The sequence below is a fragment of the Rosa rugosa genome, chromosome 7, assembly GCF_958449725.1.
Source record: "Rosa rugosa chromosome 7, drRosRugo1.1, whole genome shotgun sequence".
NCBI lineage: Eukaryota > Viridiplantae > Streptophyta > Magnoliopsida > Rosales > Rosaceae > Rosa > Rosa rugosa.
The window spans coordinates 14,995,188-15,139,366 of NC_084826.1; the positions used below are offsets into that span (position 1 = coordinate 14,995,188).

General features: G+C 41.9%; 7 protein-coding genes, 1 long non-coding RNA gene and 1 pseudogene across 8 annotated transcripts; 6 read left to right on the forward strand and 3 right to left on the reverse strand.

Annotated features, from left to right (window-relative positions):
- Positions 1-11,193: 11,193 nt before the first annotated feature.
- LOC133723687 (probable 3-deoxy-D-manno-octulosonic acid transferase, mitochondrial) lies at positions 11,194-16,812 on the reverse strand. The gene is made up of 12 exons (XM_062150564.1): positions 16,012-16,812; positions 15,836-15,929; positions 15,689-15,731; positions 15,453-15,575; positions 15,074-15,193; positions 14,914-14,992; positions 14,564-14,680; positions 13,933-14,030; positions 13,704-13,794; positions 13,445-13,564; positions 13,294-13,364; positions 11,194-11,793 (listed from the first exon to the last, which is right to left on the reverse strand). Exons 1-12 carry the CDS (start codon positions 16,208-16,210, stop codon positions 11,581-11,583), a joined length of 1,368 nt encoding a protein of 455 aa, XP_062006548.1. The 5' UTR covers positions 16,211-16,812; the 3' UTR covers positions 11,194-11,580.
- A 41,400-nt stretch (positions 16,813-58,212) lies between these two features.
- On the forward strand, positions 58,213-60,336 carry LOC133720026 (uncharacterized). Its single transcript, XR_009851636.1, has 2 exons — positions 58,213-58,746; positions 59,714-60,336. It is a non-coding gene; the product is annotated as an uncharacterized LOC133720026 (long non-coding RNA).
- Positions 60,337-65,305: 4,969 nt separating this feature from the next.
- On the forward strand, positions 65,306-67,607 carry LOC133722329 (cytochrome P450 76A1). The gene is made up of 3 exons (XM_062149213.1): positions 65,306-65,643; positions 65,752-66,377; positions 66,670-67,607. Exons 1-3 carry the CDS (start codon positions 65,307-65,309, stop codon positions 67,291-67,293), a joined length of 1,587 nt encoding a protein of 528 aa, XP_062005197.1. The 5' UTR covers position 65,306; the 3' UTR covers positions 67,294-67,607.
- A 19,294-nt stretch (positions 67,608-86,901) lies between these two features.
- LOC133722899 (probable RNA-dependent RNA polymerase 3) lies at positions 86,902-88,351 on the forward strand. The gene is made up of 4 exons (XM_062149755.1): positions 86,902-87,057; positions 87,422-87,578; positions 87,696-87,816; positions 87,921-88,351. Exons 1-4 carry the CDS (start codon positions 86,902-86,904, stop codon positions 88,045-88,047), a joined length of 561 nt encoding a protein of 186 aa, XP_062005739.1. The 3' UTR covers positions 88,048-88,351.
- Positions 88,352-94,255: 5,904 nt separating this feature from the next.
- LOC133722006 (cytochrome P450 76A2-like) lies at positions 94,256-96,768 on the forward strand. Its single transcript, XM_062148791.1, has 2 exons — positions 94,256-95,253; positions 95,914-96,768. Exons 1-2 carry the CDS (start codon positions 94,345-94,347, stop codon positions 96,526-96,528), a joined length of 1,524 nt encoding a protein of 507 aa, XP_062004775.1. The 5' UTR covers positions 94,256-94,344; the 3' UTR covers positions 96,529-96,768.
- Positions 96,769-113,720: 16,952 nt separating this feature from the next.
- LOC133722258 (cytochrome P450 76A2-like) lies at positions 113,721-115,820 on the reverse strand (annotated as a pseudogene).
- Positions 115,821-116,892: 1,072 nt separating this feature from the next.
- LOC133719682 (cytochrome P450 76A2-like) lies at positions 116,893-119,010 on the forward strand. The gene is made up of 2 exons (XM_062145851.1): positions 116,893-117,843; positions 118,331-119,010. Exons 1-2 carry the CDS (start codon positions 116,908-116,910, stop codon positions 118,934-118,936), a joined length of 1,542 nt encoding a protein of 513 aa, XP_062001835.1. The 5' UTR covers positions 116,893-116,907; the 3' UTR covers positions 118,937-119,010.
- A 528-nt stretch (positions 119,011-119,538) lies between these two features.
- LOC133722900 (protein BOBBER 1-like) lies at positions 119,539-120,195 on the reverse strand. The gene has a single exon (XM_062149756.1). The coding sequence runs from the start codon at positions 120,193-120,195 to the stop codon at positions 119,539-119,541; it is 657 nt and encodes a 218-aa protein (XP_062005740.1).
- Positions 120,196-142,514: 22,319 nt separating this feature from the next.
- LOC133720176 (uncharacterized) lies at positions 142,515-143,312 on the forward strand. Its single transcript, XM_062146367.1, has 2 exons — positions 142,515-142,607; positions 142,809-143,312. The coding sequence occupies exons 1-2, from the start codon at positions 142,527-142,529 to the stop codon at positions 143,130-143,132; spliced, it is 405 nt and encodes a 134-aa protein (XP_062002351.1). The 5' UTR covers positions 142,515-142,526; the 3' UTR covers positions 143,133-143,312.
- Positions 143,313-144,179: the final 867 nt, after the last annotated feature.

A 144,179-nucleotide genomic window follows, 5' to 3' on the forward strand; every position in this document is an offset into this window, starting at 1 on the left:
AAATTAGAAGATTTAATTGACCTGCACTGTTTTCTTGGTTTTTTTCTTTCCATATGAAAGACAGTTTTTTTTTTTTATGGAAAAAAATTACTCAATTAAAGAAGGAAGCCTCTAGGGCAACCAATGTTTACAACATCAAAAATTAAGGCTCTAGAAGCTTCACTTGGGACCCTATCACTCCAATACATAGGAGAAGTAGCGGCATGTCCTAAATTTGCAATGGCGTCAGCTACAAAGTTTGCTTCCCTATACATATGCTTAAAGGAAATTTGAGAAAAGGAAGTTGCAATAGTTCTAATGTCTTCAATCAATTTGAGTAACCTCCAGGGTGGGATCACTGCTCCATTAACTGCATCAATAACCAGCTTTGAGTCTCCTTCAACTTCAACTCTTGTAAAACCTTTGTCTTTGGCCGCAATCAGGCTATCCCTGAGCGCAGTAGCTTTTGCAACTAGTGTGGTAGAGTTGCCAACATACTTGGTGGCTGTAATAACTGGTCTTCCATTATGGTCTCTAATAACGAAACCACTAGCAGCTGAATCTCTACTAACTGAACCATCAAAATTGATTTTAACACAAGAACTAGGAGGAGCAGACCGCTTAATTGTGGTTGAAAGGTTTGAAGTATTTACTCCACTAGTACTAGTGTTAAAATCATTAAAGCTTTTCATTATTGTTTCAACTGACATAACAATTGACATAGGATTAGCAGAAGCGTTTATGAAAATAACATCATTTCTAATCTTCCAAACCTGCCAACACAGAGTAAGAATCTTTGCAAACAGGTCAGCATTGTAAGGTTGGTGTAAGAAGAGTTCCTCAAAGACTTTGAGATACCCTTCCTCCCAGTCCACTGAGGTGTCAATGTTTGCCAACCTCCAAACTTCCTTAGTGAAATCGCAATAACCAAACAAATGGTCAGCAGTCTCATTATCTTTATTACAGAGAAGGCAAGGGTTATCATTAATAATCCCAAACCTGGAAAGTCTATCCCTAGTTTTGAGCCTTCCTCTAAGCAACAGCCAGCCAAAGATTTTAATTTTTGGCTGAACATTAAGCTTCCAGAGCTTATTTATAAACTTGGATTGGTTATGCTTATGAAGATGATCATAGTGCAACCACGTAGCAGATTTAATAGAGAATCTACCATTCGAGGCGGGACCCCAAATATATTCATCTTCCTGTTCACAAACAGGTAAAGGAATGCCAAGAATTTGCTTCACAATATTAGGATCTAAAACAGAAGCTAGCTTTGCCCTGTCCCATTTACCATTAATAATATACTCGGCCACTGACTCCTCTAGATTAATCATATTCCTTCTATCATCAGGAATGAAATCAAGTAAACAACAATCAAAAGCCCAATTAAAAGTCCAGAACTTTATATTCTTACCATTACCTACAATCCACCTCATTCCTTTCATGATCAGGTCTCTTGCATCCAAGACACCATTCCAAGCAATAGAGTTCTTCTGTTTCTTCTTCGCCTGAAAAAAAGAAACCTTTCTTAGATACTTTCTTCTCATAATTTGTGACCACCAGTTATCCTTGTCATTAATTATTTTCCAAGCTAACTTAGCAATAGCTGCATTATTGAAAAAAGCTGAAGGTCTAATGCCTAAGCCACCTGTTGACTTGGGTTGGCATACCTGCTCCCAAGCAACAGGGGCACATTTCATGTCTGAGCCCCAGAAAAAGCAGGATCTGGCTTGTTTATCAATATTGTTAGTCAACTTCTTTGGACATTTGAAGCAAGACATAATATGATTAGGCATACCAGCAATATTAGAATTAATAAAGGTTAACCTTCCTGCCCTTGAGAGGGTTCCTTTCTTCCAGCCAGAGAGCTTATTAGACAATTTGAGTAAGAGTTCTTTTGCATTTATAGGATCCTTCCAAAAAATAACATTATGGATACCCAAATACTTACCTATTGTAGCCTTATGCTGGATGTTCAAAATGTTTACAATATCATTTTTGAGACTAGAATTGACATTTGGAGAGAAATAGAGAGAAGATTTATGATAATTGATTTTTTGTCCTGAAACAGCAACAAAGAGGTCAAGGATTTTAGAAATGTTCCTTGCACCTTTCTTAGTAGCCTTAGCAAAAATTAAACAGTCATCAGCAAACATGAGGTTAGAAATTCTAAAACCACATGGTGAAGATAGAAGGCCAACTTGTGACTTATGGTTGATAGCTAGAGCATTTAGGTGCCTTATTAGAGGCTCCATAACTAAAATAAAAATATAGGGGGAGAGAGGGTCACCTTGTCTGATACCTCTAGCTGGTTTGAACCAACCAGAAGGACTTCCATTAACTATAATCGAGAAAGAAGCAGAAGAAATACAGTTTAAAACAAGCTTAATCCAATTATCATGAAAACCAAACCTCTTGAGGCATTGGGAGATATAATCCCAGTTTAGGAAATCATAAGCTTTTTCGAGGTCCAACTTGAGTGCTAAAGCACCAGCTCTTCCTTTCTTTTTCTGGAAATCCGAGAAGATTTCATGTGCAATCAGGATATTATCCTTCCGGGAGCAAAAGCTCCTTGATTTTTGGAGATACATTTTTCTATCAAAGGCCTTAACCTTTTAACAAGAATTTTGGTGATAATTTTATAAGAGACATTGCAGAGGCTTATAGGCCTAAAATCATTTACCTTAGTAGGATTATCAACTTTGGGGATCAGAGCAATATTAGTATGGTTAATTAGATGTAGAGAACTACTATCAGTAAAAATACCTTTGATCATGGGAATAATTGTATCCTTAACTTCACTCCAGCAATTTTGATAGAAGGCGGCATGCAGCCCATCTGGACCTGGTGCTTTAAGTGGTCCAATAACTTTAACAGTTTCTAGAATTTCCTCATCTGTGACCTGTTTGTTTAAAAGCTCATTATCAGAATGATTAATACATGGCTGTATAATGGCTATAAAATCATTTAAGGAATCCCTATTAGGGGCATTATGAAGATGAAATCTCTTTTTAAAATCATGGATTAGAATATCAACAATGTCATGGTCTGTAGTTGCCCAATTTCCAGAACCATCTTGAATTCTTGTTATCAGGTTAGATTTCTTCCTGATATTGGCCTGAGCTTGGAAGAATCTAGTATTCATGTCTCCTAATTTGAGCCAGTTAGCTTTAGCTTTATGGGCCCAAAACATTTCCTCATCTTTATAAAGTTTCAGAAGTTCCTTTCTGACTTGAAGATCCTGCTCCTGCAAGTAGTTAGACATAGGTGAAATCATTAACTGCTGTTGAATAAGCTTACTTCTTTCATTTAGCTCATCTAGCTTCCTGAAGAGGTTTCCGTAGACATTTTTGTTCCAGCTTTGTGCATGGCTGGAGAATTGACCTGCAATGGTGACAAAATTCAATAAAGGATTAGTATTGTGGTTCTGGTTCCAAATATTTTCAACCAAAGGTCTAAACTCCTTATGTGAGAGCCAAATTGCTTCAAATTTAAAAGATCTATTTTTCTTTTTCTTCATGTTATTGAGTGTTAGACAAATAGGTCCATGATCAGAGCCAATAATTGGAAGATTTTCAGTGCTCAGTTATTCCAAATCCAAGAGATCAATCTCATCCTTTTTATACATGCATGAATAAAAATAAGAGCCTCTAGAACCTTTTTTTTTTCTTTTTCCTTCTTTCTTGGGTGGTTCTAGTTAGACCTCCCAATTTGCTATTTAGACCTCTTATAATTTTTGTCAAATTTTATTTCCTATTTTACCCACTAAAAAAATAAGAAGAAGAGAAAGAATTTCCTATTCATCACAAACCCAGCTATTTGATCTTCCTCGCAATGAGACCTTAAAAAACAACAAGAATTGGTCTTTGGGCATGGATCCGGGAAGCCAAACCTCCCTTTTGAGCAACAAAATGAGCAAAGAATTCATCAAATCATGCTTTCATATTCCATATTTTCTTCTTGCGCGTAACAAATTCTCTATTTAATTCCAATTTAGAAAAGATCATCACATCATCATCAAAATTGCACCTCCCTCCAAAAGGTTCAATCTTTGCCTCATTAAACATTATTGATGCATCAAAAAACCAAAATAAAGACCAATTCTTTGTGCGAAGCAATCCAATTTTGGTACCTCTCGCTTTCTCAGACCCAGGAAGTACTGAGCTCACTAAACCCAATTCAATATCATGTTTTTCTCCGATTATCGTTTCAACTTATATAAAGTTATAAATATGGATTTGGCAAGCCTTCAATTTGAACCCCAACCCGACCACATACTTAGCTAATAAGTCCCGATTCAATCTCAAAATCAAGAACAAGTAGTCAATGATTATGGAAGCCATTATTGTTTATCCAGAGCTTGGGTGGAAAAAGAATGAAAAATAAAACTTGTTGATCAATCTCCATGACCTTATATTAAAAGAATAGAGAACCATAGGTGGGTTGAACAAATGAAAGAAAGAGGATTTGACTATGTTGAGGAGAACACATGATTAAAAGAGGCAGTTTTTGTTAATTTTTTTTTAAATTTATAGAAGGGGTAAAATAGGAAAAAAGAATTTACAAAAATTAGAAGAGGTCTAAATAGCAAATTGAGAGGTCTGAATAGAACCTCTCTTCTTTCTTTTCATTGGTTATCGGTTCCATTCATAAGTTCATTGAATAGGCTCTCTGTTTGAATTGTTTAAGAAAATTTTGGTTGGAAGCTAAAAGAAAAACTCTCCTACCACATTCTTTGCTAAGTTGTTAAACAAGGAAATCATTAGGATTTAGGAGCTCCTAAATCTTAGGAGAGAGAAGGTGACTTATAAGGGTTCATGATGCATTATATGATTTTTTCTTGATAAATATTGTTTTCAGACGAAAATAATAATTATGGTTACCAAGAGTGCTGAGGATGGTTAGAGCAACATTTGTAAGACTCCCTAAAACAAACTCTTAATTTAACTTTTAGCTATTTTTTGAACAAATTTTAATTTGTTCAAAAAATAGAGGGTAGCATTGCGGTCGTTCTAAACAATACATGATGCGCTCAACTTTTAAACCGTGAAATAAATCCAATGACATATGATGAAACATTTGTTCAAGCTAGCCTTTCAAGAGTAGTGGAGATGAGGCTTAATATATTTGAATAAAAATATATATATATATATATATATATATATATATATATATATATATATATATATATATATATATGATGACACACATCTCGCCCGTTTAGTTTTTTACTAATGTATAGATCATCTCTGCAAATTTTCAGCCAAATTGATGATCGTTAAGACATTGATAACTACCTTAAAGCTAGTCCGGTTCAGGTTGGACAGATTCAGTTCGTTCATTGGTTTAAGCGAGTTAGATACCTTAATGATCATCAATTTGGCTGAAAATTTGCAGAGATGATCTATATATTAGTACCTAAAAATTGAACGGTCGAGATGTGGATATGCGACCGAAAAGCGACCCTAAACTCTAAATGCGCACTTTAATTTCAAAGTGAAGCTTCGCTCTGGATAATATATATATATATAGGCGGACGTCCGCACTACCCCAAAAGTGCGGACGTCGATGCTTCTGCTCTGTTCAGGCGGCGACGGCGCGGAGGGACTTGCCGGACGGAGGCTAGGGGTCGATATTGACCTTCTTCTTACTGGTAGACTCGCCGGCTACCAGTTTGCAGTCGCTGCCCAGAACCTTCGACCTCGATTCGCTGCCCAGAACCGGTCTGGGATGCCTCTGGCCTCCGTTCGGCAAGATTCGTGCCGCCGTCGGCGCCTGATTGCTGCAGAAGCATCGACGTCCGCACTAGAATGGGCCTGTATATATATGTGTGTGTGTGTATTTTCTTTTGATGGAAGGACCGTAATTTTTTTTGAATAAAGGGCTGGTGCGGCTGCCCTCAAGCCTTGATTAATGAAACTGTCCAATACAAGGGGGGGACATGGAGCCTAAACCCCTGATTACAATAAACATCTAGAGAATGTCCCGAAATAATAGCAGGAGTCTCTACAAAATCCATGTATTCTAACAAACACCAATTAGCAAAGAGTGCACTACTGACTACTTCATTTGCTTTGACATAGCGGTGATATAACGGAAAGATAACTTGAGTACAACGAAGCATAATTACTGAAATTACTGCTTTCCCACTATGTTGCCGCTGAAAAATAATTTCGACGACACTTAGTTTCATTTTGTCACTAGGAGGTTGAGCCCATTTAACAATTGATCATCGCCTCACTAGGCTAGACAAGGCACTTAGAGTGCACACACAGGCATTTAGCCCGACTAACCCTACAAAATATATGTAGGGACTTATTACACGCCAAAGGCGAGATAATACTAACCAACTAAAATAAATAAAACTAATAAAATAAATAAAACAACCAACCCAAGCCGGACCTAAAAGGAGGGCCCAAGCCCAAGCCCAAGCCTCTACCAAGGAAAACAGGGAGATCCATGCTGCCAGCCTAGCCTAGCCGACCACCACGACGGCCTCCACCGACATACCACCAACTGCATCGCGCCGTCAGAGTCGCTGGACTGCAGCCATCATCATTCCACCCTCCCTACCGTGCGATGGAACCACGCCGGCCTTGTCAAACCAGACCATATTGATCTGATCAGACCCGATCTGCGACGCCATGATCAACGTCCAGCCTCTGCCAAATAAATCCTATCCCCAGATCAGATCGAAAAAAACTAATCTAGATCAGATCGGACTGATCTGATCAGATCTGAGCCACACCATCACGACCACAGCGCCACCCAGCAAGCGCCGGCCTCACTCCACCAAGCCATTCCGCCGACCAGACCATCGAGGGACACACCAAAGCTTAAAAGCCGCCATGATCTCCCCCTTCCTCACCACAAGAACCGTCACCGCAATCTCCTCGATCCGATCTAGACGTCTATCGAGGACTCCAGCTTACTGCAGACCCACACAGGGCCGACAAAGGCCTGTTCGATGATGGCTGAAGGGCTCGCCGCCAGACAGGAAGAAAGAAACCAGTTTTTCTCTCAGGCGTGTGCTCCGGCTTACTGCAGACCCACACAGGGCCGACAAAGGCTTGTCCGACGATGGCTGAAGGGCTCGCCGCCAGACAGGAAGAAAGAAACCAGTGTTTCTCTCAGGCATGTGAACTAGCGCGTACTATACTTCTACTGTGAGTATCTTTTTTTAGAAAGAACGTAATTTTATTAGTCAGAAAAAGTTACAACTTAAAAATTTTATCTACTCTTTAATTGAGGCAGGTAGTTTATGACGTACTTCAAAAATTGGGTCGTGCTTTCCTTTCCAAGCAGCTGAAAGATGGGACAATAACCCCCGGCCAGTTAGCTTCAAGTTTAAGGAATTTGGAATTTGGGCCCTAAACATCAAGGAACTTAGATTCAAGCCCAGACTATCCACAATCTAGACTCCATCATCAGCCCATTCCAACTGGAAAGAGGCTCTCTTGTTTTTCGAAAAAATCGATGGAGAAGGGGTCGAAACCCTAGCCACCGTCACCACTAAAGAGGCTAGATGTGAACCGTATCTAGGTTGCACCATATGTACCACTTGTGGAGTTTGTTCTTACTTGTTTGTGATCTACATGCCTTGCGCAAATCTCATATGATTATTCAACTTGCAATCAGGAGTAAAATACTCTAACTAGTTTTCATAACAGAAAAAAAAAAAAAAATCTCCACCTCCATTGAATTTCTCAATTGGATCTTGCACACCCTCCAGATCCTGCTAGTAAGTAGTAACCACCATCTAGCACATATCTGATCGAACATTGATGAGAGAGGCATCATGTTGCACCTATTCACCACTAGAACCGTCTCAAGTATAGCACCAATGCTCTAGCAATCTTTTATGATTTCAAAGTCAATGGGAGGTTTTGAAATTGGACCCAAACCTTATTTACTTAACATTGACACAAGAAGGGTCTGAAACACCATCATACTTCGCCGCCACCACCACTTAGGCATTGTCCAAACGCCATAGTCTACCACGCAACACGTTACTGTGTACCATCGTCAATGCAAAACATGTTATGAAACAATCAAGAAAAAGTGAAAGACCTTCATGATTTAAATGTCACCGCGAGCACATTAAACTCTTCTCATTGAACTCTAAAAACTCTTAACCTTTAATGAACAACGAGAGAGAGAAAAACATGAGAGATATGTGCCATTATCGTAATTAAACAACTCCCTACAGTCGTGAGATAGACCACCGTAGAATCGTTCAACGCAACTTGAAAGCCAAAGTTGCAGCTATCACTTCAATTTGAGACACTGAAGAATGTGCTTCACCAAAATCCTAATAGAGTTTTTTAGACTAATAATAGTTTATAATTAAATTTCCCAGAACAGTGAAATTGTCAAATTCGATCTCCTTTCTTTTATTTTATCTAATTCGTGCCTTTGATTTTCAAAAATAGGGTTTGGGCAAAACCCATAAGAGAAAGACTCCTTTCAATAAAGTTGAGATTATAGTGGAGAGAGGGCTCATATGGCATTAGGGTAAAACACTTATCTCATATCCGTAATGAGGGTTGAGCCATTTTCTGTCTTATCAAACCTTATTTTACTGTATTTTATAGAGGGAAAAACTCACAAACAGTACCTGAACTTCAAGCCACTAATAACTTTCGTACCTCAAGTTCAAAAAATATCAGATTGGTACCTGAACTTCTGACCCCGACCCAATATCAGTATCTGGGAACAGTAAAATCGTTAACGGAGTTAATTTTTGAAGGGTAAATCTGTCATTTCACTGTTCATCATCTCCAAAACTCTCCCCTCTCTCTCTCTGCAAACCCAGATTTTTCATTATCTTCTTCATACCTCACACACACAAACCCAAATCGACCAAAGGAGAGGTGAGAGGTGAGAGGTGAGAGGAGTTGGTGGTGGATGGGACAGTGGCTATTGAAGAAGTGAAAGGTTGGTTGATAGTGGTGATGAGGTATGAAGAAGAAGAAGAAGAAGAAGAAGAAGAAGAAATCTGGTATTGCATAGAGAGGGGAGAGTTTTGGAGATGATGAATAGTGAAATGACAGATTTACCCTTCAAAAATTAACTCCGTTAACGATTTTACTGTTCCCAGATACTGATATTGGGTCGGGGTCAGAAGTTCAGGTACCAATCTGATATTTTTTGAACTTGAGGTACGAAAGTTATTAGTGGCTTGAAGTTCAGGTACAGTTTGTGAGTTTTTCCCTTTTATAGAAGAAAACATAGCCAGCACCATTTGGTCCAGTTATATTAATGTTTATTTTGTAAATGGAAGGTCCTGAGTTCGACTTACGGATTATTTGTTATACATCCTTATATTATCAGTTATTTATTAACATTTCTACTTAAAAGGGAGAGGTTCTAGTGAAGACTTTAAAATGAGGACTCAATTTGAGGACTTTCAAATCAACGGTTTGACGAGTGGTCCCAATTTTAGTTAAAATATTAATTTTACAACACATATTATCTAACCGTTGATTTAAAAGTCATCACAAAGTCTTCATGTGTTAAAATATTCTTTAAATCATAGATGTAAAATATATCAAATACTATAATTCCAAATGAAAACAAAAAGACTATTTTACCCTTGATATTTTTTTTTATGAGTGCCACATAGCCGCCACGTAGACATTTTTAACGGAATAATAAACTGAAGTACTAAATCTAAATGAGCTAACAGATATCAGTACAGATACCACTACGTTCTCTAAACATTTTTAAGTACCCAAACATGCATTTGATGATAATTCAGGTGCAACATGTCAATTTCCCCCAAACATAGATATACATGGAAGCCAACCTTCTTATCCCCATCACCAAGTAACGTGAATCGGCAAAGAAACTACTCTACAGTTCCATGTTCCAATAAATAGAAAACTAGAGAGGACAAAGCAAAACAATGAACTCTTGTAGAATGCCCATGTTCATTTCTACTTTCATTTAGTCTTTCTGGTACAGACAAGGACGATGAGAGTGATTAATCAGGACAATGCCCAAAATACAGACTCCATTCTCTATTCTGTCACACATTTCAGCTTTGTTGGCCATTTATAGCCCTGGATTTTGAGGCATTGGAGTTTAGACCAACCAAACATTCGGTACCTGTAAAAACTTTGGACTAGGACAACAAAAGCTCATCCTAGGACTAGGACTCGGTGATTCTTTCTGGTTTTGTTGATGAAAAGCTACCTAAAGCTAACGCCTAGCCTGTTAATTTCTCCAGGAGCTGCTATATTTGCTGGAAATCTGGAACCACCAACAATGGTCAATTTTCGGTAACTAATTGTGAGAGAACGAAACACAAGCCAACAAACCCTCCGGATTAGCAAGAGTTTTGGATCGGGTTCCTCTTAAACCCAACAAATTATTTTTGTTACACAACCTCCACTATAGATGTTGGGAAAATTTCTAAACTGGCATGTTACAAAAGAATATGTATTAGGCATGCACTTGCCTCGCTTGAACTTGGACTGGTCACTTTCATTCCAGAGAACCAAGAAGAGCAAGTGATGTAAAGAACCTAACGAAATAATACCCAGATCAGTCAAAAAATCTCATCCACATAATGCAAGTAGTAGTTAGTTAATAGTTATAAGATACCTGCATTTTGGTGTTGCCCCTCTACTATAAATACCTGCCTCCGCTCTGAACTGCTTACAACAAAAATGTCTGAAACCTTACTTCATAAGGATGAGGCTCCTCTCAGAGAGCAATATTCTAGAGGTGATGTCTGCAGCATTGTGAAGCTGAACAGGTTGCAGGTGAGGCGGAAGCTTTCCCGAGGTGGTGAAAATAAACCACCCCAGGATGTCCCCCGTGGTCACTTGGCCATGGTAGTAGGGAAAGCGAGGAGACGGTTTGTTGTGAGAACGGATTTACTGAACCACCCAGTTTTACGGCAGCTGCTAGACCAAGCATATGAAGAGTATGGTCATGCTAACCCTGGTCCTTTAACTTTACCTTGTGATGAGTTTCTCTTTGAAGATATAGTTCACTCTCTTAGAGGTGGTACAAGAACCAACCAATTCTCTTGCCCCTCATGGCTTTCTGAGAAATGATCATCATGCTTGATTTGATTATTGCAGCCGTCCTAGAAGAAGAAGCAGCAACAGTAGCTATTTGTATTACATTTACTTGTCACAATCCCAACCATGATATTAGTAAATCCAAATAGCATTGTTCTTACTCAAAAGAGTAATTGTCAAGTAGCAATAGAACTAGGATGCATGAAATGTGTTCCAGACTTGTATCAATAAGTTGAATCATTCCATGGATTCTAGAAATCAAAGTGGGTAACCAACACATGGGAAATAACAGTATATTGTTTTACATTTATCCTTCCATTGTTTTATGTTTTACAAAAGTTGACATACAGGCCACATACCTGTTTACAAAACCACTCTTTTCATTGTCAACGTTCTTTTTGCCTTGTAAGGAAAAAAAAATAAAAAAAATTCTATACCTAATGAGAGGGGACACAAATACAAAATAACGCCCACAACCAGAAATCCCCTAGAAAAAACAAAATTTGATAGCAATACCCAGGCTAACTAAATTTAAGGCATACAAATGAGTAGTAAAATGAACTTTACCCTAATTTACTATTATTGCATGCTGATCTTTATTTCCTTTTAAATTCAAATCGCGTTGGAGAATATGAAAATCTAGTAGTTTCCAGACATTCCCAACAATTCCACTTGACAGAGCATGATACACTTGTTTTGCAGCTAATCGATGTTCTTCTAGAATTTTAACATCACTCAATAACTTTCTGAGAGCTTCTTCAAGTTCCAATCCACCAGAAACCTGCACGACCATTGACATAGAATGCCACAGATATCAAAGACATGTGTTTTCTATTCTTCCCAAGTAGCTGACATTTGACAAGTCCTTTAAATGAGCAAAGATCGAGCTATGGTCGATCATGTCCCCGGTTTAGATGATGATATACACATGTAGAAACTTTAAACAATCCATGACAGCGAGTACAAACACCACTACAAAAAGGGAAAAACTCACAAACAGTACCTGAACTTCAAGCCACTAATAACTTTCGTACCTCAAGTTCAAAAAATATCAGATTGGTACCTGAACTTCTGACCCCGACCCAATATCAGTATCTGGGAACAGTAAAATCGTTAACGGAGTTAATTTTTTAAGAGTAAATGTGTCATTTCACTGTTTATCATCTCCAAAACTCTCCCCTCTCTCTCTGCAAACCCAGATTTTTCATTATCTTCTTCATACTTCACACACACAAACCCAAATCGACCAAATGAGAGGTGAGAGGTGAGAGGAGTTGGTGGTGGATGGGACGGTGGCTATTGAAGAAGTGAAAGGTTGGTTGATAGTAGTGATGAGGTATGAAGAAGAAGAAGAAGAAATCTGGTATTGCAAAGAGAGGGGAGAGTTTTGGAGATGATGAACAGTGAAATGACAGATTTACCCTTCAAAAATTAACCCCGTTAACGATTTTACTGTTCCCAGGTACTGATATTGGGTCGGGGTCAGAAGTTCAGGTACCAATCTGATATTTTTTGAACTTGAGGTACGAAAGTTATTAGTGGCCGATAGGTCAGGTACTGTTTGTGAGATTTTCCCCTACAAAAATTATATTCCCCCAAAAAGAAGAGGCAATACAGGTGTAACAGTGTACTTATTAAGACTTAAAAAACAGCAAATGGAGCTAACACACCAGAAATATGCTTCAAGAAATCAACTCTAAATGAACCCGAATAATGCCCATTCTACCCAGTAGTAAATGACTTCTTTGACACGTCTGCCTTATAGCTTCAAGCCTTCAACCAACCAGATTAACAGAGTACAGAGTACATGACATTTTATCAACCTCTGATCTAGAGCCTACACAAATGATCATATACGTAACAGTTTTCAGGTAGAACTGACCACTTCCAAATTCCAGGGTCAGGATCTCTACATTTGGCAAGACAAAAAAAAAAAAAAAAAAAATCTGAATTCAAGTCAACTGTATAAAAAAGTAGATTCTGCATGTAGAGTTTTCTTTGTTATGAACTTATGACTAGCAAATCAAAGAATAATCTTTAATGCGGTCCGCCAATTACATATGAGAAAATTGGCTGAGAATTCAAAAGAATTAAGTTCAAACTACTAGACAATGATAAATTTTAAAACTTGTTATACTAGATTGCGCAAATGTTTTCGATGAGACTTGCTAAGTGATTACACTACATGTAAATTTATGAAGCATTTGTAAGTTTTGGAGCTAAATCTTGAACAGTCTCAACAAATGATATTTGAAGGATAGAGGATAGAGGTCATTCACACCTGTACGACTGACAGAGGATTTAGTTGTTGCATTTCCAGTACCATGGATGAAAAATGCCCAACATGTGGACCTGAAAAGGCAGAATAAAAAAGCATCTATCAGCGTGTTTTATGTTCAGAATCAACATCTGATTTAGTAGTAAATATTCACCAGTCAAAATGGCACAGCCAGCTGCAGCAGCTTCTGATATGTTGTGACCAGAAAGACTAGGAAAGAAGGAACCTCCAATTACAGCTACTGGAGTTAACCTATACAAGTGTCTCAGTTCACCTATAAATCAAGGGAAAATATATAATTAGAAGCATAATTTTCCTAAAGCAATTGTAGGAGAATTTAACTATGAAAGATCTATGTTTTCATAGGATTTATCTGAGACTAAAGTGGGTAGAAGATTTCAAAATATGCTGACCTAATGTGTCCACCACCAATATATTAGTTCCTCTGACAAGTTTATCATGCTGAGACCTCAAAGCTACACCATGCCCTTCTCTCCACAATTTCTGCACCACTTAAGAAAATAGTACAAAATACGATTAATAAATGTAACATTAAATAATTAATTTCAGGTAGTAAATCTCAACGAAGACAAAAGTAGATCATTAAGAATTAAATGCCAATAAAATTGCATGTGGTCGTACATCAGCAATCTCTTTTCCATGCTGTGGATGTCGAGGCACAATAATTGTGAACAGATCGGGATATTCTTGCATGAGCACTTTGTGAATGCCTAGTATTACTGCAGAAAGTATTCGTGAGTTTTTCAACCAACATGAATCAACTCGCGGTAGATTACTGTTAAATGATTGTAAAGAAAATTAAACCAGAAAGAAGTAAATAACGATCCATAAGAAGAACCCAACCCACTGGAAGTTTATTTTTATCAAAATCGCAAACTATGTATGAATTTCCAACGGTATCACCAATATATCTGCTCAAATGGCCATGTCACAAACACATTCCTTCACTCTCATACTCAGGGAAGACATAAAGGAAGTGACAATTACTTTAGCTGAATTTCACTACAAGAAAGCTAATACATAGACAAATGGATCATAACATGAACTAACAAGATGAAAAAAGCACTGACCTAGGATTATGTGCCATTGCATTGCAAAATACAATCAGGAAGAGTGTATGAAAAAGAAACCAACTTCTGATAATGAGGATGACATGATACAAGTGAGGTCCCTAATGAAACTCTAGCATGCATATAAGTGTATGACACCATATATACAGTACAGAAATTAAGGCTAGGTAGCAGGAAGTCACCTTCTTCTTCCCCCTTATGTATGGAAGAAGCCATCCAAACCTGCCTGTGGGCAAGGTGTACCGTCAAATCTTCTATACTTCTGATCTCTCCCTCACACATGTCAAATTCTTCAACGACTGAACGAAAAAAAAAAGAAAGAAAGAAAAAAAAAGAAAAGAAACATCTGGATCAGGATTTAAGATAGATGATCACCTTCTTCAAGAATTGCTAATATATAATCATGACAAGAATCAAGACCTAAAACATATTATTTAAACTCTCAAAAAGGTAGTAGAATTAATCATAAGCTTCATTTGCATTCCACATGTTAAGCCAAGCAAACATTATAAGTTCTCATTCTGAAGCATACCATATTTCAGGTCACCAGAAAAGTTGATGACAAAAGGTGGGGCATGCAGTAGCTGAAAGTGGATTGCTTGCATAGTGCTCTGTATCGTGCAATGAAATCAATTAGAGCAATAACAACAGAAGACACAGATTACTGCAACATAATGTATACCAGCACATACCAATGGAGCAATCAATGAAAACTTTGAGAGCATCAACGAAATAAGTGGAAGAAGCACTGGTCCCGACCAACGTTTAAAAGATTTAGTAGATACCCGTGCATTTAACAACGCCAGCATGATCTGAAAAGAAAGTGGATCATATAAGGGTCATCTGAAATCAGAAACATGACATAAGTACACCAAAATTATAGTTATACCACAATATATACACATAACATCAAAACAGGCTGATCAGCATTGAAAGGTGCAACCTTTGGAGGGAATCAAACAGCCCTTTGGAGTAAACTTGAATAGCCATACTGGAGCTATACTAAGTTTCACTTACTGCTGTATGTTAGACATAAATCAGGAAAGCACATTTTTTAGATATAATACTTACACCCTTTTCTGAAGCACCGATGATCAAATTCGGCCACAGTTCACTCTCCATTAACACAATTGCATTTGGCTTCCAGTGACCAATGAATGTGTCCATAGCAGAAGGGGTATCAATCGGCGCAAACTAGTTCAATCACAGAGTTTTGAGTACATCACAACCAGAAATATTCTATCTTTACATTCGGTCATGCCACAGAGACCAAGACTAATACATTTGTAACATCAGAGTAAAAGTACCTGATGAATCACACTAGCTGGAAGACGTTTCCTTATTACTTCACTGCACATAATTAAGAGAACAAATTAAAAAAAAAGAAAAAAAAATGCAAACTTGACATAATGTTGAGTTGGGAGTGAAAGAGGAAATGCAGACATGGGTCTTACAATGCAGACGATGTGGTAGTGGTCATCAGAATGGTTAAATCAGGCCTCCGCTGAATGCATTCTTTGATGACAGGAATCGCCGACATTCCTTCACCTGCTCACAATTTTCATCAGAAAAGCAATTGGGTTTTTTTCCTCAAATGAAATGAAATTAAAGGAATGGGATTTGTTGATACCTAATGAGACGGCGTGGAACCAGAGGAGTGGGCCCGGCGGGCGAGGGAGGGAGGGGCGGCCGAGGCGTTCCGGCCAGCGGAGAGGGTGCTCGAGGCCTCGGAGTTTACGCCAGTGAAGGTGGAGGCAGAGAAATGGAGACAGGCCATGGCTCAAAGCTCTGTAAATGTTGTAAACCACCTTGCCCTTCGTTGCCGCCATTTCTCTCTTTCTGTGTTTTAAGGTTTCACCGGAGTAGCAGGAAGTGACTCACTTCAAGTAATCAAGTCTTCAAGAGAGCACAAGGAATAACCCAGACTTTTGGCAACAGACTTTTTTTTGTTAAATTGGAATACTTCGACAATGTACTAAACTACCAAGCTTTCAAGAGAAAAAAAACGACCAAGGAACAAAGACCCAAAACAAAAATGGGAGTGAATTGAAGCCTCTAATTAGCACCGCTACAATACCCGAAGCCAAACCATACTAGCCCCCCAAAAAAAAAAAAAAAAAAAAATCTGAGCCCAGCAAAACACAACCTTGGAGCCCCAGCACCACCACATGCACTGTCAAATATTTCAACTAGTCTCAAGTCCAACATGTTCATAGAGAAAGAAATATGGCAGTTGATATTCTTGCCAAGGCCAGTGTCTCTAATTCTCCTAGAATTTGTCTCCTCCGAAGACCTCATGCTATGGTTACAGGTACTTTACTTGATGACATTGCTGTTGTAGCTCCCCCTAGAATGTTTTCTAGCAGTCTGAGCTAGGTTCCTTTTTGCTTTTCTTTCTGGGCCTTTGGCCCCTAATGTACCAAAAAAATATAAGTATATAACCCACTCGAACAAAACCAATCGAAAGAAGGATTCATCCAAATCCCATACCCAACGCTGCCCGCACCGCCCTTATTTTACAAACCAAACTCCCCACACCCACCACACACCCGCCATTTCTGGTGATGCCAAACAATTTCAGTGATAGCTAATGTTATATATTTTTACCTTACTAAATTTTGATTTTGAAAATGAAAACACAAAGTCAGTAACATATTCATTGACTTTGAGTTGGGATTAGGGTCACGGTTGGATTTAGAACTTCAGATATTAGGAGTTTTACGTTCCTCTTCCAAAAGCAGATATATGGACTTTGAGTTCTTAAGTTTTACTAGCAAATCAGGCTGCACGATGCTGCATGTTTAATTTTTTCTTGAATTTTAAACGTAATTCCTCATTTGTATTTGAACATATTCATAAGGGAGAATTTCACAAATAGTCACTCAACTATGACTCATTCGACACTTTGGTCACTCAATTTTCAAATATATCACTTTGGTCACTCAACTATTACTCTGTCAATCACTTTAGTCACCCAAGGAGCATTTTATCTCACTTTAATCACTTCTCTCAATCATTCTAATACATATTTCTCAATATTTCACAATTGGTTGAACGGAAATATCATTAATATTGTGGCAAATAATTTTTTTTTAATGAAAAAAATTAACAAAGTGACTAAAGTGAATAACAGAGTTAAAGTTGAGTGACCAAAGTGATATATTTAAAAGGTGAGTGACCAAAGTGTCGAATAGGTAAAAGTTGAGTGACCATTTGTGTTATTCTCTCTATTCATAAATGATAACTATATGCATAGAGTCAAACAGACCATTGAACACATAGTTGCTGGGGTAACTATTATACATCAACAGTTTCTCTTAACAAAAAAGAAAAAGAAAAAACTACATATTAAGCAAAAGTTCATTGGCCATCCCAACTTCAATTCTAACAAATCCGACATCACATTTCATAAATATCATAGGTCAAAATTAGGACATAACAAAATAGAGGGCAGTGCTATATACAATGTTCTAAAAAACGCTAGGCGCTAGTCGGGGGGTAGTCCGGGGCCTAGCGCCCAGAGGCCTAGGCGGGGACTAGGCGGTTTTCTTTTTTTATTAATTTTATTTTTACAAACATATAATTATATAAATAAATAAGTGTTAATTAATGTGTGTGTGTTTTTTTTCCTTTAAAAACTTTCCTTTTTTCTTTTGGTCTTAATCGTCTCCACTATCTCTCCCCACCAAATCAATATTTCTTTTTTTTTGAATGAATGGTAATTCCATTGATAATAGCGCATGCCAAGAAGGCCATTACATACTCACCCGTTGACACATAACAATGGCCAGATCAAGGTTTCGTGGAGGAGCCACAGTAGTACATAGGATAGACCAACTATATTCGAACTAATCGCTCACTTTAAAAGTGAGCCTAAAAGCTATGGAAACATAGCGAATAGACAAGCCAAACTACACTCGTTAGGTTTCTAATACAAGAAACTTATTGTAATTAGACAAAAGCTAAAAACATAGGTTTGGGCCAAGAGCCTGAACCCCAGCCCAAAATAGCAAAGGACTAGGGCAAAACCCCAGCCCAACAGTTAGCGGCCCAATAGGAAGTCCACCAAGGGAGAAGTTCCGCTGGCGGGGCTTCGCCTAGCGGAGACTTCGTCACTTGTAATGTGACAAGGGAGAAGTTCCACTAGCGGAGTTTCGCTTAGCGGAGACTTCGTCACTTGGAAGGTGACAAGGGAGAAGATCCGCTAGCGGAGGTTCGCTTGGTGGAGACTTCATCACTTGGAATGTGACAAGGGAGAAGTTTCGCTAGCGGAGTTTCGCTTAGCGGAGACTTCGTCACTTGTAATGTGACAAGGGAGAAGTTCCGCTAGCGGAGGTTCGCTTGGCGGAGACTTCGTCACTTGGAAGGTGACAAGGGAGAAGTTCCGCTAGCAGAGTTTCGCTTAGCGGAAACTTCGTCACTTGGAAGGTGACAAGGGAGAAGTTCCGCTAGCGGAGGTTCGCTTAGCGGAGACTTCCGACGATTGGTGGTCTCTTCCTAAGTGGTTACTTCCATTAGACGTTTCGTCTGATGGTGGTCGACACGTGGCCGACTTCTAAAGGGCTAGCGTCTGGAGGCGTGACTCCTCAGCCTGCCCATCTTCTCTCCATTAATGCGAGTAATTATAGATTTTGTAACCGAGGCGACGCCTCGGTTAATCCGGAGAGTAAGTGCAGACGTGGGACACGTGTACGGCTGGTGTGTGATGTCGTTTTTCAGCGGACGGCCTAGAATTCTTTGACGTTGACATAAAAAAGGGGGGGGGGGGAACCTAGCGAGATTTGACACTTCTGCGAAAACTTCAAACCTGAGTCGTCGTCTTCAAGCTCTGTTCGCCTGTGATTTGTGAAGAAGATTACTACGATTCTGTGGAGTTATCGAACCTGGGGGGACGAAATCTTCAGCAGTGAAGACAAGTGATCCCGATCACACCAGAGTTTGCTTTGAGGTTGGTATCTCGAATCCCATTCCTGTTTCATTGGATTTGTGTTGTCTATTGCCAGTTTCTTGGTTTTGTCACACCAGAGTTTGCTTTGAGGTTGGTATCTCGAATCCGATTCCTATTTCATTGGATTTGTGTTGTCTATTACCAGTTTCTTGGTTTTGGGGTATGATCTGTTCTCCCCCGGTGTGTTCTGAGGGTGTAAAGTGAACTTTGAGGGTGGGTTATAGTGTTTGGCAGAGAGTTGGTGTTTAGGGATTTGCTAGATGGTCGAATCTGGGTTGAGTGTGCGTTTTGTTCTTGTTTTGGCATTTTCTGGGTAACTGTTCTTGATGTTCTTTGATGTAACTGATATAGGGATAGGTTAGATCTTGTGTGAACTGACTGATTTGGGTTTTAGGGTTTCGGATGGCTAACGTCGTAGAAATTTCGAGCAGTGAGGACTCTGGGTCTGACATGTCGTTCAGCGTGGCGGATAGAATTTTTATTGACTCGTGGCGTCCGTCTGCCCGTGCAGGAACCTCACTGCCAGAACCGCTAGAGATCGAGCAGCTACAAACCATACCCTGGGAAGTAGCTATGGGTTGTGCTCCGCGTCCAGAGAGTTCTAGGGCGGGGGAGGCTGCCGCTGCCCGAAATAGGCGTGAGGAGCGGTTGGCAAGTAATAGTCCTGTTAGCGGCTCCGTTAATGGGGGAGAGGGAGGATACCGAGTCAACGTGGGTCCTCCATGACGGCACCCCTGTTGACGAGGCGGGAGGGCCAATGACCGTTGCTGCCGTCAATCGGTTGAAGCGGATGTTTAAGTTGCCAGGCATAGTGAAGTTGCGGCCGCCGACGACGGACTAGAAGGCCTCGATCCTGCCAGCGGGGTATGCCGTCGTGCACGAGGCGATCTTCCACCAAGGAGTGACGTTCACGCTACTGCCAAATCTCCAAATCCTTGTGTGTGAGTTTGGCCTCGCCTTTGGGCAGATTTGCCCCAACATGTGGCCGTTGATGATGGCATTGAACTCGTTATGGCGCTTGTCCGGTTGTGAGGGACCAACCGTGGCGTAGGTGCTACACTTCTAAAGCTGGTGTACGTGAAGCGCCAAGGTTGTCGAGGGCAGGTGGACGTGAGTCGCCGCCAGGGGGCGCCCAAGCTGATTGAGAACCTGAAGGATTCCATGTCCTACTGGCGGGGTACCTTCTGTATTGCCACGGCGGGGTGGGAATACCAAGATGGGTCCAATGAGGGGGAGCCGACGTTTAGGATTAAGTCGGAGTTTCAGCCTATCCGAGGTTGTGTCGGTCTCCGCTGACCAAAGTTGGCGATTTTTCTTGTGATAGTCCTTGTAGTTTGTACTAACGGTTACTTCTTTTTTGTAGCGGGCCTGCGCTATAACCTGACTCGTGAAGAAGAGTGTCGTGTGGCACGTATCAGAGGCTGCTGGCGGAATCGCAACCTGCTGGACCTTCGTCTCCTTACTGGTTGGGAGTTGTTGGTTGATCAACAATTGACTCGTGCCGTTGGTAAGCAATCTCCGCTATCTTGTGCCTTTGTTCAATTTGTCTCAGGCTAAGTCGTTTTTTTTTTAGAATCTCCGTTGGGTAACAAAGCGAGCCGAGACGCTTTTGCTAAGGCCATGGATTGTGCTGAGATCGACAATTTTTTGGAGAGCATGTACGCCTCCGGGCTGGTGGCTCAGAAAAAGGTCTTTAATCCCTAAACTCTGGCGCTAAGCCAGTCTGAGATTCCCGTGGTGATACCTATGCCGCACCACTCTCATCTTGGTGGCGACGGTTCGCCCGTCGTTCAGGCGGGGACTGGCGTGGGTAGTGGGGCTGTCGGCGGGAGTAAGGGCCCTTCTGCAGCCGTGCCACAGAAAGAGAGAGTGCCTGCCACTCGGCGTGGGGCACATAAGGAGAAGGTGGTGCCGTCGACGGAGACCGTCACCATTGAGGGGTTGGAGCCGCCGCCGAAGGGATCGAGGCCTGCCCCAGCTGGAAGCACACGGGTGCTTCAGCGAAGGCGCCGCCAAAATGACTCCGGCGGGGAAGAGGAAGGGGATGATGTGGAGACCATTGGGGCCCGCCAGCAGAAGAAGGAAAGACAGGCTCCGCCCAAGGTGGCTGTGGTCGCTGAGAGAGAGGTGCCCGCGAGCGACCTGGACTCGTTCGCGGCGTACGCAGAGTTCCTGAATGACAATGAGCGGGAATTTCTTTACCACCTCTGCGAGCGGCTCGGGTTTGGCGGCCTAGAGGGGATTATGCGCTCAACCGCCGTTGACCAATCACCCTACAGCACGGCCTTTGGACATCTCTCGGTTGGACTGCACGAGCTGTTCTTGGCGAACCCGCCCTAAACTCGCATTAATGGCGAGAAGACGGGCAGGCTGAGGAGGCACGCCTCCAGACGCTAACCCTTTAGAAGTCGGCCACGTGTCGACCACTATCAGACGAAGCGTCTAATGGAAGTAACCACTTAGGAAGAGACCACCAATCGTCAGAAGTCTCCGCTAAGCGAACCTCCGCTAGCGGAACTTCTCCCTTGTCACCTTCCAAGTGACGAAGTTTCCGCTAAGCGAAACTCCACTAGCGGAACTTCTCCCTTGTCACCTTCCAAGTGACGAAGTCTCCGCCAAGCGAACCTCCGCTAGCGTAACTTCTCCCTTGTCACATTACAAGTGACGAAGTCTCCGCCAAGCGAACCTCCGCTAGTGGAACTTCTCCCTTGTCACCTTCCAAGTGACAAAGTCTCCGCTAAGCGAAACTCCGCTAATGGAACTTCTCCCTTGTCACATTACAAGTGATGAAGTCTCCACCAAGCGAACCTCCGCTAGCGGATCTTCTCCCTGGTCACCTTCCAAGTGACGAAGTCTCCGCTAAGCGAAACTCCGCTAGTGGAACTTCTCCCTTGTCACATTACAAGTGACGAAGTCTCCGCTAGGCGAAGCCCCGCCAGCGGAACTTCTCCTTTATCACCCTATAAGGCAGCTTCCGCTACACGACACACCGCTAGTAGAACTCCCTTTCCATCTTGCAAACTGCTTACTTTGCTGAGCACAACACCGCTCACTAAGATACCGCCAAGCACGTCCCCGCGACGCTGCTTCCTGCTTACTACCAGCGGCGGCTCCCGAGGCAACGCCTCATTCTGACGAAGACCGCCACGCGGCGTTGCGGTCAGATTACGTCCCTCCGGGACACGGGGACTAGTCAACAGTCTACGAAGGCCCTGATTAGGCACGTTGACCCCCGTCACTTGGGTACCAAAGATTGGGCTCGCTACCCAACACCCTCTGCTCCGCGCAGCTCCCCTCAACAAACAATATACCGACCATCCGGAGGTCTATCTTAGCCGGGGAGTGGGGGACTCCCTGGGGGCCCAAGCAAGGGCCCACCCGAAAGGGTACAAAGCGTTCGCTCAGTAAATCCATGGTTGACAACGCACTGACGCTAATTATGCTGTTGCAAGTCTAGCGGAGGCAACGCTTCAAACCGCTGAGCAACTCCCCAACCAAGATTGCCCTCCTTGACTGGGGACTTGGGGGACTTGTACCTACATGTGCATTTGCAAGCATAATTAGCTATAGTGAGCCACACTCATGGTACCGCCAGCGGTACCGACTCCCTCCAAAGGAGTGACCTACGGAAACACAGCCAGGCGGGCTACCGCCTGAGCCCCAGATTGGCCCCAGATCACCGCTGACGCGCCTCTACACGCCGCTCCAAGATAGCATCAGAAGCTCCAGACGCTGGGAATTGAAGCACATCAATCCCACATCGAAAACAAGGAGAAGATCAGCTCTTTCCTCACCTATAAAAGGTTCTATCACCTCTCCTCATTAATTACGCATTTACTACTCATTTATTGTTATGCTGTCTATATGCATTGACTGACTTAGGCATCGGAGAAGAGAAGACCGCCCAACGCGGTCTCCCTCTGACGCCCTGTCTTTCGTTTGACAGCTAGCGAAGATTACCAAGTCCTCAGAGTAGCGGTCCGCCCACCGGACCCGCGTTAAACGAAGGTTCGACTACCGCCGAACTTTGAGCATTAACATTGGCGCCGTCTGTGGGAATCCTTGAACAAAAGGTCATCCTACCACAATTACCATGACTAACAGGGTAGCGGGGGAAACACTGAAGAGCAGGTGGACCAATCTGCCATTCCCCAACCCACCAACCCGGCGGTAGGCATTAACCGCGCACTATTCAACACCCCAGCCAACCCCGGCGGTGAGGTAAATCCAAGTAGCAGCCGCCCACCGGCCCAGGATCTCACCACTCTGTATGAGCTGGCACTGGCGGACCTTCACAAGGCAAATAGAGAGCGCGAACAAGAGCACAAAGAAAAGGCCGAGGCCCAAAAGCAAGTGGCCACATTGATGTCGCGGTTCGATGAAATAAAAAGGACGGTTGAGGCAAACGCCAACCCAACACGAAGCGAACAATCACGGAGCACCAGGCACAGCTGGCCTAATACCGGCATATTAGTACCGGCACCAATCGTGCAGATGCAGGTCCCACTGAACCCACCAGAACTATTGGGTATGGGGCCTCCCCCGGTGCCCCAGCTAATGATGGAGCAGGAGGCAGAATCATTGCCGAGCACCTACCGCTCGGGGACTAGGGCTAGGACTGAGGGAAACCCACCTGCCCCCAGGCGAGGACCAGTCCAGCGGAATATCCGGTCAAACCCCGCTGGCGACGCAATCGCCCAAATAGTGGAAAGGATGCAACAATTGGAGCAAAGGTTAATCCTGGCGGAGTTGGGCGCCCCAACGCCAATTTCAAATCCGCTTTTCGCGTCCAGGCCAGGACCATTCACCGCTACGATCTTGCAGGCTGTCAGGCCGGCACATGCAAAGACTCCAAAAATGTCACATTACAGCGGTAGGTCCGATCCCTTCGTCCATATGGACACCTTCAAGAAGGTCACCAACAACAAGGGATTTGATGACGCCACCCTATGCCACTTATTCAGCGAAACGCTGGACAGTGAGGCAATGAGTTGGTTCTTTGAATGTCCGCCGGGATCCATCGACTCATTCCACGCATTATCGCACGCCTTCCTTTCTCGGTTCATCCTACTGTCCGCTGGACAGCACAACACAAGTCAGTTGTTCAACGTCAAGCAGGGTACGGAGGAGACACTGAAGGCGATTGTCACAAGGTGGCGGGCGGGAACATCTTAATGCCGCGATCTTGATAAAACAATGGCTTCGGCGGCCTTCAAGTAGGGACTTCTCAAAGGGCCATTCCTCTATCACCTCAATTACAACCATCCAAATACCGTGTACGACCACGTCATGAGTGAGTCGGTCATTCATGCCCAGGCAGAATTCATCACATATGGAGAAACCCCACCGCCACCACCAACACCGGCAAAGTCAACGCAACCTTCCTCCAGTCATCAGGAGACCGCTAGCAAGTCCCCCGCTGTCCCGCCAACTGATAAGAAGAGAGAGTGGCAACAGGGCCACTACCAGAACAAGCGGCGGAAAGACCAACATCATAATAAGGGCAACCACCCACCACACGGGGATAACCGTAACAAACAGACGGAGTCCTCTCAGCGGTATGCAGTGTTTACAGTTCTCACGGCCTCGTATGAGGAAATATACGATCAGTGCAAGGATCAGATCCCACCGCCACCCCCAGGAACGTACCCAAAGACGGGAAAACCTAGAAACACCGGCAGGTGGTGCAAATACCACGAGGACAGCGGTCACAACACCAACAACTGCAATGCTCTCAAAACGGCCATTGAGACCTTGTACCGTGACGGCAAGATGGAGCAATTCAAGGTGCGCCAACCGCCACCTGTGATCGCCAACATTGAGCCCCTGGGCCGCATCAACACCATCGACGGCGACGCTCCAATCACCAACATGTCTCATAGGGCAAGAAAGCGCTATACCCGCGCTAACCACCCCAAGGAAATCTGCAACATCCGCTATGAGAGATCCGCTAAACTCCCAAAGTCTGGCTGGGAGCCTATTACCTTCTCGGAGGAGGAGGAGCGCGGAGTGTATCTACCCCACGACGATCCATTCTTGATCGACGCAATTCTCGATAAATGGTCAGTGGGAAGAATCCTGGTAGATAGCGGATCCGATGTCAACGTCACATTCAACGGTTGCCACAACCACCTCAAGCGGAACAGAAAACTACTCCAAGATCATGAGCCACTGCTCAGCTTCTCCGGTGACATCACGCAACCGCTGGGGTCCGACTACATGTGGCTAGTTATCGGCACTAGTCCATGTACGGCGGAGACACATACAGAGTTCATAGTTGTCGATTGTTTCAGCTCGTATAACGCCATCATTGGCCGACTGGCACTCAACAAGCTCAAATGCATCATTGCCGGGTACATGCTTCTCATGAAGTTCCCCACACCCAACAGCACCGGCTGTGTGAGGGGGAGTCAGCAATTGGCACGAGAATATTATTCAACGACTATAGCACGGTCAACGCGCCGCCATGAAACCTGACGGTGGGAAACTAGGCACCGCCACCAAATATCTTCGAGGACCCTAGGGATGACGAGAAGAAGTATGTAAAGAAGGAGCCAGTCAACCCAGAAACGTCGTTGAAGGTTGTCTGCATCTCGGACGAGCACCCTGAGCGGACAGTCCGCATAGGCGCCCAATTAGACCCAGGGGTGGCGGCGGAACTCACTCAATTCCTACGTGACAACGCTGCCGTCTTTGCATGGTCATAAGCAGACATGCCAGGTATCTCCCCTGAAATCATCACACACAAGTTGAGCATCAAACCGTCCTTCTATCCTATCAAACAGAAGCGGAGGGCCTTTGATGAAGAAAAGTACCGTGCAATAGGAGAGGAGGTTGCCAAGCTCCAGGGCATTGGGTTCATCCGCCAAGTCATCTATCCCTAGTAGATTTCCAACCTGGTTATGGTCAAGAAGCCCAGCGAAAAGTGGCGAATGTGTGTCGACTTCAAAAATTTTAACAAGGCATGCCCAAAGGATAGTTTCCCACTACCCCGCATTGATCAACTGGTTGATGCAACCGCCGGACATGAGCTCCTTAGCATGATGGGCGCTTTCTCCGGCTATAATCAGATCAAGATGCATCCCGGCGACCAGGAATGCACCACTTTCACAACCGACAAGGGCCTATACTGCTACAATGTTATGCCTTTCGGTCTGAAGAACGCCGGCACAACTTATCAACGACTGATGAATGCCATGTTCGCGGAACATCTCGAAAAAATAATCGAGGTCTACGTAGACGACATGTTGGTCAAGAGCATAAAGGCCAGCGGGCATGTGGCAAACCTCAGAATCATAATAACCATTCTCTTGGCCTATGGTATGCGCCTCAACCCAGAAAAATGTTTCTTTGGCGTCACCACCAGCAAGTTTCTGGGTTATATCGTCAGCGAGCGAGGCATAGAGGCTAACCCAGACAAGGTGCAAGCCATCCTCAACTTGAAGGACCCTGAGTGGAAGGTGCACGTCCAGAGCCTCCAAGGCAAGCTAACCGTCCTTTCTCGATTCATCTCCAGACTCACTGACAAATGTGTCCCATTCTTCAAAGTCCTGAAAACGACTCACAAGAAAGTCATCAACTGGAACCCAGAGTGCCAAGCAGCGTTCCAGAGCCTGAAAGAGTACCTGGCGGCAGTCCCGCTTCTTTCCATTCCTGTGCAAGGAGAAACACTGTACATATACCTAGCGGTATTAGAGTCAGCGGTAAGCTGCGCCATTGTCCGGCGGGAAGGCCAGGAGGAGCTCCCAGTGTTCTACGCCGGCAGAGGCATGAACGGAGCAGAAACAAGATATCCTCCCTTAGAGCAACTCGCTCTGGCACTCATCGTTGCCGCCAGACACCTCCACCAGTACTTTCAGGCCCACACAATCCATGTGTTAACCAATTAACCGCTGAGACTGGTAATGCAGAATCCTGAGCATTCAGGGTGCCTCAGCAAGTGGGCCATTGAGCTTAGCGAGTTCGACATTGATTACAAACCAAGAACAGCCATGAAGGGCCAAGCAGTGGCAGACTTCATTGCTGAACTCACCGAGCGTGAACCCAGCACGGGGACAGGGCCCGGAACGGTAATGGTGACCGCTGAAGAGCCAGTTCTCTAGCAGTCAGACTGGAACTTACATGTGGACGGCTCCGCTAGCGCCAAGGCCAGCGACGCCGAAGTCATCTTAACAGGACCAGGGGGCTGAGCGTGGAATACGCGTTGAAGTTCAATTTCAAAGCCTCTAACAACATGGCGGAGTATGAAGCACTCATTGCCGGCTTACTCCTCGCCATTGACTCAGGGAATGACAGTGTCAACATCTTCAGCGACTCTCAGTTAGTCGTTAACCAGGTCAACGACAGTTTCCAACCAAGGACCAACAGTTAGCGACATACTTGGGGTACGTCAAGACATCGCTCAAAAAATTCAAATTTCACACCATCACACAAATCCCTAGGGAAAAGAACACCAAGGCTGATTCTCTGGCGAGACTGGCAACCGCTCAGCCACACCAAAGCCCAGCGGATAGAAGGGTGGAATGTCTTGACAAGCCAAGTATCACAAAAACCCTGGCGGAGATCTTCAATATTGAGGTCAACCCCAGTTGGATGGACGAGATCATCGAATACAAGAGTAGTGGCACATTGCCAGAGGATAAAGTCAAGGCGCGACAACTCAAGCAGAGAGCAACCCGCTACAACATCCAGAATGGCAAGCTTTACCGCCAGGGGTTCACTCACCCCAACCTCCGTTGTCTGACCCCAGAAGAGGGAAAGGTCGTGCTGGAGATGGTACACGGTGGAGAGTGTGGAAACCACTCGGGCGCCAGATCCCTGGTAAACCGCACAATGCGACAAGGTTACTTTTGGCCTACTCTCGGCGATGACGCCAGGAGGGTATCGAGATCCTGCCACAAATGGACACCATCCTTTAGCCAAGTAGCCCGAGATCTTTGTCTCAAGTATTTTTCCTGTTGAGTTAAGAGTTGACTATGCCTGATATGCAGCTGTCTCTGCTCTTCATAATGCTTCGGTGAATAGGGAGCTTTCATGATGTCATTCAACTTCTCTTGGATGACACGTAATTCAGTTTTTTGCTTGTCAAACTCTTGAATGTGCCACTGCATTAGGTCTTGACCTACGACCTTTATTTTCTACAGGTCAAGGGCTGTGCCCATCTTTTCTGTATGATACTTTTGCACTGGGGGTTCTCATGCCATATTTCCTCAAAACGGAACAGTTTCTTGGACTTTCTATGCCTGAGTTTCTCAGCATTTACCTCACTAAGTAAGGGGTAGTGGTTCGACTCTAAGGGATCAACGGTTATAACCCTACTGTATGGGAACCAACTACGCCATTGAGAGTTTTGAAAACCCCAATCCAAACATTCTTTGGTGAACTTATTACTCCAAGTGAATCTGCTGCCCACATAGCCTAAGTCAATGAAACCACAGCTTGCCATTGTTTGTCTGAAAGTTGTCATTGGTGCTTGGGCTCTAGAAGGTCCTCCTGATTTGTCAGCCTGCGACATGATCTCGTTGAAATCTTCAGCCATCAACCAGGGTAGATCGCATGCTTCCCCGGCTAGTGTTTGTATCAGAGACCACGTTTGAGTCCGATCTCTTCTTGCTTCCAGTCCATAGATTCCTGTAAACCTCCTCTTTTTTGGTTCATCAGGTTTACCTATTACCACGTCAATATGGTGCGATAATTTTGATCGCAATTCAGCATGTGTGTCTTCATTATAGAGTAGTGCCAAACCCTAAGATTCAAATTGATGTGGGAAGCAGATGTTGTCCTTGAAATCCAAACTCCTAGTAAGACGATCAATGAGGTCTTTTTTGGCAAGGGTTTCTGACAGGAAGATCAGGGATGCTTTGCGGGCTTGTAACAAGTTAATCAAGGCACGTTGGGTTTCAGTGTTTACTATTCCTCTACAGTTCCAGACTATAATCTTGCCTTGCAACATAGATGGCAGTTTGAGGCTCCAATGCCGGAGCTTGAAGGCAACACAAGGTGGGCGGCGCCTTGGGGTTTTAGATGTTTTCAGATGGTTTAAGAAGTTTAGTATTAGTGACCATGATTGGAATCAAAATTTTTATGAGTTTTTCTATTGAAACCTCTAAATTTACTCACTTGACCTCCTATGCTTTTTACATCTCCTATCAAATTTTCAAATACTAAATTTACTCACTAAATTTCACTCAAGTTCCTCAAATAACCTCACTCATATAATTTACAAAATGATAATATGAAAAACTTAGCCATTTCAATAATTTAATTACTCTATAAATCTTAATTACATGTCCATTCCTTAATTAGACAATATACAATATAAATCTTTTATCCAATATAAAAAATAAAAAAAATCAAACACAAGGTATTGGGTTTCAAAAATTAATTTCTAGTCAACAAGAAAATGTTTTAACATGAACTATTCTCTCTCTCTCTCTCTCTTTTACTTTTTCTTTTAGCTATGCAAAAAAAAATAAAAATAAGAATAATCATTTTTCTCTAATGTTTATTTTCTTTCTCTATTTGCTATACCTCATGGTTAATTATTTCAATAGTTATTAGACTTAGGTCATAATAGGAATTATTTTGTGCTCCCTCACCAATATGGGTTCAACATATATGATGATAGAAATTCTTATGTCACATGATCTTAAATTCTTAATTATAGTTTTAACTCTTATTAAATATATGGGAAAAATTCACCAACGGTGTCTGGACACTTAGACCATATCCAATGGAGTAGTCTTTTGCTACTTGGACAACTGAACGGTTACTTTTGACATTTTTCTTCACTCCAACCCATGTGCCATTTCTGACGTGGTCTGATGTGGCAAAAGACAGATGGGGAAGGCTGTCAAATTTGACAGACCAAAGGCAAACGGTCTTTTATTTTTTTATTCTCTCTTCTCTCTCCTCTCTCCTCTCTCCTCTCTTCTTCTATCTTCTATCTTTCCTCATCTCTTTCGTTCATTCTCTTCTTCATACCCATTATCTACTATCCAGACCAAAGCAAAATCAAGAAGGAGAAGAAGATAGAGATTTCAACAACACCCTCTTCCTAATTTCTTGGGTTTTCCAAGAACAGCAAAAAAGACAGAGAACAAATGTTTTCCCCAGTCTATTAAAGCCCTAATTCTATCCCCAAAATTTCTTCTCTTTCTCTGATTCTCTGGGATTAATGGCCCGCTCGCAAATCCACCCGCGGCAAAGCTATGAGGAAGCAACTCGCCAACAAAATTGCTCAACTTCGGGTTTTCCGGCGAAGTTCCTGCAATTTTCGGGTACCCGCAGAGCCGCTGTCCTCCTTGGTCGTCCTATGCTTCTGGGTTCGTCTTCGACCTCCTGGAGCATGGATTGGCACCTGATGGAGCTTGATTCCTTGAGTGGGTTGAATTGGTGAGTTGTGGTATACGCTGCCACTAGGGTATTTCCTTTTGGATTTTGAGAGAGATTGGGTTTCAGAGAAGAAGAAGAGCGAAGACCTGAAAGAGAAAAATAGTTTTCTTTTTGTTATAAAATATTTCAAAAAATAATAAAATAATATTTAAATATAACCAATCCATTGGACCAAAAATTTGTCAAAAATAACCCTAACACGTCATCAGTCAAATTCGAATTTGACACAAGTTGTTTAACCAACCCGTTGGAGATGCTCTTAGGGGACTTTCAGAATGATACCTGAACTTAGAAAGTTATCAATGTGATACCTGGACTCATTTTTTCGTATCAACGTGATACCTACGACCAATTTCCGTCACGGAGCCGTTAAATTTTGTAACGGAAATTGGTCGTAGGTATGACGTTGATCCGAAAAAATAAGTCCATGTATCACATTGATAACTTTCTAAGTTCAGGTATCATTCTGAAAGTCCCCTAAGTGTCCAGACACCGTTGGTGAATTTTTCCCAATTTTGCACGTGCGATGCACGTGAGTCACTTAATGAAGACAAAATGACTGATTTACCCTCAAATTCTTTCTTATCTTCTCTTTTTTTCTTTATTCTTCTTTCTTTCTTTCTTCTTCTTCTTTTCTGGTTTCTTCTTCCCCAGATTTGAATCATCAAGATTCAAATCATCTTGCTCGTTCGATTCCCACTGTCGATCGCCGATCAAACACCGCCACTGCGTCTCAATCCACCTTCATGCACCACAGATGTTTCTGGTTTCCCCAACTTCAAATCCTATAGCAAATTGAAATTGTGCATTGAGGCTTCACCGCTCACTCCGAGTTCATCCCCGCCGCCGCCGCCAATGACTTGACCACCACCACTCTCTTTCTCTCCTCCGACCCCCTTTTATACACCATTGATCAGAAACTCAGACCCCGCCAGCCCTCCACTCTCAAATCACAGCTCCAATCTCACCCCTCCAATCGACGGCCTTGCTAGGCCGATCGTATCCAAGCCGGTCCTGTATGTCGTAGAATTGAATGGCGGTGTGGGCGACGAGCCGGATGCTGCAGTCCCTGGGGCCTTTGGTGGTGCAAACCTTGCTGTGGCTGTCCTTCCGGCCGGTGGCCTTTAGAATGTGGCCTTAAGCCTCCACGATTTCGCAAGTGGTGGAGGAAGAAGTAGTCCTTATCCCCAAACCCAATCGAGAAGCAGCGGAGGACGACGTTGTTGTGCGGTGGTGGAGGTTGTTGTGGCTCTCCCCCATTTTTCTTCCTGCATATTCGATGGTGGGTTCTCCGAAAGCGGTGGTGTTGGCAAGGAGAGAAAGAGAGAATAAAGAAACCAAAAAAGAAGAAGAAGAAGAAGAAGAAGAAAGAAAGAAAAGAAATGGGAAAAAAAAAAAAGGAAAAATTCACCAACGGTGTCTGGACACTTAGGGGACTTTCAGAATGATACCTGAACTTACAAAGTTATCAATGTGATACCTGGACTTATTTTTTCGTATCAATGTGATACCTACCACCAATTTCCGTCACGGAGCCGTTAAATTTTGTCACGGAAATCGGTCGTAGGTATGTCGTTGATACGAAAAAATGAGTCCAGGTATCACATTGATAACTTTGTAAGTTCAGGTATCATTCTGAAAGTCTCCTAAGTGTCCAGACACCGTTGGTGAATTTTTCCCTAAATATATATAAATGCTTTAATAACTGTTTCTGTTGACTTCTCTAAGGTAGCTAGGCAGAATGCTACACCCAACAGCGGGTACCAAGATAACTCCGGGATCCTGTTAAAGGAAATACACAACGACAGAGGTATAAACCGTACCTGACGGTTTATGCCTCTCCGATGCTGAAGAAAGGTTATGTGTATAATTTGACAGAGTAACAGTAAAGGGAAAGAAGTTATTATCCTCATGAAGGTGGTTGAGTTTGATTTATATACTCTGAGCATGGGAAGGAGTTTCCCATTTCTTCAATGTGGGACGCGGTTCCACAGTTTGCAGAATATCAATGGGTTCTGGTGCGTGCTTTAGCGAGCCCTACCTGGCTTAGTTAAGACTTGTGCTTCCCAAGGTGCTGCCTATCGTGGACACCGTCCTGCTGGGTACCGGGCCCAGTGCATGCCCTACCACTTGGGTGGCCCTACGGGGTCTGGCCGTAGTATGAAACCTTGTGACAATCCAAGGTATTTGCTGGTATGTACAATGACTATATAGTGAAATTGAAAAATGAAAATGGATAAGGAAAATAATAAAGAATGCAATCTATTATTATTAATTTGGAAAGTCTAGATAAAAAAAAAAAATTTGGTACAATTATTGACCTTGAGAGTAATTTTATATGAGGAAATATATGTCATTTAATAATTCATAATAGAGTTAGGTCAACTGAATAAATTTGGAGGTCTCAATAGAAATGTTTCAGTGGTCTCGAGAGGAGTCTGGTCCAACTGAACACGGGTTGTGTCAGTCTGTCTCTACCACTATCGGTCTCGCTTATCTGCAAAACGGACGAAGGTCAGAGGGAAGACCGGGTGTGCCGGCCTTCAACGCTCCGATGCCTAAGTCAGTATCGAGTAAGATAATGATAATGGAAAGTGATAGTAAAAAGTTACCTCTTTTAGGTTGTTGGAGATGACCTTAATGTAGCAAGTTTGTGGGAGCTTGGTTCCGTTTCTTTCGGTGTGGGACGCTCGAGATCCCGTCTCATGAACTTTCTGGGTTTATCTGAGGGCATTGGTGTGCGTGGGTCTTGTGAGGGGTCGTACCCCGGGAAAGCGATTTACCGGCGGGTTCTGGGTTGGGTTAGATTCTGCGAGATTTTGGAGGGGTTGAATTGCAGGTCGAGCTAAGCCTTTTTTTCTTCCTCCGGATAAGGTTTGAAGATTTGAAATTTTGCCGGGGAGTCTTGAGGAAGGCGATATAAAAACGACTGACCAGTTAACTGTATCGCTCGGAGTATGGCGCGTGAGAATCACGGTCGCGGTAGCCGAGAGGGTTCCTCTCGTGGAGGGGAAGGAACCTCTCGTGGTGGCGTCGGTGCTTCTCGTGGCGGGGGAGAGGGTGCTTCTCGCAGTCGCAATAGGGGTGGTCCCCGCGGGGGCGCCGCGGGTGGTTCCCGGGGAGTTGGCGAGGGCGCTTCCCGAGGAGATGGTGGGGGAGCTCCTCGCTGGAGTATCGCGGGGAGTTCCTGAGGAAGTGGCGAGGGTTCGGCTCGTGGAGTCCCGAGTAGGGCTGAGCAACCCGTCGTGCCCGATGTACCTGACGTAGATGAAGTCGAAGTATTGGAGATCCCGCGTTCGCCACGTGGGCGGTTGCTCCTTGGCGATACACCTATTGATCAGCTTGGTTCGAGTATGACGGAGGAGCAGATCGCCGAGATGAGGACCACTTGGGCGATTCCAGACAACATCTTGTTGGGCCCATTGAGGGATGGTGAAACTTTTAGTCATCCCGAGTTAGGGTGGGCATGCTTTTACGAATATCAGCTCAGGTGTGGGTTGACGTTCCCATTACCGGAGGAGTTACAGTTTCTGCTGTCTTGCCTGAATATATCAGTAGGGCAGTTATCGCCCAATGCGTTGAGGCAAATAATGGGAGTATTGTAGCTATGGAAGCTTAGCAAGTTGTTGTGTCCCAGTATCGGCGAGTTCAATTCCATGTTCAAGATGCAGTACTTGACTAAAGCTGGCGATAATGGATGTGTGAATTTTAGGGCGCGCGGCCGTGCTGTTATCGAGGACTTGCCGTCGAACATTTATGCGCCGGGCTCCGACCCTGTTCCAACCTATCTGTGAGTTTCGTGATTGCCTTTTTTGGTGGGTTTTCTTGCCTTTGGTGTATACTAATAGCATTTTTGTGTATCGTAGTGAGGCAGGAGGTTGATTTGACCACGCTGGAGCGGAATCGTGTGGCGAGGGTGATAGGTGCTTTTCCCAAGGGGAAGAGGGGGTTCTATCGTCTGTGTAGGCTCCGATATACGAGATATTTGAGTTGGGGAGGTTTTTGGGTGAGGGGTTCCCTTTTTGTTTGGTGTGTTGTCGTATGCTGTGTGGTATCCTTGCTGAAATTGTATGTTTATTTTGCAGCGGATATGTCGAACGAGGCTCCGAGTAAGAGTGACGCCCCGTACGCTGATGTCGATCCCGATACCATTATTCAGGGATTGTTGCGAGAATCGCAAACGGCGAGGCGAGTGGACGTTGACCTGCCGGATAAATTTCGTGTGACTGATCATCGGGTGAGTATGTCGTTGCCCAATGAGATGTATCTGAGGTTTCCCGATGCCGTGCTGGAGTATCTCAATCAGCGGGCCGAGGAAGAAGCTGGTGCCGAGGGGCATGAGGTTCGCGGTGCTCGGGAGCCGACTCAAGATGCCCAGGAGCTGCCTATGCAGGCTGGTGAGGTGGGCGAGCTTCCCCAAGTGCGCATTGGCGAGCGTCAGTCCCCCGAGACTCGGGAGGTGACAAGACAGTCCCCCTTGTCTCGGCAGGGGGGAGGATCTTGGTGACGTGGCTCGGGCCTCGGAGCCCATGGTGGAGGTGGAGATCTCCACCGAGGAGCTGCTGGAGGAGGTGGAGCGGCGTCAGAGCGATACTAGTGCTCATGCTCGCCTGGTGCAGGATGCGGTTCTGGAACAGCTGGAGACCGTTTTTGGTGATGAGATTGGCGATCCCATCTTGCGGGAGGTGATTACGGTGGACAGTGGAGAGGCAGAAGTGACCAGCCAGGATGTTGGTGAGACAGGTCTGATAGTTGAGGTTCCTGAGGTGCAACCTGAGCCTACAGAGGGTATTATCGGGGTTGCCCAAGTTACCGAGACGGGGACCCATGATGGCGAGGGGGATGGAGCCTGAGTGTTGGACACGTGTGCCCGTACCGATGGGGTCGGGTCGAGGAAAAGGGCAGCTTCGTCTCGGGAGTCCCCCAGTTGGTGTCGCTATTGACACTCGTGGTAGTAAGAGGTCTCGGGTTGATAATGTATCGCGCTCGAGATCTACGAGTGGGGGTTCGCGGGGTTCTCGCGATGAGGTTGCAGAGGGTCTCGCGCGTACCCTGGGCGAGATTGGGATTACTGACGGCGCCATCCTACATATGGTTGCTGACCCGCGGAACTGTTATCGCGACCGCAGTCGCGTGAGTGTTGAAGACCTGTGCTTGGGGTATCGGGAGGCTCAGGAGAGGTTGATGAGGGTATGTATCGTTATGAGATTGCTTGTTGCTTATTGCGTTCGCATAGATATGTTGACAATGGTGTGTGATGCAGGCTGTGAACTTGAATTACCACACCTCTGGCGAGTTGGTAGCTTATTTTGATATGGAGATAGCTAGGCTGCAAGAGGAGCTGGAGGCCGAGAGGGAGCGGGCGCGCGAGCTTCAGAGTGCGATGGACCAAGGCCAGGTGGAGCGCGAGGATATGAGGCGAGTAATTGATGAAGCGATCGCGAGGAGGATGGAGCTGGAACGAGCACTTGCCATAGAGGAGGCTCGTTGTCAAGAGGCTGAGGGTGCTATCGCTCCATTGAGGAAGGCAAACCTGGATCTAACTGGGAAGCTGCAGTGGGCGGAGGATGGCCTGAGGTTGGTGGAGCAAGTTAGGGCCCGGGTTGCCGAGGCCGAAGAGCGTCTGCAGGACTTGGAGAGGTAGGTCCGAGAACGCGATGCCGAGTTGGAACTTCGTGCTGCTGCCTTGGAGAGTTTGGCTCCTTATCCCGATAGCGTGGCGGATTTGGAGGGGCAAGTTGGTAATCTGCAAAGGGAGGTTGACCGTTTTCGGGATGTTGAACTTGAAGCAGATGAGAAGGAGGCAGAGATGGAGCGGCTCAGGAAGGAGTTAGCCGAGCAACAGGCTCGTTCAAGTAACTTTGCTGAGGAGTGCATTCGCTTGTGCGCTGCTGCCGAGACACATCGGGACAAGCTGCTTGCCAAGGCTAGGCGAGATGGTGCAGATAAGGCGGTGGATCTCTATCTCCGGTCGGCCCACTTTCAAGAGAAGATGAACAAAGCCTTCTCGGATGGGGCCTTGCACTCGATTCGAGATGGTATCTCTGCCGGCTGGATCGACTAGGAGAAGATGGTGCGGGATATGCAGACCAAGAAGGCAGTGAGATCGCAAGCCAGTGCTGCTAGTGGTGGTCGAGGCCTTGAGATTGTGATCTGGGAGCAGGCTGTATCGGAACATACGTCGGGCCAAGCTGGCGATCGCGAGGTGGAGGGTGCTACTGGCGAGCAGGGGGCCCGTGTGGGTGCCGGGGTCGAGGTGCAAGGCGAGAATGTTGGGGAGCGAGACCGGGTGGAGGAGCGAGATCGAGTAGAGGAGCAAGCACGCAGCGCCAAGGGCGAGACTTAGTTTCTGGTTCTTCTTTTGTGCTAGCGATAGGTTTTCCGTTTGTAAATGCATTGGATTTTGTTGAGACAATTGACCGGGTGGTCTGACTTTTGAAATGTCCGCTTGGTATTGGGACACGTAAAGTTTATGGGGAAGAGACATTGTTGGGCGATAGTCCCCCGTGCACTGTATATATTTATTGCTTTGTCGATTGGTTGCATTGTCATTAATGCAGGTCATTAAGGCGACGCGACGATTGGTCATCTGGAGACAGTTGGTGCGGTGGCATTCCCCTATAAATAGGCAGGGGTAAGGAGATGAGTTGATCACATTTTCAACATGGCGTTTTCTTTGTTTTTCATTGTGCTTCTGCTTCTGAAATCTTTTCCTCCCTTTAGGCAGTGTGTGTTTCCAGATTTCTGGGCTTTATAGCTTAATCTCATCTTGGGTTATGGGCTTTATAGCCTAATCTCACAAGGACTCGGCTTCATCACCCGTTTGGGGATTGCGCAATCTGTGCCCCTGCGGAACTGAAAACCCGTCCAAGTGAGAGACCCAAGGACCAGGATTGTTGGAGGTGCGGCGGGCTACAATGATGGAGATCGGGTGGTGATACAGCGGAGAGTGGTGAACCGGTACTGCCCCTCAGTCTTTCCCACTGTTGCCCGGCCAGCCTATTAATCCTCTTCCAATCTTCTGCTGAAGCTCCTCAAATTCCAAAGAATCAGACTTGATCGGAGCCAACCTGTATCGGACTCGGGAGGACACGCGAGGATAGTTGCATGTCTATCGCATTTGTATGAATATGTGTTGTTACTGTTTATCGCATTTGTGCGAAGTATCAATTGATGTATCGCTGTTGGCTGCAAAGCCTTTTGTAATAAACATTCTGGAGTATGTATCGGCCTTTATTGTGCTATCGCCCCTTTATTTCTGCATGAGCTTTTCGTTGTGCATCACTTGGCACCGCGGTGAAGTGTGAGTGTGGGCGCCGCATGATAGGGTGTAGTATGATATCGATATGTGTGGCGATAGTGAGTGGCAAGCTTTTGACATCGGGAGAGGTCATTTGTAGTGGCAACTAGTGGGCGTTAGCCGTTGCTGCCCTACATGTGAAGGGCCCAAGAATCGCGATGTGTCGCTTGATGATAACTATGTTCGTGGCGATGTGTTGGCCACCACTTGTTTAGTTGCCCTATGACGAAGCGTTGCGTAGCTTTTATGTAATACTAGCGTAGGAGCATTTACTGATGGCGCGGTATCGTACATCGTGAATCATTCATTCGTTGACGCATTGCGTAATATTCATTCGTTCATTGGTGTATCGCATAGTATTTATTCATTCATTGGCATATCGCGTAACATTCATTCAGTCATTAGCGTATCGCGTAACATTCATTCATTCATTGGCGTATCGCGTAATCATTCATTCATTCATTGGCGTATCGCGTAACATTCATTCATTCATTGGCGTATCGCGTAACATTCATTCGTTCATTCATTTGATCGCAATCGGCAGCGCAAGGGTTCGTGGGGGACAGCACTGTGCTGTATCAGCGGAACCGGTCGTGAGCGATATCGCATTAACATTCGTTCATTCATTAGTTGGCGTATCGCGTAATCATTTATTCATTCATTGGCGTATCGGGTAACATTCATTCATTCATTGGCGTATCGCGTAATCATTCATTCATTCATTGGCGTATCGCGTAAACATTCATTCATTCATTGGCGTATCGCATAAACATTCATTCATTCATTCATTTGATCGCAACTGGCAGCGCAAGGGTTCGCGAGGGACAACACTGTGTTGTATCAGCGGAACTGGCCATGAGCGATATCGCATTAACATTATAAAGTGCGTAGGCAATAAGTTGGGATTGCTGTACAGCGTTCCCTTGCCTGTTGCGTGTTATGGTGGCCATCGTAAGGCCTATGGAGATAATGGCGGGAGAGATGTGACCGATCATCGGTCAAAAGGCGATAAATGTTAACATTCTCTTGATGCTATGGGTGGTTGTGGCGATTGGGATTGTCACATTCATTACGAGAGCATTCAATATATATGTAATATCATAACATATAATACCGCGCGAAGGTAGCTGAAAAATACGTTTGACTAAGAAAGGTAAGAGGAGATAATATTGACGCTTACAAGCATGGGGGGTTGCGATACCGCTGCCGAGGCGAGTTTGGATCCCTTGCTCTATTTGGGGTAGTATAGAAGATGCTGGGCTTTCCACGGATGTGGGAGGGTGACACCATCTGTTCCCCTCAAGCAGAAGGTAGCGGGTCCGACAGCCTCGATGATTTCGTACGACCCTTCCCAGGTGGCCTTGAGCCCCGTTGGGGTTGGCATCTTCTCCTTCATTACCCAGTCCCTGACGGAGAGGAGGCGAGGTAGGACTCTGGCGTTATAATAAAGAGCGATATGCTGCTTGTTATTGATATTCCGGAGGTTGGTTCGCTCGTGAGGCTCTTCCAGGAGTTCAGAGTCGACGTTCAACCCTTCCGAGTTGGTGAGTGGGTCAAAACATGCGACCCTCTCGCTATGTACCTCCTGCTCAACAGGGATCATGGCCTCGGTGCCAAATGACAAGTAGAAAGGGGACTCGCCATTGGCCTCTTTCGGGGTCGTTCTTATCGCCCATAGCACCTTGGGGAGCTTTTTGGCCCATAAGCCCTTGGCATTGTCGAGTCTCTTCTTTAAGTTCTGCTTGATTATCTTATTGACAGCTTCGACTTGGCCGTTTTTCTGTGGGTGTGCGAGAGAGGCATATCGGATCTGCGTGCCATACTGGCCGACGAAGTCCTTGAGAGTATCGTTATCGAACTGGGCACCGTTGTCGGTGATGATTGTCTCGGGGATTCCGAATCGGCAGTATATGTTCTTCCATAGAAAGTTAATGACCTTGGCAACGGTGATCATGGCCAAGGCCTCGGCCTCGACCCACTTGGTGTTGTAGTCCACTGCGACGATGGCGAATTTGAGTTGTCCCAGTGCTATTGGGAACTTGCCGATGAAGTCCAGACCTCACTGGCAGTATGCCCAGGGAGCGATGATGATCGAGAGCGGTACCGATGGTGCAAGAGGGGAGTTGGCGAACTGGTGGCACTTAAGGCAGGCGCTAGCGATACGCTTCGCGTCTTGCTCGATTGTAGGCCAGTAGTATCCCGTACGTAGTGCCTTAAACGCCAGGTTTCTCGCGTCCGCGTGGTTGCCGCAAACTCCGTTATGCAGCTATAGCAGGACTCGCTGTCCCTCTTCGAGGGAGATGCACTTTAGCAGGGGGAAGGACCTTCCCTTCCTGTACAGTTTGCCCTCTCGCACCGTGTATAGCGTTGCTCTTCTGCGGAGCCTTGTGGCGATAATCTTGTCCTGGGGCTCGATACCCTTGGAGAGGTAGTCGATAAATGGATCCATCCATGAAGGCGGACGCTCGCTCTCGGTCAGGAATATCTCTGAGAATGGCTTATCGATGCTCGGTTTGTCTAGGATTTCGAGCTTGAGGTCTCCCATATCGGTGTGTGGGGGTGATGTTGCCAATCTCGCGACAGCGTCTGCCTTGCTGTTCTGTGCCCGAGGGACCAGGGTGATTGTATGGCTGGTGAGACATCGCTGGAGTAAAGTCTTGGCGAGGGATTGGTAGTGGGATAGATGTGGCTCCTTGGCTTGGAAATCGCCGCCGACCTGGTTGACGACGAGTTGGGAATCACTAAAGATTGCCAGTTTCTTGACTCCTAATTCCTTGGCCAGCTGGATGCCAGCGATCAGCGCTTCGTACTCGGCGGTGTTGTTTGAGGCTTTGAACTTGAATTGTAGCGCATACTCGTATGTGTTTCCTTCTGGGTCAGTCAAGACTACCCCGACACCACTGAGCTTACTGTTGGAGGATCCGTCCACGTGAAGAGTCCATGTCGGAGTGGCATGGGGTTCCGAGACAGGCTCGTTCGAGGGTGCGGTATCTTCTCGGGGTATGAACTCAGCGATGAAATCTGCGGCGGCTTGCCCCTTGATGGATGTACGTGGCGTGTAGTGAATGTCGAATTCGCCGAGTTCGATGGACCACTTTACCAGTCTTCTTGAAGATTCTGGTTTCTGGAGAACTTACTTCAAAGGTTGGTTGGTCAGGACATGTACGGTGTGCGCCTGGAAATATTGCCGTAATCGCCGGGCGGCGCTGAGGAGTGCGAGGGCGAATTTCTCCATATCGGAGTACCTGGACTCGGCATCGTTGAACCCCTTACCAGTGTTATAGACTGGTAGCTCATTGTTGTCCTCTCGCCTGACCAGGGCAGCGCTGATCGCAGTGACTGATACGGCGAGGTAGATGTACAGGACCTCTCCTGGGATAGGTTTCGAAAGAGTGGGTACTCACGCCAGATAGTCCCGGAGGCCCTGGAAAGCCTTGTCATGCTCGGGTCCCCAATTGATCGTCTCGGTATGGTGAGTTTTGAGGAGCTTGAAAAATGGGGCGCACTTGTCGGTTAAGCGCGATATGAATCGGGCGAGAGCGACAACCTTCCCGGTGAGGGATTGGACCTCATTCCTTGTTTTTGGCGGTGCCATATCAATGATTTCCTGTACCTTCTCGGGGTTGGCCTCGATGCCCCTCTTGGTGACTACAAAACCCAAGAATTTGCCGCCTAGTACACCAAACACGCACTTGTCTGGGTTGAGTAGCATGCCGTATTGGAGTAACATGTCGAAGACGATGCCCAGATTCTTGATATGATCTTCGATGGTGACGCTTTTGACGAGCATGTCGTGCACATATACCTCCATGATCTTACTAATATGATCTGCGAACTTGGCGTTAACCAGTCTCTGGTAAGTGACCCCGGCGTTCTTTAGACCAAATGACATTACCTTGTAACAGTACAAACCCTTATCGGTGGTGAAAGATGTGTGCTCCTGATCGGAAGGTTCCATGGCGATTTGGTTGTACCCCGAGAAGGCGTCCATGAAACTGAGGAGCTTGTGGCCTGCAGTGGAGTCGACTAGCTGATCGATTCGTGGCAGGGGAAAACTGTCCTTTGGGCAAGCCTTGTTCAAGTTGGTGTAATCGACACACATGCGCCATTTTCCGTTGGGCTTTTTTACCTTTACAACGTTGGAGAGCCATGTCGGGTAGGAGACCTCCCTGACAAACCCGATGTCTTGGAGTTTCTTGACTTCGACCTTGATGGCTTTGTATTTTTCTTCTGTAAATGCTCTTATTTTCTGCCTGATTGGGGGAATGTCCGGTGAGATGGTGAGATTGTGGGTAAGCAGGTCTGGTGATATTCCTGGCATATCGGCGTACGACTACGCGAACACTTCCTGTCGGGTCTTGAGGAAGGCGATTAGCTCCGCTTGGAACTGTGGATCTGTTTTGGATCCGATCTTAACTTTTCTTTCTGGATGTGCATCGGAAATGGAGACCGATATCAGGTCTTCTAAAGCATCTGGTCTCGGGTGCTTGAGCTTGCGCTTATCGTCTTTCTTTTTGCCGTGTGTATCGCTGTCGTCCGGAGTCTCGGGATCTTCCCTTGGGTCATCGGGCTTGTCGGAGGGGGAGGGTAGGTCTGAAGTTAGAAGTACCTCTCGCCAGCCATGCCCCCTCGCGACGGTCAAGGAGTTGCACTGTCTTGCGAGCTCTTGATCGCCTCTGACGGTGAGGATGCCGCCCGGGGTGGGTATCTTCATCATTAGCATGTGCCCTGACACAAAGCATTGGAGTCCCCATATGGCGTCACGTCCCAGGATGACGTTGTAGGAGGAGGGGCAATCGACGATGATGAAGTGTGCTGTCATGGTGGAGATAGTGTTGCCGCCGCCCAGTGTGATCCACAAATTATCGGATCCCAAGGCTGTGTGATTTCTCCAGCGAAGCTGATTAGGGGTTCATGGTCTGGGGTGAGTTTCTTCCTATCTCGGTTGAGGCCTTCGTAGCAGCTACCGAACATGACGCTGACCGCTGCGCCGCTATCGACCAAGACCCTGTGGCATCGATAGTGGTCGATGACCATGGTGATTAAGAATGGGTCCTTGTGGTGCTTCTTGATGGTGTCCTCCTTGCGATTAAAGGCTACTAAGTTCCACTCTACCTGCGGGGTGTGGCAGCCATGGCTGAGTCCCAATATCTCCTGGCCCCGAGGGCATAAGCGCTTTTGTGCATGGTGGGTCTCGGGTGTCCGTGGGGCGCCGCCGTGTATAGTTAGGATCTAGCCGAAGACCTCGATGGCATTAGCGCCAGTGGCGGGAGTGCGATATTACGAAAGCTGGCCGCTCTGAATGAGGTGCTCGATGACAATTTTTCAATGCCCAGCATATATTGGTGGGGTGGCCGGACTCCTCATGATATGTGCGGTATTTACCATTATCTCGCGATTTTTCCTGGCCAGGTTTGCGCCGTGGTGGGCGTGGGATGATGTCCTTGTGGTTATTCCAGATATCCTCATAAGAGGCGGTGAGCGTGGTGTAAATCTCTTATCTGGGTGCCGCGAAACGCTGGTCATCCCTGTGTCGGGTGCCGCTGTATGGTGCATCACGATGTCGACTACTTGAGGAGTTGTATTTTGGTTTCTCGGGGCTCTTGCCGTATTGCTTGTCCCTCATATCGTTATAGCTCCGTCGCTCTCGTGGGGCCCTGTCGTTCGGCTGGGCGGGTTTATCTCGGCTGGTGTCTTTATTCCTGGTATCGGGGTTGCTCACTTGAGGCACGGTGATCGGGTGCGCATTGGCATTGGTATCGCGACCAAAGGTATCGTACTCGACCTGAGCAAAAGCGGTAGCGGCATTGAGGAGGTCATCATATGTTGCAGGGGGATTGGTGTTGATCTGCAGCAAGAAGTATTCAGGTTGGATTGCTTGCTTGAACGTTGTAGATACATGTACATTTGCAAGCATAATTAGCTATAATGGGCCACGCTCATTGTACCGCCAAAGGTACTAATTCCAACCAACGAAGTGACATACAGATACACCGCCAGGCGGGCTACAACCTCAGCGTCGGATCACCCCCAGGTCACCGCCGACGCGCCGCCACGCGCCGTGCCAAAATGGCATCAGTAGCTCCCAGAGCTGGGAACTGAAGCACATCAGTCCCACATCGAAAACAAGGAGGAGGTCAGCCTCCTCCTCACCTATAAAAGGTTCTCTCCTCTCTCCTCATTAATTACACATTCAATACTTACCTACTGTTACTTTGTCAACATAAATACATTGACTAACTTAGGCATCAGAGAGTTGAAGACCGCCCGGCGCGGTCTCCCTCTGACGCCCCTTTGTATTTTATTTGACAGGTAGCGGAAGCTTTGAGAACATCACAAGTATCGATCCGCCCACCAGATCAGCGTTAACAAAGGTTCAGCTACCGCCGAACTTTTAGACATTAACATTGGCGCCTTCTGTGGGAACCCTTGAACAAAAGGTCATCCCACCACAATCACCATGACTAACGGTAGCGGGGGAAATGCTGAAGAGCAGGCGGACCATTCCGCCATTCCCCATCCCCCTGACCCAGCGGTAGGTGTTAACCGCGCACTATTCACAACCCCCGCCAACCCCGGCGGTGAGGCAAATCCAAGCAGCAGCCGCCCACCGGGCCAAGATCTCGTCACTATGTACGAGCTAGCACTGGCGGATCTTCACAAGGCAAACAGAGAGCGTGAGGAGGAGCGCAAGGAAAAGGCTGAGGCCCAAAGACAGGTTGCTACGCTCATGGCACGTTTTGAGGAACTGAAGAGGACGTTGGAGGCCACCGCCCGCCCAGCACAGAGCGAGCAGTCACATAGCACCAGGCGTAGTCGACCAGTCACTGGCACATTGTTGCCAGGGCCAGTCATACAGATGCAGGTACCGCTGGACCCACCTGAACTTTTGGGGATGGGACCACCGCCCATCCCCCAGCTAATGATAGAGCAGGAGGCGGAATCACTGCCACACTCCAACCGCTCGGAAGCTAGGGCGAGGACTGAAGGCAATCCGCCTGCGCCAAGGCGCAGGCAGACCCAGCGGATTATTCAGGCGGATTCCGTCGGCGATGCAACCGCCCAGATATTGGAAAGGATGCACCAACTGGAGCAGAGGTTGATCCGGGCGGAGTCGGACGCCCCAGCGCCAACTCAGAATCCACTTTTCGCTTCCAGACCTGGGCCCTTCACCGCTGCGATTCTGCAGGCTATCAGACCAGCGTCTGCAAAAACCCCAAAGATGTCGCATTACGGCGGAATGTCTGATCCCTTCGTCCACATGGACACCTTCAAGAAAGTCACCAACAACAAGGGATTCGACGACGCCACCCTATGCCACTTATTCAGCGAGACATTGGACGGTGAGGCGATGAGCTGGTTTTTCGAGTGTCCGCCAGGGTCCATTGACTCATTCCATCACTGTCACACGCCTTCCTCTCTCGGTTCATCCTATTGTCCGCCGGACATCACAACACAAGTCAGCTGTTCTGCGTCAAGCAAGGAGCGGACGAATCACTGAAGGCCTTCGTCACAAGGTGGCGGGCGGCAGCGTCTCAGTGCCGTGACCTAGACAAAACAATGGCATTGGCGGCCTTCAAGCAGGGACTCCTCAAAGGGCCATTCCTCTATCACCTAAACTACAATCATCCTAATGCGGCGTATGACCACATCATGAGTGAGGCGGTCATCCATGCCCAGGCGGAATTCCTCACATATGGAGCAACCCCAGCAAAGTCAACACAGCCCTCCTCCAATCATCAGGAAACCGCTAACAATACCCCTTCAGCACCGCCAACTGACAAGAAAAGGGAGTGGCAGCAGGGCCACCACCAGAACAAGCGGCAGAAAGACCAGCATTACAACAAGGGCAACCGCCCAACCCATGGGGATAACCGCAACAAGCAGGCGGAGTCCTCGCAGCGGTGTGCAGTATTCATGGTCCTCACGGCCTCGTATGAAGACATCTACAATCAGTGCAAGGATCAGATCCCACCGCCACCCCCTCCAAAGTACTCAAAAACGGGCAAACCCAGGAACACCGGCAAGTGGTGCAAATACCACGAGGACAGCGGCCACAATACCAACAACTGCAATGCTCTCAAAACGGCCATTGAGACCTTGTATCGTGACGGCAAGTTGGAGCAGTTCAAGGTGCGCCAACCACCACCTGTGATCGCCAATGTTAAGACTTTGGGTCGTATTAACACCATCGACGGCGGTGCCCCAATCACTAACATGTCCCACATGGCAAGGAAGCGCTATGCACGCGCTAATCACCCAAAGGAAGTCTGCAACATCCGCTACGAAAGATCCGCCAAACTCCCAAGATCAGGTTGGGAACCTATTACCTTCTCAGAGGAGGAGGAGCGCGGAGTGCATTTACCCATGACGACCCATTCTTGGTCGACGCCATTCTTGGCAAGTTCTCAGTGGGGAGAATCTTGGTGGATAGCGGGTTCGCTGTCAACGTCATCTTCAGCGGTTGCTACGACCATCTCAAGCGGAACAAGAAACTACTCCAGGATCACGAACCACTGCTCAGCTTCTCCGGCGACGTCACACAACCGTTGGGGTCGGATTACATGCGACTGGTTATTGGCACTAGCCCATGCATGGCGGAGGTGCATACGGAATTCATTATTGTCGACTGTTTCAGTTCGTACAACGCCATCATTGGTAGACCAGCGCTTAACAAGCTCAAGTGCATCATTGCCGGGTACATGCTTCTCATGAAGTTCCCCACGCCCAACGGCACGGGCTGTGTGAGGGGAAGCCAGCAGCTGGCACGAGAATGTTATTCAACGACTATAGCACGGTCAACGCGCCGCGATGAAATTCTGACGGTGGGTAATCAGGCACCGCCGCCAAACATCTTTGAGGATCCTAGGGATGAGGAGGAGAAATATGTAAAGAAGGAGCCGGTCAACCCGGACACATCGTTGAAGGTTGTCTGCATCTCAGACGAGCACCCTGAGTGGACAGTCCGCATAGGCGCCCAACTAGACCCAGAAGTGGAGGCAGAACTCACTCAATTCCTACGTGATAACGCCGCCGTCTTTGCATGGTCCTACGCGGACATGCCAGGTATCTCTCCTGAAATTATCACTCATAAGCTGACCATCAAACCCTCCTTTTATCCCATCAAGCAGAAGCGGAGGGCCTTTGATGAGGAAAAGTACCAGGCAATCGGAGAGGAGGTCGCCAAACTCCAGAACATTGGATTCATCCGCCAAGTCATCTATCCCCAGTTAATCTCCAATTTGGTAATGGTCAAAAAGCCCAGCGGCAGGTGGCGGATGTGTGTCGACTTCAAAAATCTCAACAAGGCATGCCCAAAGGATAGTTTCCCGCTACCTCGTATCGATCAGCTAGTCGATGCAACCGCCGGACATGAGCTCCTCAGCATGATGGATGCTTTCTCCGGATATAATCAGATCAAGATGCACCCCGGTGACCAGGAATGCACCACCTTCACCACCGACAAAGGCCTCTACTGCTACAATGTCATGCCTTTCGGTCTGAAGAACGCCGGTGCAACTTATCAGCGGTTGATGAACGCCATGTTTGCTGAACATCTGGGAAAAATCATCGAGGTCTACGTGGACGACATGCTAGTTAAGAGCATAAAGGCTAGCAAACATGTGGCAAACCTCAAGATCATAGTAACCATTCTCCTGGCCTATGGTATGCGCCTCAACCCAGAAAAATGTTTCTTTGGGGTCACCGCTAGCAAATTTCTGGGTTACATCGTCAGCGAGCGAGGCATCGAGGCTAACCCGGACAAGGTACAGGCCATCCTTAACCTGGCGGACCCCGAGTATAAGGTGGACGTCCAATGCCTCCAGGGCAAGTTAACCGCCCTTTCTCGATTCATATCTCGACTCACTGATAAGTGTGCCCCATTCTTCAAACTCCTCAAAACAACTCACAAGAAGGTCATCGACTGGAACCCAGAGTGTCAGGCGGCGTTCCAGGGCCTGAAGGAATACCTAGCGGCAGTCCCTCTCCTTTCTGTCCCTGTGCAAGGAGAGACACTGTTCATCTACCTAGCGGTCTCGGCATCGGCGGTAAGTTGCGCCATTGTCCGGCGGGAAGGCCAAGACGAGCTCCCAGTGTTCTACGCCGGCAGAGGCATGAACGGAGCAGAAACAAGGTATCCTCCCTTGGAGCAACTAGCCCTAGCACTTATCGTTGCTGCCAGACGCCTCCGCCAATACTTCCAAGCTCACACGATCCATGTGTTAACCATTCAGCCGCTGAGGCAAGTGATGCAGAACCCTGAACACTCGGGGCGCCTCAGCAAGTGGGCCATTGAGCTCAGCGAGTTCGACATAGACTACAAGCCAAGAACCGCCATGAAGGGCCAGGCAGTGGCGGACTTCATCGCTGAACTCACCGACCGTCAGCCAGAACCCGGTACCGAGACAGAGCCCGGAACAGAAATGGTAACCGCTGGAGGAAGCAATTTCCCCACACTCGGATTGGAACCTGCATGTGGACGGCTCCGCTAGCGCCAAGGCCAGCGGCGCCGGAGTCATCTTAATGGGACCCGGGGGACTGTACGCGGAATACGCGTTGAAATTCAACTTCAAAGCTTCAAACAACATGGCGGAGTACGAGGCACTCATCGCCGGTCTGCTCCTCGCCATTGACTCAGGGGCTGACAGCGTCAACATATTCAGCAACTCTCAATTAGTCGTTAACCAGGTCAATGACAGCTTCCAAGCCAAGGACTAGCAGTTAGCGGCATATTTGGGGTACGTCAAAACGTTGCTAAAAAAGTTCAAATTTCACACCATCACACAAATCCCCAGGGAAAAGAACGGCAAGGCTGATTCACTGGCGAGACTGGCAACCGCCCAACCACATCAGAGTCCAGCGGACACAAGAGTGGAGTGCCTTGACAGGCCAAGCATCACAAAGACCCTGGCGGAGATCTTCAACATTGAAGTCAACCCCAGCTGGATGGACGACATCATTGCATACAAGCGCAGCGGCACATTGCCAGAGGATAAGGTCCAGGTGAGACAGCTCAAACGGAGGGCAACCCGCTATAACATTCAGAATGGTAAGCTTTACCGCCAAGGATTCACCCATCCCAACCTCCGCTGTCTAACCCCAGAGGAGGGAAAGGTCGTCTTAGCGGAAATCCATGGCGAAGAATGTGGAAACCACTCGGGCGCCAGATCCTTGGCCAACCGTACAATGCGACAGGGCTACTTCTGGCCCACACTTGGTGATGACGCCCGGCGGATTTTGAGGTCTTGCCACAAATACCAACAGTTTGCAGATCTCCCACATGCACCGGCAGAACCGCTGTCAATCATCATCGGCCCATGGATTCACTCCACGTGGGGCCTTGATTTGATGGGAAAGTTCCAAACCGCCAAGGGCCAGTTCAAGTACATCATTGTTGCCATCGACTACAACAACAAGTGGATAGAGGCAGAGCCACTAACGGCAATAACTACCGCCAAGGTAATTCGCTTCCTCTGGAAGAACATCTACTGCCGCTATGGTGTCCCACATACAATCATTACGGACAACGGCACACAGTTCAACAACAAGGAACTCATATCGTTCACCGCCAACCTTAGCACCAAGATGCGTTTTGCGTCTGTCGCTCACCCCCAAACCAACGGCCAAGTCGAAGCAGCAAACAAGATCATCAAGAAATTGCTAAAAAAGAAACTCGACGACGCCAATGGTTTGTGGGCGGAGAAGCTTCCAGAAGTTCTATGGGCCATCCGGACAACTCCAACCTCCGCCACCGGTGAAACACCCTTTTGTATGATGTTCGGAACAGAGGCTGTCCTACCTGTTGAAGTAACTCAGCCTACCGCTAGGGTCGAAGGCTACTGCCCAGAGACCAACAGCGACGGCGTTAACCTGGACAGGGACCTCCTAGAAGAAAAAAGACACAAGGCCCATTTGCACAACTTGCAAAACAAACAGCTGGTATCGCGTTTCTACAACGCCAGAGTAAAGGCCAGGAACCTCCAATTGGGGGACTGGGTAATGAAGGAAGTCATTCCACCGCCAACAAAACTCCGCCCAACTTGGGAAGGTCCATACAAAATTATGGAAGTCGTTAGCCTGGGGCACCTTCTACTTAAGGAGCAAGGATGGCGTCACATCGACCCACCCTTGGAATACCGAACACCTTCGGTATTACTACAAATAGTCATGCCGCTACCCAGGAGCATCTTGACTTAGCTAAATTTTTGTTCAATATTTAGCTAAGGGAAGCTACCCAACGGGTACTACCCCACTTTTGTACATGCTGATCAATCAGCTATCAATGAAATGAGGAATTATTCAGACCATTGTTACCAAGTCTAGCACTGAGGGCAACTGGCAACGCCAGCAATCGTCAGCGAACCACGTCCGCTACGTGGTGCACTTGGACCAATCTTAATTCCTTTAATGTTTCATTAATTGACAAAGAAAACTCTAAGTCAAAGTACTAGCGGTACAAACACATCATCACAAACACATTCAAAAAAAAAAAAAAAAAAACACTTCATCCCATTCCAAAATATCTGTTACAAGTTGTTATGCCTCAGCGGCTACAAAAGAAAAATAAAATATAGTGGAGGTTCCAACATCAAGGGTTGCCTTCGGCATCTTCTGTTTCAGCATGCGGCGGCAGGATTGCGCGGCTCGTTTGATCAGACCCTCGGGCTGTGGGACTTGGAGTTTCTATCGTGCCGTCCGCCCGGGTGTGCGCCGCCAGGAAGCCAGCACGAGACACCTCTGACTGGGTAGGAGGAGGAGTCTGCTGGGACCCTTCCGCTGGGCGTGCGCCACTTTCTCCACTGCCTGAGCGGGCACCTCCCGCTGGGGCAGTCACGACATTCTTCTCCGGCGGGACACTCTTAGCCGGCGGCTCATCGGGCTGGGACGCTTTCGCGAAGTCGATGGCGCCCTTCCGCTTCAGCAATTCTACGTTCGCTAAGGCCCCTTCCTTCGCCGACTAGGTCAGCGCTTTCTTGTACTCCGCCGACTGTTTGAACGCCTCAACAGCGGCGGCCGCGGCAGCACTCCCTTCAGCCCTCAGGCGGGTAACCTCACCCTCCAGACGCTTCACCTCAGTTATTCTGGCGGCGGACTCCCGCTGCACAATAATGAGTTTTTTGTCTTTGGCGGCTATCCGCTCCTGCAGCAGGGCGATGTCCTGCTCCAACTTGGAGACGTGTTCATTCCGGTCCAAGTCCCGCTCGATGGCCACCGTCAGCTTGCCTCGAGCATCTGCAAAATCACACTTCGCCTTCGCCAGGCGCCGCTCTACCTCCGCCAGTTTCTCCTTCGCCTCCGCCAACTCCCTCTGGAGACTTTGGATTTCCTCCCTGAGCTCCCCCTCGACCAGGGGCTGCTTTGACGCCGCTACGAACATGTCGTGCAGTCCCGCCGATATTTGACCAAACGCCGAGCTGTAGGGCGATTGGTCAATTGCCGTGGGGCGCGAGATACCCGCTAGGCCGCCGAACCCTAGCCGTTCGCAGAGATGGAAGAGGAACTCCCGCTCACCATCTGTCATGAACGCCGCATACTCGGCTAATGAGTCCAGCTCACTGACGGCGGGCGCCTCTCCCTCCACCACAGCAGTTTTCGGCGGAGCTTGTCGGGCCTTCTTCTGTCGGCGGGCCCCGATCGCCTCCACGTCCTCCCACTCTTCCTCGTCAGGAGAGTCAATCTGCCGACGCTTTCTCTCCAGCGCCCTTTGGTTCTCGGCGGCGGTCCTCGTCACCCTCACCGGCGGCTCCTCCCTTAGCTCAATGACAGTCTCCGCCAGCTGCACTACCCTCTCCTTTTGGGGGCCACGCCTGTTGGCAGGCATCCGCTCTTTCTGCTGCCCAGCTGCAGCGCTTCCCCTCTTCCCGCCGGCCACTTGGGCCCCCGCCTGCACTACCGGCAGACCGTCCTCACCAAGATGGGAGTGGTGCGGCATTGGCAGCACCACCGGAACCTCGGACTGGCTCAGCGCCAGTGTCTCGGGGTTCACCAACGTCTTCTGGGCCGCCAGCCCCTCGGCGTACATGGTCTCCAGAAAGTTGTCTATCTCCGCGCGGTCCATTGCTTTTTCAAAAGCGTCGCGACTCGATTTGTTACCTGGCGGAGTTTCTAAAAAAAAAAAAAAAAAAACCAGTCAGCCTGGATCACTTATTACAAAAAAAACAGTATGGCGGAGATTTCTTACCAACGGAGCGAGTTAGCTGCTGATCGACCAGTAACTCCCAACCGGTCAGAAGTCGGAAGTCCAACAAATTGCGGTTCTGCCAGCAAACTCTGATCCTTGCTACGCGACACTCTTTTTCGCGCGTTAGAGTATACCGCAGTCCCGCTGCACAAACACAGTAGTCGTTAGAAAGAATACAAGTCCGCAAATACATGAACCCGCCAACTACGTTCAGCGGAAACCGGTTACCAACCTCGGATGGGTTGGAACTCCGACTTAATCCTAAATGTCGGCCCTTCCTCGTTCGACCCGGCGTGATACTCCCAACCCTCTGTGGCGACGCAGAAGGTCCCCCGCCAGTAGGACATTGAGTCCCTTAGATTCTCGATCAGCTTGGGCGCTCCCTGGCGGCGGCTCAAGTTCACTTGCCCTCTGCAACCCTGGCGCTTCACATAGACCAGCTCGTAGAAATGAAGCACCTCCGCCACCGTAGGCCCTTCACATCCGGACAACCGCCACAGAGAGTTTAACGCCAACATCAACCGCCACATGTTGGGGCAGACTTGACTAAAGGCAAGGCCAAACTCGCACACCAGAATCTGAAGGTTGGGCACCAGCGGGAGTGTCACTCCTTGGCGGAATATCGCCTCGTGTACGGCGGCAAACCCCTCTGGGAGAATCGACGCCTTCTCATCCGCCGTCGGCGGGCGCAGTTTCACCGAGCCCGGCAGCCGGAACGTCCGCTTCATCCTAGTAACGGCGGTAACATTCATCCGCCCTCCTGCCTCGTCAACAGGGGTGCCATCCTGGAGGAACCACGCTGACTCAGCGTCCTCCCCCGCTGTTTCCTCTTCCCCAGCGGAGCCGCTGGCAGCGCTGTTGCTTGCCAACCGCTCATCGCGCCTAGCTCTGACCGCAGCAGCCTCACCCGCCCTAGAGCTCTCTAGACGTGATGCACGACCCATGGCTACTTCCCAAGGTATGGTCTGTAGCGGCTCGACCTCTAGCGGTTCTGGCAGTGAGGTTCCTGCATGGGCAGACGGACGCAACGAGTCAATAAATATTCTATCCGCCGCGCTGAACGACACGTCAGACCCGGAATCCTCACTGCTCGAGATCTCTATGACGTTAGCTATCCCAAACCCTAAAACCCACACCAGTTAGCACAAACACAGATCTAGCCTATTCTTACATCAGTTATAACCAAGAACATCAAGAACAGTTTACCCAGAAAATGCCAAAATAAGAACAAACACACTCAACCCAGATTCTACCATCTAGCAAATTCCTAAACGCCACTCTCTACCAACCACCATAACTCACCCCCCCCCCCCCCCCAAACCTCACTTCACACCTCAGAGCACACCAAAGAATTCCAGAAAGCACCCCAAAAACATAAACAAAAATAAACCCAGCAACCAACAGATCCAATGAAACAGGAGCAAGAATCCAAATACCAACCTTGGTGGAGAAAACTCCGGTGTGGTGGTGAGCAATAACCTTCAGTGGGGAAAATCTTCGAATCTCCGAGTGCGATACCTCCAAACTCCGGCAGCCTTTTTCTTCGGTATCGGACGAACACAGAGCTTGAAGACGACGACTCAGGTTTCAAGTTTTCGCAGAAGTGTCCAATCTCGCTGAGTTCCCCCCCTTTTATGTCAACATCAGCCCATTCTCAGCCGTCCGCTCAAAAAATGACATCACACACCAGCCGTACACGTGTCGCGGATCTCCACTTCCTCTCCGGATTAACCGAGGCGTCGCCTCGGTTACGGAATCCATAATTACTATCATTTATGGCGAGAAGACGGCCAGGCTTAGGAGACAAGCCTACGCACGCTAACCCTCTACGGGTTGGACATGTGTCAACCACCACCAGACGAAGCGTCTGGCGGATGTAACCGCTTGGGGTGACTTCCCCAACCGTCCGAAGTCTCCGCTGAGCGAAATCCCGCCAGCGGAACTTCTCCCTTGTCATCTGCCAAGTGACGAAGTCTCCGCGGAGCGAAATCCCGCCAGCGGAACTTCTCCCTTGTCATCTTCCAAGTGACGAAGTCTCCGCCGAGCGAAACCCCGCCAGCGGAACTTCTCCCTTGTCATCTTCCAAGTGACGAAGTCTCCGCGGAGCGAAATCCCGCCAGCGGAACTTCTCCCTTGTCATCTTCCAAGTGACGAAGTCTCCGCCGAGCGAAATCCCGCCAGCGGAACTTCTCCCTTGTCATCTGCCAAGTGATGAAGTCTCCGCCGAGCGAAACCCCGCCAGCGGAACTTCTCCCTTGTCATCTTCCAAGTGATGAAGTCTCCGCTGAGCGAAATCCCGCCAGCGGAACTTCTCCCATGTCATCTTCCAAGTGACGAAGTCTCCGCTGAGCGAAATCCCGCCAGCGGAACTTCTCCCTTGTCATCTTCCAAGAGACGAAGTCTCCGCTGAGCGAAACCCCGCCAGCGGAACTTCTCTCTTGTCATCTTCCAAGTGACGAAGTCTCCGCTGAGCGAAACCCCGCCAGCGGAACTTCTCCCTTGTCATCTTCCATGTGATGAAGTCTCCGCTGAGGGAAATCCCGCCAGCGGAACTTCTCCCTTGTCATCTTCCAAGTGATGAAGTCTCCGTTGAGCGAAATCCCGCCAGCAGAACTTCTCCCTTGTCATCTTCCAAGTGACGAAGTCTCCGCTGAGCGAAACCCCGCTAGCGGAACTTCTCCCTTGTCATCTTCCAAGTGACGAAGGCTCCGCTGAGCAAAACCCCGCCAGCAGAACTTCTCCCTTGCCATCGTGCAAGAGGGGCGTCTTCCGCTACACACCTCTAGCGGAACCCCCTTCATCTTGCAAGCTGCATGCTTTGTTCAGCGCAGTATCGCTCAATAAAGTACCGCCAGTCACGTCTACTGGACGCTGCTTCCTGCTACAGTCAGCGGCGGATCCCAAGGCCACGCCTCTCTGACAACGCCCGCCACGCGGCGTTACGGTCAGCTCGTCCCTACGGGACACGGGGACTTGTCAACAGTCTACGACGACCCTGATCGGGCACGTTGACCCCCGTCACTCGGGTACTAAGATTGGGTTCGCTACCCAACACCCTCTGCTCCGTGCAGCTCCCCCTCAACAAACAAATTGCCGACCATCAGGAGGTCTATCTTAACCGGGGAGTGGGGGACTCCCTGGGGGGCCTAGCAGGGGCCCACCCGAAAGGGTATAAAGCGTTTGCTCATTAAATCCATGGTTGACAACGCACTGACTCTAATTATGCTCTTGCAAGTCTAGCGGAACAAAACGCTTCAAACCGCCGAGCAACTCCCCAACCAAGATTGCCCTCCTTGACTGGGGACTTGGGGGACTTGTACATACATGTACATTTGCAAGCATAATTAGCTATAATGGGCCACGCTCATTGTACCGCCAAAGGTACTAATTCCAACCAAAGGAATGACATACAGATACACCGCCAGGCGGGCTACAACCTCAGCGTCGGATCACCCCCAGGTCACCGCCGACGCGCCGCCACGCGCCGTGCCAAAATGGCATCAGTAGCTCCCAGAGCTGGGAACTGAAGCACATCAGTCCCACATCGAAAACAAGGAGGAGGGCAGCCTCCTCCTCACCTATAAAAGGTTCTCTCCTCTCTCCTCATTAATTACGCATTCAATACTTACCTACTGTTACTTTTTCAACATAAATACATTGACTAACTTAGGCATCGGAGAGTTGAAGACCGCCCGGCGCGGTCTCCCTCTGACGCCCCTTTGTATTTTATTTGACAGGTAGCGGAAGCTTTGAGAACATCACAAGTATCGATCCGCCCACCGGATCAGCGTTAACAAAGGTTCAGCTACCGCCGAACTTTTAGACATTAACAAACGTCGATGCCGCTAGCACCGGGTCGAGGGAGCGGCACTGAGTGGCCTGCTTCTGCCATCGGCGAACAAAGTCTCACAATCACTCGTTTGGCCGTTGCTTGAGCCGAAAGAGGTCAGGTGTTGTGCGATATCCACTGCCGCACATGATGAATCGCCACAGGAACTTGTCCTCGAGCTCTTGGAAACTATCAATGGAGTTGGTGGGTAGGTTGAGGAACCAGCGTAGGGCCTCGTCCGTCAAAGTCTCCTCGAACAGGTGGCAGGCCATGGCGTCTGTGTATCGGGTTCCGTGGAGTATAGATTGGAAGACTTCTAGATGGTGGTATGGGTCCCGGGTCCTATTATACTTTTCGATCTTGAAGGGTTTGGCCTCTGGTGGGCGCTTCTCGGCCTGTATGCGGGCGGTGAATGGTCCAGTCTTTCCTTGGAAACCAGCCGTAATTGGCTGCCAGCCGGCTCTGCTTTCGGCGCTCTCCACTTGTGCCTGTAAGGAGGTGATGACCTCGCTCATTTGGAGCAATAGCCGAGTATTGGGATTGGGTGGAGGTATGTTGGCAGTCGTAGTAGTGTTTACACCCGAGGTTCCCGCCGCACCGGCAGCCGGTTGGGGAGGCGGTGCGGCCCCAAGTTGGCCTGGAAAGAGGGGGGAGTTCAGGTAGACCACCTGAGGGTCTGTGCTGGTGCTGCCACGCGTGGGGCCAGCGGGGCTTCCTAACGTGGGGTTCGGGGGCATGAAGGTGCCAGCGAGTAGGACTGTCGATTCCGACAAGACCCGATAACACGACTCGAAACCCGCACGAAATAAAGTGGGTTGAACCTGCACGATTAAAAAGCGGGTCGGCCGTGGGTCAACCTGTCATGACCTATTTAATAAATGGGTCGGCCACAGGTCAACCCGCCAACACGAAGTGAACCCGTACAACCCGATTATGCTATACTTCTTGAAATTTCAGACGTTGGGAATATTTGATCATAGGATTAGACAATTTGAAATATTTTGCTTTATAATTATTAGATATAATTATTTATGAATTATATATAATTATTTATATTCTTCGTCTTGTGGAGTTTTTAGTGAATTTAATCAATTTATGCATTTTTTTAGTTAAATGGGTTGCATTATTAATCCTTAAATGAGTTATTTTGTCAAACACGACACAACTTATTTATTAAATGGGTTAAGCGGGTTGGAAATGGTAACCAGTTTAATAAATAGGTTGGGTTTGAGTTTAAAATTTTGACACGATTATTAAATGGGTTGGGTTTGGGTTTGTATCTTGTGACACGACAAATACCTTGACCCAACACGAACCCAACCCAACACGGCCCATTGATAGCCGTACCAGCGAGGCCGGTGGTGGGGTCCGCAGTGAGGACTGGTCCCGGTGTGGGGACGCCGCCAATAGTCGGTATTGGGGTCTCCTGCTGGTGGGCCCTTTTTTAGGCGTCGTCACGAGTGACTGATAGGAGCATAAAATGCGACGAATTTATAGTTTAATCCTTTACACTTTTGCTTAGTTATTTCGTTAAAAAGATCAAACTAACTTTGTTATTTTCTTAGGAGGTTTGTGGATCAACCATGGAAAAATAGGAGCTCAATTGTGGCAAGTTAAGGCTCAGATGTATAATACTGATGCAAAAGATGAAGGACAACCATTTATGTGGTCAGAAACAAGAAGGGAAGCTTGTGGAAAACTTCGTGCAAAACAGTTGCTGAGAAGCAAAATATGAAAACTGGAATCTGCCTTATTTTCTTCTATATTTGGACCCCATTTTGAAGATATTTTGAGTGCACCATGGCAGCAATTCTTGACTACATGTGAAAACCAGATATTTCACTACAATAAAGCCAAATCAAGTGATCATAATAGTCAAGGATCAAGTCAGAAACGTTGCACAAAGTAGGCATCCTGATCAGCTTTCCACCTTCAGTCTTATCTATGAAGCATATTGGAGCTGTCTTTTGGAGACTTTCTTGGAAAGTCTTTTGGAAGGATATTGTTTGGACGTCAATAAATGATATCATAGGGCATTATAGGCCTAAGAAACGTTCAGAAAGATAGCTACAAGGTCGGTGTACAAGCCCATAAAATTGACCAGAAGATAAGGAAAATCTGGAAATTTCTGACAGACCTTATCTTGAAGGCTTTTCAAGGCTGCTTTTGGGCAGCAAGTTGAGGGGAGTTTTAGAAGATCTTTATACACTCTTAAAGATCAACATCAAGGCTGTTATCTTGTTAAAAATCACATTCAAAGCTGAAATGAAACCGAGTTAAAAGAAGGGCTAAAAAGGCAATCCTAAGTGAGGCAGATAAGGAAGTCACCTTCCTTATCTCTTGGCAGATTGTTTTGAGGCTTCTTGGGGATCCTTTGCTGAGTTATACACGTTTTATATGAGCTGTTAGCATGTTTTATATCAGCTGTAAAGGATCTACAAGTCAAAGAATTCAGCCTAAGAAGAGAAAATCAAATAGAACAAGTAAACAAGCTTGGCCTAATTGCAAGAGTGCCCTTGAAACTTGCAACTCCTACATAAAGGGGCCTCCTTCCATGTTTTATAAATAGAGTGACCAACCACATACAGACCATATCACATAAAAAAGAACCAGAGACACACCAAAGAAGAAGAAGAAGAAGAAGAAGAAGCAAGACTGCAAAATCACACCAGAGACGATCGATCACTGTTTCTCAAAGATCGATCATTGATCGTATTTTTCCCAATTTCTGATTTTTGTTGTCTTCCTTTCTCATGAACTCCTTTGTGTTTTTTATTCCAATTATGTGTAACTAAATTTCCAGTAGCTAGGGAGCTGTTGAAGCCCCTAGACATGATCCATAACATGCTTTGATTTTCGGTTTGTTTTCAATTAATAAAGTTGAGGTTTTGTTTACCAATTTCTCATTGATGAATTCTATGTTTGTATGCTTTGGAGGACTACTTAGTATGCATGCTAGGGTTCTAATACTTTGATGGTTTGATGCCTGGATCAATAGTTGGATTCCTCAAATTATCTAGAGAAGTAATTGGTAGTTTTCACTAGCAAGTAAACAAAATCCTAGGTTTAGCAAGGCTCTAAGTTATTTGCGATGCCTAGTGATTGCTCAAACTCTTTTCAAACTTAATGATCTCTGCATGTTTAATCTAATAAACGTACCTTTAGGTTGCATTGCTTGGGAATAGTCTAGGTGTAGAGCACTTCCTGCCTAGCGTACAAGGTAAGAAAGAGTAATAGGTTGTGTTCAAGCGTACCGAGCCAATCTGAGTATCTTCAACTAAGTTAATTGGTGATAAATTGGACAAAGTGTGTTGTGTGTTATTGTTGGGGGTGGATACTTCCTTCCTAGCTAGTTTCATTATCTTGATCTCAACCAACTTCAAATCTGCTTCAATTTCATTTTTCTTTCTGTTCTCTGTTTTTCTGTATTTTATTTCCATAGCAAATCAACTCCAAAATTCACCAAATTTTGTGTGCTAGACTCTTTACGTGTCTAGTATATCTCTGTAAATTTTCGTATTTTTCTGGGTTGTTTTAGTTAGGTTTTTAGTTTGTTTTTCTACTGCGGTTCAGTAGGAGCTGCAATCACGTTTTTGTGACTTTTGTTGAAGCCTTTAGTTTATCTTAATCCTCTGCGGGAGACCCTTATTTCCCTATATTACAATCGACATATTTGCAGGAGAATAAGGAAAATCAATAGCTTTAAAAAGAGCTATCAGTGACTCGCCGTTGGAGAGCCTTTCGTAGGGTGCAATTCTGGTTGGTCATATTTTCGACCTCCTAGCGGGCCTCCATGGTTGCGGCGCGTTCGGCCTCGACTTGTGCGCGTGTCTCCATGAGGTCGCACATCACTATCTCTAGCGCGGTGGTTGGGTCGGTGGTCATGACTGATCGAGTCTCGGTGTTCGGGCTCTTAAATTCGAGAGTGCGTTGAACCTCGCGGGTCGTTGCCTCGCGAGGCGGATCGTCGTGGCTAGTATCCGGATTGCTAGTAGCCATCGATGTGTTGTCCTGCCAGCAAGGAGCGAGGGGAGTCCTTCTAGCGCCAAATATTTCAGTGGTCTCGAGAGGAGTCTGGTCCAGCTGAACATTGGTTGTATCGGTCTGTCTCTACCAGTGTTCTAAAAAACGGCCGCCTAGACGGCACCTAGGCGCTAGGCGTCACTTGCCCGATTCGATTTTGGCCTGGGCGAATGGTTTGGGCGCTGGGTTCCCAGGCGGCCGCCTAGGTGGTCTAGGCGGAGGCTGGGCGGTCCTAGGCGGCTCCGTCTAGGCACTGGGCGTTGATTTTTTTTTTTTTTTTTCAATTCTCGTCAAAATCAAAAAGAAGATGAGAAAGAGACTTCGTCTCTGATTCGAAACAGCTGCAAGCTCGTCCTTTTAAGTCTCTGACCACCTCTCTCAGTCGCCTTTAGTCCCCTTGATTCAAAACTGAAAACCAAGATCTCTGATCAGAGCAGCTGAAAAATCACAACGTCTTGAAATCTGAGAACTGAAACCTTATTTTTGTGTAGTTATTTACCCAGTGATTGAACAACAAAGAAAGAAGAAAAATCGATGAAGATTGAAGAGAGAGAGATAACAGAGAACCTGGAGTGGTGGCGATTGGTTTTGCGAAGAGGAAGAGAGGAACAGAATGAAGATGATGAAGAATAGAATAAAAAAGAAATGTGTGGCTCTTGTTCGTCTCAAGAGAGAAAAGGAATAGATGAGTAAGTGGGACAGGTGTGTGCAGGCCAACCATTATTACAACTTAGAGGCATAATTGAATACGGCTTCAATTTTCCTTTATTTAGTTAAATAAATGTTTAGTTAAATAAAAATTTAATAATCCAATCCAATTAAATATATATTTATTACTCCTCTTATTCTATTTTTCTTTATATAGTGTGCATATGTACGTGTGTGTGTATATATATATATAAAGTAAAAATTAAAAAATAGAAAACCGCCTAGGCACCCGCCTAGACGTCTGGGCGCTAGTCTTCTGCCCATCGCCCGACTAGCGCCTAGCGTTTTTTCGAACCTTGATCTCTACCACTATAGGTCTCGCTTATCTGCAAAACGGACGAAGGTCAGAGGGAAGACCGGGTGTGCCGGCCTTCAACGCTCCGATGCCTAAGTCAGTATCGAGTAAGATAATGATAATGGAAAGTGCTAGTAAACAATTACCTCTTTTAGGTTGTTGGAGATGACCTTAATGTAGCAGGTTTGTGGGAGCTTGGTTCTGTTTCTTTCGGTGTGGGACGCTCGGGATCCCGACATTGCCCCGAGGGGTATCGGAACCCTTGGCTGGGAGCCTGCGTCGCTGGTGTATTGGCGATACGAGTCTTGTGCTTCCGATACTTGTGCTTAGGAGGTATGTGCATACCAACAAGAAACACTCCGAATATATATTGATTTTAAAACATAAAGGAGAATAATTTCACCGGGTAATTCTCTACCTGCCTTTCATTTTATTAATATAATAAAAGAGTACAAAAAAGGTGACTAGAAGGCACCTGTCATTACACAAAAACAGTCAATACAAGAACAAACCATAAGAAACTAAAAAAATATAAAGGTAATAGTCTCAGAGTCCGGATCCCAACAATTTTTTTTTTTCCGATATCTTCCTTAATTAGTTATTTTATTCATAGATTATTAATATATACCACACTTATCTCACCCAATTAATATATTATCCAATCACAACTCAGAATAATTAACATTTGGTTTGATATTAGATTAAATTTGTGTTTTCTTTTGGAAACTATTAAACCCTTTTGAAATATTTAAACTTCTTTCTTACTAAAAATTTGTTTTATACATAAATTTTGGTATAAAACTATTAATTACTTCCTTGTTAATTAGTTTTTTTTTTAAATTTAAAATTTTATTTTGAAAGGTGGCTGGTGCGGCTGCTCTCAAGCCTTGATTAATGAAACTGAAGAATATAAGGGGAGGACATAGAGCCTGAACCCTATATTACAATAAGCATAAAGAGAACATCCTCAAATAATAGTAGGAGTCTCCACAAACTCTATGTATTCTAACAAGCACCAATTAGCTAAGAGTGCATGAATAGCTACCCTATTTGTGTTGACATAGCGGTGATATACTAGAAAGATAACTCTATCTTAAAGAAGCATCATTACAAATAGCACAACTTTCCCACTATGTTGCTGCACAGAAATAAATCCGACAATACTCTGTTTCATTTTGCCACTAGGAGGTTGTGTCCATTTGATCAAGCAAACAGCTCGCCACCTCGCTAGGCCAGATAAGGCACACTGAGTGTACATACCGGAACAAAGCCAACGTTGCCCTACCCAAAAGTGGTAAGGACTTATTTCCGGTATAGAGCCATGTCTTACTAAAACTAAATAACAATAAAACAAAGCATAAAAGTAAACTGGGTCAAGGATCAAAGCCCAACCTAACAAAACTACGTCAAGGGTCAAAGCCCAGACCCAAAGCCCAACAAACCCAAGCTTGAGTAACCAGGTGTAGAAATCACGATGTTTCCATCCTGCCGGCGCTACCCATTTCGTCCCACCACTGGCAGCAGCACCACCATCACCTACCTCTCGCCAGCTAGCCACGCTGCCCTTTCTCAAATCGGAAGCAAACCATCCAAATCAAATCGGGTCCAACCGATCAGATCTGAGTCCAGCGATTATCAGAGATGTCACCGCCCGGTCATCACCCTCAGGCGACCTCTGATCCCACAACACCGCCTCAAAATGCCCACCAGGCCTTCCACGCTCATCCCTAGGACAAGGCGACACCAGCCCTGACTTCCGGCCATCAACTCGCCACTACCCGTCACCGTTATCTCTTCCAAGCGCCCTGGACAGAAACGTCACCACCCTGTAGCCTTTTCTCTGACTGGGCCATCCACCTTCGAACACAAGGTTCTTTCTAGCCCTTCCGACGATGCTGCCGCTGGGGTGTGCTGTCAGACTAGGCATACAAACTTGCCAGGACGACCAGATGCGCATCCTAGGGTCTTGGGAGTGATAGCTCTTGCATTGAGGGCTTGAAAATATCACAACCAAAATGTATTAAAATAAAAAAGTGTATTTAATTTAATCCAACAATCCATTCATGTTGGTGCAAGTGCACATCGGTACTCTAAATCCTCCATTTACCGTTAATAACTAAGTAATTTTCGATGTGATTAATTCTTTATAAACAGAACATTCAGAGAGATTTAGTAAAGGAATAGTTATGTTCATAACATTATCCTATGAATAATAAAAATGATTGGGCAGAATTTGGATAGGCGTGCAAATTAAGTAATTTGAGAGAGAGTATTTTTCGAAAACATAAGCTATGTGTGTCCAAATCAAAATGGCACCGAAGATGAATGATGAATGATGAATGATGAATGATGAATGATTTGTTATATTGAAATCTTTGTTTTATTTTATTTTATTTTTATTTTTTAAGGAAAAGTACGTACAATAATATCGATTTCCAATAGTTTGTGCTTGGACCACAAAAGGTCATGAATGAGCTAAGCCTTGCTAAAGGCCCTCATTTTTAATCTTAATCTTAATCTTTTTTTTTTTTTTGAGAATAAGAAAACTTTATTAACTGAAAATAAAGATTACATAAGTCGGGAATGACCCGGTGTAGCCTCAGTATCACACAACACATTGGGAATACAAACACTACTCATTTCCCTCATTTTTAATCTTAATATTAAATCTGTGTCTTCACTGAAAACAGAGGTTAATTGCATACGCCAAGATTAGGTGAATCCAAATCCTATCAAAAGCAGGGACCAGAAGCTTGAACTTAATCAAAACTAGATGCTCAAGTGAGGCAAGAACTCACTCACTATATTTCCTTTGTAATTTTTTTGTCTGATTGGTGTGAAATTATACAAAGTTCATAAATGTTGATGTTCAGCATATTTCTCGTTTTAGAGGAGTCGGATCATTTCATAGTTTAAAGAAAATGAAACCATTCATTATAAAACACAAAAATTATTTTATGCATTGGCAGTGCAAGTGACCCATAACTTATTACGTGATCTCAGCCATTGATATTTATAGTTAACTTTTTTTAATATAAAAAAAAGTGCACTTGATGTTATCCAATTGTCTATTCCTGCTAGTGCAAGTGCACGTCGGTACTCTGAATCTCTGATGAGAAAAATGCATATCTTCTGGGTTTTCCATCTTTAATATCCATGCTTATAATATTATTTGTTCCCATAACTACAAAAAATTCTATGAATTATTGAAGCAAGAAAATGACCTAAAGATCGAGGTGATATGATCTCGTGCAAGCGGACGCCGGTGTTTTGAATCTTTGATAAGAAAAATGTATATCTTCTGGGTTTTCCATCTTTAATATCCATGCTTATAATATTGTTTGTTCCCATAACTGCAAGAAATTCTATGAATTATTAAAGCAAGAGAATGACCTAAAGATTGAGGTGATATGACTTGCACGTCGTGTTCTGAATCTTTGATGAGAAAAATGAGAGAATGCATATCTTCGGGGTTTTCCATCTTTAATATCCATGCTTATAATATTGTTTGTTCCCATAACTACAAGAAATTCTATGAATTATTAAAGCAAGAGAATGACCTAAAGATTGAGGTGATATGATCTCGTGCAAGTGCACGTCGTGTTCTGAATCTTTGATGAGAAAAATGAGAGAATGCATATCTTATGAGTTTTCCATCTTTAATATTCATGCTTATAATATTGTTTGTTCCCATAACTACTACAAAAAATTCTATAAATTATTGAAGCAAGAAAATGACCTAAAGATCGAGGTGATATTATAGAAAACAACAGAAGTGATATTATATCAACCATATGGTAAACATGGTACAAATGGTCCCAAAACCCACTCCTCTAATTCAGCTTCTGTCCCTACCGAGAATGTTTAAGAAATTCAAGATACACGTAATAAAATTAAAGCATCATAAATTAAAATATTAAAGCTGTAAATTTCAAGAAAGTTGAAATAAATTCAACATGATTATATGTGTTTTTTTTAAAGGAAATTACATTGCTAGAAATTATTATAATTGTGTAAATTAACATTCAAAAAGCAGACGTAAACCACAAATTGCTAATTTAAATTGCTGTTTAAGGCATGATAAAGGGTTTTCTGGGTTAAATAACTTAAAGATTCTCCATAGAAAAAGACAAATCTTCTCAATTCTAAGCGTTTGCTTCGCTTTGACACGTAATGTAATCAGAAATTATATATAAGAACGCTACTTGCTTGGGAAAATAGACAATAAATTACACATACACCAAATATGGAGAGCTACAAGTTGGTGGGTTTAATCATAGGGGTGTTACTATCATGGGTTGCGTGGGTATCAGCAACAAAACTTCGACGGCATCGTTCCAAGGAGCTAAGGCAGCTTCCTCCAGGACCAAGATGGTGGCCACTGGTTGGGAACATTTTTCAACTAGGCTGGGCACCACCCCATGAGTCATTTGCCATATTAGCCCGCAAGCACGGCCCTATCATGACCCTGTGGCTAGGGTCAATGAGCACTGTGGTGATTTCATCGAGTATTTTGGCTCGTGAAATGTTTAAGAATCATGATGTGGTGCTAGCTGGTCGAAAAATATACGAGGCCATGAAAGGTATATATATTTTTTAAGAATGTGAGACTTCTATTCATCAACTTAATTGTTAAAACCAATCATTTACAAAAGAAGTATCTTGTTTTTAACTTTTTATTTTATCCTCAGGTGATTATGGTAATGAGGGTTCGCTGATCACGGCTCAATATGGCCCACACTGGCGCATGCTGAGGCGACTATGCAACACTGAGTTCTTTGTCACGAGCCGCCTAGACGCCATGCGTGGTGTTCGTGGCACGTGCATCGATCGCATGGTGCAGTTTATAGAGGATGCTAGTACTAGTGACAAATCCGATATTGGTGCCAATGTTAAGAGCATTGATGTGGGTAGGTTCTTTTTCTTGATGGCTTTTAATCTAATTGGGAACCTTATGTTCTCCAAGGATCTTTTGGACCCAAAGTCGGAGAGAGGGGCTGGGTTCTTTTACCATGCAGGTAAGGTTATGGAGATGGCTGGGAAGCCTAATATGGCAGATTTCTTTCCTGTTCTGCGCTGGCTTGACCCGCAAGGCATTAGGAAGAATACCCAATTCCATGTTGAAAAAGCGTTTGAAATTGCTGGAGAGTTCATCAAGGAAAGACTGGAAAGTATGGACAGTGATGGATATGATGTTGACATAAAGAAGACTAAGGACTTCTTAGATGTGCTCTTGCAGTACGACTCGCAGGGTGATGGTGTTGATGAAGAGGCCTATAGGTTCTCATCTCCGAGAACCATCAACGTGATTGTCTTTGTAAGCAACCTACTCCTTTGAATATTCAACATATTATTTGGTATGTTATACAGATTTTGTTTTCTTATGTAAGTTGTTAATTAACTTAATTATGTGATTAGAAAATAAAAAGTTTGCTTAAAGCACACTAGTCGATCAAAGGTACTAACAAAAATTTTAGTTGGCAATTTATCATATTTAACTAATCACGCAATTCACATGATAAGTAGCAATTGAAGTATACTAGTAGCAGGACAATTAATGAACCGTCCTTTAATTAGTCATTATATTAACTGGTATTGTATTACTTCAGGAAATGTTCACGGCAGGGACTGATACCACTACAAGCACCTTGGAATGGGCGATGGCGGAGCTACTTAACAATCCAAAAACCCTAAAGAAAGTTCAGACCGAGCTAAGGAGCACCATAAGTTCTGGCAAGAAGCTTGAAGAGAGAGACATTGAAAACCTCCCCTACCTCAAAGCAGTCATCAAAGAGACTTTGAGGCTTCACCCACCTCTTCCTTTCTTAGTCCCACACATGGCCATGGGCTCTTGCGAAATGCTAGGACACCACATTCCAAAAGACACCCAAATCCTAGTCAATGTTTGGGCAATTGGACGTGACCCCAAAACTTGGGAAGACCCTTTAATATTCAAGCCAGAGAGGTTCTTGGAGCCTAACATGGTTGATTATAAAGGACACAACTTCGAGTTCATACCATTTGGTTCTGGGCGTCGGATGTGTCCTGCTGTGCCCCTAGTCTCAAGGGTGCTTCCTCTAGCCCTAGGATCGCTCTTACATTCCTTTGATTGGGTTTTACCAGATGGCCTCAAGCCGGAGAATATGGACATGGCTGAAAGGATGGGGATAACACTTCGCAAATCTGTCCCCTTAGAGGTGATACCTATACCTTACAAAGGAGATGCCCAGTAATACTAAAAGGATCGTGCTTTTGGATCGTATTGGCTGACCACATAAAATGGCAGTTGATGTATACATATGAACATATCATGCATACACTTTTTCGAAAATGTAATCGGGCCGATCCATTTAACCTTGCCCATCCGGATACTAGTAATGCGTTCAGTTTCAGAGCACCATATACAGCAAAGAAAACAAGCAATGGGTCAATTGTAATATGGTTCTTGTAAATCTCTTGATAATGAATTTGAATGTGTGTATGTGATCGATGATATCCTGTCACAAAAATTCTCTTCCTTCTAACAGAGAATTATTTGTGTTTGTTACGCCCCTTATCTCAATTTATCAGTTTACTAGTCATTAATTTAGATGGTAAACGACAATTAGCTTCAATTTTAACTTCGTTTCGACACTTTTTGAGGGACTCTAAAGTTGACTTTTCTTCCATTTGTATTTTGAGAAATCTTCCTTCACAAAAGTTGTAGAGGACATTAAACTGAGTCTGTGGATACATGACACGCTTAAATTGGAGTTCTTATGAAGAAGTTATGATCTAAAAACCAAACTTACCTTTTCGAGAAACTCTAGTATAAATAGCAAAACTTATTATTTCTATCCGAAACCCAAACTTCTCTTTTCTCTAAATGCTGATTTGTGGCCAAACCCGACCCGACCTTGAGACCCGATGGGTTCTCCGCAGTCAAGCCGACCCAGACCACTGGACCAGTGGCGTTTGAAGCACCTCCTCAAGCCAGTGAGGTTTCCGGCCTCACCTTCCATCAATTTTTGCCCAGGAAAGCAAATCAAAACAAATTCCAACTTGGCAACTCTTGCACGTGCTTACTCGGTCAGAATTCACAGCTCTGGCCACCTTAGGAGACAAAACCTATTGGGTTTTGTAGTGCATTAAGCTCTTAGCAAACCCTCCAAATGCTGTAGCTCGAATTGATCAGAGGATATCAAATCGAGGGTTTAAAGATTTCGGCCCTTTTTTTTCGAGGTAAATTCTGGCTATTTCGTTTAGAATTTGACTTTGATGTATTGAGAATGTTGTTGGGTTTGTTGAAAGGAAAAGTTTGGCATAAGTCTTGTGAGATAACTTGGTGGTCGGAGTGGTGGCGTGTAGGGCCCACGAGCCATCACTTGTGGCAGCGCATGCAACCGATTGTGTCAATCTGCCTTGCCTCGTCAGATACAGCTTGGCGATACAAACGTGTCGATATGATTTCGATTGAAATTGGTGGATGTTGGGTATTGGTCGGGAATTTCTGAAGTTCGAAATTTCAGATGTCGATTCATGGAAATCCGCTCGTTGGATTTCCGTCATTTATGTTCTAGCACGCTGGAACTGATCAAACGATGAAGATTGTGAAGTTTGACTTAATTATGAGGAGAACTCGAGCTTTAGATTTTGAAGGGTCGACATTATAGAGTTTCTGGTTTTATTTTACGTAAATTTTACTTGGACCTTTCGATTGGTTATTCATAAGTGCTATTATGTACAGGACGACGTACCGAGCCTTTGCTCGACGAGGAATCCCTATGCCTAGCTGCTTTAGCCGTGTGAGTGAACTTTTATTTTAAATAAAATGCATGCAATTATCTTTCTAATTAATGCTTTTAATTATCTTGTTGGTATATTGGATTTTGAATTTGGAAATGACTTGCGATTATTTCATTGGTTCAACTTTCCGTTAAGAATCTCGGATTTGAATTATGATTAGGGCTGTCAATGGGTCATGTCGGGTTGGGTTCTTGTCAGGTCAAGGTATTTGTCGTGTTGCAAGAGACAAATCCAAGCCCAACCCATTTAATAATCGTATCCAAAATTTAAACTCAAACCCAACCTATTTATTAAACGGGTTACCCGTTTCCAACCTGCTTAACCCATTTAATAAATAAGTCGTGTCGTGTTAAATAAAATGACCCATTTAAGGGTTAACAATGCGACCCATTTAACTAAAACAATACATAAATTGATTAAATTCACTAAAAACTCCAAGAGACAAAGAATATAAATAATTATCTATAATTCATAAATAATTAAATCCAATAATTATAAAGAAAAATATTTCAAATTGTCTAATTCTATGATCAAATACTCCCAACGTCCAAAATTTCAAGAAGAAGTATAGCATAATCGGGTTATACGGGTTCACTTCGTGTTGGCGGGTTGACCCATTTATTAAATGGGTCATGGCGGGTTGACCCACAGCCGACCCGCTTTTTAATCGTGTGGGTTCAACCCGCTTTATTTCGTGTGCGTTTCGAGTCGTATTATCAGGTCGTGTCGGAATTGACAGTCCTAATTATGGTTATTGATTTGTTATTTTTGGCTTTGTTTGAATTGCAGTAAGACTGAGATAATTTACAGCATGATTTGAGATTTCAATATTAGAGAATAATAGAAACCTTACAGCATGCTTAGTTTTTATTTGAAATTAAATTTGAGAAAGCATTAAATTTTATTTTATTTCCTTGAAATTATTTATTTTTTATCCACTCACTCTAACAGTTTTTCTAAATGATTTTCCATGGGCTTTTTTCGTGCCCAATTTGTTGTGTAGACTGATTAGTTGAGGTTGAGTGTGCGTAGGAGTCGAAGCATAGTGTTCATCGCTTCCATCTTCATTGTAGGTTACACGTTAACCTACTTGTACTACTACTATATTTTAGTTAACGATCTAGGTTACTCTGATTGCTAAACTTCAGTTGTATTCATAAGTTGAGCTTCGAGATTTGTGTTTAAGAATTCATGTGAATTATTTGTGTGAGATGTTGTCAGTTATTAAAAGTGTATCATTTGTCTTCACAGGTCTGGGTAGTCCTCTTTTAGGGTAGATTCTGCCAAATTATTTATAGGATTTCCTCTACAGTGGGCCCCGTAGCTCACTTCGGATTTCAGAGTGAAATCTGGAACGGGTTCTGTCAATGTCTCTGACTAAGTTTTAATTATGAAATTTTCTAATTTATTTTTTTTGTTTTTGAAACATTAATGTTAAATGAAAATTGGAGATTTCATATTAAATGAAAGTTGTGTTATAAACTAGAGAATAAGAGAGAGATAGAATCGAAAAACCGAATATAGATGAGGTAGAAGTGTATATTATTCATTCTCATGCATGGACCCCTTTATATAGGAGTTGAGTTTACATCTTAAAGACATAAAAGATGAGAATTTATATGGACAACCACATATATATAATATTTACAACACTCCCCCTTGGATGTCCATCAATTTGTGATATGGTGTTGGACGCGCTTAATGTTGCCTCGTCAAAAACCTTGCCAGGTAACAAAAACCCAGTGGGACAAAAATAACCCTAGTCAAAGGAGAAAAAGAATACAACTCGCATATGTCCTAGGTAGCATATTTTGAATACTCCCCCTGATGAGAATCTCCCCCTGATTGTTGCAAGCTTCAATCATGTATGTAACAAAATACATGCACCATGTATATTGGATGTGGTATGTCGATCACATAGGTGATAACAAGGATTAAAATATCTATATCTACATATCTATTGGAACTTTAAAAAAGGAGATATCGGAAATATCGAAAATATATCGGGAAAATCCGAAAAAATATATCTTTTTTGAAAGAGTCAATTTATTGGAATTACATATACATACATATGAATATCAACTTCATCTACATCCAAAAAGAGACTCTATGTGGTTGAAAAGTTGCTCGTTGGTCTACGAAAGTGCAATAATCAGACCAAGACATGTGACCCATATAGTACGAATTGTAGTGATGAACATGATAGTTATATATCTCTTTAGAGCTGCCGACTGTTTCCTATAAGGGGATAATAAGGATGAATCCATATATGGTTCCTTCTGCAAAGTTACTTGGCCTCATTTGAATAATTGAACCTTTATCTTCTTTCTATTGTTCAACTACAGACTACATAGAGTCACATCTATACAGTACCAAATGATTCATATAATTGCACCACATTTTTTTACACTCTTGTGTGGAACATAACCTAATAGTTTGTTCTCTTGGTCTGAAACTTTAATATAATTGAGAAAGATGTAGTGAATGAGTTACTTTTTGAAATTGCTTCATCATGAATTCTCCTTGTCTAGATTCGTCTTCAGGGAATTTTCCCTCACTTGAATTCCACTCCTCACTTGGATTTCCCTCGAAGGGAATACTTCCCACCCAAATTCGCTTTGATGAGATTTCTCTTCACCTATATTCACCTTAAGGAGATCTCTCCTCACACAGATTTGCATTTAGAGAATTACTGAAGTTTTCTATTTTTTTTATCAGATTTTACAGATATTTCTTCATTTTATCAGGGATATATCCTAAATATCTAATATATTGGAGATATTTAACGATGTTGAAGAAATTTTACAGAAATGGTAGAAGATAAGATATTAACCCCCTAAGATATATCGATCCCTCGAAAAAGGGAGATATCGGGGGATATATCAAAAATAGTCATTGACTTGATACACATTTACGCAAGCGTACGTATCGTTGTCAAGATAGGGAAATATTGAGCCCAAAGTTTATCGTACCACGGGGATTAGTGGCTAACCCACAATCCTTAGGTAGTCGGAACTAAAGTCACTAAGCAAACAAAATAAAAAGAAAAAAAGAAAATAAATAAAAATGGTAATCTAAGGCACCAAGCCTTAGCAATGCTCGGCTTTGGTTTGCACCGAAGCCTAATCAAAACTAAGACCTAGTGATGACTATTTACAATGAGTCGAAATTGTCATTCGAAATTGTGATTGTAATTTTCGAAAAAAAACTAAGTCAAAAACTAAATTAACAACAACAATTAAAAATGAAGAAAAATAAAAATAAAAGAGAGATAGGTTTGGGTACTAGGGATCACTCTCTAGCAATTTCAATGCAACGAACACATTTCAAGCAAACAAACATATTTTCATGAGAACCAAATCCCGTACTTAATGCCGATCAAGGCCACTAAGCCGAATTTCCTTGAGGGTATTCACATTTTCGGTTAGGACAAATATGAACTCTCTAACTCATGAATTAGTACCTTATCAGGGCTACCAAAACATGAACTAAAGGCGTAGAGTTCTAGAAATTAGGGATTTAAGCATGCAATAGTTACAACCTAAAATGTAACGATTACTTAGTTCTCTACCTAATGCCGGTTAAGGCCACTAAGTCAATTTCTCTAATTTGGTATCCATTCTTCCGACTAAGGCAAGAATGAACTCTCTAACCCTAATCATTATGCCTTGTTAGGGCCACAATGTGTAGGATTAAAGGCGAAGGGCACAAGAAAATAGAAACTTAGGCAATCATTCATTCTCGATTAAGCAACTACTTGACACACCACACTAATTACATGAAGCTAGTGAACAAAAGAACCACCAATTGTATCACACAACACAAATCTCAAAACATAATAAAGAGAGTGGTCAATTCCCTAAAATTTATGCATCAAGAATCAATTAACATAGTAATTAGAATGCACCCATATGAAAATACATTATTTATCACTTGAAAATATGTCCATTACATCAAAATTGAGCTAGAGTTAGAAACCCTAGCTCCCAAAAGTAACTACTCACAACCCATATTTATGAACATCAAAAGTACAAAATTCAAATAGCAAAGAGTAGAGAAGTGTAGGAGAAAACAAAGATAGTCACAAATAGCTATGAAGCTAGCATGACTATCCTTGATTTACAACCCCACAAAATACCCAAATCTTGAATCTTGTATAAATTGAGCTCCTTGATAGATCCTTGAAGCTTTGTGTGAGTAGTTCTTCAAATCTCAAAACAAAATATCAAGAAAAAAATGAAGAATGGAGGGGAAGAGCGTGGAGAGAGCAGCCCAAAGGGCTGCCTCTCTGGTGGTGCGGCTACTCTCCTGATAGATCGATGTAGAGGATGATTGATTGAATATATATGGGTCAATTCGTGGCTACTGTTTGTGAGAGAGGAGAAAAAGATAAGGGTTTGGACGATCCGGTGCGTTTTGGAATTAAGACAAGGGAAGGAAAAAATGAAAGAATCTGGTTGCTCCATCCCACGTGATTAGCTGCTGCATAATTTGAATAAAGACAAACAAGGTCCATGCCACTTACCAACTCATAATTGGTCAGACCAATTAAATTAGACCAAAACGTGCATGCCTGCTTAATTAACAAGTTAATTAACCAATTAACAATAGGTTAATTAACTAATGGTTAATTAAGGCAAAATAATTTTGTCCTTCTGTCGAGAATTCCGACTTTCACCATTTTGCATCATTTCTGTGTCCATTTTTTCTCGATTTCCGCAACTCCGCTTATTTCCTACAAATAAATAAAAATGGATTAATTACATTATAATTAACTTAAGGATTAACTTAATTATAGTATTTAGAGTGTAATTACGCGCATAAAAATGCGTGTAATCAGCCAAATATTTCAATCCTTGGTGTGAGACCATGTGTGCTTTGCATAAAAGGGACTAATCATGAATTTCAATTCCTGCAAAGGTTAAGGTAATACCAATAAAACTTTGATAATAAATCTTGCCTCACATGACCTTAGGCAATGATTTTCTATCCTGAAGTACTTGTAGATGACAATATTTCCCCTAATTTTTGGTATTCTGAGATTTCCCTTTAGCTAGGTCCACTATAAGTGACTCTGAGATATTCAAATACCTCTGGTGGATTTTCATTGTGTTAGCATAAGTCATTATAGGGGAAGCAACTGATTTTTTTAAGGGCTAAATACTAGTTACTACCCTGTGGTTTAGGTCCAAAATCAATTCAGTCCCTGGACTTCTAATTTCATCTAAAACATCCCTGCACTTTCAATTTTGATCTAATAGGTCCAATTCATTAATATTTTGTTATGAGTTCAAGTTATAGTTGGATTATTTGTTGAAAATCTATTTATTTTTAATAGTAGGACTCACTCCTAAATTGACTATGCAGGCCAGCTCGACACCACATCATAAAACATAGGCCATATATGAGCCACGTTAACAAGTTAAATAACTCAATTATTGGAAAACTAACAAATTGGACCTATTAGATCAAAATTGAAAGTGCAGGGGTGTTTTTGATGAAATTAGAAGTTCAGGGACTGAATTGATTTTGGACCCAAACTACAGGGTAGTAATCAGTATTTAGATTAAAATTTCTCTTTGTTTTTTTTTAACAGAAAATGATAATTTTATAATCAAGCTGGTAACATTATAAAAAAACATGCCACGAGATAGCTCGTAAATATAAGTTTCTCACAAATAATGCTAACTTACATACATCTATTAAACTAAGAAATACACAGAAAAAAAAAAAGAATACATAGCAAAAATAAAATCAGAACACCCATGCTCCATCTAACTGTGTGATGACCACAACTACATCAAAAATTCTGAATGAGTTTTCTCATCTAGACTAACTATTAGAACATTCCATGGGACAGTACTGAACACCCTAATTGTTGATTTTTTGCCTGTAGGATTAAGTATTTTCTTGCAGAAGATGCGGTAATTAATTAAGTAGAAGAAAAAAATTGTAGGTCTAGCAGCAAAAGCATGGGACCAAAAGTCACCCTCAACCCAATCCATATGGGCCACCTTCTTGGGAATAAGAGGGGCCCATGTATGCAGAAAAAAAGGGACCAAACACAAGCCTAGCTAGGATCTAAAGGCTGTTAGACCATATATATATATATATGCATTCCCTTAAATATTGAATTTAACTTGTTTTTTAGTCTATTTTAGTTTTCACTAAATCATTTTCTTATTTATCTAGAAATATTGCAAAAGTGAGTGAAACATCCATTTTGGCTTTGAAGTAGAGAATTGGAGTTAGGAAGAATGACGGTCCAAATGTGGAGCAAAATGTTAAATTCAAATTTCGGCGAACCACCACTCATAGTTGTGCCATGTATTTTCCGGCTATATTCATGGAGGAGCAAGGAGGAGGAGTAACATTGTACCTATTACATTACATCCATGCATCATCATTTTATCACAACCAAATCCCAAACATTTTGGTTCAAAATCAACTCCATCCATCATCCCTTTTTTCCACACCATCTCAACTCTCTATATTACCCAGAAGTTCACCATTATTAGGGTGTAAGTAATCACCATCTTTTCTCCATCATTACCTACCCTAATCTACACCACTCTCTCCTTACCTTTTTTTCCTTGATTTTGGGATCTATTACCACTCAAATACTCTTCCTCCATGCCTCTTACAAGGTTATAGTTGCTCCTTTTTTCTTCTAGTGATCATTTCACACCTCTCTCTAGCTCCATCTATTTAAGCATTCCATCCCCTTACAAACAAGACAACCACCCATATAACCCATTTCTTTCTCCATCTTCACCACAAAACCTCTATCTCCACCTCTCAAAATCCAAACTCATACTATCCATACAACTCTATCTCCTCCATCACCACCACCATTTCTTATCCTCTACCTCTAATAACACCACCACTACAACATCATTTCTTCACTCTCTTTTCTATCATCATTTTCTCGATCTACTCCACCTATTCACACAATACATAATACAAGCTTCACCATCTTTTATCATCAAATCTTCAAGAGCAAGAAGGAGAGGGAATCACCATCACCACCAAGACGTGAGCTTGGGGACCATCTGACACACCACTAAGCCAACTCTATCCCTTTTACTCTAGATTATATTTTTATGTTTACTTTATGAAGTTAGTATATGCAATTACAAGTGAGTAGTACTTTGTTGGGGCTAGGGTTGAAAGCCCTCGCCAATCTTATATGGATTGATGTTATAATATAATGTGATGCAATTTTCTTTAATATGCCTACATGCTAGTTCAAGAGTTGAATGCAAATGCTTAGACTTTACCACTTTGAGTATGTGTGTTTACTATGTCATGATACAAAGTTTAGAGATTGGTAACATTTGAATATTAAAGCATGAAAGCACACTAGGTGTGCATGTAGGGGTTGTGAATTTCAATCACTTAGAGATAAGCTTGGTTGGTTTTCATGATTTCTTTATCTCCAAACTTTATGCACTTAGGTAGTTAAGTACTACACATGAGAGGGGATACTTGATATCACAAAAGAAGCATGTCTCTTGTTATAACCGAGATGGATGCAAGGAGAGAAACTCTTTAATTAATTTAGCATCATTCGTATCAAAATGCATCAATACTTGCAATGGAGGTTAGTGGTAGACAATATAAATCCAAACTTTCATCCAATTGATCACTAGTTTAGTTTTGAGTAATTTAGTTTACATTTTAGCCTCTAGTTGTTTTCAATTCAAACTATATTCAAAAAATCAAAATCAAATCACTACTCTATCTTGCACATATTCACCATGAGCCTACATTTCATTGTGTTTCTAGGTTCATGATTGTACATTTGCATATTATACCTCTCCTTAGGTTCACAACCTAGTAGTGAAAGGAATCCAATCCTCCTAGATTTGACAACTTTTCTTAAATCTCTATACTATTAGTTGTACTCCTTATACTTGAGTGTAACTATTTGGCTGACACAAGCCACCATTAAACCTAGCTGACCAAATGAATGACCCAAAATTAGGCTCAGACCGACATCCAAATCGAAACCCGGCTTAAACCTCAGGCCCAAATAGACACCTTGGAGACAACACCCCATCAGTATCGCCGACACCTGATGATCCTGACCAGCAGACATCACCGCCATGAGCCGGCGCCACACCATCATTTGCTATCCCAAGGGCAGCTAGCCACCACAAAGAGATCCTAAGCAAGATAGTAGAACCAAAGCCTCCACGATCGTCACCATCACAAACCTTATCAGATCTGGCCACCGCATGTAGCCGCAATCCAATCCAGTTAGTTGCCCCATATGGATCATAGATAAACTTGTATCCACGTCCTAGATGTTGGCTAGAACCAGTGACAGATCTGGCATGCCTAGGAAGAAAGGAAGTCGTCGCATGGAATGACAGCCAAGATCAAGGCATGATTGCATCGAGTGAGGTCACTGATATCAATCATCAACATACAGTAAGGGACGACGCCAAGAGAATCTAATTCCTCCGTCATCAAGTAAATGGAATGAGGAGATTGTCCGATTAAAAAGTAGGGAGAGAAGGAGGCTATAGGTAACCCTAGCTGCCAATGCCTCCGTGAAAAAGTTTGCATGGGGTTTTGTTTTTCTTCAAACTTGTAAAACACAAGAAACTAACAGACCGAACAAAGCAACCAACAGTAGCCAAAATCCAAAAAAAAAAAAAAATTTACTTACTGAGAGAGATTGAGGGTTGCTTTATCAAAGTCAAAATGTGCGATAAGGAGGAAGGTGGGTTTAAAAACCAGTCTAAGAGGCGAGGTTTGAATTATTACAATGAAAAAAAAAGCCACCGTAAAAAAAAGAAACAAATCATTTTATATGCCTTAACTCCTATACAATGGTATCACAAAGGGAATGCAACTTGTAGCTCCTCCATTTGGAATGAGGATATTGTATTCCTTGCAACTTCTTTCTTTATTTTTTACCTTTTGTTGAGTGCTTAATCTTGTATGAATACGTACTAAAAAAAAACTCTAAGGCCGTCGCCGACCCTACTGTGCGCAACCACCAAAGCCTAATATGAAGACTATGATTGTCTTCAATCACCCTCCCAAATCTGTGCACCATCTCATCCATTGATGATGTTACCTCCTCCTTTGCCACATCTCAATGATGTTATTGATATCTCCAGAAGATCTAATGGTGCCCAATGTCGAGGAACTCAATTATACCTGCTCGAACGTCCTCTGGTAAAGCAGCCCGCTCCGCTCAACGATCTGTGTCAATTTTTACAGCGAGTTTGGATCCTTGATCGGGGTTTCAAGATTCAGGAAAGAGCACCAAATAGATTTGTCCTAGCTTTTGACCTGCATCGAGATCAAAATAAGGTGCTAAAAGGGAGACCATGGCGGTTTAATTAAGCTAATGTGATGCTACAAGAATATGATGGCATCACACCAATTCAAGATATCGATCTGACCTCGCAATTTTTCTTGGTTCATATCAGCAACATCCCACCGTTGTTTGAGGAGCCTGACACAATCAAAGATATAGCTTCTGTGGCTAGTAAGTTCATCGAGATGGATGACAAACTGTTTGAGAATATGGGTAAAGTTAGGGTTAGGATTTGACATGAAATTTCAAAATCTTTTTTTTTCTCAAAAAAAAAAAAAGAAGAAGAAGAAACTCTAAAGCTGGCACCTAGAGTTGAAGTAGAGATTTCATTCTCATTTGAAAATCTTATCGACAAATGTAATTGTTGCAATCTAATTTATCATGAGGGTGGACATTGTCCATTGTCTAGCAGCCAAGCCACACTAAGCTTGGTGTGTGTGGTTATATAGAACAAAAACTGGAAATTACAGGTCCTCCTCTAAGGTTTGTGACTAACAGGTTTGTGGATAGAGCCTTTCATTTTCAGGGTGTCCAAACGCCTATGTTACCATTTGTCTGTAGGTCATTGTTTCAACTAAAAGAAGGCAGCAGAGGCTGTAAACCCATTGTGCTACTTGAAAAGGCCTTAACTCAAAGGATGGAAAGGAGATCCCTGATGAATCAATGGCTTTAGTTCCGGTTGAGAAACTGGTGATTATAGAAGTACCTGTTACTGTACTTTGGCACCAGTTACTGAAAATGGCAACAACAAAGAAAGCACTTACTAGCAAGCAGGTACCTGAGAAAGCACAAGTAGTTGAGCCTGGGGTGGACATAACTGAAAAAGAACCTTCTGAGAAGAAAGTCTCTGTGAAAGCACCCACTAAAGACAAGGAAAACATAAGCGAAAAGCATAGCAACCCTCCCTCTCCTACCTCGTCTCCAAAGAAGCTTAAGATCCTACTGCAGGAGCTGTTCAAGCCGCTTATTGCTAATGCACCTACAAAAAAGCTGAAGGTGCCGGAATTTACAAATAAGTTCTCTACTCGGTCTTTGGGAATGATTGAAGTACCTGGAAATATTTTGGTACCAAAAGAACTCATGCACAAGGAGATAGTTGAACCAAAGAATAAACATGGTAGGTCGTTGGGTCCAAGAATAAGAACTCTCCAAAATCAAAGAAGATTGCTAAAGCACATACGTTTGTCTGACGTATCTCTCCAAACATCTTAGCCCTACTGTGAAGGGCAAGGAGAAAATTTAAGTTTTGTTCTTATTTTGAACCTAGCCTATTTACTACGTTTTCGTTTCATAGTGCATAGGCTCGCTTTTGAATAAGCAAGCACTGGTTGTCTAAAGGGTGGTGCTAGCATATACTATGTTAGAACTAAATGGACCTATCATCATCTATTATGCAGAATGCAAATTGGATTATAACTTGATTCATTAATAGGAGTTGTAAGCTAAGTACAATATCTAGAAACCTATTGAGACAATTATATCGGCTCATTGGTTAGGAATCCATTAGTTGGTTTACATTGTAATCCGAATTAGTGTTGCATTAGGTTTTCTAGTTGTTGGTGACTTGGTTTCTAAGAAACATCTTTATGGGAGGATTCTTAGGAACATAACCAATATATATAGAAGTGTTGGTCCCTGCTCTCTCTGTCACAAAAGCATTAAGTCTTGCCCCATAGAAAGGAGCTTGTATTCAGAGACGAGGAGAAGATCAATACTAGCTACTGTCAACTTGTCTGCAGCAATGACACTTAACAATGAAGAAGGTTAGTCTCTAAACTTATATTTTGGTTCATGTGGTCTTGATTAATATTCAGTGTGTTTATGTTCTTGTGAATTGATCTTGGTCTTGATTTGCTCATTCAGTTTAACAATTGGTATCAGAGCATCAGGTTTTCACAAACATAAATCAATTTTTGATTAATCGATTTTTAGAAAAACCAAAATTTTAAATTTCAGCAAAAACCTATAAAATTTTATTCTAAAGCTTGCTAAAGAAAAGGCCACGAATGGGCCAGTTTTTATAAAATCGTTCGGTCCAAACCCGCAGAAAAGCTGACCTGGATCCGATCATTCAGAACCCCTGTAGATGACCGTTGTATCCCAACGGTAATATTTGATTTGGGGATTAGGGTTCTATCCGGGATTGAAAGCGAAGGGGACGTTTATGTCCTCTATGGAATTCAAGACACCAAATTCTTCGGATTAAGAAGCCGAACTGATTGATTGCTGTTTTAATTGAAAATCATGCTTCCGCGATAAAGTTTTGCAGCAAATTAAGAAGAACAAGGTTAGAATTTCTGGAAATTTTGGGTTTTTAAAATCTGGGATGTTTTGATCATCGTTTTGTACAAGAACAATAGAGGCATTCCCGGCGTGCACCTAGGCTAGAGTAGATGGTGACCGGATGAAACTTAATTTTCAGAATTTGTTTTTGTGATGTGATGGTTTCCGGAATGAACTTGAATATCTTGATGTTTTGATATGATTGTTTTATATGTTGTGAAATTTCTATAATTAATGATCTGCGATGGTATAACATGACATGTGATTAAGTCGATCTCCCTGTACATGCTTGTTATGCTAAAAGTTCCAGATTGAAAGGAAATTTTTCATGGTATGTGAATTTAAATGGTTAAGTGGATATGTTGCACAAAGTGATTATCTGCTTGTTATTCAAAATTCATTAAGATGAATAAAAGATCAGAAACTTGTGTTTTACTTTTAAACTGTATATGTATATTGTCTTCCAAAGAAGTTTTTTGAGCTATATGGTTTAAAAGTGGAACAGCATTATGCATAATTTTGAGTTCAAATTTTGGATTCTAGGGACTTTTCTTCTGTCATAAAGATGATGATTGTCTTTAGAATAACATTGAATTCACTGCTTGTGGCATAACGATAAAGAAATCTTCAGAATATCATGTTTTCTGCTATAAAAGTGATACTTGATATTGACTACAGAATTTTGGGGTTAAAATTGCATTATTTGCTTTTGGTATTGTTTTGTTTTGTTAAATGTTTTGTTTTCTGCTTGTGTGTTTACTTGAACTGCTTTAGAATTAACACATGAATGCAGAACCTTTTTTGACAAAACTTGTTTTGAGAACTGTTAAAACCAAAACTTACACTTTTCTTTGTTTTGCTCTCTAGGAATCACCTACATGAATTTGAATAATATCCAGATGCTTACTGGATCAAACTTTAAGGCCTGGAAGAGTGGTGTAGAGTTCTACCTAATGATGCATGACAACATGGATTTGTGTTTTACTGATATAGAGCCTTTTGGAGTAGATGCAAATAGCTCATCTGATGACAAGAAATATTATCGAGACTGGCATAGATCTAATTATAGGGCTAAGAATGTAATGAGAACTACCATGTCTGATACTGTGAGGGGTAGTATAGAAGAGTCTGTTTTGGCAGTTGATTATATGGAAGCAATAGTTGAAAAATTCAAGGAAAGCAATAAGGCTGAGGCAGCTAGACTTTCCAAGGAGATGAATGAGTTGAAGTACACTGGTAGTGGAGGTGTTAGGCAGCATATCTTGAAGCTCACTGAGCTGAACACTAGGCTCAGGGATTTAGATCTGGGAGTCAAAGATGACCAACTTGTCCACAATGCCTTAGATTCTCTACCACCTAGCTTCAATACCTTGAGAACTAGCTACAATGCACAGAAGGAAAGCTGGACCTTGAATGAGCTGATAGCTAGCTATCTGCGTGGATGAAGAGAGTAGGATGAAGAAGGAGAAGCAGCCCTCCACCTCTGTCAACTTAGTTGAAAAGCCAAAGAAGCAGAACAAATTCAAGCCTAAGAAAACTATAGCTAAGCCATCAGGAAATACTGCAGCAGCTAAAGTCAACAAGCCATTTAAGTTCAAGTGCTACTTTTGTAAGAAAGTATGACACATGAAGAAGGACTGTACTGGTTTTAAGGCATGGCTTGTGAAAAAGGGTAAGATGTAATTATTTGATCATTTCGAAACTTTTTCATTAGAAGTTAATTTTGTTAACATTGAACCTCATTCTTATTGGTTAGATAGTGGCAGTCCCTTACATATTACGAATTCTTTGCAGCGATTCATAGAGAAGAGGAAGCCAAGAAGTAATGAAGCTAACATCTGTGTTGGGAATGGAATGAGGGTTGCAGTCAAGGCAGTAGGATCTTTAAGACTAGATTTGGGATTAGGAAATTTTCTGGTTTTAGATAGTGTTTATTATATTCCCTCAATTAAGAGGAACTTGCTTTCAGTTAGTCTTTTGGTTAAAAGTGGATGTAATTTTACATTGGTTCTAATGGAATAAAATTTTTCAAGGATTCTCTTGATTTCTTGCCTAAAGATTGTTCCATTTTTGGTTCTGGTGTTATTGTGAATGATTATTTAAGATTGAATTGTTCTTTAGGTCAACAAGAAACTTTACTTGTTGAAAACAACAGTAACACATCAAGTATAAATACCATTACTGGTGTAAAAAGAATTCTGCACAATGAAAAATCTGCATACTTGTGGCATAGAAGACTTGGCCACATATCAAAAGATAGATTGAAAGTACTTATGAAAAATAAAACACTCCCAGAATTAGATTTTGATGATCTTGAAAATTGTATTGAATGTTATAAAGGCAAAATGACAAACTTAAGAAAGAAAAATGCCAACAGAAGCAAGAAACTGTTGGAGTTAATTCATACAGATATATGTGGACCATTTAGACATAAGACAATATGTGGAAATATTTACTTCATTACCTTCATAGACGATTTTTCCAGGTATAGCTACATTTACTTACTGTCAGAAAAATCACAATCACTTGAGGCTTTTAAAATTTTCAAAACTGAGGTTGAACATCAACTGGATTTGAAAATTAAGGTTGTGAGGTCTGATAGGGGGGGGGAGAGTTTTATGGCAAATATACTGAGCAAGGACAACAAAAGGGCCATTTTGCATTATATCTGCAAAGTGTAGGCATAAAAGCTCAGTATACAACACCATATAATCCCCAACAAAATGGGGTAGCCGAGAGGAAAAATAGAACTCTATTAAACATGGTAAGAAGTATGATGGGTACTTCAGGATTGCCAAAGATGTTTTGGGGAGAAGCCTTAAGAACTGCAAATTACCTTTGCAACAGATCCCCAAGCAAAGCTGTAGATAAAACACCATTTGAATTATGGTGTGGTAGGCAACCAAGTTTACACCATTGTCATGTTTGGGGATGTAAAGCTGAAGCAAGGATTTATAATCCAAATTTAGGAAAGCTTGATCCAAAATCTGTAACTTGTCATTTTATTGGTTACTGTGAAAAGTCTAAGGGTTATAAACTTTACTCACCTCATCATTCACCTAGAGTTTTTGAAACTCATCAAGTTAAATTTTTAGGTGAAAGTGTCTGCAATACAAGTTTTGAAGACTTGTCTTCAGATTTTGAAGAAATTGCAGAAAATGAGGGTAGCATAGCTGTATTGCCAAACATTCAAAATGGTTTGTTAAGTTTAGGATTAGTTCAAACCCACAATCTAGTTGAAGGTCAAAATGCAGTAGATAATGTTATAGAGGCTGAAGACCATGATTCTGAAATGGCTGAACAAAATTTAGAACAGGAACAAGTACAAGAAACTCAAGCTGAACCTCAAATTGGACCACCAACTGAACCACAAACTGAGCCACAGCCAGAACCTCAACCCCAACCTGAGCCACAACAAAATCAAGTTGTGCAACCTAGAAGATCACAGAGAGTGAGGAAACCAAGGTTTGGAAGGGAGGATGATATTTATGAAGTGTACCTAAATGAAGTTGAGTCTGCATTGTCAGATGACAATGATCCCACTAGTTTTAAACAAGCCACTGAAAGTAGAGATTCTGATGCTTGGACTGAAGCTATGATAGCAGAGCTTGACTCTATGTACAATAATGGAGTTTGGGAGCTAGTGAAGCCAAAAGAAAATCAAAAACCGATTGGCTGTAAATGGGTTTTTAAAACCAAGAGAGATGCAAGTGGAAACATAGAAATACATAAAGCTAGACTAGTTGCTAAAGGTTTCACACAAAAGGAAGGGATAGATTTTACAGAAACTTTCTCACCTGTTTCAACTAAAGATTCATTCAGAATCATAATGGCTCTAGTAGCTCATTATGACATGGAATTACATCAGATGGATGTAAAAACAGCCTTCTTAAATGGAGAGCTGGAGGAAGAGATCTTCATGGCACAGCCTGAAGGTTTCATTGAACCAGGAAAAGAAAATATGGTCTGTAAGCTTAAGAAATCTATTTATGGACTCAAACAAGCTAGTAGGCAGTGGTATAAGAAATTCGACGTACTCAGTGGTTTCATCTTTTGGATTTTCTGAAAATCTTGTCGATGAATGTGTTTATCTTAAAGTTGTTGGAAATAATTTTATCTTTCTTATCCTGTATGTAGATGACATTCTCCTTGCTAGCAGTAATGTGAAATTGCTTAAAGATACTAAACCTTTTTTGTCAAGTAATTTTGACATGAAGGACCTGGGAGAAGCATTATATGTGCTAGGAATTGAGATTAAGAGAGATAGAAAGCAGGGACTGTTGGGATTGTCTCAACAAAATTATATTTCAAAAATTCTGAGAAGATTTGGAATGGAAACCTGTGCTAATGGTGAAGTTCCAATGTCTAAAGGAGATAAATTGACTAAAATCAGTGTCCTAAAACTAATATTGAGAAAACTGAGATGGAGTCAATACCATATGCTAGGCTAGTAGGGAGTTTGATGTATGCACAAGTTTGTACAAGGCCAGACTTGTGTTTTACAGTTGGAATGCTATCCAGGTTTCAGTCAAATCCTGGACATGAGCATTGGACAGCTGGTAAGAAGGTTCTAAGGTACCTGCAAAGGACCAAAGATCATATGCTTGTGTATAAACGTGTGAAAAAGCTTGAATTAGTTGGTTTTACAGATTCTGACTTTGCTGGGAATTATCCCACATCTATGAAGTCAACCTATGGCTATGTTTATATGTTAGCAGGTGGTGCAGTAGCTTGGAAAATGATGAAACAGTCATTGATAGCTACTTCCACCATGCAGGCAGAAGTGATAGCTATATATGAAGGAGTCTGTGAGGGACTGTGGATCAAAAATTTTATTTTGGAGACTAAGGTGTTGAGTGATCTTATTACTAGAAGTTTGAAGGTGTTTTGTGACAATGAGGCTGCTGTGTTCTTCAGTAAGAATAGCAAGAGGTCAAACAATTCTAAACATATAGATTTAAAATTCTATAGCATCAGGAAAAGAGTTAAAGATGGTGAGGTTGAAATTTCTGGAATTAAGACAGGAGACCAGCTTGCAGATCCATTTACAAAGGCATTATCAGTAGCAGCTTTTAAGGAGCATTCCAGGAACATGGGAATTCTGTCGAGTTTTGAAGATGCTTAAGTTCAGTGGGAGCAAAATGTTTTGAGAAAATTGTTCTTCAGTTTAGTTTTGTTTTGGCTTAGTTCTTGATTTTCTGTTTTGAGTTATGTAACTGAAACTTTGTATTTCATGTTTTGATTTAATGAAATGAGGTATTTTTCAGTAAATGTTTTGACAGCTTTATTCATTTTGGTAAATTTATGGTTGCTGTAATGTTTATTTTATCAGTTCAGTTCAGGTGGATTGTAATATATGCATATATTCAGTTAGAAGCAAACATTGATCCACTGTGTGTAAAGAAATTTTGTTTGCATTGTGATTTTGATATTCAAAATGCTTAGGTTGGACTGTTGTCGAATAGCAACTGCAGATTGATATATAATGCTATTTGATTGCGTCACATTAAGTTTGAATTCATGTGAAGTGCAAAAACTGTTGCTTTGTGGTCTGGAACTAGTATGCTCATTTGAACATGCCTATTTCTTGATTCTGCAATGGTTATGCATTTTGACATAATTGAATGGATTTAAAGTACACTTACATCTCAGTGCACACTTCAGCTATTTCTGGAAATTGTTTTAATTCAGTTTGTGAATAGACAATGATGGTCCAAGTGGGAGAATGTTAGAACTAAATGGACCTATCATCATCTATTATGCAGAATGCAAATTGGATTATAACTTGATTCATTAATAGGAGTTGTAAGCTAAGTACAATACCTAGAAACCTATTGAGACAATTATATCAGCTCATTAGTTAGGAATCCATTAGTTGGTTTACATTGTAATCCGAATTAGTGTTGCATTAGGTTTTCTAGTTGTTGGTGACTTCGTTTCTAAGAAACATCTTTATGGGAGGATTCTTAGGAACATAACCAATATATATAGAAGTGTTGGTCCCTGCTCTCTCTGTCACAAAAGCATTAAGTCCTGCCCCATAGAAAGGAGCTTGTATTCAGAGACGAGGACACTACTACAAAAATGGGCTACAAGGACTGCTTATAAGGACACATTTTTATCACAGTGTCCTAATAACCTTATAAGGACGGCTAAAAAAAACAGGAGCCCCCGCCTATTGTTTTTGCCAAAAGTTGAACTTCCCACTTCTTTTTCCCACCCACATTTAACTCTCTCTCTCTCTCTCTCTCGATCAGTTTCCCCATTTGTAGCGTTGCCTCAATCCATTTTTTTCTCTCTCTGATTCCTTCCCAACCCCAAAACACGACCCCCCAATCCATGAAGATCAATACCAGATCAGGGACACCCACCGCCACCCTCCTCTAACCCACCATTAAGGGATCGCCTGCTGCAAGATCTGAAACCCCAATCTCTAATGGATTTGCGCAGCGATCCGATTGGATCTAACCACAGATCCACAAACCAGATCGAAAACGATACCCTGCAACACAACTGGTCTCCACCACCTGCCACTAACCCAAATCCTATGCAACCTCCATCATCGACAGCACGCGCCGTCTGGATACCTATGGTTTTCTCTCTCCTCCTGCGTCTTCTCCGACGAAAGACAGCAGCCGGTTCCGATAGCCGCCACCTTCCCTCTTCTCTGCACCGGCCAGCTCTTCCTCTGCCTCTGCCGCCACTGCCTGGAAATTGGCCCACGACGTTTTGCTTTTCTTCTTTTGTTTTTGGGTTTTTTGCTTGTTAAGTTTGTGGGACTGACTCTGTTTTGCAGGATCTCTTTCTTTTGCTTTCTGCTTTATTTGTCTCCATTTATGTAACTGTTGTGCCCCCCCCCCCTCCCTCCATGTCTTCATGGTGATGTTTTCCCCTTCCCCCGGTTGCTCTCCCGCTTAGATCGTTTGATCCTGGGAGATAGTGTCTAGTTTAACTAGACAGTTTTGTTTCTTTTGAATGTTTGTTGTACTGATCAAACACCTGTTCAAGGACAATCAGCATATCCCTCTGGTTCTCCATCAAAAGCCGTCTGCATTTCTCCATATCAGAGACTGTCTGCTGATGTTCCTGTACAACTTCATGAGAGGTTTCAAGGTCCGTCATACTCTAACTTTCTCAGTTTCATCCATTTCATTGTAGCTGGTAGTTATTATGATTATAATGTTATATTAAACTCATTGTTGGCTCAGTGTTAGTGTGCTGCTGCTGCAGGTGAGAGTATCACTAGGTCCTCAGTTATAGAGGAACCTGGAGACCATGGAGAAGCACACTTAGTAGCTCTGGGTGAACTAGAATTCCGTAAACAATTTCTAATATTAAGTTATGCTGGAGGGTAAGAAACATTTTTACCGTTTGTGTTTTCCTTGCTTATTTGGCTAGTAGTCTTGGTTAAATTGTTTACCTGTTTTAGGTGGTCATTTTGTTTTTATTTGTCAGAATGAAGTTGAAAGATCTGATAGCAGCAGAGGACATTAGGCATTGGAAATATTTGCCAATTGTAACGTTTGAGAGAAAAATTTGGGAATATCTAGGTCGAAAATGCATCAGCCCTGAAGACTGTTGATTGGTAATTTACATTCTCTGATTCTTGCTCAACTGTACATTATTGATTACCCTAATCTGTATACAACTCTCATGCAAGACTATTGTAATTTAAGGTATACGCAGCCACTATGAATTCTTTCAAGAAGATGTAAAAATTATCAACATCATATATAAGTGCATTGGATATAAGTATGTTGGAAAGCCAATCACTATGTCCTTGCATCAAAGTAATCATCTGAGCCCTTACGTAGCTAATTTTTAACTAATCATTTAGTTTGAAGATGCAAATCTTATCAATTAGTTTTAAACTTTACTCAGTTACTTCAGAGGCTAAAATATTTATTGTTAACTTCATAATTTACCCCATAATTGTTAGCTTTTAAATAGGGTGATTTATAGTACTTCTAGCAACTACAGAATGCTCTTAACTTTTAAATAAAATAAAACTAGTCCTGCGGCTTGTGATTGCAATAGGTGTTGCAGATACAAACATTTTCAGTTGTGGTTGCCAGAAGCCTTTTGATTGCTGAAACATTGAATTTACACTTTTTTTTTTATACTGCTGAATGTGTCTATTGAGTTTGTTTTCACAAACTTCCACTTTTTTTGCAATGTGTAAATCTATGCCCTTTAACTTTTGATTAATAAAGATCATATTGAAGGATTTCAAAATTTCTCCAAAACCCCCTTTCTCAACTCACAAATATAGATGAAAAAGTGATAATGTGATTTCTTATCCATGTTGTGGATGAAGAGGAGTCATGTGAAGGCTCCTGCTTCTCTTTTATAAGGCAATTGTGTGATGCATAGAAACTTTTGGTGAATGTAATTTTGTTAGAGCTGCTTTGTGTTTGAGAAGTGTGGAAGTAATTATGTTTTGGATATGACTACTCTGACTATTATGAGGGCTCTTCTAAGAGAGGTAATTAAGATTCTATTGTCAAATTGATATGAATATATTGACATTGTATCTGTCTACCTTTGAACATTCTTGCTTAATTTGACTTGCAGGTTGACCCGGTAGTGTATAATATGCTTCATGAAGATCCAGGTAATGAACATTGCCTTCATTTCTTCTTCAACACTGCTAAAGATAACTTGTCCTAAAGATAACTTGTGGCTATTTTTGAGACATGCGTTTGTGGCTTTTTCTTTAATTATGCATATACTTGTGCAGGTTCAAAGTTTGTTAGTACTGATGGCAGTTCAGGCAGCAAGCTTCATTTTCAACAAGTCTTCTAGGATGGTACTTTCATTTTGGCATTTTCTTCTGGCAAATCTAAGTTTAGCATTTTCATGTAAACTGTAATTACTCTTCAGTTCATGATTGGCATATAATGTGTGTTCAGACTTTACACTTTAGAAATTTTTTTGGTATATGAATGGATATGATATTCTGGTTAAGTTAATAATGCATTTGGTGGTGTATTTTGAGTTGTGTATAATTGGAGGAAGATTTCTTTTATTAATTTTTTTTTTTTGGATTCTTTACAAGTTTTAAGGGCACTTTTTTAACGTCCTCTATTACCTTTATTAAGTGTCCTGTTTTAGTTTTAAGGACACATTTGAGTACTTTTTTTGTGTCCTCTCAAGGATTTAATTAAGGACACCATTTCTAGAGCTTTTAGGACACAGTTTGTGTGTCCTAGTATAGAAAAGAGGACACAGTTTCTAGAGTTTTTAGGACATTGTTTAGGTGTCCTCTTATGGATTTAAGGACACCATGTCCAGGGCTATTAGGACACATAAACTGTGTCCTCGTATAGATAAGAGGACACATTTTCAGTGTCCTTGTTTGGGACTTACGATGACACCCGGATAGAGGACACGTTTTTGAAGTGTCCTTAAATGTAATAGAGGACTCACTTTCAGTGTCCTTAAATCATGTTATTGTAGTAGTGGGAGAAGATCAATACTAGCTACTGTCAACTTGTCTGCAGCAATGGCACCTAACAATGAAGAAGGTTAGTCTCTAAACTTATATTTTGGTTCATGTGGTCTTGATTAATATTTAGTGTGTTTATGTTCTTGTGAATTGATCTTGGTCTTGATTTGCTTATTCAGTTTAACATACTAAGTCTTAAACTTGCCCATAGAGATGGCAAGAGAAGGTATGTATCCGTGTCATTCTGGCTTGAGTTGAATGAAAATTAATTGATCGATGTGTTGATTAAAACAAAGAATTGGTATCGCAAGGGAAATTAAACTTAAAAGTTAAAACATTAACATCGATAATAATTCATTATGACTGATAGCTTGATGACTAGAACGATGGATAAAAGGTTGTTGGCAAGTACTGCTTAATAGATGTTGGAGAGTGGAATAGTACTATTTTTTTTTTTTTTGAAGAAGGACGTCAGAGTATATTGATATAAAAGAACTATTGTGTACATAGCGTGGCTAAGAAGCCACTAATCTCCATGGAAACAAAGCCACTCCAATACAAGTTAAAATCGGAAACTAGTGCAAACTTAGCAAGCTTATGGGCTGCCTTGTTAGCCACTCTACATATATAAGTAAAACTAGAACCTGGTAATTCTCCAAACAACAAGAAATGTCTTCATAGATCCTTCCCAAGATTGAGGTATAGTGGAATAGTACTATAAGTTATTGGCAATGGAATATTAAGACGCATGCATCATGGTAAGTCCTTTAATATTTTTGTTTCCCTAACGTTGGAGATGTGTTTGTCCCAATCTCTGTTTGTTTATGCTGTTATCTTCCATATATTAACATACCCTAAAATTAAGATGAAGAATGGGGATGAGTACTGCAGCGATTTGATTCCTCATCAAAATCGTACTGGTATAGCTGGGCAGGTTTGTCGGCACTGTCCTAACCAACTTATTTGATCCTTCATCGGATTGGTGCCATCTTTGTAGTCTCAAGGTGTACGTGCTAAAAGGTTGTAGTTGTGTTTTTAATTTTTATTATTTTTTTATGTCCTTTAGATTTTTAATTTAAAGTTCAGGTCATCTAACCTGATATTTAGTTAGAATTAAGTGGCCATTTTTGGTTTCGATTTATATTATTTATCCTGTTTGTAACTTTATGATTTGATTTAATGGAATCTTTATCGTGATAAAAAAGAAAAAGAAAATATTCCTTCTCAAAAACAAGCTGATACCTTGCATAATAGTACAAAAGATGACAATGTGTGCATAAAATTCAAGTTTGTTGGCAAAGAAAACGACATAAGAATTTTTCTACGCATGCAAGACGACTTCTATATATTGTAGGTTCTGTATCGTTGAACGAAGACGAACATTGCAGATGGTGTTTATAAATATCTCAATGTAATTAATTATTTGTAATAAGCAATAATCAAACTGAGAATAAGAATCTGATTCGCTGGCTTTTCTTTATTGGATGGTCATCACGTTGTGGAACGAGTCATATGTTATTTTAGGATCTGGCTCCTCTAAAGTGAGGAGAGTGTGAATTTACTTCAATTTCATAAAATCTGGACTCTCCGTCTAATCTAAAGGTCATAACAATTGACACATCACTCTTTCACAAATTTTTTGTTTTTCTTCTAAACCACAGTTAACTTGCCGTTAAGTCTAGAAAAAAAAAAATTAGGGATTTGGCGTTTGCTTTCATTGTGTTTCCATGGCAACTCATTCATGGTTGCAAGAAGGAAAAAAAAAAACTGTCTTGTATTGAATAGCAGCAACGAATATGCAATATGAATTTAAGAAACATAACCTGGGAATTCTCAACATGAATGTCCATATCTTATGGGTGTTGGTGAGGGAAAACTGATGAGTCCCTGTGTCATCTGTCATTTGTATGCCTAACCTTGAAGCATCTGCAAACTTTTGCTGAATATGTGGGAGTCAGAAACAACTGTATGTTGATGCTGGTTTTGTACGATGTGAGAGACAGCATATCGCAGGAGCAAGAGAGAAACTAATTAAGGGAGCTATTCCAAGATGTGGCTTTTATGAAATCGGAGAGGATATAGGTTTTGCATAGAAATGGAGGACCTGCATAATTGGATAAGAATTTTCTTACATAATCTCTCAGTGGCTCTTTCTTCGCGAGCACATAAGGACCTTGTCAACTACTATTTTAATGTCTTCATGCTCTCTGGAAAGAATGAACAATTGACTGGTAAATCACAGCACAATTTTTTCCCTTTCTTTTCTTCAACCATGGATGAGTTGCCATGGAAGAAACAGAGAAGCCAACGCAGCAACTCCACGCCAAATCCCTAATTTTTTTTTTTTCTAGACTTAACGACAAGTTAACTGTGGTTTAGAAGAAAAACAAAAAATTGGTGAAAGAGTGATGTGTCAATTGTTATGACCTTTAGATTAGACGGAGAGTCCAGATTTTATGAAATTGAAGTAAATTCACACTCTCCTCACTTTAGAGGAGCCGGATCCGTTATTTTATGAGGATTTTGCGTATCTAAGGGAGGCAAGAATCTCTGCCAATATCAATTTGCCTTCATAACTATGGAGTTCACACTACTGCTTAGAAGAAAGGCATTCATATTTAGCTAGGGTACATCAATGCCTCTCCAGATTTAGGGAAGTTCACCCTATATATATATATATATAGAGGCCCGATCACAGGCGGACGTCCGCACTGTCGTTAAAGTGCGGATGTCGACGCAGCAGCAGCTTCCAGGCGGCGCGCGGCTTGCAGGAGGGAGGCCGGAGGCATCCCGGACCGTTCTGGGCAGCGATCGAGGTCGGATGAGATCGAGGTTGTACGTTCTGGGCAACGCCGCAACCTCGTCGCCGACGACTCCACCTGACTGCAGACCGGCTTCTCAGACCCCTAGCCCCCCTCCTGCAAGCCCCGCCGCGCCGTCGAAGCTTGATCAAGGCCGGAGGAGCAACGTCCGCACTTTTTCTAAGTTGCGGACGTCCGCTCTCGAACGGCTCTATATATATATATATATATATATATATATATATATATATATATATATATATATAGGGTCTTTCTATTCAGGATCCCATTTTTTAGTCATTTATTTTTTGTGAGATCCACTTTTTGATCACATATAGGTATCTCGACCGTTCAGTTCTTAGAACTCCATGAATAGATCACTTTTGCAAATTTTTAGCTAAATTGATGACTGTTAAGATATCAAACTAAATTAAATCAATGGACGAACTAATCCAACCTGAACCGTTTATGCTAAATTGATGACTGTTAAAATATCAAACTAGATTAAATCAATGAACGAACTAATCCAACCTGAACCGTTTATGCTTATAATTGTAAATCACAGTTATGAAAGCTTTTATGATCATCAATTTAGTTAAAAATTTTCATAAGTGATCTATTCATATATATAAACCTAAAAACTGAACGGTGGAAATGTCGATATGTGATAAAAAAAGTTACATGGTCTAATCATCAATCCCTTAAAATTATCGAAAAAGGAGATCCCTTACCAAATATATATATGCGCAATATAGATATAATTAGTTTGAAGTATTGCATATCAGAAAAAACACACGCACTAGCACACAGTTGAGTTAATAATTTTCGATCTCGTCTTATCGGCATGTGCAGTACTGCACATGCCGATAAGACTTGACATATGTGTAATGATTATTTTGGTTACTTTACTTAATTAAATATAAGACATGGAGCGTGATTGAATGTTGTAAGTAGTTTGAGAAAGAAAATGAAGTTTCTAAGCGTGGAAATTCTTCTATGCACCGACTGTGTAAATGATCCAACACTTATAAGATGATCTTAACCATTGATAATTATAATCAATTTTTTTTAATAAACAAAAAATATATTTAATATAATCTAACCATCAATTTATATTGGTGTAAGTGCACGTCAGAATTCTAAATCCTCGCTGCAGAAGTAGTTGAAGAAATTATCTAGTGGTTCCATCGTAAGTCAACTATATGGTTCTAATCAAAACCAATACTATAGTAGGTTGTATTAGTACACACATATAATATTAATATATTTCATTGCGCTAGCTAGCTGTTCTTATCTAGAGATCATCGATCTATCGCAAGATCCAAGGTCGACAATCCATTTGCAGCAGGTTGATCATATATACTAACCATATGTCGGAAGATGAATATGTTTACAGAAAGATCCAAATAAAAAAGTCTAATAAGTGATAGTGTTTATTAAGGGTTAGTTGAATTGATACTGTAAAACTAATAATTACTCAACTATCATTTCCTGACATATAATGCCTGTCTGTATATAATTGCAATTAATCGATAAGAGGCTCCATTTTCTAATCTTACAGTTCCTACGATATAAACGAACGTGCCGAGCTTAATTAGCTCACGCACTTCATTATTTCTTCATCAGCCAGATGGAGTACTTTCCCTCGAATTTTCTTGTCTATTTTGTCATACCATCTCTGCTCTTCTTGCTTTTCCGGTGGAGATCAAATTCAGGTGGTAATCAAGGGCTTCCACCCGGCCCACCGGGATGGCCACTTCTCGGCAACATGCTCGACCTTGGAGCTATGCCGCACAAAACCCTCACCAGGCTGCGACACAAATTCGGTTCTGTGGTCTGGCTAAGGATCGGTGTCCGAAATACCTTAGTAATCCAATCCACCAAAGCAGCCACCGAGTTTTTCAAAAACTACGACCTGACGTTTGTTGAACGGAATATCAATGAAGGTGCTCGTGTTCACGATTACCATAAGGGGTCACTGGCGCTGGCCCCTTACGGGACACAGTGGCGAGTGTTAAGGCGTCTAGTGACCGTGGACATGTTGACGAACAAGCGTATCAATGAGACGGCAATGATACGCAGAAAGTGCGTTGAAAATATGCAAAAATGGATAGAAGAAGAAGCCTCTAAATCATCGTCAAATGGAGTGCACGTCGCTCGTTTCGTGTTCCTCATGACATTTAATCTTCTTGGGAATCTAATGTTGTCGAGGGACTTGGTGGATCCGAATTCAAAAGAAGGATTGGAGTTTTTTGACGCGATGAGGGGACTGATGGAGGCGAATGGTCATGCAAACATGGCGGACTACTTTCCATGGCTGAGGTGGCTTGATCCACAGGGTGTGAAGAGAAGGATGAAGAAGCACGTTGGAAAAGCTCTGGAAATTGCCTCCGGCTTTGTGAAGGCGCGCATGAAAGAGAGGAAATTGGTGGGTGGAGAGAAAACTAGGGACTTTCTGGATGTGATGCTTGACTTTGAAGACGATGGAAATCATGAATCAGCCAAGATTTCTGATCATCATCTCAATATTTTCATTCTGGTAAGTAGCCTAGCTCGGATCAACTTGGTTTGCAATCTTCTACGGACAAAATCATTCAAGTTTTTACAGTTAATTAGTAGTTACATAATAAATTAGAACTTTCATTGCATGACAAATTAATTATTTCAGCCATTTCAGTATATGCCTAATTAGCGGGCTAGGTTTACCTGATTACACTGAAAATCCTTTAAGTAAAGGCAATGCCTTCTTGAATACTTACCATAGTTATCTCTGCATTGAGTCTATTGTTACTTGATTACACAGGCTGATGGATTTCTCAATTCTCGATCAGTTCAGTTGCTATATATTTTGTGTAACTACTTATATACCTCTATATGCATGATGCGCTTCACATGAGAGGGAATATTAGACAATTAGCTCGATATGCATACATCAATTAATTCTTGTACGTATTAATTAGTTGCTTAGTTTAAAACGTATACAAAGATCTTGAAACTACAGAGTTTTGCATATCCTGATCGCTTGTCATTACACCCTTTAGAAGTTGTACATTCTTTCAATAACTAGACTCCCATTAACTTTTTTTTTTTAATATTTTTTTTTGCATACTTCGATTAAGAGGCAAAAAATGGACTTTCATGATGATATTACACAGTTACTGAACAACAGTACTACCAAATCAAAATTATTGCGGTGTAGGAAATATTTATGGCCGGTTCAGAAACAACAAGCAGCACAACAGAATGGGCACTGACCGAGCTTTTATGCAACCCAGAGACGCTAATCAAGGCCAAATCCGAGCTCAATCGAGTCATAGGTCCAAACAGAAAGATAGAAGAAGGTGACATTGACAATCTTCCTTACTTGCAATGCATAATCAAAGAAACCCTAAGATTGCATCCACCAATCCCATTCCTGGTACCAAGAAAAGCTGTGCAAGACACCAAATTCATGGGGTACTTCGTACCCAAAGATACACAGGTATTTGTGAATGCTTATGCAATTGGAAGAGACCCAGATGTGTGGACTAATGATCCTGATTCATTTAAGCCTGAGAGGTTCATAGGGTCAAAAATTGATTATAAAGGTCAGCATTATGAGTTGATTCCCTTTGGAGCTGGGAGAAGAATGTGTGCAGGTGTGCCATTGGGTCATAGAATGCTGCACCTTACTCTGGGATTATTGCTTCACCAATTCGATTGGGCACTTGGCCGGAATGTTACTAAAGAATCAATGAATTGGAATGACAGGCTAGGAATCACAATGAGAAAGTCTGAGCCACTACTAGCGGTGCCTACAAAGTGCTTGGTTTAGTTTACTCATTAGATTCAATATTTGTGATATGTAGCAAAAATACTCGGTTATAATTTCTACTTTCGGTATCTTGTTAATTTCCGTCATTCCTGTAATCTTTTCATGTGCTTGGGGTTGTATAGCAGTACAAAAAGAATTTTATGTACAATTTCTCTCTAATATGTAATTTAAGTAAAGTGGAAGCGGTTAACTTTGTTTAAGTAATCTCATTTTAAAGATAATTAATTTATTTTTGAATAATGCTAGGTGAATCACATTTTTAGATATATATCAAATGCATTTCACCTTATGTGGTAGCTATATAGCCATGCCACATAGCCACATCATTTAATGAAATTCTCATAAGTTGGGTATTTGGATTTATGTGGCTGCATCCTACATAAACCCTAAACTCAGTTGCCATATGAAGTGAGATTCAACTTAGGTTTGTTTATATACGAATAGCATGCAACTTTTCACCTCTAACAATTGAAAATAAAAAAAACTTGAACATTTGGTTTAGAAGTTAGAACAAACTGGATAACATCTTGTTAATTGGAAATTATTAGAAAAGCCCAAAATGCCACTTTTGCACAATAAATGTTTTGACCGAATTAGACCTGTGGGGCCCACCTTAGGAGAAATTATCGAATTACCCGTAAAAATGGACCACTCAAACCTACAAATCAAACTCAACACTTCTAGTAACATAAATCCATCCTCAATCCCTGGAGCATACCTACTCCCATAATATCAACCACACCCAAACTCAATCACAACCAGTCAAATTTCAGTCATACATATACATATCATATCACACATCACAACCCCTCAAAAGTCAATCATAAACATACATATCATAACACACAATCATAATATACATATCTCAAATCAGCAATCGTAACGGCTACTAGTCCACCCCCTCTCTCCTGGTGCCAGAATAACGATACCAGCCACCAGTCCATCCCCTCTCTTCTGGTGCCACGAATCTAGACAACTAGTCCATCCCCTCTCTCCTAGTGTCTCGAACCATAAAACACATCCAATCAAAATAATTATAAAAATGACAACACAGAATAACTTACTCAATGATCATGATATCCATAATCCGACAAATCATAATCATAACCAAAAGGGAGAATAGTCACTTTGGTCACTCAACTATGACTCATTCGACACTTTGGTCACTCAAGTTTCAACTATATCACTTTGGTCACTCAAGTATTACATTGTCATTCACAAAAGTCACTTTGTTGTGAGAAAAAATGCCCTTTGGGTGACTTTTGTGAATGAGAGTGTAATACTTGAGTGACCAAAATGATATATTTGAAACTTAAGTGACCAAAGTGTCGAATGAGTCATAGTTGAGTGACCATTTGTAGAATTCTCCCTAACCAAAATTTAATTCCAAGCATATATCCCACATCGTCGTCAAGTTCAAATCCGCGATGGTCGTCGAAAATCATAAATTACAAATAAACTATGAAATCACATCCAAAGAAATCGCAAACCATAATCAATATTCAAATCTGTCACTCTCATCGGAATAATGATAATATCTAGATAATTATGAATTCAAACAAAATCCTAATTTAATAATTCATCATAATTCTTGAAAATTTGAAATAACATCGGAATCGGCTCAAACTTTAATGGTTTCATCAATCCAATAATTCGAACAACTTAGGCAAAAATCACAATGATCCAAATGTTGGATTTTTCCGAATCAAAACCCGAAAATTCGAACTACAAAATTTCTGATCGATTACCAAACCTTCACCAATTGTAACAAAAGTTACATCAACGCATTCCTAACACCGAGCTCTACCCAACGAGCTAAATCAAAAGGCCAAAAGTGGCAACACGCACTGTCGAACCAACCCCCGAAACAGGTAGCAATTCCTATGCCAAAAGAAGCGTCTCAACATGGGCCATCAACTTTTACAACTACCATGCACCATCAACTTTTACAACTACCATGCACAAGGTCATATTTCAATAAAGGGAGCCAGAATTTACCTTTGAAGCCACAGAAACCCTAAAACTTCAAGCCTTCAATTTGACCTCCTCCGATCATTCGAGCTACATCATTTGGAGGGTTTGCTATACGGTTGAAGGGCTTCAAAACCAAAGTGAAATCACAGCCAATGGTGACCGGAGGAGAGAGTTCCAGTCGGATTAGCAGTCATAGGTTCACAGCGGTTTTAGGGCTTCAAATTATCTTCCCAAGTGTGATTCAATGTGAACTAAGGGCAGAGGACGAAGCACTGTGAAGTGGTGATCATTTTTTGACCAGTCCCATGATCTGAGGTGGATGGACGGCGAAGAACCCGCTGGGATCTGCTTCTGGGTCAAATCGACCTGATCAGCTGATCTGCTGTGTCTGTTTCTCACTCCAGGCATACAGCCGAAGAAAAAGAGGAGTCCCCCCCCCTCTAAAATGCTAGGGCATCCCTTATTTATAGTCAGAACGAGAATTGATGATATTATCCTTACGATAGTTTCCAAACTTAACTTCCTTAGACCATAACTTATTCAATTGAGCTCCTATTTTTATGTGCCACTTGTCCACGGACTCGGTCTAACGTCCTTTACAACTTTTGTGAAGAAAGTTTTCTAAAAAAATAAACCGAAAAAAAGAGAGAGTCAACTTTAGAGCTCCCCCTAAAAGATCAAAATGAAAGTAAAAAAATAAGATTTCAATCGTTTACCATCCAAAAGACCGATAAACTAATAAATCTAGGTACGGGATGTAATAAAAACGTCCTAACTACTATTATTGAGTGAAGCAAAAACATCAATATTAATGTCATGAATTCACAATTCTCAAAGGAAGATTCTAGTTGTTTTGTACTATCTGTATTGGGTTAAATTAGGGATATGTGAAGTTACTTAGGTAATGTCTCATATTATAGTGAGTCCCATAACAAGTGTGGCATCATGTGTAATCTTCAGTCGTGATACATTGTCGTCTTCTATCAATTTGAAAGTATTAAATATACATAGGTTTCATGGGTTTAAATCATCAAAAGTACAGAACTTATAATTTCCCTTTGGGTTCACATTTGAGGGACTTAGTAGGCTAACTCCATAAAAAAAGCTCATGCATTGATCCATTCAATAACAACATATATAGACATATATTGTTAATGCTTTGATCCGTGGGGATCTAATTAACTATAAGTAAGAGAGATAGAGAGAGAGAGAGAGAGAGAGAGAGAGAGAGTTGACACGAGATGTATAGTGGTTCGCCTCCGCATGAGCGGGAGACTACGTCCACTTGAATGTTGTACTAGTGTGTCGAGCCTTGCGGCCTAACATGATTACAAAGTGTGTTGTAATGGGATCGAGTTGAATTGTGGGAGGAGGCATTCCTTTTATAGATGAAGGAATGCTTCTCCTTTACTTGTTCTTCGATGTGGGACAAGCAAAGTTACTATTCTAGTCTATTTAACATGCAGAAAGCCTATTTGTGTGGGCATGTTGACAAGGGCGGAAAGGTGGCTTCCCGACGTCGGATTTGCGACTTCCGGATACCGTGGCGTAGCTTGAACATAGGGCTACACGATGCATGTCTCGATTGGGCCTTGCCATGTCTTGTGGATGTCCCAAAGTGTGTGTTAATTATGCTTGGTGATGTAGAGAACTAGCTTGCTAGTGTAGGTATAAACAAGTCCCCGAAGTCCCCGAGTAAGAGTAGCTTCTTGGTTGGGGAGTTCAAATCATGAAGTCATCAAGCATAAGTAACATCCGAGGGGCGCACGGCCCCTACAAGTCCCCGAGCTCCGCAAGCAAGAAGGGACTCGTCATCCTGCATAACAAAAGACCAAAAAATCGCATATGTAGTTACATCGGAGGTGCACAACCATAGACTTGTGGAGCCCGGAGGCTAGACCACATGGAAGAAAATGTGAACAAGTGTGGTGCCCAGAGGCTAGACCACATGTAAGAAGCATTGAGAACCAAGAGCGTAATTAAAGCATGTTGGATAAGTGTAGCGAGTTAGGTGTTCGAGCAAGTTAGGTGTAGGCGTTGTGCGAGCATGCGCTGCCCAAGCGAGTCGCGGCCATGCTTTGATACCTAAGCAAGTCATAACCGTTTCGCAAGCATTTTATCCGAGCATGTTTAATTGAGCTATAAGTCATGCTAGTACACATGGGAGACTAGCGGTGCAAGGTGAATTTAAGCGTGTATGTGTGTAGCATGTACTTGTAGGAAAGTTGCTAATAACAATTTGGAGGCATGCTTAAGGGTATAGAGACATGCATAGTCATGGCAAAGGCTCTAATTGCAAGAGCGGAAAAGATACGATATAGTGACTTATCTTGTGCCAAATAGGAGGCTAGCGGAGTTTGACGGAGCGTGCCGGTCCACCGCTTGTGGCGGATAAAATAATCCGTCAACTCGTAGTTGAGGTTGAATGTTCCATAGAGATAATCACATTTCCTTAGAACAAAAATAGGTGATTAGTACATGAGTATGTAAAAGCAACACTAATATCTTGCACATTTACTTTGATAAGAATAGTCAAAGTGTATATATGTAAAATTGTAGTTGGCAACAAAGTTCATGCTATTTTGAAATGTGAGAGTGCCATTCGGGATGTAGAGCCATATATGCAAGTTTGAGGTGAGCTAAGCACAGTGCAAATATGTGGGTTTTAGGACAAAATTTGACAAAGTCTATAATTTAATTAAACATTGGTATGCCCTGCACGCACACTAGTTTGAAATTTTGATCCGTTTGTTTGTGGCCATGCTTATTAAGTTGGAGCATAATTATATATATACGTGCATAATTCATGCACCTCTGCCATATGCATGCATGATTAAGTCAAAGAAGTTCTGACATAATTCATGGTTGTCTGAGATATGTTTACCCATATAAACATATATATATACATGTGGTGTAGGTGTGGACAGAGAGCAGAGGCATGTGGTGTGCAGCTGTGCATATCAATAAAGATAGGATAAGGTAGACAATGAAGGAAGACTCAGCTTTTTGACAAGTTGGCGGTGGCAAGCTCGAGTTGTGTCAGCGGATCAGCGGTACTTGTCCGGCGGAGCCTGGGACATCTGCGGTTTCTTGCTGGGCGGGGGTTTCCAGCGGAGAGCTGGTTTGCCAGCGGCCGGTTTCCGGTCGGAGGATGCGAGGGAAGGCTAGCATGGTCGGAGCGTGGGCAGCGCCAGTGGGTCGGGAGAGCTGTTACTGGCGGTTCCGCTAGTGGTGTTTAGCGGAGATGAAGTGCGGCGGGGGTCCCCTGGAGGACGACTCTCCGGTGGAGGGCTCGGAGCTACAACCTGGCGGAGGACGAAGCTAGTGGAAGCTGGTGGAATCGGCGGAACGGAGCCTGCTGCCGGCGGACGTCCTTCCGGCGGAGGTGAGTTGGGCGGCGGAAGTTGGGCGGGGGAAGTTGGGCGGGGGGATTGCCGCTGACGGAGTTCGGCGGAAGATTTTTGGTGCTGCTGCCGACATAGCTAGGCGGAGGAAGATTAGGCCAGCGGTGAAGCTATCCGGCAAAGCTTGCCAACGGACGTCGCAATTTGCAGAGGAGAAGGGGAGCGGTGGAGACGTCGGAGACCTCGGAGCTGCATGGACCGTGGCGGAGCAGAGGTCGCAGCGCAGTGCAGCGGAGGAGAGTGGTGGGCTGTAGGCTCCGAGGTCGGCGGAGCGGAGCTCATGGGTGGCGGAGTGCCTGGCCGGCGGAGGAAGAAGTTCGGCGGTGGGAGTTACCTATGCAGTCCCCGACCTGGCAGTTGGGCGCGAGCTGCAAGCTGAAGCTCTGGCGGGAATTTTGAAAACTGGAGGGGTGCCCAGAGAAGGTTTCTGGGTGTCCAGAGAAAACCGCCACTGATTTTTTTTTTTTTTTTAAAGGTTCAGCGTTGACCAAGCCTGACCGGCGTTGACCAAGTGTGACCAACTCCGCTGGGCGTTGACCAACCCCGCCGGGCGTTGACCAACCCCGCCGGGCGTTGACTGGCCCCGATTTGATGTTGAACGAGTGTTGCTCGGCCAAAGCTCGTGGTAGGTGACGAAGCCTTTGTGTGCCGGCTTCCCACAGACGGCGCCAAATGTTAATGCTTTGATCCGTGGGGATCTAATTAACTATAAGTAAGAGAGATAGAGAGAGAGAGAGAGAGAGTTGACACGAGATGTATAGTGGTTCGCCTCCGCATGAGCGGGAGACTACGTCCACTTGAATGTTGTACTAGTGTGTCGAGCCTTGCGGCCTAACATGATTACAAAGTGTGTTGTAATGGGATCGAGTTGAATTGTGGGAGGAGGCATTCCTTTTATAGATGAAGGAATGCTTCTCCTTTACTTGTTCTTCGATGTGGGACAAGCAAAGTTACTATTCTAGTCTATTTAACATGCAGAAAGCCTATTTGTGTGGGCATGTTGACAAGGGCGGAAAGGTGGCTTCCCGACGTCGGATTTGCGACTTCCGGATACCGTGGCGTAGCTTGAACATAGGGCTACACGATGCATGTCTCGGTTGGGCCTTGCCATGTCTTGTGGATGTCCCAAAGTGTGTGTTAATTATGCTTGGTGATGTAGAGAACTAGCTTGCTAGTGTAGGTATAAACATATATAAATAGTTTCATCTGGTCATTAGTGTTGTAAATATTATTATCTATATGGCTGTCCACGTAAATACTCATTAGTTGTGTACTTTGATATAAACCCTACCTCTATATAAAGGAGGCTAATGAGACTGAATGAGAACACTTCTACTTCCTCCCAACTATTCTCTCTCTATCTTCTCTCTACTTTATAACACGTTATCAGCACGTTTTGCTCTGTTTCTTTTCATTTAACTCTATGATGATCCATGAGGTTTATGGTGCAATTCTATTGCCTTGACCAATAACTTCGATCTATGAGTTTTTCTTTTGTCTTTTCTTTGCTCAATTCATGATGTTAATTGTTCTATTTCTATGATCATGATAGAAGAGCCTTCATCTCATAGACGTTCATATCTAGGAATAATTGGGTTTTATGTTTGCGTCAACGCACAAATCCAATATTTGTTTTTCAGTGGGTATCAAATAATGATTGTATCTATCTACTTCTAGTTTTTGGTTTTCTAAACCAAGCCAACGCATGTCCTTTTACGTTTGGTCTTTCAAATTCAACAATCAACATATACAAATATGCATCAATTTATGTTCCAGTGCATTTAATTTATTTAATGTGAATTTCATCTGCACCTCTTCGTCACCTGCATCTGGTAATAACGTTTTCTCTATTGCTTCTCATACGTTCTTATTGGCCATGGCCATGAGAGTATGATTATATGCTACTATTTGTTATCAATCACTATTGATTGCACTATGGTCTATTATTTCAATTTATTTATCTTTTTATGGTCTGTCCATATGTATATCAACAACTATACATCAAGGTTTTGTGATTGAAGAACCAATCCATTATTATTTTATTTATTTGCTCGCATTCTATTAATTTCTTTTCTTTCATCAAAGTACACAACTAATGAGTATTTACGTGGACAGCCATATAGATAATAATATTTACAACACTCCCCCTTGGATGTCCACCAATGAATGATGATATTGGACGCGCTTATTGTTGCCTCGTTAAAAACCTTGCTAGGTAACAAAAACTCAGTGGGACAAAAATAACCCTGGTCGAATGACAAAAAGAGCACAACGCGCATATGTCCTAGGTAACATGCTTCTGGATGCTCCCCCTGATGAGAATCTCCCCCTGATTGTTGCAAGACTCATTCATGTATGCGATAAGCTACATGTACCATGTATAGTAGTTTGATGTGTCTATCACTGAAGTGAGACCATGTGTGCTTTGCATGTAGGGGCTCATCACAAACTTTCATACCTGTAAAGTTTAAGAAATACCAACAAAGCTAGACGATTTTCAATAAGCCTTACCTCATATGATAAGATTAGAAACAATCTCATATGCTCAAATTCATACACAAAGTAATAGTTAAACAATATAAAGCTAGAAATTGACACATTTAACTTTGTATAGTTTAAAACATTGAAAAATCATCATGGCATACCTAGCCATACACATCAATATCTTTGTGTATTGATTTGTCTCATATAAGCTCTTCAAGAGCTCTAAGTAATTCATAACTTTGCGAAAGTTAGAATATGTTGCAACATTATATTCATAATTCGAATTCGATTTCGTAGTCTTGTCATATTACTCATTGAGGCAATTTAGGTCACGTTAACTATAACGGAATGAGTACATATGAGCTAGCTTAAGACTCTTTGATTCCATGAGTGAGCTTCAGGCTCTTTCGACCTTTTATGAACTTCCATTTGAATTATTCATGTATTTGAATCCCTTGAGGATTTGATAAGCAATACGCTTACAATGACACTTTACTTTTGAGATTTTGCTTTTAGCAATGTGTCTTTAAGATCTTCATAATATACGATGACAACGTGCCATAAATCTCTCGTCAATATAACAGCTATATGTAACACTGTATTTATAAAAAATTGTCATTCGTATAAGGGAAGATGTTCACAATCTCATATATCTATAAATAGACATTGTGTCGTAGTGATTTATCTTCACTTTAGTAAATACCCTTTTGTAACTTGTAGGGTTAAAGGTCTAAGTATTTGATAAAATTTCAAATATTCAATTTCATTGGAATTGCCTCTTTCCAATTTGGCCAGTAATATACTTTGTCGACATTCATAATGAAACGTGGTATTTACCAAATGTAAATTATCATCGATGATCAACAATCATAGATCCCACACATTCTTATATGCATGCATTAGCTATAATAAGCTTATTGATATTGGGTACCCATGCCACTTCTGGGGCATACATTGTCGCTTCTAGGACAATCATCTCTTATAGATGAGTCATGTAGCGAATGTGGATCTTTTTACTTATAATCTCATGTATGAGCATTTATAGGGCTTGTATAATCTTCCCTGTTTTGGGAGCTTAAAACTTTAGACTTGGTGGCTATAATCCACACAAATTCACGCCGTTATTTAAATGACAGTAGTCTTTCCTCCCCCTAACGGGGGGAAGACTGTCTTATTTTGACCATGCTCAAAAGATGCGTTCAAAAATCTATCACTTTCTTTGAAGTGAAGATGTTCATTGGCTGGTGGCGAACCCAAACCAAGTTTTAGGTCAAAACATGCTTTGTTCATTAGCATCAACCATATTGATTTATTATTGTATCACCAAGACATTTGTTAATGCTTGGATCCGTGGGGATCTAATTAACGATAAGTAGAGAGAGAGAGAGAGAGAGATTGACACAAGATGTATAGTGGTTCGTCTCCGCCAGCGCGGGAGACTACGTCCACTTGAATGTGTACTAGTGTGTCGAGCCTTGCGGCCCAACAAGATTACAAAGTGTGTTGTAATGGAGTGAATGTTTAAGTGGGAGGAGGCATTCCTTTTATAAGTGAAGGAATGCTTCTCCTTTACATTTTCTTAGATGTGGGACAAGAACCCACTATTCTAGTGTAGAAAGCCTAGTTTGTGAGGGCAACTTTGCAAGGCCGGAAAGGTGGCTTCCCGGCGACGGATTTGCGACTTCCGGATACCGTTGCGTAGCTTGAACATAGGGCTACAAGATGGATGTCGCGGTTAGGCCTTGCCATGTCTCGTGGGTGTCCCAAAGTGGGTGTTACTTATGCTTGGTGAGATAGCAAATACTCCATATTGTTGGAGGTATGTACAACATCATTTCCTAATGGCGTACCAACACCCTTTGTATGTGTAGCCATATTAGGAGCTGTGATATTGTTTAATGACATTCTCTTCAGGAGAATCATGTCAATTGGATACACTTGCATCCCACAAATCAAATGGTGTCTACATTGTTTGTATTAATATGGTTGGTCTCAGGGACTTTAACCCAAGCAAATGGTCTTTGTATTTAGCATATAATTTGGTCACTATCTTTAATCAAATCACTAGCTTAGATATTTCCCAAAATAAAAATGAGACAGTGGATAAATATCTCACAGCAATTCATATCGTTCTTCAGGAACAATTTTTCTCCCCCTCATTGCAGGAGGATTGTCTCATTAAAGTGACAATGGTACACTATATGGTGGATGTTTATCAAGCCATTTTCGAAATGGCACTAGTCAAATTAAATTGCATTGACTAATAAGAACATTGAGATTATCACACATCCCTGATGTCTTTTTCTTACAATAAGCAAAGTTGAAAGCACTATTGTGTTATTCCACAGATTTACTGTAACCTCTTGAGTTTCCATTGAAACTAAATGTTTCTTAATCCGATTATCTAGGAACCTAATGTTCCTTAAGATGTTTTTATAAATTGAAAAATTGAAACCTCAAGTTTCTTGGATCTCCAATTGTATGAGGACCTGAAATCCCTCCTCTTTATGACTACACATTTATATGTGTGAGGTTCTCCACGTGATAAAGTTTTATGGATTGTAGTCTTCAACTCGAAATTTCGAGTATATCATTTTGGCCAGCAGTTCAAAATAAATTTGGTCCATTGCAATTGTTGATATTTCACAATTGATGTTTACTAAAGTTAAGGTAACACTCATATCAGGAGTTGTAGATCTTGTTTTGTGGCTCCGAATGAACTACTATCATGTTACCTAATTTGAAGTATTGTCGCACTAAGTGCCTCCAATGTGGTTAGAGAATACTATTTGCTCTCTCATGTCAAATTTGTATAGTAAATTGAGGCATATAATGTCATGAACTAGAAGTTAATTGAATCAAATACACTATTTTGGCATGTGAAGTTGCGTCATCTTTTGTCTACCATGTTGCGTGGAATCACTTACAAGTTTTGATGACTGCTAACCTTACACACAAGGAAATTGTTTATTTACCGCATATTTGCGAGTTGTCACTTTAATGAGACAATCCTCCTGCCATGAGGGGGAGAAAAATTGTTCCTGAAGAACGACATGAATTGGTGTGAGATATTTATCCACCGTCTCATTTTGATTTTGGGAAATATCTAAGCTAGTGATTTTGATAAAAGATAGTGACAAAATTATATGCTAAATGCAAAGGCATCTGCCTGGGTTAAAGTCCCAAAGACCAACCATATTAATTCAAACAATGTAGACACCATTTGATTTGTGGGATGCAAGTGTATCCAATTGACATGATTCTCCTGAAGAGAATGTCATTAAACAATATCACAGCTCATAATATGGCTACACATACAAAGGGTGTTGGTACGCCATTAGGAAATGATGTCTTGGTGATACAATAATAAATCAATATGGTTGATGCTAATGAACAAAGCATGTTTTGACCTAAATCTTGGTTTGGGTTCGCCATAACCAATGAACATCTTCACTCCAAAGAAAGTGATAGATTTTTGAACGCATTTTTTTAGCATTGTCAAAATAAGACAGTCTTCCAGCCGTTAGGGGGAAGAAAGACTACTGTCATTTGAATAACGGCGTGAATTTGTGTGGATTATATCCACCAGGTCTAAAGTTTTAACCTCTCAAAAAGGGAAGATCATACAAGCCCTAAAGTGCTCTATATGAGATTATAAGTAAAAAGATCCACATTCGCTACATAATTCATCTATGAGAGATGATTGTCCTAGAAGCGACAATGTATGCCCCAGAAGTGGCATGGGTACCCAATATCAATAAGCTTATTATAGCTAATGCATGCATATAAGAATGTGTGGGATCTATGATTGTTGATCATCGATGATAATTTACATTTGGTAGCTACCAAAAATCTTTAAGGGCTGTATGGATGCTATACCACGTTTCACCATGAATGTCGACAAAGTATATTATTGGCCAAATTGGAAAGAGGCAATTCCAATGAAATTGAATAATTGAAACGTGATGAAATACTTGGACCTTTAACCCTCCATGGTACAAAAGGGTATTTACTAAAGTGAAGATAAATCACTATAACAATTAGGTGATAAAAAAATTTATGATCATCCACCCTTGAATTTAATTTTAAGTTGAGAAAATATGAATAAATTTTAAGTATAATTGTACTACTAAAAGTGCTAGGGAATCCTAGAGAAAACTAAACGATATTTTAAATATTCCCCAGACTTTCTCTAGCTCTCCAAAAAACGTGGAGCAAAACCCTAGAGAAAACTAAACGATTCCGTCGAGACGTCATCGTCGGAAGGGTAAACCCGTGCTGTGCGTCTGCGGTATGGGTCAGAGGCGGAGCCGAGGTCAGGTCAAGAGGTGGGGTGTGGCGGCTTCGCTTGGGGAGAGTTTGCAGCAATCGGCGTTGGGTTATCTTGCTCATATCCTATTTGTTTTCCCTAGGCTAGTAGCGCATGCAGGAGCGACGCGACGGAGGAGCGCTGGGTTTTGGTGGAGAAGACCTCGTCTGCTGTGGTGGGCTAATGCTGCAATTCCTCTCGTGTTATTGAGGGTGTGGAGAACTGATGCAGGGCGTGGCCGGTGCTTATGTCACTGCACGACCTGGATCCGGCTGAGATTTAGGGTTCCAAGACGATCCGGGTTGCGACATCATTCGGGTTTCAAAGTGTAATGAAGCGGCATGGCTCAACAGTGGCTGCGGTGCAACTCCACGAGACTAGTGAAGGTGGACTACTGTCGGTGGACTCTCTGATAGGGAGGTTAAGAAATAGGCCGTATCTCTGGTCTTGGGCTCTTACTGGTGGACTTTTGGCCTATTTTATTTATTTTTTAGGTTTGTTTTTCGCTTAGTAGTTATTGTTTCTGTTCAATAAGTTGGCCCAACCAAGCTTTGGTAGGGTTTAGTGGGCTGGGTCCTGGCTTGCACACTCAGTGTGCCTTATCTGGTCTAGAGAGGTGGTGAGTCGTTGTCAAATGAGTGCAATCTCTTAGTGGCAGGATGAAACTAATTGTCGTCGGTTTTAAATCCGGTCGGCAACATAGTAGGAAAGCTGCATTATTTATACTGATGCTTCGTATACGAGTTATCTTTTCGTTATATCACTATTATGTCAAAGCAAATAGAATTGCTAGTATAGCATTCTTTGCTAGTTGGTGCATGTTAGAATACATAGGTACTCTGAGGTTTAGGCTCGCCTTAGGGTTTAGGGTTTTCATAATTGCATGCTTCTTCTGTTTTTTGTTGGATAATTGAATATATATATTTTTTTGTGAAAAGCGTCTCAGACATATGAATGGACTAGCTAGTTCAACACTATCTCTATTTAATTAAAAAAATAGTTAATTATATATATATATATATATATATATATATATATATATATATATATATATATATAGTTAAATGTCATAAAAATTAAAATTAAAATAAAAAAATACAAAACCGCCTAGGCGCCGTCTAGGCACCCGCCTAGGCGTCTGGGCGCTAGTCTCCTATCCACCGCCCGACTAGCGCCTAGCGTTTTTTCTAACCTTGTGTCCCTCCCTTGTATTCTACAGTTTCACTAATCGAGACTTGAGGGTAGTCGCACCGACCCTTATTTAAAAAAAAAAATGCTAGGGAATCCAGATATACATGCGACATGTAAATATTCAAGCAAACAAACTAAGTAATATGAAATTTTTATGTGTACAAATTAATTTTGATCATTCACTATTTTTGTTTCCCACCCTAGTCATCGACTCCATACGTTAAGTCCACTAATCATACACGAGTTAAGCTTTGCTTGATTTATGCTCTAAATATATACACAATATTGTAATGTGTTCGATTTGGTGAGGTGCAAGTTGTAGTATCATAAAAAAAATTGTTTCCTTGTAGTAAAATAGCGGTTGACTTTTGGAGCTAGACATATAATATCTATTCTTTAGGCTATGTTTGGTTGCTTCTAATACTATGGATACAAGTCATACAACCAAGTTGAGATGGGTCCAATTTGTAGACAGAATATGAATGTATCAATCAACCACCCGTCTGATTGTTCGGCTCTGAATTGCGACATTGTATGCCCCAATGGATCGACATATACATTGAATTCTAATAAGAAATCTTTGTCAATTAACAACATGTCGCCCTCTAATATCACATTGACTTGAAGCTGGCACTTACATCAAGTTTGGGGAGTTTTCTTATTAGAGATGAAATATCCCACATTAGAAAAGTGATAAAAAAATAATAATTTAACTTATATAAGTGGGGAACTCATACATAATTATACCGAGACATTTTGTGATTAAAACCCAACACTTAATGAGTGGTTAAGTTAGGACATTATTAGTTTATTAGTGGGCCATAGACCCCGCTTGTCTCTATTTAACATTTCATTCATCTTCATCTATATATGGGATATGTATCTTGTTGTGTGATTGTTTACTACTCTTGCTGTCTGATATATAATTCTTGAATAAGTGGAGAATTTATGCCTCCTGGGTTTCTCGACGGAAATTGTTAACCTCTACTTCTTGGATTGCCTTTTTAGGTCTAGGCACTAAAATGTGGTGACATTTGCAATTCAGGTACTAATGTGTGGCCGGTAGCTTAAAAGCATAGGGCTATACGCAGTGGCGGATCCAGAAATTTTTCTCAGATATGGCAAGATTATTAATAGACTTCTTTTCAATTGGTTTTCAAAGAAAAATTTGTTATATTTTAATTGAAGTTATAAACTCTTAATATGTAGCGATTACATACATGAAAATTGGAGCATAAATAGATATCACTTACTAAAGCAAAATTATGAAAAAAAAAAAAAATTATCAAGGGGCGAAGAGAGAAGTACAGTTTGTAGTTTATAAAAGTATAAATATTATGTTATCTTAAAAAGAAAAAAGTTTAAACAAAAAATATTTAAAGAAATACACAAGAAGTGTAGAATAGTGATGCTGATGCCACATGTGCTATGTAATATCTTTGACAAGTATTATCTATACTATATTTAAGCGGAGAGGACTTACTCACCATAACTGAACTTTTTTACTTTTATATCTCTAAATAGTAAATAACTTTATATATATTTCTAATTGTTAGGATAAAAATATCAAAACTTAAATAAATAATTAATAAGAAAATTTATTATTTCATAAACTAACTACCCACTTCTCCACACTCATAGGGTGTGAACAGTACTTTCTAGTGTTATTTATATTTAATTGTATTTAAATCTAATTATGACTCTTATCACTAATGAAAGATTTCAAACTACCAAGCGACGTCTTTATTGGAGAGAAGACGTGCAGGGTATCGTCTCCAACACTCTTGTCTTCTTCTTCATAAAAGAATTCTGCATAACCCTATAGCTTATCTTAAGTTTCGAGGTTAGGCAGCAGCCTACACTCGACCCCCCCTGAATCCGCCCCTGGCTATACGCATGTTCTTATGATAAAAATTATAAATAATTCGCTCTGATTGCCAAGTAAATAAATAAATAAATGGGATAATGACCATTTACACAATTTTAGGATAAAAATTGCCCACTCACCCAAACACTCTAAGAGATCATTTCCCTAATACCCAATTAATTATTTTTTTATTCCTTTTTATTTATTTTTAGGACATTTTTGCCCTCTCCTTCTTTGTCACTCAGAGAGAGAAGCCATCGGAGACCTTGCCGGACTCCGGTGACCGGTGGCCGGCGGCTGACTCCGGTGACCGTTCACAGGAATCTGGATACCAGACTGGTGATTGGATTTCGGCGTCTGAATTTATTGCCCCCTAATAATACCCAGTAACCATATTATTGCCCCCCAATAATCATATTATTGCCCCCAAATAACAAGTTTATTAGGGATCAATAATTAGTGAAAAATGAAGATGTTTTTAATTTTGAAAGTTTTAATAGGTTTATCCAAATAAATAATCTCCCCCAATAATCTTATTATTGCCCAATAAATATTTTATTGCCCCCCAATAATCTTACTATTATCTTCCAATAATCGTTTTATTGCCCACTAATGATCTTATTATTGCCCAACCAAATCATAATAAACAAAACAATAACTTCTAGCAACATCCCATATTGAAATCGGCCAATTTTTTGGAGAAACAAACCACCGCAATCAAATCCCAGATACAGCATTTGCTTACCCCTCTTCTTCCTTCAGCGAGAGAGAGAGAGAGAGTTACAGACACATCCCAGAGATAGAGAGAGAGTTACAGACACATCCAATGACATAGAATTTTTTTTTTTTTTGGCTATTCTGCTTGGTCTGGGTTCTCTGCCTCTAAACATTGCAGAGAATTTGGGACATGGCCAAGCAACAGACAATTTCTTTCCAAAGCTTGAATTTCCCAAACCCAGACCAAATCCCACTGGTTTCAGAAGCCCACTAGCAATGACCCAGGCATGCCCTGCACCAACACTACCGTCGCACCACCCCTGCCGGATCACCTCCAGTGGTCAACCACCGTCGCTCCACTCCCGTCCCGCCGCCGGACTAGGTTGTCCTCCCAGAGTCGCGCCCTAGCCACAATCCGGCCACTGCTGCACCCGATCGAGTAGCTTTACTAGAAACCCGACCACCCATGCCAGAGCAAAACCCCAGAGGACGCCATTGCTGGAGCTCGGTGGTGGTTGTGGATGGTTGTGGTTTCGAGGAGCAAATTAAACCGAGAGTTGAATCGGTGGACGACCGGAAATTTTCGATCTGCACACATGGAGAGAGAGAGAGAGAGAGAGAGAGAGAGAGAGAGAGAGAGAGAGAGAGAGAGAGAGAGAGAGAGTCTGAGATCAGTTGAGAGATCGAGAGAGATCGAGAAATCGGTGAGGGGGGAGGAGAGAGAGAAATCGGTGAGGGGAGGGGGGAGAGAGCTCGAGAGAGTCTGAGAGAGAGTTGAATGTAATTTATTAATTAAAATAAGGGAAATACTGTCACTGGATGTTAGATTAGGTAAATGAGAGTAAAAAACTCTTAGTAGAGTAAGTGGGCAATTTTTATCCTAAAATTGTGTAAATGGTCATTATCCCTTTAATATATACAATTTGCCAATATATAATTTTCTTTTTTGACTTTTATGATATATATGTACCCGTTATTGATGAAAACCTATTGCAAATTAAGATAAAGTATCCCATCAAGGGTGGGGTTTTAAAAAAAAAAAAAAAAAAAAAAAAGATAAAGTATAATTTTTTTGTTGTTGTTTTTAATTATAGCTGATTGATCGGTATAGCATATGCTTATACCGCGCAATCTTTGATAACAAATAACTACTCAAACTCAATTTTTGTAGCACATTTGCAGTAGGACTAGTTTTAAGATAGTCTACCAATGGATTGAGCGATTTCTCTGTATTGAACTGGCCTTTTTTATGCTACAATAATTTCCCGTAACAACATTATTCTGAGACATCGATCAGCTGTTGAAGATATTCCGGTGTTCTATACATGATGTTCAGAAGTCGCTCAATTGATAAACAAAGCTAGCTCTATACTTTTTTGACAAACCAAGCACAAGAAAACGAAAGCAGCTAACTGAAACAACCTGTATGTAGGACATTGGACTCTTATCATATCACAACATTGATCCTATAATGAACTAGCCAAGCACTTTGTAGGCACAGCTACTAATGGCTGATACTTTCTCATTGTTATGCCTAACCTATCATTCCAATCCATAGTTTCCTTAGTAACATTTCCATCAAGTGCCCAATCAAATTGGGGAAGCAATGACCCCAAAGTAAGGTGCAGCATCCTATCACCCAACGGCACACCAGCACACATTCTTCTCCCGGCTGCAAATGGAATCAACTCATAATGCTGACCCTTATAATCCACTTTTGAGCCTATGAACCTCTCGGGCTTAAACGAATTAGGCTCATCAATCCAAACATCTGGGTCTCTTCCAATTGCATAAGCATTAACAAATACCTGTGTATTTTTGGGTATGAAGTAACCCATGAATTTGGTGTCTTGCATAGCTTTCCTTGGTATGAGGAATGGGACGGGTGGATGTAATCTTAGTGTTTCTTTAACTATGCCTTGCAAGTATGGAAGATTGTCAATGTCAGACTCGTCGATCTTTCTGTTTAGACCGATCACATGATTGAGTTCTGTTTTGGCCTTGATTAGCGTCTCCGGGTTGCATAGTAGCTCGGTCATTGCCCATTCAATTGTGCTGCTTGTTGTTTCTGCACCTGCCAAAAAATTTCCTGCATCACATTTATAAATACAGCTAAAATTGTAAGAAACAACACGTGAACATATATATATGCATTTGAATACAAGTACTTAATTAGCCCAAACACAAACTTACCAGTATGAAAATGTTGATATCATGGTCAGAAATCGATCTTTGCTGGTTCATCATTTCCATTGCCTTCAAATTCAAGCAACACATCAAGAAAGTCCCTAGTTTTTTCTCCACCCAGCAACTGCCTATCATTCAAGCGCATCTTCACAAAACCAGAGGCTAGTTTCAGAGCCTTTGCCATATCCTTCTTCATCCTCTTCTTCACACCTTGTGGATCAAGCCACCTCAGCCATGGAAAGTAGTCCGCCATGTTGGCATGCCCATTCGTCTCCATGAGTCCCTTCATCACCTCGAAAAACTCCAGCCCTTCTTTCGAATTCGGATCCACCAAGTCTCTAGACAACAGGAGATTCCCAAGAAGATTAAACGCCATGAGGAACACGAAACGAGCCAGGTGCACCCCACGCGATGATGTTCCATTCGCTTGGAGTTTAGAGGCTTCCTCTTCTATCCATGTCTGCATGTTGTCAACGCACTTTCTCCGAATCGGTGCAGTGTCATTGATACGCTTGTTGGTCAACATGTCAACCGTCAACAGGCGCTTTAACAAGCGGTAGTGTGACCCATAAGGGGCCAGAGCAAGTGACCCCTTATGGTAGTCGAGCACTCGACTACCTTCGGTGATGGAGCGTTCAGCGAAGGAGAGGTCGTGGTTTTTGAAAAACTCGGTGGCTGATTTGGCGGAGAGGATTGCCATGGTGTTTCGGGCACCAATTCTTAGCCATATCACCGGGCCAAACGTGTGACGCAGCTTGTTGAGGGTTTTGTGTGGCATCTCTCCAAGGTCGAGCATGTTGCCGATTATTGGCCATCCCGGTGGGCCGGGTGGAAGCTCATGATCGTTACTGGAGTTTGATCTCCGGCGGATGAACAAGAAGAGCAGAGCTGGTATGATAAAATAAACAAGAAAATTCCAGGGCAAGTGCTCCATGTAGAGAGCAAGAAACTAATGAAGTAGAAGGGTAAGGGTTGTCGATGAGCTAATTAAGTTATATGAGAAAAAACTATCGAGTCAACAAACCCGTGGAACTCGAGGAGGAGGTACATATTAATATATATATGACCTTCCCACTATAATAGGATCGAGCATATGATCAACTGGCCGGCTCGTTTGGATATCCTATCTCATTTTCTATTTTATGAGTAAAATTGAAAGCATGTTTAATTTGTTTAAGCATGGTAGAGTGACTCGAGTCCCATGATGGGTGTCAGAACTCTACTATGATTGGGGCTTAAATTACGCTAGTCACATCCAATAATAATAAATAAATAAAAACCGACCCCTCTATAATCCGTTAGCCGGTGGATGTCTTAGTTTAAAAACAAATTATGTTCTTTATTCTGTCTCAAACAATACAAAATCATATTAGATATCTTCAGCACAATATGTGCTTCTCTATAGTCAAACATATAATTAATTAGGACTTAGAAAAATGTAACCTCGATCATTAGTTGTTTAATGAAAGATTATGCCCTTGTTTAATCTCATACAATACTAAATCATATCAGATATCTTCAGCATATATATTGTGCTTCTCTATAGTCAAACATATATTTAATTAGGACTTAGAAAAATGTAACCTCATTAGTTGTTAATGAAAGGTTATGCCCTTGAATTAGGGCCTATTTTAATTTTGTGCATTTATGAGTGCTGTAGTATATATGTTTTTATGTCCAAATTCAGGAGTTACATGTGAGGAAGTCCAGGTGAGGATTCCTAATAGACAAATCCAAACATAGTGTTTGATTATCGATCATCAATGTAATTTCTGATAATGAACGGCCCAATGATTTTTATTTGCCGATTTTTCTGATAAACAGTGATAACTTAATAAAGAGTGATGACCAAAAACTTGAAACTTTGAAAGATTCAGATAATCAAAACGGCTTTACATGCAATTTCTCGAACTGGAAAAAAAAAAAAGGAAGAAGAAGAAGAAAAGAGTAAGTTGTATGTCTAGCCCCCGGCAAAATAAGATTCTTACATGAAAAAGGGCATTCATGTTTCCTAGATATATATTGGCATATTGCCTCCTCCTCTTTAAGAGGAAGAACGATTGCATGTGCATTTGACCATCATTTTCTTGCATGATGTTAGTTCCCGACTTCCCGCTAAGCCCGTTTTATACTTTTCATGATATCACCTGTTTTCACGCTACCTAATTAAACCGCTATGTATAAATTAAGAAACAAGAAACTAGAGTAGTTCATCCTCGATCATAATAATGTCGACGTTGACCTTGATGGAGTACTGGGAATGGTACTCTTTGAATGACTCTCTTCTGTGTTTTATCATACCACCTCTTCTCTTCTTGCTGATCATTCACTGGAGATCAAACTCCGGCCGACACGGCCATCGGCTTCCTCCCGGCCCTCCAGGATGGCCCATTTTCGGCAACATGTTCCAAGTCGGAGCAATGCCTCACAAAACACTCACTCATCTAAGCCACAAGTACGGTCCGGTAATGTGGCTTAAACTCGGTGCCAAAAACACGATGGTAATACAGTCTACCAAAGCGGCCACCATGTTTTTCAAGCAACACGACCTGTCGTTCGCGGACCGCACTGTCTATGAAGTAAGCCGTGTGTATGGCTACCACAAGGGGTCGCTGGCCTTATCCCCTTACGGATCTCACTGGCGGGTTATGAGACGCCTACTCACGGTGGACATGTTGGTCAACCACCGCATCAACGACACGGCGTCTATTCGTCGGAAGTGCGCCGACGACTTGCAGTCGTGGATCGAAGAGGAAGCGTCGTCGTCGTCACGTGGAGTGGAGGTGGCACGTTTGGTGTTCCTCATGACGTTCAACGTTTTCGGGAACGTGGTGTTGTCGAGGGACTTGGTGGGACCCAAATCGGAGGAAGGGATGGAGTTTTTCCGGGCGGTGCATGGATTGATGGAGTGGAGTGGGCATGCAAACATGGCTGATTACTTTCCGTGGCTGAAGTGGCTTGACCTGCAAGGTTTGAAGAGGAAGATGAAGAGGGATCTTGGAAAGGCTCTGGAGATTGTCTCCAAGTTTGTGAAGGAGCGCATGAAGGAGAGGAAGATGGAGGGTGCAGAGCATCAGAAAAATGGTGGAAACTTCTTGGATGTTGTGCTTGAACTAATGGAAGGAAGTGGGAGTGATGAACCACCCGAGATTTCTGATCATAATCTCAACATTTTCATACTGGTAAGTGTATTTGCACTTTATAGATAATCATAATAATCTAGTGACATACATAGACACAGTTATTTCTAGCGGTTAATTCTAAGACCCAAAAAAATAATATTTAGGCTGGCTTACTCTCTTTAATTAACATGGATCATTTTTGACAATTCACTTTAGATTGAATGTCTATATTTTTTTTTTTTGAAAAGTGAATGTCTATATTTATAACGATCTAATTAGGTGTTCATGATATTCTTTGTTGAGACACCATTCTTAATACTTAGATTTGTAAACTGTAACAGATGATTAATACTAAAAATGAAGTCTCAAATGAGTTATAGTTAATAATTGTACAATAGCACTGTGAGATTCCTTTTATGTATGAACTAATGTGTGAATTATGATATGATTGATATGGATGCGAGGAGATTAATGCGTACTACGCACCGTTCTACAGTTGCATATATTTAGCAACTTTCATTTCTTAAGACTTGATAAATTGGTTCAGGAAATATTTATGGCGGGTTCAGAAACAACAAGCAGCACAATAGAATGGGCACTCACCGAACTTTTATGCAACCCAGAGGTGCTAATGAAGGCCAAATCCGAGCTCAATCAAGTCATAGGTCGAAACAGAAAGATCGAAGAGAGTCACATTGACAATCTTCCCTACTTACAATGCGTAATCAAAGAAACTCTACGATTGCATCCTCCACTTCCATTCCTAGTACCACGAAAGGCAATGCACGACACTGTTTTTAGCGGATACTCGATACCGAAGAACACACAGGTATTTGTGAATGTTTATGCAATAGGAAGAGACCCAGACGTGTGGAGTGACCCCGTATCGTTTAAGCCTGAGAGGTTCATAGGATCAAAAATTGATTACAAGGGGCAACATTATGAGTTGATTCCATTTGGAGCTGGGAGACGAATGTGTGCGGGTGTGCCCTTGGGTCATAGAATGTTGCACCTAACTTTGGGGCTGTTACTTCACCAATTTGATTGGGAATTTGATGGTAGTATTACTAGAGAGACTATGGACTGGAATGAAAGGTTAGGAATGACAATGCGAAAGCATGAGCCATTACTAGCAGTGCCTAAAAAGTGTTAAATTTGGGAGTCTGTTCTAGTTGATATTTGTACTGGTACTGATTGGCTTACTTTGTTTCTGAACTTATTTCATAATTAAAACGCTGTTAAGTCATTCTCAAAAAAAAAAAAAACGCTGTTAAGTAAATCTTCACATCATCTGTACTAAAATTTGATAATAATTTTGGTTATTGTATTATCATTTTTAGGGCTGAGATCAATTTGCCTTCACTCGCCTTGAAGTTGGGTATGCGACATACAAAACTGCTTTATATATACCTGCCATACTTGGTTTCAAACAAGATAGTTAAAGCCATGATCGAGCAGTCATCAATGCATATTCCTCGCATAAGGATTTGATTAATCGTGGATAAGAGTCCAATGTTTCTCTAGGACATACATTGCTAAACAACTTTGTGAGGTGAGATGTGACCTAGAAAGCAAAGGGGTAAATTGATTTGATTTTTAGCTACGTATACTAATTAAACTCAATGACATTGTCTCAGTCTGGATAAGAAAAATTGTAATGAGTTTTCATCAACACTGGATACATAGTCATAAAAGTAGAGAACAAACTCTAAAACAAATTATAATCGACTTCTTATTGTAGAAAAGAATGTGAACTTATTGCATCATCATAGCATTTGAAAAGTCCATGTCCGGGTGCTGAGCCATGAACTTCTTCAACAGCTCCTGCTTCTGCAGCTCATCACTAGTTGGAAGTCCCCTATGCTTCTGTCTCTGATCAAACATCATCTTCTCCACAGTCTGACGTGTTTCAGAATCCAGGTCGGATAGTTTGCTGGGTTCAGGTTCAACCTTTTGAGTGTCTATTTCGGGATCACCTTTCACTAAAGACTTCCACCAGTCCTGTTGGTTCTTCTTGGTCAAAGGAATGGAGACAGCAGTCTGATCCTCTATGCTCCACAAACAATCATCAGGCTTGATTGACTGAAAGAGGTAACCATCAATTATAGGAGGCTGCCCTTTGAGTCCAAACTTGAGATGGTTTGTCTTCACCTCGTATAGAACATCCCTTTTATTAGTTCCAGCAGGCACTGGAATCAGTACGTTAACCTCCTGCAGGCTCTGCGTCCATGAGTATTTCTCCAAATCAAGACCATTCCCTTTGTTTGGAACTTTCAAGCCACTCTTCTTCCCTTTGTCTTCCTCCTTCACCCTCTTCTCTTCTGCCTTAACCTCTACCAATGATGGCTGGGAAGAAGGAACCTTTACTTGGTTTTCGTTTTGGTCTTCTTGGATGTCAGAGATTATCGCCATGGATCAATACAAGTTTAGAATGGATAAAATTCTCGTATACTGACTAATAAGAAAGTTGAGATTTTCTGCTAGGTATTTATAGATAACATAATGGAACAAACTTTGTAATAAAATCAACTAGGATTCCTAATCAAACTAAGACTAGAAAACATAATCAGACTAGGTAGACCTAATCAAATTAGGAGCAGTATCTACTCAGACTAGGAGTGGAGTTAATCAATGACACTATTGGTTTAACATTACACAAGTAATCCTAACTAAAAACCATAACAACTAGCTAGTAGCATTGTAAACTCACATTTCTAGAAGTTATGGATTTTCTTATGATTGAATTAAACTAATCTATGTGGAAACCAAGTGATTATTAACAAATGTGCCTTGATTTAGCATTTGATGTATATTGTTTTTAGGATAATCTAGTTTCATGCATATAATATGGTATGTATATATATTAGGGTTTAGTGTATGTATATCTATAACCTTTTGAGTGCATATAATATAGTGTGTGTGTGTGTGTGTGTTAAAGCAGATTTGGGTAAAGTGTTTTCCACACTATTTCTCATTGATGTATTTCAAATATATACATGATTGCTGATCAGTTTAGGTTCTAGAGATCAGCTATTACAATGAATAGAATTAAAGGACTGCAGATCAGTTTAGATCCTAGAGATTTGCAGTTTATACATAAACGCCCTAAGATCAAGCAATGTACAATCAAGACAATCAGATATCAAGCAAATGTATAATCAATACAGAAAGAGAAATCAAGGTAAATTAGTTTCATTGCTTATCATGTGTGTGTGTTATATCGATCACTGTGTAATGATTTCAGCTTTTCTCCTTTTTCCTCATAAATTGCTAGATTAAATTAACAAATCAAATGATAAAAAAGAGCACATAATACATTGCTTCTGCAATCCTATCTGTTGAATAACAATAAACTTAAAAGTACTGATATCGCCATCATGAGGATAATTTTTCTCAACATAGATCATGACGTTTACAAAGTAGCTAGCAGCATATGATTAAATGGTTAGTCATATGCCCTTTACTTGTTTTATTTTGTTGATTGATAATAGTTTATTCTCTTCCAGTTTGGAGATTGATAAATGTATTTGTTTCTGTTGGTAGTTGAACTAGGACGCTCCAGTGACCAGAATGGAGTTTGCCAGGCGGCATTGATCCCTCGGAATTTTTTCCAAGGAAGGAAGCTGCTCATTGCAGAGGGAAAGTGAAGGGGCTTTCCCCCAAAGATGACTCATCCGAACCATGCAAGCTGACTGCTTATCTGCATTACAAGGCTGGGATGACTCATGTCAAAGATTTAAGAGAGAGACCATATGAATGGAAAATAAATTCTTCCAAATACACTTACTGTACAAAGATTAATTAAGGAGCCTATTCATGGGTCTAGTGCAACGGGATAAGAAATATTTCAGGACAATAATATAGATGAGTCTAGTCCTAAGCGAGTCTAGGTCATTACACATCTGCAATGGTAATAAAAATCGATCAGTGGGTTGATATTGTGGGATTGATTATCAATTAATGGTAAATGAAATCAATGTATAGTCACTCTAAGTCTAGACATACGGTAAATCTACTCACATTGTCAAGGAAGTCAAGAAACCTGGATCAGAGCTGCATAATATAAGGAGATATGCGAGGCTGCACGTGACTATTATTTTGGTTTACTTCGTTGTCTTTGGTTAATGCTCTACTATAAAGATGAATAATGATCATTTCAAACTTAAAAACTTTTCTGATAGTCTCTGTTCAGATTTCATAAGCTTCCTCAATTTGATCGAGGGAAAGTAGTTGCCATATATAGACAGCTGGCCTGGCCGGTCATAATCAGGAAAAGTAGTTGCCATAGACACAGGTTCCTTTAAACAAAGTTGTCTACTCATTTTGGGGTGCTCTCTTCGCTTATCCATGGTTATACATTACCAAACCATGAGTTAAACATCAAATTACAAGACACTTTGCCCTACATTTGTAAAGTACTAAAGTGTTTATAGTTTCAGTTTCCTATTGCAGAAATGTTATACTAAGAATAATAGGAAACAGCAGGCAAGTTGGAAGCTTACTAATAGACTTCACTTCACTGCACATCCAAGGCTTGCATACTGGGAAGGATCAGGGATGCATGACCAACTGCACAAACTTCTGAGCAGGCTCCTGGAAATCCAACTGTCACTGCCACACAGTGGTTTATGAGTATTCTTAAAGCAGACATTTTGGGGTAACATTGGTTTCGGCCTCTAATTCTGTAATACCCGAAAAATTCAAGTTATTTTCCGAGAACATTTTAGAATGATTTCGTGGTCATGGGAGAATGTACGAAGCTTGGAGAAGTGTAGATTTAATTCGAACGATTTTATTTCGAAAACGTACGTTAATTAGGGGCACGCGAAAATCGACTTTTTATACGTACAGAAATTGGGAAAACTTCCTTCACGAAAGTTGTAGAGCTCGTCGATACGATCGCGTGCATATGCGGAACGCAAAAATCGGAGTTCGTATGAATTAGTTATGTTTTTTTTGAAAAGTTTCCAATTTAGTATAAAGCTTCCATTTTCGGAAATTTCCGAAAATATTTTCAGAATTTCCAAAAATGGAAACCGGCTGCAGATTTCCTCCCGAAGCCGGAAATCGCCTCCAAACTTCCACCGGCCATATCTTCCTCCACGGGCCACCAATCTTCACCAAACTTCTTCCCTTGGCTTCGCCTGGTCCTTGCGCACCCGTATGTGGCAGCCTTCCACGGCGGCGCGGTCTGTAGCGGCGGCGGGGAGCTTGAACCGATTTGAGTTCGATTGTAGTTAACGCCGGTTTTCTCCTAGCTCCGGCCACCAAAACTTCCGATCCTTAGCTCTATGAACTCGCCTCAACCTGCTGATCATCATACCAGAAGGATCGCACCTGGAGTGACCGGTTTCACGTTCGTCGGAGCTCGACCTGTTTTCGATCGAAAACCAAAACCTTTCGATCGTGATATCTCGAGCTGTAGTGCATCGTTTTGATTGATTCTTGAACCAGTGAGTTCACCATGATGTTTTTAACAACTCTCCAGAAGGGATCGAGGACGGAGGATGAAGTTTTCACGTCGAAATCATAGCACATCGGTTTCTGCAATTCTTCGCGGGTTTCTGGAAAATTTCCGGCCAAACCCAACTGTTTAGGTAATTTCCGGCCACCTCCTTTCACTTTCAGACTTCATGCTAGTTATGAAAATTGTTAAGCTTGTTGAGATGAAGAAGGGCAGCCCGGCCCTGACACCATTGGCGGTGGTCGGCAGCGGCTCTGCCACTAACTCCGGCGGCTCTTTCCAGCCACCTCCGAGGATCAAAAATATAGTTTCTGTACATTTTCAGATTCTATAATTCAATACGATCATTTTGATATATTATACGCAATTTTTGGATATCGTATGATGAAGTTATGAATTTTTAAGTTTCAATCGATTTCGATCGTTAGATTTGTGATATGTGAAGTTAGGACCGTCAGATGGACTTGTAGTTTTGATATGATGATCTTATGACTGTCCCAGTGGCTTTTTGTGGTCATGGGCGAAGATCCGATCGTTGGATCTTCGTATAAATGCAAAACAGTGATTAGGGCGGCGATTCGTGAGAATCCGTTCGTCGGATTTTCGTATAAATTTGTGAAGATGTTAGTAAGGACGATTCAGGAAGATCCGACCGTTGGATCTTCGTGATGATTTTTGGAGGGTGATCCTAAAGGCGATCCGTGAGGATCCGACCGTTGGATCATCATTTAATTTCGATCCAACCGTTGGATTGTCGTTTGAGTATGTTTTTGAGCTATTGGCTAAAATAAGGTCATGTGTGATTAGGTGATTGACGGTCTCCCTTGGGTGAACGATTTCGGTGTGTATTGTGTTGAATTGAAGACGCAGCGGGAATATCGAGGTGAGTAAACCTCACATGGTTCATATTACGAACCAAAATTACCTTACTTAAATCGTAATGGATTGAAAATGTTTGACGAAAATGAATATTTGTTTTAAAATACATGGGCTCGATCTTCTACAATCCATAGGTAAGTAAAAGGTATTTTAAACTATAAAAGTGAATTTCTCGGTTTTCACTATGTGTGGTTTATAGTTGGTATTAGTGGTCATCCCTGAGCGGATGATTACGTATATATATATTTACGTGGAATATATATATTGGTTGACGTGTGATTGGTGTGTTGATATGATTGAGAATGGATTGGTGATTTTGGAGTTGTATTTTGAGTACATATTTACACAATAATAGTACGTATCATGGAATTATTGATTATATTGTGTGAAAGAATATAGTTGTACTCGATTTTGGATTCAGGATCGATGTAGTGACCAGTATGAGGGTATAGGATGCTCTAATCAGTGGATGATGGACTACAATACGGTTAGAGCTCTAGTCTGTCAGTCACCGTGTTTGTATAAATACGCTTTCGGGGTTTTGAGAAGAAAGATGTGAGTTTAGATCCCGTATTAATCATCGGTGATTTAGAGTTGGTGATTTTAGTGACTGATTTTGGGAGTACCTGTGTGGTGACATGTGGGAGTACCTGTGTGGCGATAGACTCCCCGTGTGGTGATATGTGGGATATGTGGGAGTACCTGTGTGGTGATATACTCCCCGTGTGATGACATGTGGGAGTACCTGTGTGGCGATATACTCCCCGTGTGGTGACATGTGGGAGTACCTGTGTGGCGATATACTCCCCGTGTGGTGATATGTGGGAGTACCTGTGTGGTGATATACTCCCCGTGTGGTGATATATGGGAGTACCTGTGTGGTGATATGTGGGAATGACCACATGCAATGGGAATAATTGTAGGTTGTGGGAAAGACCACTTAGGTGATATTGAGGTTAGGGGACTGCGGGGATGTATTCTTCATTGATTTCTGTGTGTTGGCTTGATGCTGCTTTGTGGTTGTTGTGATTGTTAGTTGTTTTGCTTGAGTTAAAAGAAATATGATTTAATAAATCAACCGTTCATTTCTTGTTTACTCATACGAGCTGTCAAAAGCTTACCGGGTTTGGTGTTGTTGCAATCCCGGTACACTATTCAAATTGTGTAGCGGGTAATCCTGCAGGTCAGGAGAATCAGGGCGGTGATCGTACGGGTTAGAGTATTTGTCATAGATTTACAGCAATTGTAATAGTGAGATGAGTCAAGCTCATTTGAGCCTTACAATTTGATTTGGTGAGAGTGTGTTGTAATAAATAAATTGAGGATTTGGTTTATTGTAATATTGAGAGGTGTGAAGTGTGGTTGTTTGTGAGAAAAAATTTCAGGACGTTATTTGTAATTGTTATTATTCATGTTTCGGACTTTGAATTGATTATTCAAAATTCGGGGCGTGACAGTTTGGTATCAGAGCGTAAGGTACATATTTGGTGATAATCAGTACCTCTCGAGTGATCTGCAGTGGATCCCCATCATATACTCTTCGGTACTGGTATAATCATTGGGTATGTCTTAGTATGGGGTCTAGACAGCGTGTATGTCCGTAGGACGGTAGTGTTGTCTTCTAAGTTCGTATTAGAATAAGTTAGTTTCTGCGAGCTGTGATCTTCGAGGAATAGGAACCTCTGGATTTAACTCTGATGAGTCGATGAGAATTGTTTTATGGAAGTGCGGTCCTTTTGGATGTTGAAGCGTTTGGTTGAAGGCATGGTGTTGACCTATACACATATCTATTGTGGATACAAGTTTTAATTGATAGAAATCTTGCCTTTTTAAGTTGGATTTGCAAATGTTTTTGGATGGAATATACGTACCGAGGGGTAGATATCTTGTTTTGTAACGAGATGTCTTAGTGAAGTTTTGGTATTTGGCATGTGTTATGCGTTTAAAGTGACTCTGAGGCAGCTATGCTGACTTTGAGTGAGATTGAATTCTTAGTATAAATTGAGAAATACTTATGTTATCCCTAAGGAGGGTAGTGGAGTTTGTCATCGAGGTGATACCAGGTTTGATACACGCCTTATTAGATGACACCAACTGAACTTAAGGAGTTGAAGGTTCAAGGCAAGAGTTTACTTGAGTAAGAGATTTATTAGAGCTAGTACTTCTCCATGATGGTACCGTAATGTGAAAGAAGAAGAATATGGTTATGTTCCTTCTTTAAGGTGAAGCATGACCATGATGGGATTGGTACTAAGGGTATGAATTATCGATAAAGATTTGGAAGGAATTTGTAGGGACTGATTTATGAGATTAGAGTTAGTTTAGTTACTTTGTAGGTGCCTCTTATGACACTAATCGTTGTTAGTGCTTGACAATGGAGTTAATACTCTAAGCTCCTCATTGAAAGATTTATGAGGAAAAGGAGAAGAGTATTGGTAAAGAGCATTAGTGCGTTAGGTACTTGGATGGGCCTTAAAAGAGGTAGGAAATCCGTCAGCAAACTCTGACTGTTGTGGCTGTTGAACTTAGTTGACTATACTCATTGGACAAGTGGCGCTCTTTAGATACTTCTGAATGGGAAGTGATTAGCTTTATTAATCCTTGATTTTAGTAGTGCCAAAGTGGTGACCAAAGTGGCGATAATTGATGTGTTGATTGTTATGAAAAGGTTAAGGTTTATTGTTGAGTGATTGATGAAATTGCATTAAAAGAGTATTTGGAGTCGATGGGTGAACATCGACTATCGACTTAGTTTGGAGTTGATGGGTGATCATTGACTTTAGTGTTTTGAATGATCGTTTGTGATACATCGTTATGAATGATGTGTGCAGCAGAGATGGCTAAGGTTTTGAAAGAGCCATGGGTGACCAAGGTTCGACCCATGGTGTCGTTGTTGGTTTGTTTTAAAAAAAAAAAAGACTACCATATACATTCAGTCTTATTGATTTGGACATTTAGTTACATTACAAAAAAAAAAAAAAAAAAAAAAAAAAAAAAAAGGGAACTACACTATACTAAGCCAAGTCACCAGCTCCGGATGGGTTGAGGCTGAGCTCAAGAGAAACGTGAGAGCCACCGTTGTAGCCGCCTGAGCCACCGGAATAGTAGCCATAGCCGCTACCTCCCTCGGAAGTAGTCTTCAGGCCACCAAGGACGTCCTCACCGTGCATGGGGAACAGAGGAAGAGTTTCAATCTCCTGGTGATCTTCCCTTCGCTGTTCCATGAAAGTTTGTCCTCCTTTTGTGCCAAAGGAGGAAGTACTAGTATTAGTGTTGAAGGGTGAGGAGGAATACCGGTCAACACTGCAGTCGACCCGTGGCCCAAAATTGATGTCAATGGATCCACCAGCTGGCCCAAAATTAATATCAATAGATCCACCAGCACCAGTAGAACCAGTGGACCCAAAATTGAGATCAATGGATCCACCAGTACCAGTAGAACTAGTTCCCATGGGCATTTGTGCAGCCTGATTGGACCTCTTCATCTGCTTCTCGCGAGCCCTGACGTTTTGGAACCAAAAATAAACGCTCTTGCCCTCAACCTGTCCATACTGGTTCAGCTGGAGACAGATCTCGTGAATGTGCTCTTTAGTTGGGCACTTAACTCCCTTGTCGTAGTAAAGATCCTTGAGGATTCTTATTTGATCTGGAGTAGGAATCCACCTGGTACGGCTTCGCCAGAAATCCATGTTGGCACTACTCCCGGCTGCTTGGTTGTTTCCTCCATCCTCGATCTGTTGCTGGGTTTGTAGCTCCATTAGTTGCAGAATTCGTGGTTCCATGGTGATGAGTTGAGAGGAAGTGTAAATTGAAGAACGAAGTTGTTGAGTGTTTGTGGGAGATTGACCTTAGAAGGATTAAGGTTGATGAAGGGGTGTTGGAGATCTGAAAGTCCAGAGGAAAGAAGAGATTGAATCTACCAGATGGAAGAGAAGATCGGGAGGAGAAGGATTGAAATTGATGAAGAAAGGATTTGAGTTTCGAAAGAAAGGCTAAAGGGTTGAGAGAGAAAGGGCTGGAACTCGAGAGAAATTTTCTTTTCCTTTGGAATGAACAGTCGCTTCCTCAGAATGCACCTATTTATAGAACGAGGTGAGCAGATCTCCACCGTTGGATGGACGATCTCTGAGATTCATTCTACGCGTTGGATTAAAGTCGCCTGAAAACACGGAAAAGCTGTTGGCGCTTGGAGAGCGTGTGAGGGGACCGAGCGAATCTCGAGACGCTGTGGCAGACAGCTTTCGCCGAAAGTGATCTGCTTTTCGTAATTCACGGAAGGGATAAGTCGTGGCACGTGGAGTGTACCGACAGTTTGTTTTTATTCTATCGCTTTTGATAGAATAAATAAAAGAATTGTGAGGACAACAGCGAGAGCAGCTGGTGCTCTAGTGGTTGAAGAGCAAAGCTCTTGTACAAGAGGTCAGAGGTTCGACCCTTGCCTCGTTTATTTTTATTATGTTCGCTTATGACATAATAAGTATAACATTTGTACACATTATATTAAGCACAGCTTGTGCTCCAGTGGTTGGGGACAAAGGTTTCGTGCAGCAGGTTGAGGTTTCGAACCTTGCCTCCCCCGTTATTTTATTTATGTCGCTTATGACATAATAAATATAACACGTGAGCATATATTAATGAAGGCAGCTCTTGCTTCAGTGGTTGGGAGCAAAACCTTCGTGTTCGAGGTCGGGAGTTCGAACCTTACCTCCTACAAATATTTTTGGATCTCGTATATGCTTGATATACGGACGCATATACGGTATGTACGGTATACATACATATATACGGTCTGTACTGTATGCATACGTATATACAGTTTGTACGGTATACATATGTATATACGGTCTATACGGTATGCATACATACATACGGTATACCTACGGTATGTATAATTTCATACCGTAGTCGAGCTGAAAGTTGGTGGGCCGATTGGTAGGCCCAAATAGTAAGCCCCAATTGGTTGGGCCTATTCAAAATGCGTTTTGTTCGGCCGATTGGTAGGCCCAAATAGTAAGCCCAATTGTTCGGCCGATTGGTAGGCCCAATGTTAAGCCCAATTGTTCGGCCCGAATGGTAGGCCCAAATGTTAAACCCAAATTGGTTCGGGCCGGTTCGAAATGTGGATGGTTCGGTTTCTTCGGCCCAATTGGCCAGCCCTAGTGCTTAGCCCAAGGATTGAGCAAGCCCAAGTCATCATCACTGGGTGACATATTTTATTGGCGTGCTTTTGGGGATGATTTGTTTTGAGTGATGCATCTCTATTGTTGTGTAGAATAGTGCATGCTTAAGTTTTACTATAGAGATTTACCGTGATGCTAATTGAGTAGCGAAACGCTTTGTGGGAGTGTTTACTGTGCTTGTATGCCAGTACAGGATGACGATCTGTGTGAAAACAGCTATATGTGCAATGCCACGTGGTGATTGAGTGTGGGTTGCTTGAGGCAATTGTTGTGTTGTAATTTTGAGAGATGATGCGGTGAAGGAATGTCATGTTGATGACTTAAGTGGGAATGAGGATTTCATTTATGAATTCTTGTTGTGTGAGTTTACGTTTGTGATGAAAGGATTTAGTGGTCATAGGAATGTATTTTTATACAAAGGGCTGTGGCTTTGTAGATTACTACAGTTTTGGGAAAGATGGAGATTCGATGGTTAGGTTAACCGTAATCGAGAGCAATTAACTTGCGCTTAAATTTCGGGACGAAATTTCTTTAAGGAGGGTGGATTGTAACACCCGAAAAATTCAAGTTATTTTCCGAGAACATTTTAGAATGATTTCGTGGTCATGGGAGAATGTACGAAGCTTGGAGAAGTGTAGATTTAATTCGAACGATTTTATTTCGAAAACGTACGTTAATTAGGGGCACGCGAAAATCGACTTTTTATACGTACAGAAATTGGGAAAACTTCCTTCACGAAAGTTGTAGAGTTCGTCGATACGATCGCGTGCATATGCGGAACGCAAAAATCGGAGTTCGTATGAATTAGTTATGTTTTTTTTGAAAAGTTTCCAATTTAGTATAAAGCTTCCATTTTCGGAAATTTCCGAAAATATTTTCAAAATTTCCAAAAATGGAAACCGGCTGCAGATTTCCTCCCGAAGCCGGAAATCGCCTCCAAACTTCCACCGGCCATATCTTCCTCCACGGGCCACCAATCTTCACCAAACTTCTTCCTTTGGCTTCGCCTGGTCCTTGCGCACCCGTATGTGGCAGCCTTCCACGGCGGCGCGGTCTGTAGCGGCGGCGGGGAGCTTGAACCGATTTGAGTTCGATTGTAGTCAACGCCGGTTTTCTCCTAGCTCCGGCCACCAAAACTTCCGATCCTTAGCTCTATGAACTCGCCTCAACCTGCTGATCATCATACCAGAAGGATCGCACCTGGAGTGACCGGTTTCACGTTCGTCGGAGCTCGACCGGTTTTCGATCGAAAACCAAAACCTTTCGATCGTGATATCTCGAGCTGTAGTGCATCGTTTTGATTGATTGTTGAACCAGTGAGTTCACCTTGATGTTTTTAACAACTCTTCAGAAGGGATCGAGGCCGGAGGATGAAGTTTTCATGTCGAAATCATAGCACATCGGTTTCTGCAATTCTTCGCGGGTTTCTGGAAAATTTCCGGCCAAACCCAACTGTTTAGGTAATTTCCGGCCACCTCCTTTCACTTTCAGACTTCATGCTAGTTATGAAAATTGTTAAGCTTGTTGAGATGAAGAAGGGCAGCCCGGCCTCGACACCATTGGCGGTGGTCGGCGGCGGCTCTGCCACTAACTCCGGCGGCTCGTTCCGGCCACCTCCGGGGATCAAAAATATGGTTTCTGTACATTTTCAGATTCTATAATTCAATACGATCATTTTGATATATTATACGCAATTTTTGGATATCGTATGATGAAGTTATGAATTTTTAAGTTTCGATCGATTTCGATCGTTAGACTTGTGATATGTGAAGTTAGGACCGTCAGATGGACTTGTAGTTTTGATATGATGATCTTATGACTGTCCCAGTGGCTTTTTGTGGTCATGGGCGAAGATCCGACCGTTGGATCTTCGTATAAATGCAAAACAGTGATTAGGGAGGCGATTCGTGAGAATCCGTCCGTCGGATTTTCGTATAAATTTGTGAAGATGTTAGTAAGGACGATTCAGGAAGATCCGACCATTGGATCTTCGTAATGATTTTTGGAGGGTGATCCTAAAGGCGATCCGTGAGGATCCGACCGTTGGATCATCATTTAATTTCGATCCAACCGTTGGATTGTCGTTTGAGTATGTTTTGGAGCTATTGGCTAAAATAAGGTCATGTGTGATTAGGTGATTGACGGTCTCCCTTGGGTGAACGATTTCGGTGTGTATTGTGTTGAATTGAAGACGCAGCGGGAATATCGAGGTGAGTAAACCTCACATGGTTCATATTACGAACCAAAATTACCTTACTTAAATCGTAATGGATTGAAAATGTTTGACGAAAATGAATATTTGTTTTAAAATACATGGGCTCGATCTTCTACGATCCATAGGTAAGTAAAAGGTATTTTAAACTATAAAAGTGAATTTCTCGGTTTTCACTATGTGTGGTTTATAGTTGGTATTAGTGGTCATCCCTGAGCGGATGATTACGTATATATATATTTACGTGGAATATATATATTGGTTGACGTGTGATTGGTGTGTTGATATGATTGAGAATGGATTGGTGATTTTGGAGTTGTATTTTGAGTACATATTTACACAATAATAGTACGTATCATGGAATTATTGATCATATTGGATTTAGGGTCGATGTAGTGACCAGTATGAGGGTATAGGATGCTCTAATCAGTGGATGATGGACTACAATACGGTTAGAGCTCTAGTCTGTCGATCAGTCACCGTGTTTGTATAAATACGCTTTCGGGGTTTTGAGAAGAAAGATGTGAGTTTAGATCCCGTATTAATCATCGGTGATTTAGAGTTGGTGATTTTAGTGACTGATTTTGGGAGTACCTGTGTGGTGACATGTGGGAGTACTTGTGTGGCGATATACTCCCCGTGTGGTGATATGTGGGATATGTGGGAGTACCTGTGTGGTGATATACTCCCCGTGTGGTGACATGTGGGAGTACCTGTGTGGCGATATACTCCCCGTGTGGTGACATGTGGGAGTACCTGTGTGGCGATATACTCCCCGTGTGGTGATATGTGGGAGTACCTGTGTGGTGATATACTCCCCGTGTGGTGATATATGGGAGTACCTGTGTGGTGATATGTGGGAATGACCACATGCAATGGGAATAATTGTAGGTTGTGGGAAAGACCACTTAGGTGATATTGAGGTTAGGGGACTGCGGGGATGTATTCTTCATTGATTTCTGTGTGTTGGCTTGATGCTGCTTTGTGGTTGTTGTGATTGTTAGTTGTTTTGCTTGAGTTAAAAGAAATATGATTTAATAAATCAACCGTTCATTTCTTGTTTACTCATACGAGCTGTCAAAAGCTTACCGGGTTTGGTGTTGTTGCAATCCCGGTACACTATTCAAATTGTGTAGCGGGTAATCCTGCAGGTCAGGAGAATCAGGGCGGTGATCGTACGGGTTAGAGTATTTGTCATAGATTTACAGCAATTGTAATAGTGAGATGAGTTAAGCTCATTTGAGCCTTACAATTTGATTTGGTGAGAGTGTGTTGTAATAAATAAATTAGGATTTGGTTTATTGTAATATTGAGAGGTGTGAAGTGTGGTTGTTTGTGAGAAAAAATTTCAGGACGTTATTTGTAATTGTTATTATTCATGTTTCGGACTTTGAATTGATTATTCAAAATTCGGGGCGTGACAAATTCGTTGATGCTTGCCATATTTGGGAGCTGGTATGGGGTTCTGATTGCCATTTCAAAGCACCTGAACTTTGGAACCTAAGATGGATCATTATGCTTAGACTGATGGACCCTGAACATGTCAAGATAAAACAATGTTTGAGAACTTTTATTGCAATAAAATTTAGAAGACAAACATACATTACATATGTCATAGACTCAAGAAACCTAATATGTTAATATGAACCAAAACAAACATGAGGCTTCAGTGGTTCCAAATCTCATTCAAGTACCCTATCTCCATACATGTATGACATGAGAGAAATTCAAAAGAATAGCCACATATGTCAGACTGTAGTATAATCTCGATTAACAAACTTAATTGATTCAACAATCACGTACTCTCTGCAACCCAAATGCAATTACATAATAGGATGATATTCCAAGGAAATGACCCAACTTTACACCAAAGGAAACAGATTGTAGAAGCAGAATTGCAACAATCAGTATTATATCGATCAGCTTTCCCTTTCCCTGACTTCTTGTTCTGGGTTGTTATACTCTATAGATAATTATAGGCATAAAGCTGAAACTTTCGGACCGGTTATTACTTAACTCCTCCATCCTAAGCCCAAGATATTTAGATAGAATGCTCTATGCAATTTAACTCTCCAGTCTCCACCTGACCAATATACCTATAACGATGAAAAAATGGAAACAAGAAGAAATTTTTTTTAATACCGGTAAGTAGTAACTAAAGTAGATCCAAAATATAGTCTAACAAGAGTTGATTTGTACATAATCCTCAACTGGACACCTTATAAATGGATCATCTTTACAGTTTGCTTTTTTTTTTTGAATCAAACCCAAACCCAAAGGGCGGGTGGCAATCTTTACAGTTTGCTTAGCTAAGAATCAAACTCCGAAAATGAGGGCTTGTTCTTCGTGAAATTCTAGTTTCTGTGACCAGGCACTGTAACATAACCAAATCAAACCCTATTGTCTAAGAACAACCATAATAGCTGAGGTCTTCTGTAATCTCTTCCTCCTCCGGAAAGGCTAAGGTTTAATCTGCCGGGCTTTTTCGATACGGGCCGATGTCAAGCTAATATTAGGCGCTACTTTTCTAAACTTTTAACAACTCGGAAAAGCCCAAAGATATTACGCACCGGATTTGATCACGTGCCTTTCGTCCATCAGCGATTCCCAATTTCATAACAGAAAATTGGCGGGAAAGTAACAGAATCGGTGTTGTAACAACCTGGAGAAGCGTCACGTGACGAGACTAACGGTTTCATGCTGACGTGTCCTTAAGCTAGCCCATCGGCGACTCTCTCATACTCGTTTAGACTATCAGTCTCCGGCTTTCATTCTCTCTCTGCTTTACAATTTCTCTCAGTCTCTGCAGCCTCATTAGATTTTCCCCAAATTTTGAAAACCACAAACCCTAAGGTTTGTTTTATACCTCTTAAATTCAATCTGATTTTCTTGTTAGTACGAAGCTCGAGCTAACTTCATCTCCTTCTCCGGAACCAAAAGCAGAGCTTTCCTTTTGCCATAATTCCCTGTTTCCCTTACGATTTCTTAATTTGTCTTCTCAGGCAAGATTTCCCTGATTTCCAAGAGCATGGCGACCAAGTATCAGTACGTGTTTTTGACGGTGCTTTTCATGGCGGTTGTTATGGCTTCTCCGGCTGCGGCTTTTACTGATCCACTCGACGGTAAGTTCTAAAATCTTTCAATTTCTTCTTGATTTTCTAGGAGAGATTGTCAGATTTGTTGATTTTTTATGTACTTATGTGAAGATTTATTTATTTTTTTTTTTTTTACAGTGTTCGTTATCCCCTATTTGGCTACTTCAAGTACAAGAAAAGTATAAATGGATTAAAGAAATAGAGTAGATCGGAATCTTCAAACTTCCGGGAGAAAAACAGAAACAGAGTTTTGAAGCGAAAAATTAGATTTCTTTGGGAAATTTTCGTTTAAGCCAAAGAGAAAGGTCAGGTAGTTGTACGACATAAGTTCAGTGCAGAAAACGATCCGTCGTATTCTAGTGTAGAAAGAGTGTTCTGGTTTTTTGGAAAGTGGTGTCATGGGCAGAAAGAAAAATAGTAGCTTCATTTTTTGATAAGAACTCTTCAATTCATATTAATCTAAAGATAACGGGATGTGTTGCACCAGAAAATACATGAAAATGATTTCTTTGTGTGGATTGCAGTTTAAATGTTTAAGATTATGAGATGCACACCACATGCTCGACGAAAGTTTTAGACCATTTGCTGTTTATCGATCATTTGTGTGTATTGCTGATTTCCACCAAGTTTATTCTTTTACTCTATGCATTACTACAGCCACAGCTCTTCAAGAGCTTTACAAATCCCTTAACAGTCCACCACAGCTGACGGGTTGGAGATTGGGTGGTGGCGATCCTTGCGATGAATCGTGGACTGGAGTGTCATGTTCTGGGTCTCATGTTACAGAGATGTAATGCACATATCACCCTAGGCTTGATTATGTCCCCTACTTTGGATTTTGGAGTTTATATTACTGTGAACTAACTTCCCCTTTGATCTTATGCAGTGAGCTTCATGGTCTAAACCTTTCTGGGTTTATTTCTGCTGGGCTCCATAATCTCTACTACCTGAAGCGAATGTAAGTGGTCTTAACCTGGCTGCTGTTTTATTAGTTTTCTCTATATAGTTGGTGGAAAAGTAGAAGCACTCCAGTGGCTGAATCCTTTAAGTTCTTCTTTTAGGGACATTAGTTCCAATAATATCAGTGGTGAAATTCCGTATGTGCTACCGCCTAATGCAACTCATATGTAAGTGATGTCGATATCCTCGCTGGTGAACATCTAGTTTACCTATATTAATATTTAAATTGATCATTAGTCTCTCACTTGTGCAGTGACATGGCATGCAATTCCCTTACCAATAGTATTCCGCAATGTTTAGGTGGCATGAAACATCTTCAATACGTACTTGTGCGTTACTCTTTCCCCCAACTCTTTATTTACTAAAGTAATTGTCAATCGTAAGTCATAAGCAACTGTTGTTTTGTATTTTTATTTTTTATTTTTTCCATTGCAGAAATCTGAGCCACAATATGTTATCTGGAGCCATAGGCAACATTTTTACTGGCCTCAAGAATTTAAGACAACTGTAAGCTTCTTTCAACATAGTTTTTTAATGTTCAATTTCAGTGAAAGGAATAAGAGCTTTCAATATTAGTCAAAGTGGAATGAAACGTGTCATTCTACCAAAGAAGCACAATTTTTAAAATGTTGCGCTATAGAATAGTTTTGCTGAAATTCATGGTATTGAATTGGGTGAAAGTGTGATCTAGTTGACATACTGAAGTTAAAGTTTGAACTTTGCACGGTTAGAAATTTTAATAACATTCTTTTCTTATTTATCTTCAGGGATTTGTCCTATAATAACTTTAGCGCTCTGCCAAGTTCGTTTGGATCCCTCACAAATCTCAATGGATTGTAAGTTTTTTACCCTTGTTGTTCTCTTGAACTTGCTGGCATATACTGCTTGGAATATCAAATTTCCCTAATTCAGCGGGGTGCATCTGCAGGTACTTGCACGATAACCGATTGACTGGATGATAGGAGCATAAAATGCAACAAATATAATGTGCAATACTTTACAGTTTTCTTAACTATTTCCTTTAAAAAGTCAATTTTAACTTTATTTTCTTTTTAGGTAGTTCGTGAAATAGTTCAAGAGAAATAAGAGCTTAAAGGGAGCAACGAAGCCATGGATCATGAACTACTACTAATGCAGAGGACTAAGTTTGATCAACCTTTTGGCTGGAAATTACAAGGGAAGTCCACGGAAAAAGTTGTGCAAAACAGTTTCTGAACTGTAGTTTCAAAATCAGCTTTCTGGGAACGGTTTTGAGGAGCAATTATTGCATTCTTCCAGCTGTACCTTTTCAGAAAGGGCCAGCGATCCTTAAATACATGATGTTATACTTCAACAAGAGCCAAAGAACTGGTCAGAAGCGTCAACGAGGCAGCAGAAAATCAAATTCAAAGTAAGCTTCCAGATAAGGCAGAAACTGTCAGCTTTTCATGAAGCTTTTTGGGAGATCTTTTCCGGCGACTTACTTGGAGTTTTTCCAGAAGTTTATTGATCAATATATAAGATGTGATGTCATAGAACACGTAGGAGTCAAGAACGATCCCGAAACATGTCAAAACGAAGTCGTTCCTTGTCCAAGAAATAAGCTTCAGAGACAGAAATTGAATCCTAGTCAAAACAGGGCGTTTTGGCCGAGATTCTTCTTTGGACGGATTTCTAGGGCATTTTTGGAAGGTTATTTATGCTGCAAATATCAAGGAGAGTCCTAGAATTATTCCTCAAGATTTTGGGAAGATTACTAAGGCTTGAAAATCATTTAATTGTGCACCAATTAAAGGAATCCTCAAGCAACTAGGGGAGGCTTTCAAAGTAGAATTGGAAAAGGAAACTTGGGCTGTGTATTCCATACATATAGAGGCTCTGAACACATTGAAAAGGACCACGTCTTTCACCTTCTCTTCTATCTCTCTTTCTTATTCATCTGCCATCATCTTTTTCTTCTTTTTCTCTATTTGTTTTATTTTGGTTTTCAAAACAATGTGTAACTAACATTTTTTTTGTTAGGGGCAAGGTTTGAAGCCCCAATTATGTAGAACATATGTTTGTTTAAATCTAGTTTCTTGATCTTTGGTGTGAATTGGTTGTTTATTTCTGCTTGATTGAAAACTTTTGCATGTGTATGTTTTATGGTCGCGAACATAGGATTTATGCATGTAATTGGAGCTAGGTTTAGAAAATAATTCACCTAATCGTCTTGTTTTCTAATCCACAAGTATGCAAGGCTTTGGACAAAAGCTGATGTTTTAAACAACTAGAAGAGCGTGCTAGGTAGGCGTTCCACACTAGGATGCAACTCTATAACCAATCGTTTCCATGAGATCTTAATGCTTCAAATATGTTGACACTATATGTGTTGTTGATAGGATAACGTTCTATACCTTGATTGCATGTTTGATAGGCTTAGCTATTGTGCGTTCACGTAGACTAACTAATTAGGGAAACATTAATAAGGGACATGATCTGCTCCGACTTGTTTCTTGGTTAACTTAACATTGTTCGAAAATAATTGGTGGTGGATTTCCAAGTCTCTAACATGTTCTCCATCTTATTTTCTCAAAACCAAAAAAAAATCAAAATCGTTTTCCTTTTGTTTTCTCTTTTATTTTCGTTAAAAATCAAAAACCCCAAATCCGTTTCAACTTAGGATTGCAACGCACTGTTCTATCCCCTTCTGTTTCCTGCCATCTTTTTCTCTGTTTTCTAGTATTTGACGTTTTTGTTTTGTTTAGTTTCAGATTTTGTTTGTTTGATTTGTGTTTTAGTTAGTTTAAATTAGTTAGTTTTTATTTTGTGTAATAAATTGGTTACCCTCAATCTCTGGCATCGAACGATCCTTGCTTACTCTATATAACTAAACGACTACATCTTGCAGGGTTAAGTTGAGCGCCTATTTTGGGCGTGTCACTGGATCACTTACTTCTCGGTCCAGTGCTGACAAGAAATGGCTTGTCGTTGTCTGGATAAGCTTTGTAGTCGTTGCAGCTGTGTTTGCTTGTTGTATGGCATCATACCATTGAACTGCTCAACCAGGTCAACACCGCATTTGTGTTGCTGCTCAACCTGATCAGAACGACAACATTCCTGCCGTTGCTCAACCAGGGCAGCAAGCTGCCATTACTGCTGCTGCTCAACCAGGCCAACAACCTGCCATTGTTGTTGTTGTTCAACCAGGCCAACAAGCCCCCATTGCTGGTTCTGCTCAATCCCCCTTCATTATTTCCCTTGATCCTGATGTCTTACCTGCCACTTACATCTCCTCAAGGAAGAAACGGAAAATATCCTTTGGAAGATTTGAAGGTGGTATCTGGGAGATGTCCGATGGAATTAGAACTCGATCATATTGCAGATTCTCGTGAGAAAGTGATAAAACTGGCATCTCCTGCACCGAGGGTTGAGCAGCCAAGGAGAAAGATGAGTTTCATAAACCAAGACAATGAAGTAGAAGAGTATGCAATGGTAGATGATGATGATGATGATGAATGTAAGAAAAAGACACTCCAGTAGTTCAACATCAAAACCTGAAGCTCAGAGTTGGGAATATGGAGGGCATATGCCATCTAACTGAACTATTTTTTAGCTGTTTGAAGACCGGTATTTTGTAGACACTAGTCCATTTAAATATTTGGTCTTGGTGATTTTTCAAGTTGTTCCCTCATCACTGAGCTACATGCATGCATAAGTGTTTTTCTTTCAAGAATTTTTATGCAACTTTTTGTTTTCTGGCTGATGAGAATTGTAAAGAACGGAATTTGGGTAAAGATAGTAGCTAGAGAGATACTTATTGTTACATTTTGTTGAGTGATACACTTGCGAAGATGAAGAAAGGAGAATTCATGAATTTTAGAGACAATACACCTATGAAGATTTGTGAACTTATTTGTTCAGTTCTCCGATTAAGTGCAAAATTTCGTAGCAAGTTTGCCAGTGGCTTATTTTTTTATTTTGTGCCTACTTTCTCCAGAAGAATTATATTTTGATTTTGTCCTGCTTTGACTTATGGATGTAAGTAACGAATTATAAATCGTCTTCTGTCCAACTCCTGCAATCTCATCACAGTCTGCTTAGATGGCTCTAATTAGAATCGATGTTGGTAGAGTACCTAATGTATAATGATGGATTGATGGGTTAGGCCCTTACCCTCCACAATACCAAATCACAAAAGAAGCTTATACAGGTGTAAACACGAAAAATCCTGCAACGAATGGAAGAAGGACACGTGTACAAAATAATATATTTTTATTAATGAATTTGCGGGTTACAATCTCTGTAGATGCTCTTTCACAAGATTCTCCTCTGATTCGATCTCTGACGTTGATTTAATCCAAGGGTGGCGAGCACTTGATCTTGAATCAAACGGTTGCAATGTGGACTTCCTGCTATGTTGACGATTTGAGGAAGAAGATTGACCAAGGGCTGTAGAAGCTTGATCTTGATCGGATTTAGGCCACAAGTGGTGTCACGTGACGAGTGTTCTTCGGCTTTGGTAGGGGATGAACCAACACGTGTGTTTGGTGCTTGTTGATTCTCCACGAGCTTGATGAAGAACTTGTAGAGGATTTACTTTGTTGAAGACAACTTGAAGACGACGGATGATCAAGGGCTGTAGAGGCTTGAACTTGATCAGATTTGAACCCCGAGCGGTGTCACGTGGCGAGTATGGCTTTTGATGGTGGATGAATCAGCACGTGTGTTTGGTGCTTGTTGATCCTCCGCGTATTTGACGACTTCCGAGCTTGTAGGTGATTTCCCCTGCTTGTCTGAAGTCAGCGAGGTGAAGAGACCGGCTATTTGGCAGCTTGATGGTTCTTCACGAGCTAGGGAGACTTCTGAGCTTTAGAGAGGTTTCTTCCGTCTGCTTGCGTCCCTCTGTCTGTCGTCCTCGATGGTGTACTTGACTCAAGGGCGATTGACGCTTGATCTTGAGTCGTATGATGGCCACGAGGGTTGACACGTGATGAGTGCTTTGGCAGCTTGAAGGCTCTTCACGCGCTTGACTTATGAACTTTGGGAGTGATTTTTCTCTCCTTCCGCTGAAGTCCTCCTCTTGATTTGAGAGGGGCTATTTATAGTGTCAGCGCCTCTCTCAATTTGGAATGCCTTAATGACACGTAATTAATTGTATTTTCCTTAATTACGTAATCAAATCAATCAGCCCTAATTAACTGATTTAATCACGATTATTAAGGAATTATCCAATCAATTTGATGGCTGATTTTAATTGTATTTCATTAATAGCATAATCAAATCAATCAGCTTTAATTAATTGATTTAATCATGACTATTAAGGAATTAGCCAATTAATTTGATGGCTGATTTTAATTGTATTTTATTAATAGCATAATCAAATCAATCAGCTTTAATTAACTGATTTAATTACGACTATTAAGGAATTAGCCAATTAATTTGATGGCTGATTTTTGTCTTGATTATCAATTTAAATAAATTGATATCTAATCAGCAGACGAGATTTAATGCTTGATTTTATTCGGAATCAATTAATTTGATTGATCCGCTTTAATATCAATTGATTTAGCCGGAGCAAATTCATTTATTGTCGTCGAGCCTTTCATGTATCGCCAAGTGTCATTCGCTGAGTCTGCGTGATTTTGCTGACTCACAAGCCACGTGGACAATTTGCGGGACCCACATGCTGACTAAATTTGTTCGGTCATAATTTCAAGTGGTGACCGAATTATTTAATGAATTTTATTTTCATTAAATTTTTGGTGTCTACAACAGGCTTAAAAGTTTAATACTGGAGGAACAAAGGACTCTGGTTTATTAAGTCTGCTAGCTGCTACGCTGTTATCTCTGCCATTGGTTAATTGGCCCCTAACCCCTTTATCAGCTACTCATGGGTTGGCCCCTCTAGTCAGGGCCGGTCCTGACATTTTAAAGGCCTGAGGCAAATAATTAAAATGTGGCCTCACATAAAAAAAATCATATAATTGAACAAATTTTTATATATATATAAATTAAACCCCTACATTAATAGTAATGCAAAAAAAAAAAAAAAGGTGTTCAATTCCAAAATAATTTGTCTCTTAGGCCCCGTTTGGATGGCAGGAAATCATGGTATGGAATGAGAATTATTTTCATTTTCCATTCAGATGTTCCGTTTGGTTGTAATTAAAGATTGGAAAGGAAATAAAAAATAAGATTTGACCGGAAATTGACTCCCTCATAAAGCCTGAATAGAATTACCTAGTCAGGGGTGGTATTCTATTTCCATTTCCCACTGTCAAAGGCAAAATTACATTAATTATCCCTCTAAAAATTTATATTCCCCACCAATATTTCTTATAAATTGATGTACTTTAATTAGTAAAAGGGCGTTATTGAAAATTATAATTTCATATTCCATTCTTATGACTTACCAAACACTACAATAGAAATGAAAAATTAATTCCAAAATTTAATTTCTAGTAATATTCCAAACACTCACATGGAAATACCAAAACATATTCCATTCCATATCCATCTGGAAAGGAAAATAAATCCTTTTCCAATTTTGACATTCCTGCGAACCAAACGGGGCCTTAGAAGTTAAAAAAAATAAAAAAGAACATAATATAATATAATATAATATCATTGCTCGACCGTTACCCGGTGATACATACCCGAGCTCCCGGAGTCAGTGGCGGAAGCAAATAGAAGGCTGTATCGGCTGCAGCCTAGACAATATTTTGGGCCAAAAACCCCTAAGTGTGTGTGTGTGTACGTACACATCTGGCCTTCAGCCCATACTAGCCCAAAGAAGAAGAAAAATTACATGTAGGAAGTCGCGTACTCCCATAATAGCTCGCTGCTCAATAGGTCAGTGGCTGCTCAATATGTCGCATCAAGAACAGATTGTAAGTTATCTATATAATTTTATTAATTAATATATTGTACCTATTATACATGTCTTAACAACATTTTTTTGTTTAATGCAATAGGCTACACAATCAGGGGAGATGCTAGGTGCAATTGAACGCTTTGAAATGGAGTACAAAAGCATTAAAAAAGGTTGGGACTTGGGAGCGAAAGAATTATGGGTAAGTATCCTATTGATGTATATAATATAACTTGAATTATAGATGTATAACTATATATGCATATTCATACGTAGATATGTATTTATATAAAAAACGATTACATAGATTCAGATGATGAATATACCTATAGATTACAAGAGATTATTTTGATTTACTAGGAACTAAGCATACACACTTAAATGTATTTTCTTTTATTTGCAGGATCAAATGGTTAAGATGCGAACTGAGACAACCCTTCATGATGGGACTCGAACTATGAATGATGATGAAATATGTGCAAAGGTTCTTGGAGTAAAATCAGGCTACATCAAGGGTTGTGGTTTTGGCCCTAGGCCTCCACCATCTAGCACTTCTCAATCGTCACTAGATGAAATGTCTGAGAAGAATAAAGAGTTAGAAGATAAACTTGAAGAGACCCAAGATACTATAAAGGCTCAACAAGAAAAGATTGATGCACAAAACGTGCTGATCCAAGAATTGCAGAAGCAAGGCAAAAAGTTTAGCAGTTCATGGCAACCTTTATGAACCAACAAGCATCAAGTTAGTTATGCATATCTAGGATTTAGTATCTGTTAAACAAGTTCATTGATTTTTGGATCATTTTTAGTTCAGTATTGACTTTAGACTATTCCAATTAGTAGTTATGGTAGACAACATTATGAATTATTATTTTGTTTATTGTTTAACTAGTTTTGAATAAGAATCCTCTTTTTAGAATAAAATAATATGTATCGCTGGCAGGTCGTATCGTAATAAGAAGACAACTGCAACCAAAATAAATTTCCTCGCTATAGATTAAAATCAATAACGACAAAAATAAATTTTCTCACTACAAACTGTAGATCCTACACTGACGGAAAACACATTCCTCGTTGAGTATCTTTATCGAGAAAACTTTTTCTTCTTGAAAAAGATACATATTACAATGAAACAAAATTTCCTCGCTGAAATCAATTTATAGAGAGGAAAAATTAACTTCCTCGCCCAAAGCTATTTATAACGACGAAAATATTTTTGTCCCAAAAACTGTAGTCCTTACACCGACGAAAAACACATTCCTCATTGTTGAGTATCTTTATCGAGAAAACCTTTTCTCATTGAAAAGATACATTTTACGAAGAAACAAAATTTCCTCGCTGAAAACAGTTTATAGCGAAGAAAAACTTGGTCGCCCAAAGCTATTTATAACGACGAAAATATTTTTGTCCCAAAAACTGTAGTTCCAACGCCGATGGAAAACATATTCCTCGTTGTTAAGTATCATTAACGAGAAAACTTTTTCTCGCTGAAAGAATACATGGTACAATGAAACAAAATATCCTTGCTAAAAAAAGTTTACAGTGAGAAAAAGATTCCTCACCCAAAGCTTATAACGACGAAAATTCATCGCAGAAAAAGTATTTTAAATATTTTATTTATTTACATTTTTTAATTTTAGTTATCATTGGCAAGGAAATAATTAATTTCGCGACGAAATCTAGTATGTCAGAAAATATATTTAACGACTATTTTCTAATCGTTGAACTTTTTTAACGAGAAAAAAGTATGGGTTTGAGCGAGGAAAGAAATTGT

Excerpts from the sequence above, each read along its gene's own strand:
- LOC133723687 (XM_062150564.1), bottom strand. The coding sequence starts at position 16,210 with ATGGCGGCAACGAAGGGCAAGGTGGTTTACAACATTTACAGAGCTTTG. Across the intron at positions 15,930-16,011 it reads GTTCCACGCCGTCTCATTAG|GTGAAGGAATGTCGGCGATT; the intron begins GTATCAACAAAT and ends AATTGTGAGCAG. Across the intron at positions 14,681-14,913 it reads TTCTGGTGACCTGAAATATG|TCGTTGAAGAATTTGACATG; the intron begins GTATGCTTCAGA and ends TTTTTCGTTCAG.
- LOC133722329 (XM_062149213.1), top strand. The coding sequence starts at position 65,307 with ATGGAGAGCTACAAGTTGGTGGGTTTAATCATAGGGGTGTTACTATCA. Across the intron at positions 65,644-65,751 it reads AATATACGAGGCCATGAAAG|GTGATTATGGTAATGAGGGT; the intron begins GTATATATATTT and ends TTTTATCCTCAG. Across the intron at positions 66,378-66,669 it reads CCATCAACGTGATTGTCTTT|GAAATGTTCACGGCAGGGAC; the intron begins GTAAGCAACCTA and ends GTATTACTTCAG.
- LOC133722899 (XM_062149755.1), top strand. The coding sequence starts at position 86,902 with ATGGATTTGCGCAGCGATCCGATTGGATCTAACCACAGATCCACAAAC. Across the intron at positions 87,058-87,421 it reads GCGCCGTCTGGATACCTATG|ACAGTTTTGTTTCTTTTGAA; the intron begins GTTTTCTCTCTC and ends TAGTTTAACTAG. Across the intron at positions 87,817-87,920 it reads ATATTAAGTTATGCTGGAGG|AATGAAGTTGAAAGATCTGA; the intron begins GTAAGAAACATT and ends TTTATTTGTCAG.
- LOC133722006 (XM_062148791.1), top strand. The coding sequence starts at position 94,345 with ATGGAGTACTTTCCCTCGAATTTTCTTGTCTATTTTGTCATACCATCT. Across the intron at positions 95,254-95,913 it reads ATCTCAATATTTTCATTCTG|GAAATATTTATGGCCGGTTC; the intron begins GTAAGTAGCCTA and ends ATTGCGGTGTAG.
- LOC133719682 (XM_062145851.1), top strand. The coding sequence starts at position 116,908 with ATGGAGTACTGGGAATGGTACTCTTTGAATGACTCTCTTCTGTGTTTT. Across the intron at positions 117,844-118,330 it reads ATCTCAACATTTTCATACTG|GAAATATTTATGGCGGGTTC; the intron begins GTAAGTGTATTT and ends AAATTGGTTCAG.
- LOC133722900 (XM_062149756.1), bottom strand. The coding sequence starts at position 120,195 with ATGGCGATAATCTCTGACATCCAAGAAGACCAAAACGAAAACCAAGTA.
- LOC133720176 (XM_062146367.1), top strand. The coding sequence starts at position 142,527 with ATGCTAGGTGCAATTGAACGCTTTGAAATGGAGTACAAAAGCATTAAA. Across the intron at positions 142,608-142,808 it reads TGGGAGCGAAAGAATTATGG|GATCAAATGGTTAAGATGCG; the intron begins GTAAGTATCCTA and ends TTTTATTTGCAG.